Below are 144,179 nucleotides of genomic sequence, written 5' to 3' on the forward strand. Positions count from 1 at the left end.
CTGGTGGGGGATTTGAACCCAGGACTCCAGCACTGCAAGTGCTAACCACTGAGCCACCTTGTTGCACCGCGGCGGGGACTTCTGCCACGCAGGAACGGAACGTGCTGGGAGCCACTGGAGCCCTAGGAACAGATGATTTTATTTTTTTTATTAAAATTTTTTTATTTTTGTCTGGACAACCCCTTTAATGTGCTCTATTGAGTACAATCTGTGAAATACACAAATCTGACAATACATGGTTAATGCAACCAAAATATATCAGTGTGTCGGAACCAGAAATATCGTATATTGATTATCTATTGATGATATATCCTGTGGATAGGGTATCGGTATGGAAATTTGATTTGGCACTGGAAAACCCCTTTAAGAGCCATGTACTCTATGTTTCTGAAGAGACTGTGAGAAGCTACATGTATATTGTGTCTAGTTACTAAACATCCTACTATTATAAATGTGAAAGTTTGTGTGTTTGGGTGTTTGTTCCTCAGTCACGCAAAAACAGCTGAACGGATTTGAATGAAATTCGGCACATAGATAGTTTGCAACCTCAATTGAAACATCAGCTACTTTTTATCCCTGTAAGTGACATGGCTTCACGACTGTTATGCATTTATGTTCACATTCTATATTACACTGCTCTTACAGCAGCTTATCTCAGGTTCTGATAAAGCCAGGTCTGTTATCTCACTATGTAAACACTCAGCTAACCCTTAGTGGATTGTGTACATGCAGTTGCATATTATCTGATCTGCTCCAGACAGTGCTGACACACTGGATAGGAAAACCTCTTTAATCCAAATTGGCAGTTTGCTACTTTTAAACATGCCAGGAAAAAGAAAATCTAATTTGTATCAAAATTCTAAAACAACTAGAGCTATGAAGGTAGCCAGAAGTCACAGAGTGCTCCTCAAGCGGAGCTGACGGGGGTTCAGCAGTGCCAACAACACACTCATTATATGGCGTCCCAGCAAACTGCGAGGAACGAGTTTAGCGACAGGCCATCTTCACAGCTCCTGAAACAACGTAGCAGGCGGATCATCAATGCCAACAACACGCTCATCATATGGCATCCCAGCGAGCTGTTGAAATGCCGGAACAATCACAGGCACAGCTTGAGAGCTGCCGAAACGCCGGAGCAGGCGGTTGATCGACGGCAGCAATTTGATGAATATAGACGCCAACAACAGGCAAACGAAGTCACGGGCATACGCTAGTATAATATACTAATCACAGAATCATTTCTGCAGGATTATACCCAAGTGAGAAAAAGACTACGAGTCCCGTCGTCCTTTGCGCAGAGTACGGAAGCCGTCAGGGCGTGTGTCTGGGGTAGGAAGGCGGGGCTAGGCGGAAACGAGGCTCGGAATCCCAGAATAGCAGGCGGGCGGGTCTGGGCTCAGCTGTCTGTCCCCGTCTGTACGAGGAAGAGATGCACAGGGCTGTAAGATGGCAGAGCTGCAGATGTTGTTAGAGGAGGAGATCCCTGCCGGCAAGAGGGCGCTGATCGAGAGTTACCAGAACCTGACCCGAGTGGCGGATTACTGCGAGAGCAACTACATCCAGGTGACAGCGGCGGGGTGATGGATGTCAGTGGCGGGGGGCGGCTGGCTGGCTGGCTGCGGGGAGGAGGTGCACTCACACACCGTACAGGAAGTGGGGCTGATGGCGGCTGTGCCGTGTGGAGGCCGGAGGAGGCGGCGGTGCCCTGCTCTGCCCACAGGGTGTGCCGTATTGTCTAATGACTCATGTCCCTGGGATCTCCCCTGGGTGCCCGCTCTCATGGCCAGGGCAAGGCTTTGTCTACACCCAGAATGTGCCAGCCTGGAGGGCAATGCTGTGTCTTGTATACATTGCAGCACTGGCCCTTTAAGGGCTCTTGTATGTTATATGACATCATGCTGCAGGCGCCCCAGGTTGTCTCAGATGTGGACATGTGCTCGGTGTCCTGGGGGGGGGGGGGGGAGCCATTAACCTGTCAGTGCAATGAGTTACTGTCAGCACCCAGCCCTTCTCATGTGTAACTGCACAGTGTGCCCTGATGGTCTGCAGCTGGGCTGGGAGTTGTAGTTTTGCACCAGCTGGAGCGTTGTGGTGGCGGCGGCATATAGTAACTCTGAGAATTTGTCTGTTGCACAATCTTAATTCTTCTTCTGTATGGGGTGGTAGATGTGACCCTGGTATTGTAGTAATGATATGGAGGAAGACGTCCTCTGTTGGTAGCGGTAATGTCACTTGTTTGTATTTATGTACTGCCCCTTTAAGGGATGAGGATGCCAGTAGTGCCCGCTGCCACGATCAGTATGATTATATGGGATAGTGCCGCCTCAGTACATACACCCCAATATGTTCCCCAGGTTTTCCCATATCAGACATGGACGTGTGGTCAGTGTAATGAGTTACTGTAGTGCAGGGGTCAGCACCCAGCCCACTCCATGTCTTCTGCAACTACCCAGCGGTCCCTGATGGTCTGCAATTGTCAAGCCGTGCTGGGAGTTGTAGTTTTGCACCAGCTGGAGCGTTGTGGTGATGACAGCTAGTAACAGCGGGATTTTTTCTGTTGCACAATCCTAATTCTGCTTCTGTATAGGGTGGTAGATGTGACCCTGGTATTGTAGAGGTGACAGAAGGCTGGACATCCTCTGTGGATAGCGGTAATGTCACTTGTATGTATTTATGTGCTGTCCCTTTAAGGGATGAGGATGCCAGTAGTGCCCGCTGCACCTCTGAAGCTGCCACGATTGGTATGATTATATGGGCCAATGCCACCTCAGGTTTTCCTATATTGGACATGTGGTCAGGGGACGGTCAGTCTAATGAGTTACTGTGGTGCAGGGGCAGCAACCAGCGCCTCTCCATCCCTTGTGCAACTACCCAGGGTGCCCTGATCGCCTGCAATTGTCAAGCCGTGCTGGGAGTTGTAGTTTTGCAACAGCTGGAGCGTGGTGGTGACGTCAGCTAATAACACCAGGATTTTTGTCTGTTGCACAATCCTTACTTTGCTTCTGTATGGGGTGACAGGGTAGTGGACATCCTCTGTGGATAGCAGTAATGTCACTTGTTTGTATTTATGTACTATCCCTTTAAGGGATGAGGATGCCAGTCGTACCCGCTGCCACGATCAGTATGATTATATGAGTCAGTGCCGCCTCAGTACACCCCCCCCCTTTCCCTAATTTGTGCCTCAGGTTTTCCTATACATGGACGTGTGGTCAAGGGACTGGTCAGTCTAATGAGTTACTTAGTGCAGGGGCAGCAACCAGCGCAACGCCATGTCTTGTGAAACTACCCTGTGTCATGGTGGTGGCTAATAACACCTTTTTTGTGTGTGTGTTGCGTAATCCTAAATCCGTTTCTGTACACGTATAGGGTGGCATATATGACCCTGGTATTGTGACGGGACAGGTGGATATCAGTAATATCACTTATATGAATTTGAGTACTGTCCCTTTAAGGGATAAGGATGCCAGTAGTGCCCGCTGTCATGATGAGTCTCATTATATGGGTCAGTGCCCCCTAGTACACACCCCAATATGTATTCAGCCATGTTGCTTTAGGTTTTCCCATATCAGACATGGTCATGTGGTCAGGGACCGGTCATTCAAATAAGTTACTGTAGTGCGGGGTCAGCAACCAGCGCTGCTCCATCTCTTGTGACACTACCCAGCATACCCTGATGGTTTGCAGCTGTCTGAGCATGCTGGGAGTTGTAGTTCTGCTGCAGCCGTTGCCCAATCCTAATTCCGTTTCTGTATACATGTGGGGGTGGTGAATGTGACCCTGGTATTGCAGAAGTGACAGCTGCTAATGCTGTGTCCTCCTACATACTAAGACATGACTGCTTCCTGTTCTTGAGGAAGTCAATGGTCAAGGAGAAATCTCCCTGGGGGGGGGGGGGTCACTTAACTGGAATGCAAAGATTTAAGGCTGGATTCACACACTTGCAGTTTCGTAGTGGCTTTAAAGGCAATGGGAAATATGAAGGGAGGGTTAAGGGCCTGTTCACACGTAGCAAATTTGATTGCAGAAATGTCTGTTTTCTGTAACAAATCTGCAGCTTGTGAACGTGTCCTTATCATCTTCGTTCCGGGAAAAACTGGCAACAATCTGTGTGTGTGAATCGAACCTAAAGCTGCCTTTAGAGGTCTGGCGATGCTTTGTCCATGTTAGCGAGACCTCGGCCTATCCTTGTATTTCCCTACATTGGGGTTTAATCCGAAAAGTGGAGGCGTGAAAAGCAAAGCTCAGCTTTTGGGGTTCACTTCTGCACCGTAGTCCTCGCCCCAGAAACCGTCGGAGAGAAAAGTGCTGCACAAAAGACTCTTCTTTTCTGCCGGTGTCAGTCTAAATATGACAGACACCATTATAGTCTGATGTCTGTGGGTAACCCCTGTTTTAGCGGTCGGGGTCTCTTACTGAACGATGGCGCCCGGCGCAGGTGTGAGCTCAGTCACCGCATTAGAGGAGCGGTCGCCTCTCCTGTCTGTTTTAGTGAAGACTTGTTTACGGATTTCCAATGAAATTCCAATTCCTGAGGACCTTTGCTTAGACTTGTTCCTCTGTTATTCCTACTGGAAATTTATGAATGAGTTTGGGGTATGTTCACACTCTGGAAAATGGAAAGGATTTTGAGGTGGACATTAATTTTCCTCATTGCCACACGCCCTCCTGGTAGAATGGCGATGCCCTGTCGCCGAATAGGCCCCAGATGAATCGGCCACAGAATCCTCGCTTATTTTTTCAGCCTTCTGCTGTGATCTGTCTCCTATTGATAACAATGGCGGAGCAATCAGGGCAGAATCTGATTTTGGTGTGGGATCTGCCCCAAAGTCAGCGCCAAATAGTGCTTTGTGAACATGTCCTAATAGGTAACGCCCACTTGTCACATTTTTCTTTGAACAGCCTGACAATAACCATTGCTGACATTGCTGTTTGACCAGGGGAACGGTAACACTCAGCACTTGATTTGTTCATATATTTCCAGGAGGAATAACAGAGTAAGGGTGCATTCACACAGAATAACGCTCCGCTCATACTGACACGTAAACACATGTCAGAGTGACCGCTGTAAAACAGAATCCCGTAGACTTCAATGGGTGCCGGTCCCATTGAAATCAATGGGAGGCTTTTAAACCCATTGATTTCGAAATGTAGCGTGCATAAGACCGGCACTCATGGAAGTCAATGGGATTCTGTTTCACAGCGGTCACTCTGACACGTGTTTACGTGTCAGAATGAGCGGAGTGTTACTCCGTGTGAATGCGTTGTTGGGAACCGCTCAGGTAGTTGCTCAGTAGCAGTGCAGGAAATGGGGACACAGACACTGGGTTGCACACAAGTTCAGGCTTTATTCACTTGCAGTGCATTAATTGCCTTTGCAAAGGCACAAATAACAAAACAAAACCCTTCTCAGCTGAGAACTAAACACAAGCAAACTTTTCCCTGTCTATACAGAATCCTGACTCCCACATTGGCAACAACAACGGGTGGCACAGTACCTGCTCTGTCAGTGTGGTGCCACCTCCCAGTCCTCACACTCAGACTATTATCAGGCCTTGATTAGTCAGCTGACCTCCCTGGTGTGGGTCTTTACCAAACACCCTTTAGGTGCCTGGCTGGAATATACTTGTCCTCCCAGACCACACCCTTCACTCTCTCACAGCAACCTACCAGCACAGTATTAAAGGTGTTGTCCAGGCTTAGGCGAGCACAAGGCAGGGATTACTTGCCGTGTAGGTGTACATGTGGTTTTACTGTTGCGGCGTTACTTATAGTTTCCTGTAGAAAAACGTAAGACACCTTCCTTTCTTATTTGAGGAGGTTTCCTGTAAATAAGGTTCTCTTGTAGAAGTCCTGCACGTTGTCACTATACCTACATGACAATCACGTGGACTACTAAGTGAGTGAAGAGTCAGACCCTAGTAGTGACAAGGACCCAGTTATCTGTTTATCTATATATTTCCAGGAAGAATAACAGAGGAAGTTGCCCGTCCTGTATGTAAATGAGGCTGGGTTCACATTTGCCGCAGATCTGTCTAAACTTACGTGGTGATCGTCTTTCAACCCCAGTTTTTTTTCATCTAGTTATTCCAGTGAAAAAAAGACTCCCATTATAGTCAATAGGGGGCCCCCTCGGGCTCTGTTGGTGTCCTCACCAAAAGAACTGACTCACCCGGTCGGAGTAAAGTGGCGCCGATTCTTTTTTTTTTTTTTTTTTTCTTTTTTTAAATGTAGATTGTGAGCCCCACATAGAGCTCACAATGTACATTTTTTTCCCTATCAGTATGTCTTTGGAATATGGGATGGAAATCCATGCAAACACGGGGAGAACATACAAACTCCTTGCAGATGGTTTTATGCCCTTGGTGGGATTTGAACACCAGGACTCCAGCGCTGCAAGGCTGCAGTGCTAACCACTGAGCCACCGTGTGGCCCCTAAAGTGGTGCCGATTCTGCCACGATATCAGCGCTGATAAAAAAAAAAAAAAAAAAAAAAAAGACTCCCATTGATTTCAATGTGTTCCGCCTGGAAAACGGAACCCAATGAAGTCAATGGGAGTGTTTTTATCAGCGCTGATTCTGCCGCGTGTTATTGTGGCAGAATCAGCGCCACTTTACTCTGTGTGAATGCCCCCTTAGATAGATGACTTCCAAGTTGAGGTGCTGCGTAACAAACCCGCTACATAAGGTACATGGTGTAGATTTCAGTGACGGTCATCCTCTTACTGTTCTTTGTATGTGGTCCTTAGCTGTGTCATGTGACCAGCAAGAAGACCTTCCAATTGACACACAGATGTAAATCCATCGTTCCCTCTATGCCAGTTTTTTGAGATGATATTGAGGTGCATATTTGGCCTGTGTCCCTTGGAGAGTCTTATTGCTGGTCACATGATGCATCTGAGGACCATGGCTGAACACACGGCCTTTGGGACTGTATAGGTGCCGGATTACCAGTCACTGCAGATTAGAGGAATTGGGCTATGTAGTGTTGTGTCTTGGGGCTCCTGTTTCAGCTTCCATATCTTACACTTTGGCGGGAGCTGTGAAGTAACGTGTGCGGAGAGTCTACAGTATGGAGGCGGCAGAGAACTTGTCGAAGTCTTAAGGTCCATGAAGTCATGTTGGAGCTGTGACTAACAGCTGCAGAGAATATGATTTCATGATAGACACTTGGAAGGAAACGCTTGTTTCCCGGGCGGGTATTTCTCCTCGTCTTGTTATTGACGCCCACAATGGTTAATTGGGAATATATTGGGAGAATAATTTACAGATGCCGTCAGCGCCGGGACATGGAAAACTGCGGCAGAGCGAAATATAGGGAGATCAGCTGCGAGCGAGGGTATTCCTGGGAGAGTTTGGCAATGCTGGTAATTGGACAATTGCTTGGTTAGGCCGAGTGTGCATGTGTTCTGAATGGGTAATAGGGTGTTGTATGATGAATCTGGTATTTACTTATATCCTATGACAGGGGTAGGGAACCTTCGGCTCTCCAGCTGTTGCAAAACTACAACTCCCAGCATGCATACTTGCTCTGCTGTTCTTGGAACTCCCATGGAAGTGAATGGAGCATGCTGGGAGTTGTAGTTTCACAGCAGCTGGAGAGCCGAGGTTCCCTGTCCTATGACTACAAAGGGTCAGGCTTCATGAAATCTAACACTCCTGCCTCTTATTTTGCCCCAAAACATTCATTGGGGGGATGGTAGGGCACCGACCGCCATACAGAATCTGCTCGTCCTGCTGAAATCAATAAGTTTGGACAGCTTTGCTCTTTAGGGTATGTTCACACCTGCCGACGGAGAGTCCGTCGCAGCAACTGCCATATAAAAGTTCTGCAAGGGTCAATGCACACAGAGTTTTTTGGCACAGATAAAAAGCCTCCCATTGACTTCCATGGGTTCATTTCTCCGCTTGCTAGTGGAAAAAGGAACCTATTGAAGTCAATGGGAGGCTTTTTTTTTTCCATATCAGAATCTGCGCTCAAAATCTGCCCTGAATCTGCCAGTAGTGACACCTGGGCCAGGTGCTAAACATGTGCAACTTGCACGCCAGTTTTCTGGGCTACGTGTAAGGGCCCCTTCACACAGAGTTTACGCTCCGCTCATTCAGACATGTATACATGAGCGCTTCAAAACGTATCCCGTAACGCACGTAGATTCTGTGGCATGGAGCAACACGGTGGCTCAGTAGTTAGCACTGCAGCGCTTGAGTCCTGGGTTCGAATCCCGCCAGGAACAACATCTGCTAGTTGTTTGTATGTTCTCCCCGTGTTGGCGTGGATTGCCTCCCATTCTACAAAGACCTACTGATAGGAAAAAAATAAAAATTCAGTGGCATGGATTTTTTATACTATAGAAAGTTGCGCTGTGACTATAGCCTTACCCCGCGCTCTCCCTCCCTTTCCTCAAGTCATGACAGGCGTGCAGAACGCGTCGGCTCTCTATAGTCCGAGGTTATACGTGGGGAAAATTCTCCGACGTTGCCGATTGTGTTCACATACAGCGCTGTGCGTCATCGCCCATTGAACTCATCTGGCTCAGGTGAAAGGAGTCCTATGGCTGTATTATATAGCAGAAGGGGGAGGAACTGCAAAACAGCAAGGGGGGCAACCGACCTGAACACCTGTCAGCCATTGTTTTCTATGCACACTGTCCAGTGGCTGACACCAGATAACAATAGCTTGCCATCCACGTCTAATCCGTCTATACGTGTCGCATCCTTGCGTGTTTTGTGACTTCTGGTGTCACGAAGTGCGTTTGTCCAGATCTGACACGCGTGTGCTCATGTCGCTTCTGTGTCACTTCCTCAAACTTTTTTCGATTTTTCACTTTTTTTCTTCTTCAACGTTGCCAAGTAACTCACCGGCAAGCTTATTGTGTCAAGCTTCTTGCGGTGCCACCGGAAGGATTGACTTCCTACTGTGAGGTTAAGATTGCGAGGGTGAACGTACGTGGTCGCCGTCCTCTAGTGAACTATGCACAGACTTAAGGAGGGAGCGGCCGCCGCCAGCTTACGAAGAATGAAGACTCCTGTCTGAATTTCTGGGTGATTCCTTCAAGCACGGTCAGAGATTGCTCCAAATCGCTGTCCATGCCCCTTGCCCCACAGATCCCAAAAAAGTTGTCATCCAACTTTCTAAGAATCCGGAACGGCAGTTCACCCAGTGATCATTCTTTACTCTTATAACTTGGACAGGAATACTGGGTTGGGGGTGTTGTAGTAACCCATCTTGGATGTAACCCAGCTTTCCCAGGATCAGATACCCTTCTGTTTTCCGGTCAGGCGAGGATAATAGAGGGTTTTGGACGTGCACGAGACAGAGCGGAGAATCCAGTTCTACCAACTCCACCCATAATCTGCCATCAATAATCGTCTGTCTGGATTCCGCACATTTCACATGCAATCCCCGCTCGGCTCTGATGCTGCAGGAATAAAAGCTGTTTCATAAGAGGAATAACTCATGAATATTGCATTTCGGTGTGCGAGACTCTTACATCTTCACTAACGCCGCGCCTGTTTGCTTCTGCCGTGAATAATGGGTGAACAGCAAATGTCTTGTGTGTTATCTGCACCTTGGTAAACTGCGCCGGCTTAGCCATTGTCAGTGGGAGGATTGAGACTGGATTGTACAATCGGCTACCAGACCTGTAAATGATCTTAAGGTGGCTTCAGCTGATTGCTTTCTCTCCAGACCGCCTCATACACATGCACACTCTGTTTGGTCTGGTATGCCTATATCATGAATGGTGTCACCACTGTTAGTGGCCTATTCCCTGGCAGAACAAAGTTTGGGGTACCCCATCCATCTCTTCCTGATGTCATCTGTTGGGGGACATATTGGAGTGGCCTCGTACAGATATTGAAAAATCATCAGGGTCTGCTGACCATAACCTGAAGCGAAATTCACATCTGCACTGCCTGTCCATTGTTCTGATCCTTGGTCTGTGACAGAAAAGTTGAGTGTTCGGGACTTTTTTTTTGTCTGCCGATTTGTGGCGGACACTGCGGTGGAGGCTTTACCGTAGATGACTGTAGCCTGTTATGTACGGGGAGCTTTAGGATGACTATAGCATATGGTGAACACTCGGTGGTCCAGTAGCTATTTTGACTCCCTCCACCCCCCATAAACACATGCATGCTCAGATGAGTGTGCATGTGTCCTCAATCGCCATACAGCTCTTGCAGCGTCTTATCCATCCCGAGAATAAATGGACCGAGCATGTCAAAGTACAACTGCCTGAGTTAGTGTCAGGAGTGAGCTGAGGTACTACCATGTGCAAATGCTGATCTGCCGATGCCGCCAAAATCTGCAGATTCAGCCGACCCTGTGTGAGAGAACATCTATTAATGAGTTCGCCTGTTCTATAAGGCGATGGCATATTGATAGGATACCACTGAGGTCCTCATCGATCCTGCCAGAGATGGGGACGCGCTGCACTTCCTCCATAAGGCTAAGTTCGTACAGAGTTATTTGGTCAGGATTTTGAGGCCGTATTCGCCTCAAAATCCTGACCAAAAAGACGGCTCCCATTGAAATCAATGGGAGCCGGTCAGGTGTTTTTTCCGGGAGCCAGTTTGTTCCGGCTCCTAGAAGAGGTGGTGAAGGGCTCATTCTTCAGGCCGTTTTGCCTCGCGATTCAGCCTGAAGACACTCCCTCCTCCCGGCTAGGCCCATTCATTGGGCCTAATTCGAAGCGGAGTGCGCGACTGGATGCCGGTGCAGTACACCGGTATTCAGTCGCGGTTACCTGTCTTTGAGGTTCCGGTCCAAAATACCCTGTCTGAACTTACCCTAAGATGGTGTTCACTTTGCCCAAATCTTAAGTGTTTGCCCGGTTACAATAGAGACTCTGGATTCTGTGATGTCGAAACCTCAACTTCCCTAACCCTGTCTCCTCTCCTGACATGTCTGCTATAGGTCATAATTGTATTTTCCGTAACTTAACAATTTTGGAGTCTCTTTTTCTTATAACTCTGCCATCTCCCCGTCCCTCTGTTATTCCTCCTGGAAATGGATGACTAAATTGACACAAGCCCTGACCATCACACGGTGTTCTAGTGAAGGGATTCTATCATTAAAATGCAGTTTTTTTTCTGGGTACCACGTCGGAATAGTCTTAAAGGCTATTCTTCTGCTATCTTTAGATGTCTTCTCTGCACCGCTGTTTGCTATAAATCTGGGTTTTCTTTGGTATGCAAATGAGTTCTCTTGCAGCACTGGGGGCGGTCCCCAGCGCTCAAACAGCACTGGGGGCGTCCCCAATGCTGTGAGAGAAATCTCCAGCACCGCCTCCATCTTCAGGAACGGGCTCTTCACGCGTTGTCTTCCGGCACTGGGGGGTCAAACTTCTAGGCCTCGGACAGAGCTGACTGTGCATACGCACAGGCCACAAGAAGATGGCTGCTTAGTTACTGTGTAAGCGGCCATTTCTTGCAGCCTGTGGGCATGCGCAGTCGGCTCTGCCCGAGGCCTAGACGTTTGACCCCCAGTGCTGGAAGAAGACGCGTGAAGAGGCCGTTCCTGAAGAAGATGGAGGCAGCGCTGGAGAGTTCTCTCGCAGCATTGGGGACGCCCTCAGTGCTGTGAGAGAACTCATTTGCATACTGTCGAAAACCGGGATTTCTATCGAATGGCGGCGCGGAGAAGAATAGGCTTTCTTAAGGCTATTCCTACGTGTTGGTCACAAAAAATTGCTTTTTAATGATTGAATCCCTTTAAAATAGGCAATGACGGTTATTCCTCCCATCTCTAGCATACACACGGATACCCGGCCGAATGGGCACGTGTTGTTGAATGTTTATTCGGTTGACCGCTATAACTAAGTTCACACCCTTTTGGGGTTTCCATAAACGGAAACCCGATCCGCTTGAAAAGCAGTGACCTGTAGAAACTCGCAGACTCCATGATGATAATGGGGGGTTCGCCGGGTTTCCACCCCAGAAAATGTGGAGAGAAAAGCGCTGCTTGTAGGATTTTTCAAGCGGAATGGGAAACTGAATCCTCGGACGGTGATCAAACTCTGACGAGAACCGAGCCTGTCCACCCGAACACCCCTATACATGTGCACACTTGGCTCAGCTGAGCGTTACATGTGTACCGCATGTCTGATAGCGGCATATTGTAATGTATATGGACTGCGTCAAAGATCAATAAGACTTACTGTCATTTGCTGATCTCGGCAATAGATCTAAATGAACTTCTCCTTTAAATGGATTGGTGGAGGTCACCTATTCGGTAGCCCCCATCCTCCTCCTTATTCTATTGTGTGGGTGGCATTTTAGGGAACATCTGCTGACCTGCTGTAGCTGCCTTACCCCGGTGTGTATATATAGTACAAGATGAAGGGTCTGATGTTTGGAGCCGCTCCACCCGTCACTTACACTGCACTTGACTCCGGAGTTCCCGATCCTATTATTACATGGTATTCCAGGCTCCGTTTCGCCCCTGCGCTGCCGCCAGCGTTTCCATTCCTTTCAGGTGATGAGCCATGCTCTTCATGGTCAGACATTATCGCCGGGGCACAGGAGGGATCGCTTGTGTCGGATCTTCAGGCATCCTTGGATACGAGGCTCTTGTCTGGAGACTCTTTATTGGTTCTATAGGAGGATTAAACACAGCGATCCCCCTATAATGTATAGGAGACTATTAGTGCTAACGATATGGCTAGTATAGTAAGGAGTCACTCGTTGTGAACGTTTCAGGATGTTACCCATCACATGGTATATTGTCACGTGCTCAATGCCCATAGCTGGCCGTATTCTTCCCCATTGCTCCATACACACTCACCCTGGCTAAGTGTGCATGTGTCTACAATAGGGAGTAGTGTGTATGCCACTGCCAGGCACTTCTTATATATCTTATCTCTCTTTAAAACAATAGGCGTTCGATTTCATTTTGCCCGACCCTTCTTTTTCCTGTCAGGTGTATGTAGGGGCAGTCACGTATACATGGTTGGCCGGTGCTGTCATGTTGGTGGGTTTGGCCAATGTTTATGTAATATATATATGGCAGCTTTAAAGGGATTATCTTTTCTTAAGCTACGGCCTATCCTCAGAGCCGCCCCCCAACAAATCAGCAGTTCGGAGTCACTTCTGGTGCTTGTTCCTATACACTTTACAGGGCAGAATGTTCCATTCCCTATATAGCGGCTGGGTCACTGGTGACAGCTATACTGTAATGTGTATAGGTCATAAAGCTGATTGGGCCCTACCGATCAGGAATATATGGCCTATCCTGAGGATAACCTACAAATTGCTAACGTCTGGACAACCCTTCTTAATTGGCGTGTTCCTAGGCTGAAATATCGATAACCTTCCTTAGGACATTTGGACCCCTCACCAATCACTGGTTTGCAACATCTCCACTGGGTATTGCAACTCAACCCATTCATTTGAGTGGCATTAACCTGTAACAGGTCATGGACCTTATGTCACTTGCTAGTGAAGCCAAATGGCGCCCCCCCTTCCCGGACCCCATTGCCACTTTGAGCAGCTGCTTTGTTGTGGTCTCAGATGTTGGACCCCCTCTAGTTTACTTTCTGTCCCATTCCCTAATACAGATTAGTTCCTGGAAAACGCGGGCTGGTTTTTGCCCAGTAGGTCTACACCAGGGATAGGGAACCTTCGGCTCTCCAGCTGCTGTGAAACTACAACTCGCAATATGCTCCATTCACTTCCATGGGAGGTCCAAGAACAGCAGAGCAAGTATGCATGCTGGGAGTTGTAGTTTTGCAACAGCTGGAGAGCCGTACGTTCCCTACCACTGGTCTACACCCTCTGTTCTCATTGAGTGCTATAATTGGGGTGAGATGTTTATTGGAAGTCTCAGTAGGACCATCGTATCAGCCGAGCCCCATAGAGTGATACCGGTGACCCTCCTCTATCAATGGGGTTGGGTTGATATGCTGGGACCCCATTTAATGAATAGTCTTCTTCAGTGGGCAGCGTGTTCAGGGTCCGACCAGTCTCTTAAGGAAGTCATCATCATCATCTTTATTAACCCCCCTTGGGAGTTACCAAATATCTACACCCTCCAGCCGGTCAAGGGTAAAGGCTATCCAGCAAGAATGCCCCAAATGACTTTTCTGGGCCAGCTTCACGTTAATGTGGGCTTGTCCTGGGTCTGTGTGAGTGCCAGCCTGCTGGGGTAGGGTAGTGTAAAGCGTGCACAGCGGCGAAGTGTTCACAGCCAAAATAACAGGAAATGGCCCATCAAAGGCCGGCACTGAGCGCTCATTTACAGGCAGGCAGCGATAACAGCTGCGCACACGGGCTGGCTTCCTGTTCCTTTGGCACCACCCTGGTCGCTCCATCTGGCTGAGTTATAATGTGACAGTATCTGGGAAGATATATGAAATATCCAACGCTTGTGATCTGCAGGACCACATCATTATTACACATCCCCCCCCCCCCCCTGCTATATATGGACACTGGTATATAAACAAATGGGGATCCCTTCTATATATAGCAGCTGCCATCGGAGATTCTTGGCTGGACCGGGGGCCTCCTGTGTAGATGGGACCTCTACGTTTTAACTCCTTAGGGCACAAGTATTTTTGTACTTTTTGCCTTAAGTTTATGCCCCCCTTTTCCAGCCGTCGGGCGTTGTGTAATAAGCCCATGTGACCTGCATATGAATGCCATCTTCACGGTATTATGCTGCCAAGCAGGCTTGTGTGTATTCATCCCTCGCCAGTGTCTGCATTGGGTAAACAAAGCACGGGGCCAGACGGATTAGTCTTCCGCGTTACAGGAGCATTGACTCAGCGTTGCGGGATTCGTCATCGGTACCCCTAGTAGTGGAGAGAAGACCCTGACATCATGAGACGCAACTGAGTTAGTAAACTAAAAGTATGTGAATGCAACATATAATATCCGATATGGCCAAATGTGGTTACTTAAAGGAAGTCTGCCAGGCCCGAAATGCCTCCCAAGCCAATAATGGTGCCCTTTAATAGGAGTATAAACACACCTTTGTGACTACAAACCGATAACGCAATGCAGAGATAATCCTGTTTATATGGATATGCATATCGGACTTTAAGTGCACTGTGGGCGGTGCCTGATTTTCCAGATATGCCTGCATACAAGTTTTCTGGTTCTCCTCCGACCAGCTCTGCCCCTTAGAGTGATGATTTCTGCTTCTACCGGCATCATGGCTGTATGTAGACAAATCAGGCTCCGCCCCTAGTGCACTTGTAGGCCTATAAATATTATGGTTATGCATTCATATCAATTAGGGTCAGATGCATGCTTTTCCTCTAGCGAAGGCAGGTTCTGCCTGATAACTCCCATCGACGTGAATGGGATCAGAAAATATTGCCTGGCAGGTGTGGATTTTGGACATCTTTAGGGCTTGTTCACACGGGCACTAAGGGGGCGGATTATGGCGCGTAATCCACTTCTTAATCCGCCGCCTCACAATAGAGGTCTATGTAGACCGCCCGGCTACTTTTCTCCACGAGCGGCAGAAAATAGAAGCGGGGTGCCCTTTCTTAGGCGGCTTCTGCGGCTCGTTGAGCCCTCGTGGCAGCAACCTCCAGAGTCAGCCCGTTCATTTGAGCCTGCTCCAGAGGGGGAAGCCGCAACTGTTGGAAGTCGTGGCAGGCGGGTTTTGAACCGAGCGTGACGCGGTTCCCAGTGTCGCTCTCTGTTTTGAAATCCTCGCTTCCGCTCCCCGTGTAAAAGTAGCCTTAATTTCCTGAAGCTGAATATTTCCACTAGGAAATTTTCTTGTGTGAACTGCCCCGTAATCCCGTCCATGAATGGGACTTTGCTGCAATACCAAGCACCGCCACTACTAAAACGACAGCACTGTGCCTGATGAAGGGGGTCACCTCTTCAGCCTGCTACTGGGTTGGGGTGCCAATAGTGGGACCCATCAGTCTGGCATGGTAATGGGGACTATGCTAAGGACAGACCTTCAGTATTGTAGTTCTGTAAACTCTCCATTACTTATCAAACCCATCAGGACAACGGATAAACTCATGACGCCAAATGGTAAAGCCATGCAGAGTGTCCCTCTTCTCCTCCGACTCAGCCCACCATTCATTTATATGCTATGTCCATGATGTATATTTGCAGTCTTGCTGCTCTTAGCCCGGAGGCCTCCCAGTATTGAATGAAATGCGTTGCTGGAGATGTGGTGAAACCTCTTACGCTCTCCGAGGTGCACATGAGAATTTTCCGTCGATTCTGAGCACATAATGGATTTGGTCGTTCTCTTCCGGTCTATTGACTCCATAGTAGTGTGATTGGATGTGTTTTATAGGGCTCCATGGCTGGTCCTATTGTCCTTTATAGTGCTGTGTCCCTGCCATGTACGACCCCTGGGGCCACTTTCTTATTCCATCAGAACATCCCCTGCTTGGTGATTGGCATCTCCCCCATATAAATGGTGGGTTACCTTAACACTATGGAAATGGTTTTGTTGTGTCGTTTCCTAATCTAACATTGAAGGGAAGTCTATCAAATGAGTGGTTAGTGGCATAGTAAAAGCATATCCAAATAAGCCGGTTGGTGCACCTGGGGCGTGGCCAAGCCTATGAGGGAATTTGTGTTTTCACGTTCTTTTAGTGGTTACCACACTTTGTGCCCCCTAACATAAAGACTAAGGTCAACCATAAGTGAGAATGAGTTCTTCCTCTGTTTTCCAAGACTACAAACTTTTTTTCCTTGGAATGTGCTGCGAAGTGCGTTTAGATGACGCTTGGAGTGATAGCCAAGTGCATTCTGTGACATTCTCACCTCTATGGAGGCTTCCAATACATTCTGTTCCGATGGCACGGCTCAGGATGGGACCTGTTCTATATTCATCGGCAGGGCCCTCAGTCCCATTGTGTGAAATGACGTTCTTTGTTTTGTATCTGTCTGTATCTGAACCCTCCAAATTGTACAGCGCTGCGGAATATGTTGGCGCTATATAAATAAAATTTATTATTATTATTATGGACCATCGGACACTCCCTTGGAGGTGCATCGGATTACACAATCGGTCGTGTGCATGAAACTTTAGGATTGAACTTTCATTCCCCCTCCGATGTGGTCTATGTGGCATATGTCTCCCATACTTTGTCTTGACCTCTGTATATAGCTTCTTTCTACCTGGCGTCTGCACTTTAACAAAGTGTTTTCTATATACCTGCTACCATCATTGATGCTCTGCTTTATACTTAACTTAAAGGGATCCTATCTTTCAAAGACATTTTTTTTTCTAACACGTCGGAATAGCCTTAAGAAAGGCTATTCATCTTTTACCTTTTGTTGTTTTCTCTGCGCTGCCATTCGCATGAAATTCCGTTTTTTTCTCGGTATGTAAATGAGTTCTCTCGCAGCACTGAGGGCGTCCCCAATGCTGCCAGAGAACTCTCCAGCGACGCCTCCATCTTCTTCTGGAACGAGGTCTTCACCGTGTCTTCTAACTTCTAGGTCTAGGGCAAGCAGACTGCGCGTGCCCGCTGGCCACGAGAAAATGGCCGCTTCCAATACTGTGTAAGCGGCCATTTCATTGTGGCCCGGGCATGCACAGTCCACTCTGCCCAAGGCCTAGAAGATTGAAACCCAGGACGGAAGAAGACACAAGGAGAGGGCATTCCAGCGCTGGAGAGTTCTCTTGCAGTATTGGGCCCGCCCTCAGTGCTGTTTGGGCGCTGGGGCCCGCCCCCAGTGCTGTGAGAAAACTCGTTTACATACCGAGGAAAAAATGGAATTTCAAGCGAATGGCGGCGTGAAGAAGACAACGAAAGGTAGGAGAAGAGTAGCCTTTCTTAAGGCTATTCCGACGTGTTAGAAAAAAAGGTCTTTGAATGATAGGGTCCCTTTAATATCACTGGCAATCTGGATCTGATGAAGGACCTCCACTAGGACCGAAAAACATTTAACCCCTTTTTACGGATTGCATATTCTTGGCCTAAAATAAAACTGGATTCCCTTTGCACAAATTTGAGTGCCTGACTTTTTTCATGTCCTACAATGGTCCAGTCCTTCTGCTCCCAGGGTCTTGTCCGGTGAAAGTCCTCACTGCATGTGAGTGCTGAGGCCAATCGGCACCCTGGGGTTCCGTTCCTTAGGCCGCTGTAGCCACTAGTTGGCCTTGGTGGTTACATGTGGTGACCTTTGGAAGAAACCCTGGGGCAGCAAGGGATTGGACAGGAAAACTGAATATCCTGAACATAAAGCAACTCCATTCACTTACGCTGGTCATTGAGTCACAGCGCAATCATTGGTCGTAGTCATCTTATAGCCCTAGTGTAAAAGTCTGAAGCCATTCTGACCATCTTGAAGACATCCTGCATTCTCTGCACCGCTCATCTTTTTCCCATCGCCCTCTCCATAGTAAATGTTTATCTCACTCCAAACAAACAGAACAAGTTTGTCGATGGCGAGGACTTGGGAACGTCTCCAGATCACGCTCTTGGCTTGACGTAACCCGAACAGAATGCAGCGTAGTGACTGGAGGAAGGGAGAGAAGTCGTCATTGTGTCCAATGTATATGGTCAGAGCCTATTTATAGTCCTGGAGTTCAGGACTTTCTTTATCAGCGGCTCCCAGCAGAGTCTGAACTGTCAATGAGAGTATATAAACTCAGGGTTCTAGTTTGTGTTGGCTGATGTGCGAGGTCAGGAGGGGGGGGAGGAAAGGGCGTTCCTTCTATGGGTTTACATTGACTCTCGCTGTCAGTGGAAGGTCGGGACTTCCTTCCTGCCTGGAGTTTTACTTGTTACATGTGTGGGGCATGATGTCAGGGGCTTTCATGGTATAAATACAAAAAAAGTCTATGGTATGTTTTGGCTTGGCCAACGCCATTCCTCCTGACTCCCATGTACACATGCATGCTGGGTTTGCAGGCGTGTTGAAATGCGACCGCCTAAGGGTGCTTTTATATTTGTGCCATTTAATCTCTTCTCTAGTCCAGGGGTAGGGAACGTACGGCTCTCCAGCTGTTGGAAAACTACAACTCCCAGCATGCACACTTGCTCTGCTGTTTTTGGAACTCCCATGGAAGTGAATGGAGCATGCTGGGAATTGTAGTTTCACAGCAGCTGGAGAGCCAAAGGTTCCCTACCCCTGCTCTAGTCCATCATTGTATCAACAATTAGGATCCATTCACAAGGAGGAAGCTGGCGCTGATTCTGGTGCTGAATCCGTGTCGGAATTTTACGTTTTCCTCGCGAAACCCATTGTAGTCAATGGGAGGCTTTTTGGTTTTTTGCACATTTTGCTGCAGCTTTTTGAGCCAAAGCCAGGTATGGATTGAGCAGAAGGTATAAGTGAATCCTAGATGTTTTCCATTCCTTTAGTTGGCACTACTAGGTTTGGCTAAAAAAAAACCCCCCAAAAACAAAACAAAAAATTAAATAAATAAAAGCCGTGTTTCTGTAACGAAAAACATACTTTCCTGTTCCTGATGTTCCGGTGTCTCCTAGCACGGTCCGTTCCTGCTGCTCCATTATTTTCTTCTGGCAGAAGTCTCCGCCGCATGTGACTGAACTCAACGAAGGATGTCCCCATGTCCTTTCCTTAGTCCGCTAATTGGCCTGATCACTCGTGTGACTGGCCTAAGGAAAGGGACCCAAGAGGTCACAGCCGGCGAGGACTTCCGATGCGAGAGAACATTGTAACAGCAGGACTGCACTACGCTGTAGACAGGTTTGTTTTTTGTTTTTTTAATATATAAAAGATATAAATTTTGGCTGGGGAAGGTACAGTAGATCCATTGCTGTCCAAAAGTTGGTATATCTGGCCTTTTTATTTTTATTTTTTATTTTTTTGTCCGCACTTGCAAATTGACTGTTCCAGACGTACTCTGATGCAGATGTGAACGCAGCCTGATCACTCAGTCTCGAGTGTATTGTGATTTGGTATCTGGTCTGTGAATTGGGGACCTCACAGACCAGATACAAATCACACATGAAAAGTAGACTCATTTGTTATTACTGTATATATTCTTAAAGGGGTTGTCCACTTTCAGACCAATATTGAGAGAGAGGTGTCACTGTTTGTATAATAAAAAGCTTGTACAATTTTCCCATATACTTTCTGTATCAATTCCTCACGGTTTTCTAGATTTCGGCTTGCTGTCATCCACCACCTGTCCGCGGGCTGTACACCACCTGTCCGCGGACCATGGTCAGAGTATTATCCACTACTAGTAACATAATGAATGATAGCAAGCCGAAATTTAGAAAACCGTGAGGAATTGATACAGAAAGTATATGGGAAAACTGTAGAACTTTTTATTAACAAACCATAACATTTGTCTTCAATATTGGTCTGATAGTGAAAACCCCTTTAAAGATCCTGTAAAACCGTGACCGTTTGCATGTACCAGGTCTATGGTTGAACGAGACGGTGCCATAAGGGTGATCACTTCACGGACCCATTCACTTTCTTCAGTGAAGTCAGTCCACAAAACGTACAAGAGGAGGACTTGTCCTGAGATTTTCCCCATACATGGACCCACGATTCTACACAGGAGTGCGTATGGCGCCGTGGAATAGAACGGATCAGTGTGGTAGCCATGAAAAACGTGGCCAGTTCACTGTTGGTGTCCACGGCCTTGTACACGAAGATTAAAGCTCTGTGAAGAGGGCGACTCATGAATGGTTCCCCATCAGTGCGGGCCTAGCAGAGGCTGTATGTAATAACCTGCATTTTTGTGGTATGGCATTGTGCCGTGCAGCCATGCCAGCCTGTAAGTATATGTTCGACATTCTCAGGCGTTTCCCTTTACCTTTGTACTAGGAACCGTTCCCTTTTTTGGTATAAAAAGACTTCTCTGGGAGCAGAACTCCCAAATGTAGTGAAGGAGACTAAGGCTGGACCTCAGAGTCACGCTGGTTTGTGTCCTTCCTATATCATTTATGTTTCTTAAAGAGCTTTAGCTCAAAAACCTGCAGGGGGGGATTCTAACCTTAGAGAGCGATGGTGGTCTGGATACACGAGGGGCCGCCGCGGCTCCAGGCTCCGGGGTCACTCTGCTCTGGAGGTCTGTGGATGAATTGAGCTGGAGGAGCACAGACTCCATTATCAGCCGGCTCCTATCTCCAGCTTCTTACTGTTATAGGAAATTACCGACATTGCATAACATCCCGGGAAGTTCCTGCCGCTCGCCCACACTGGTATTTACAGTACGCTGCTCGCTTATTTAGGGGACTGGAAGGCTTCTTCTATGGGGCTCTGCCAGCACGCTGTACATTACAGAGGACACATGCAGTTTGTTATTATGATTATTAGTAATTTAAAAAAAAATAAAAAAAAAAATATATATATTTTTAGTTTTTTTTTTTTCATTTTTAGTTTTTTTTTCTTCTGCTTCCGTTATTGACACTTAATTTTATTTGTATTTTTCCTTTTTTTAAAAAAAAAAAAAAATAAAAAAATAAAATGATATAATTTGGCTTTATTAACTTTATTTTTCCTACTATATTCTAGGATAGCTTCTTTTCTAGATATTAACGACCCAGTCTAGTTCGGCTCAGCGAGTTGGCGACATCGCCCGGTTCCCTTCTGTATACAAAGCTGTATAGTGATTCACCACTAGGATCCCACTTATGTCTAGAAGATGCCCTATAAACTGATGTAATATCGCTTGGGTTCCCATTTGGCCTTCATAGCTTCACCCTTGGCCACCCACTGGCACGGGAATTGTCTTTGTCTGGGTGTAGCTTCCCCCGGCTAGCCGTGTGTACCATTGTATGAGTATGCAACTACACCAACCCTGTAGCCCCTTCATTCTTAGGATCGATTGAGGTCTCAGACCACCACGGATCATACAGCAATGGTGTATCACTATGAGGCCCGTTGTAGACAACCGTGGCGTGGTACAGGTTTTTCCCAGCTAGCACACTGATCCATTTGTCGGCCCACGCACATGACCATGAATTACTCGGTACCGTGCGGGCCGACAGTCCAGGTTGCAAAACTTATGACGGGTCCAGTTTTCCAGCCTTTCTTCTGTGACTCTTATTCTTTGAATGAATGCATGGACGGCACACGGATGACCTGTGTTAAAGTGGATGGGTGACAATCATGGATGGCACACAGAGGAGCGGACCTCTACTCTGCACACTTTCCCATCACATGTTTTCGGGCTGTTGACATAGTAATGGCCAACCTCACAATCTGACCAGGGTGTGCGATGGGCACACAAGACAATACTGTAAGGATCCGTGCACCTACGTGACCAGGACCCGTATCTATCCAACAATAATGGCTTCTATTGAATGACGGCAAGCAGAAGACCTTGAAAACCATGAGCATGTGTGCAAAAAAATCGCCTTTATTTCCTGCAGCCTTAGTAGCCCTGTAAGTGTGGGGGTGCCGCGCTCCTCTGGTTGTTCCCATGTTGATATATCAATGATGATTTCCTCGCCATGATAAATAGCCTGTAGATCAGGCCGGCATTGTAAGCGGCGTTTCCTGGATAGACGAGTAAAGCGAAATACTGCGCAGCCTGCATACAAATGTGCTCCTTGTAAAGAGGCGGCTGGATCCTGGACGCATTAACCCTCGCCTCACCAGCCGAGCCTGCTAACCAACACTTTGTCACTGAATAATCCTGGGTCACGTGTTAAACATTAACCAGTGTATATTGTGACCTAGAGAACGGGGATCGCAGGAAGGGTCAGCCAGATACAACAGAACTTTCTGAGGGACAGAGTTAGAGCCCCTGTTTTATTCCCCCACCACCAGGAAGCTGAGATAGAGGGTCCTTTTTGGCACCGGCTCTAATACACTACAGGTAGTCGGTCTTGATGGTGCAGCCCCCAATGTATTCCATTAACATCCACATGAAGATGTTGGAGCCCCTTTATAATGATGGATGGCAACCCCAACTGTTTATAGTCCATCCTGTGGTGTCTAATGTGGACCAAACATTGAATTAAATGGGTTTTCCTACTTTATTGTTATTGTCAGACTGCTGGGACCCCCAAATCATAAGAACTGGGGCCCGCAAGTGCTCCATGTGAATGAAATGGTACCGAGTGGTAGAAGTGGTTGGGAGCCGTGGTCCTGTCACATAGGACACTCAGGGTTAATAATGGCCGCTCCACACACCATTTTCTGCTTCCCCAGAGATGCTCGATTGGATTCAAGGATCTGGTTGGGCCACTCAGACCGAGTTGCCCCTCAGCCACTCATGCTGTGTCTTGGCTGTGTGCTTAGGGTCATTGTCTTGTTTTGAAGGTGAACCGTTGCCCAGACTGAGGTTCATAGCTCTCTGGATCAGGAGAATATTTCTGTACTTTGCTTCATTCAGCTTTCCCTCAACCCTAACCAGTTTTCCGGTCTCAGCTGCTGAAAAACACCCCCAGGACATGATGCTGCCACCACCATTCTTCATGGAAAGATGATGAGCACTGCCTGGTTTCCCACATTTTGCATTGTGCTTAGAACTTAGGCCAAAAAGTTCCATCTTGGTTTCATCAGACCAGAGAATCTTGTTTCCCACAGTCTTTGAGTCTTTTTGTTGTTTTTCTGCAGGTGGGATTTCATCTGAGGACACTACTTGGCCATAAAGCCCATATTGGTGGGACATTGTAGTGATGGTTGAGCAAACAAGATCTTTGGTGCTCAACCAGAATCACCATTGGGTTCCTTGGTAACCTCTTACTGAGGCCCTTACTTAGCTTGGTGGGTTGGCCAGCTCTAGGAAGAGTCCTGTGTAAACTTCTATTTAAATATTAATAATTATGGAGGTCACAGCAGAGGTTTTATTCATTTTTATGTACCCTTCTCCAGATCTGTGCCTCTCATCTCTCCAAGACGTTCTTTGTGGCTTGCGTTTTACTCTGATCTACATTGTCAGTCGTGTGCGCTTAGGCTAAGTTCACACAAACGCCTATGTTTCCATTGTTTGGATTTGCGGGAGGCTTGAACAATGGAAAGCTGGACCACTAAAATAATGGTTACCCACAGACAACGGTGGACCCTCATTGACTATAATGGAGTCGGTCTGAAAGCAGCAAGCAGGGCTTTCTCTCTGGCAGTTTCTGCGACAATCTCTCCTAAGGAGACTCGGTCGCCAATGTGAACCCAATCTTATATAGACAGGGGTGAGCTTTTCCAAATATTATCTGATGGTAGACTCCAGTCATGGTGTAGAAACATCTCAAGTAGGATCAAGAGAAATCCGAGGCTCCTGAGCTAAATTTCGCTGGTCGTTGCAAAGAGCCTGAACTTTTTAATTTTAATTTTTTTTTTTTTTTTGCAAACTAGATATTAGATTTGATATCTAAAATGTATGTATGTGTGTGTATATATATATATATATATATATATATATATATATATATATATATAAATATATATTATAGTTACATGTACATCTATCTATAGTAATTGAAGTGAAATCTTTTTCGGCGTCATTTCTCCTGCTCGCTGAGCCTTGTAATGTCTATAAGATATCACTGGCTGAGCCCGGGCGCTCTGTCATACAATAGAACATGCTGAGCAGATCCCGGGATTTCACCTGTAGAATAGCAGCAGAATATAAGCACATTTCCACGTTACTTGCAAGAAGTAGGACGCCCACGACTGACTGCTCTGTCACATTATGTACCCGAGGATTATTATTCTTTTTTTTTTTTTTTTTTTTTATAAACCTTTCAGCATCTTGTGACTTGTGTAGGAGCAGAACATTGTATACAGCCCCCAATTACTGCTGCGCGCCTAGAAGGTACTCGTATTTGTTATATGATAGTGGGAGTACATCTCTGGAGGGGCACTTGTATAAATCGTGCCATTTAATAAAGGATCGCTCTTAGAATAAGTTTCGGTAATGTCCTTTGTATGTGTCCTATGGATGTTTTGTGCTATATATACCGTATTCGTGTATGTATTTAGGCCTCTGGACACTTTAAGGGTGGCCATATTGTATTAGGCTCTGCTTTTTGGTTGAAAGTAGCGGCCTCTGTTTGGATCTGTGCTGCTGTACTCGTAGCACTCGGGGGTCTCGGAAAGCTGAGTAATATCAGCAATGATGGTAATGCCGCATCCTAAACTTATTGCATGGGTGACTTTGCAGTCTCCGAAATCTCATTGAGGACTTTAATTTTGCTGAGGCGAAGGGTTAACAGGGATGGTTCCTCTGGCAGTGTAATGTTGGATGTTGCAACTATGTGAAGCATGTGAGTTCTCCAAGGTTATGACATTATTTACTTGTGTGTTTGTACATTCCTACCTTGAGAGATTGTAGACGTGTCTGCACATGGGAATGTACAAGATTGGGCTTACACCGAGCGAGTGCCATGCGATCCTGGAGAACTACAAGCTTGTCTCATACAGAGCATAGGGTTTAGGGGGTGGGTGGCCCGACCAAATCCTAATTGAAGTGTTACCCAGTGTCCATGGACATGCTAAGTCATCCAGCGTAAGGGACACTGTGGTGTCTAGGATTTATTAGGCTAAGGTCACATCTGCGGACTCCTCCCTTGTTGGAGAGAGGCTAGGATCACATTGGCGATGGGCTCTCTACTCGGGTCCGCCTAGGTTACCTTTGCACACCATAGACTTTAATAGGGTCTTTCGTATGTCTGATATTTTTATGCTGAAACCTCAGTGCAGGATTTTTTTTTCTATCAATCTCTGGTGGCTTCTGCTGTGGAGTCGCCAGTGGGTACTCCGACGCAGATGTGAGCTTAGCCCGAAAAGTCCTGCACGGAGGACTTCTTCCATTTCACAGACCATGTGATGTTACGTTCATCTGTCACTTGGCCTTTTCATAGCTCAGTCCCATTCAAGCTTTAATACTAAGCACAGTGACTATACCAGGGGTTCTGGGTAAAAAAATATGCAAATCTATTCTCCAGGATGTAATTAGGAGAACAGTGCCTCTGTATACTGCCCTGTAGAGGGCAGCCTCCTTAACATCATGCATGACTTGTTAATAAGCCTACTAACATGATGCAGATTTAATTGCCAAATTAGTAGTATTTCTATTCCAAAAGTAACAGATTCCCAGCTATGGACAGCGCTGTTTCGGTCTTTTGGACCTCCTCAGCATAGCGCAGGGATACTGATTTGGCAGAGTGAGAGACTATAGACCAGGGTCAGGGGATAATCGTACACATCGTACACATATACCAGGGGTTGGCAACCTTCAGCACTCTGGCTATTTTGGAACTACAAGTCCCTACTTGCTTCCTTGATCTGTTCTTCTTGGAGCTGCCCATAGAAGTGAATGGAGCATGCTGGGACTTGTAGTTTCACAGCAACCAGAGTGCTAAGGGCTGCTGATCCCTGCACCATACAAATGTACAGTGCTATCCTTGGTAGGGATGAAGAGGCTGATGAGCCCACCCAAACCATGCGCAAACCCCCAAGTCCCCACTGAGCTTCATTTAATAAATTATTTTAAGGATAGGTCATTTAATTATTAATTTCCCAGTCCGATCATGGTTCATCTAAACTTTACTCGTAGTGACATTGGTCCACATTTGCTGTTCCAAATATGGCTGTCTGGACGGGCCCTTAGGAGATACTTTGGCCAGCAGTTTCATAGAGCACAAATGGATGTATGATCAGTGGGATCCCAAGAGTAGGACCCCCACCGATCAGACGCCTATCTAGCCTGCTTATGCTCACGTGGGGATACGTTTAGTTGCTGTGACCGACTACCGTATATGATTATAAAATGTTTAACTTATATATATATTTTTTTCTTTCTGTAGGCTCCAGACAAGAGGAAAGCCTTAGAAGAGACCAAGGCCTACACAACCCAATCCTTGGCAAGTGTTGCCTATCAGATCAATGCGTTGGCCAACAATGTACTGCAATTGCTGGACATCCAAGCTTCCCAGCTGCGGAGGATGGAGTCCTCCATCAATCATATCTCCCAGGTATGTTCATCCGTGGCAAGATCCCATCGGTGGCGTATTTATTTATTTTTCCATTGGATACAATGGGAGGCAGAATCGGAGTAAAATTTGGCGCTGATTTTGATCCTCCTCAATCTGCACTAAAGTTGATAAATTAACAACTGGGTGTGACTATTGCTCTTGTCAGTGGAATGTGTCCCTACACAGTCTGACACTGACCAGGGGCATGCAATGTAGGGACACGCCTCAGAGTGGCCACACCCAGTTGCCAATTTATTTATAAACTTCTAGGAGGAACGACACATTGTAGAATTCTAAGCAAGAATGTTCCAGAATAGCTAGTTACTAAAACAGGCATGTCAGGCTACAACTGCATTGGAGTCTCCGTCGCAGTGTGTGCACGCAAAATCGCCGGCTGATCCCATTACCGTTAATGGGGTCCACTGGGCTCAGAATGTGACCGCTGTTGTGGCGGTCTGGCTACTCCTTGCCCTGGTCCTCAAATGGCCCGGAGACATGGAAAGGCCGACACGAGTGTGCTCTTCGCGTCAGGAGACATAACAGATCTTGGAATACAGTCTTGGGCTTATAGATCTCTTCACATGATGATGTGTAATGAACGTCTCATCAGGTCAATGCAGGAAGCCGGGCCCAGCTGATGAATGTGCCGGAGGTCTGATGGTGCAGAATCATTGCTCATGTTTCCTTCAGTTCTGTACTCTCCAGGTTCCTCTTACACTGAATATCTAGAGAGCTGCACCTGCTGACATTTTGCATAATCTCACTTTTGGATAGGGAGCAGAATTTGCCTAATCGTCAGCTGCGATATAACATTTCCCATTTTCAGCAATCTGAATGATTATAGCCGGGGTGACATTTACACTAAAGCTTTTCATTCCCCTGAAATATCTTTTTTTCCTCTGGATAAGTAGCTGTGTGCTCTGAGAGATCTGGCGTATAGTTATGTACAGCGGCTTGCAAAAGTATTCATACCCCTTGAACTTTCTCACTTTATAACCACAAACTTAAACGTATTTTCTTGCGATTTTAAGTGATAACCAAACACAAGGTAGCCGATAATTGTGAAGTGGGAGGAAAGTGATAAATGGTTATCAAAAGTGTGACGTGCAAAAGTCTTCAGCCCCCTATATCCAGCTGCCTTTCGCTGTGCTTACAGCTACAAGTCTTTTGGGCTCGGTCTCTACCAGCTTTACGCATCTACAGCCTGAGATTTTTGCCCATTCTTCTTGGCAGCCATATTGGATGGAGCGTCTGTGAGCAGCAATTTTGATGTCTTGCCACAGAGGCTCAATGGGATTTGGGTCTGGACTGTGACTGGGCCATTCTAAGAAATGAATATTCTTAGATCTAGCTCTGGCTGTAGGTTTAGGCTGGTTTTACACGGCCGTAATGATTTTACGGTCCGCAAGTTGCTGATCAGCAACATAGACACCGCAGACTCCCGTGAACTGCTGCACTCGCCTATAGAGTTCTATGGTAGAGTCCGTGCAGTGCCGTGAATTCACGGCCTTAGCAGACCTGCTCTATAAAGTGCGGACCTCAGTTGCGGCCTGGCACACCACGGATAAAATATCCGGTGATGTAAGAGGCCGCACTGAATATAATGTGTCCGCAATTGAAAACCCTCAATTGGGGACCATTTGCGGACTTACATTACGGCTGTGTAAGACCAGCCTTAGGGTCATTGTCTTGCTGGAAGGTGAATCTCCTTCCCAGTCTTAAGTTTTTGCCGCCTTTAGCAGGTTTTCTTTCAGCATTGCCCTGTTTTTAGCTCCATCCATCTTCCCATCAATTCTGACCAGCTTCCCTGTCCCTGCTGAAGAGGTGTCTCCCCACAGCATGATGCTGCCCCCTATGTGTCACAGTGGAGATGGTGTGTTCAGCGGGATTGGCAGGATAAGGCCTTGTTCACATCTGCGTTTGTATGCCATACGGGGGTGTCCACACGCGGACCCCCTCCAAACGGAATACCAAATGCAACTGCAAGTAGTGTGCCAGTGAAAGCACACGGACCCCATAGACTATAACGGGGTACACGCGCTTGCCACCAGCAAGCTCACGGACCCCATTATAGTCTATGGGGTCCGTGTGCTTTCACTGCACAGCGTCTGCAGTTGCATTCAGTATTTCGTTCGGGGGGGGGGGGGGGGGGGGACATAACATGACGGTGGGAGGAGGACCATTTGTCTATACATGTCACTCGACCTCCTGTGTATTTACACCCTGTGCTTTGGAAACTTGCGCAGGGCTGGGGATCGTCGGTGACCTGCAGGGTGAGCATCAGTTATGTAGGTTAGAGGGGGAAGCTAAATTAACAGTACTTGTAGGTGCATTATAGTGTGCGGGGGGCATAAGGGGCAATTTATACTGTGTATAAGGGGCTAGGTGTTTTACTTGTCAATTATGATAGAAGAGCCTTTTGAAGCCTCTGAATACAGTGAACCCAGCCATATCACATTTAATTTTTTTTATTGAAAGAAACATCTATAATTCGGCTAGGGGAAGCCATTGCCAAACAGACACTTTAAGGTGAATGGCCAGCCATGTTTTCCAAGGGACTCGCTTGATCTGAGCGGGATCTGCTGCTCTTGCCATGTCGTAATCTGGCTTTAAAAAAAAAAAACAGAACTACCCCAAAAACACAAATCTGTGTGCTTTTTAAATTCTTCTTAATGGCTTCTTTGCATACACCACACTTGCCCCTGACCCCTACAATGAAAGATCTTACGAGTCTGACTTATGAAATAATTAACCCTGACCCAACGGTAAGAAAACCCTGCCGGGTCTAATAATATGACGTGCGGGGAATCCTGGCTGGTCGTCTGCCATAGAAGAGATCAATTACATGCCTACAAATGTGATTACTATGTCAGAGGCCGCCGAGGCGTGGGAACCGTATTGTGCCTTCAATGGCAAGTTATCTGCGTAAAGAGGAAATCTGAAGGGCAGGGTATATAGATTATCTGCAGAAATGCCCCTATCTATATGGTGAGGCGGTGCCGTGCAGACATTGACAGCCGCTTATCTATTTCCCTAGGGAGAGGGCACTGAATGTGTTAACCAAGCCTTGGAACTTTACTTTCCTTGGTTCGTGTTCCTGCAAGCAACCAGTGCATCATCCCTGTTGGCCGGGGTCACATAAGTAAGACTTTGGTCCTGGGTGGGGTTGAGGGATCGGGAAAGATCGGATCACGATTGAGAAAATTTCACAATCGGGATTGGCTGGAAAATTGGATTTTAAAATCGATCCTGAAATCTCAAAATCAACTCAACCCTAGTCCTGGGGTCAGTGCCTCCTCTCTGGACAATAACAGGACTTTGCTACAGTGAAAATTCCCATTTGTCGCTATCTAAATTTCATGAAATTTAATCTGACACGTTACAGCCAAAATGTGCCGTCTGAGTCATCTGTAGTTATTATCCTTCATATGGCTGCCTGGTAACTGCAGGTTCCTGTAAAGTGTCCTTAAAGGGTCTCTCTAGAAAACTTGGCTCTGTAAGAATGATTGAACTTATTTTTGGAACATACTTGTTTGTCACTTGACAATAGGCAGATGGCAAAGAATCGGCAGCAATCTACAGGAAACCTGGTAGTGATTCATTTCCCTGCAGTGCCCCTGCAGGACCCATGAAGTATTACACAATGTCCATTCAAATCAATAATATGACTGTGTAATGCAAGAAAAGACGGGTCCTCCAGATCGAGAAATGCTCGGTCACCACTCTCTACCTGGACCAACTATATTCAGAATAGGAGCTTGATCAAAATTTGCAAATCCATCCTCGTACTGGAGCTGTCACTGTAGTGATATCCTACTGACTAGCATATTGACTGCCAACATAAGCAGGAGGCATGACGGAGGCGAGGAGGTACATAAGTGAGTGTCAGTCAGTAGCCATGTGTCATCTACATGGCATAGGAGATGTCCCCGAGGAGCTCGCCGTGACAAGGCCAGTCTAGATAGACGTCCTCTCCTGTCACCTCAAGCCTGCACAGTCAGTCACACTCATGGACAGATATCATCTTATGCAAAAAGCCTGAAAAAAACGCATTGTCTTTAGTCATCAGATAAACATTGGCTGGAGTTTCCCTTTAACTCAAGACAAAATGACCTGATGTAACTTCCTTATTATCTGACTCCGAGCTGCAAGGTTATCTAGAATCTCACCAGCCCTGCCTGTCTGTGGTTAGGGTGACTTTAAATGGGCGTCAGACCCGTAGCGAGCGCCGATCAATGAGTCACAAGTCGATCGGTGCTTGTTGAACAGGCCTGTTCTCTGCATGATGTACACTGTATAGGGGACAAGTGATCAATAGTACAATCACTGCATACTATTGCACTGTTGATGTGCTGCAGAGGTCAGATATTTCAAACTTGCATTAAAGATTGGTCAGCCAACAATCATTTACATGGGGTACTGATTGTGGTTGAGGACTCTTGCAAATGCTACCTTGGTGAAAGGGTTTTCTAGACGGTCTCTGACCTATCCTTAGAAGTGTCCGATTCCCACCATTCAGCTGTTTGAAGAGGCCGCAGCGTTTCGGGTCAGCATTGTGTATGGAGAGATTACTGTACCATGTGATTGATTAAACATGAATTCATCGACCTAACGCTTATGAAGTCCTGTACCTTGTGTAAGGGCTCGTTCACACTGGGCAAGAGGGGTCGGATTCTGACGCCGAATCCACCTTAGAATCCGCCACCTCACAATAGAGGTCTATGTAGACCGCTAGCTTCCTTTTTTCTGTGAGCGGTATGTTCTGGCTGACGGAAAAAAGAAGCGAGCTGTCCTTTCTTCAGGCGGATTCCACGGCTGATTCAGCCTCCGCACTAGACCCATTCATTTGGGCCTACTCCGGAGCGGGAAGCCACGACTTTCGGAAGCCGCAGCAGATGCATTTTGGTCCTATTCTGACGCGGCTTCCCGCATCAAAATCGGGACCGAAATACGTGGTCCCGTGTGAACGAGGCCTAAGAATCTATATTCATGGCTTGTCCTTAGGACAGGGCCTCCGTATTGGACCATTGGGGGTCCACCACCCTGCATTTCCACCAGTTAGCTGATCAGAGCACAGTATCCAGAACTTGAAGCAGATGGATCTGTATACTGTGTAGTGCCCCTGCCATGGTATTGGAGCTCAATTCCATTCTTATGACACAACTACTACACAGTGTACAGAGCCATCTGCTTCTGTCTGCAGCTTACAGATGGATCGGTGAGGGTCCTGGGTGCCCCACCAGTCTGACATGGCTGACCTATTCTAAGGATAGACCTTCAGCATCCACTCTCTATAAGGTGCTCCAATTTCCATGTATTTTTATAAGTACAATACATATAATTCTGACTGCTCCTCTTAATGTTTTCCCTGCAGACTGTGGACATCCACAAGGAGAAGGTGGCCCGCAGGGAGATCGGCATCTTAACCACCAACAAGAACACTGCAAGGAGCCATAAAATTATAGCGCCAACCAACATGGAGCGCCCCGTCAGGTACATACGAAAGCCCATAGACTACACGGTGCTTGACGATGTAGGCCACGGAGTGAAGGTAAGAGATTGGTCTTTGCTAATACCCTCCTGACTCTTTAAGAATCTGTCACTTGGTCTTCCTTCTTCACTTCTGCTTAGTTTAGAAAGATACCGTGCCTCTCAGGATATGATGCGAGCGCTGCTCTGAAGCCCTGATTCCTTTAGAATTCTGTCTTTTTTGTGCTATAGTCAATCATTGATCTGTATTGGTGATCTAATTTGCTAATGGTCCCCCCCCCCCCCCCCCCATAACTTCCAGGAATAATGGTAACCCCGATATTAATGGTACCCGTGCAGCGCTCCTTGAAATAATTGTGCCAAAGCAGTGCCCTAAAAACCAGCACCTAAAAAAGTAAAAATATTCACCTATTCTTCGTGCCCTTTTGGTGGCCGCAGACCTAGGGTGGTCGTGAGTCTGAGGGCGAACGGCCAGACACAGATTTGTTGACTTCTGAATTTGCCACCATTTTTTAACTGCATTCGGGTACTGGGGATGTAGATAAAGTTATATATGGGTCACATTGGTGGTCGAGGGTTGCTTACCCCTGCTCTAGTGGCGAAGGGATCTCTTACTAATAAGAGGTTGAGATTGCAGGACTCCTATCAGATTTTTTGCCAGGGTCCCCATGACTGCTCTTCCTGGACCTGTGAATTTACAGCTTACTGATATCCGGGTTGCTGGGCATCACTGCAGATGATCACGTCCTGTGTTCAGTTTTGCACCTAAAATATAAACTGAGGTCTGATGTGCCAATGCTAACTGTGAGCAGCCAGATGCAGGAAGTGTTGTCATGTGGAACAAAGGAGCACTTTGGCACCGGAATAAACGTATAGTAAAGGAGTTTCCTGGGGCTATAATATTGAAGACCTAGCTTTAGGATAGACCATCAATATTAATTGGTAAAGTCTGACACCCTGGGTTCACCACCGATCAGCTGCAGCACTTGGGTCAGCGCCACTTCATATATTCAAACCAGTGACCTCTGTTCATATGGACATGCTGCAGCTCAGTCCCATCCAAATGAATGGGGCTGAGCTGTAATACTAGGTATGGCACTGTTATGTAATGTACAGCACTATGCTTGGTAAGCAGTAAAGAGGCCACAGAAGCGGCAGCCCTTTCAACCAGACAATCTTAGGGTGTGTGGGGGGGGGGGTATTTCTGCGTGTCGGACTTCCACCGATATGAAATTGATGACCTATCCTATAAACAGCTGAGCAGTATTTTAGTCCTGGAGAACCCCTTGAAGGACATTTTCCAGGATGAAATAAAAAAATAAAAAATGCTCTTATTTTGGCTTTACATGTGCATGTTCAGTCTGTGAGATATGTACCGGATGTCAGACGAGAACTGTACCCCGAGCCCAGACCCAAACTCCCATCATCATAGTCTATAAGGCTAGGAGTCCCTGCATCCTCGTTGTTCTATACTGTAAGCAGGGACTCCTTGCATCATAGACTAGGATGCTGAATGTCTGGCTCCTGGCTCGGGGTTCAGTTTAGACAATACAGACGACCTCCAGTCTGTATCTCATGAGCTGATCCCGGCCTTATTCCTCACACACCTGTCCATGGCTTGTATCTGTGCTGCATTAAAATAAATCGGGCTGAGCTGCACTACCACACACAACCTGTGGACAGGAGTGGCGCTGTTTTCCCAGATTAAAGCAGCCTTTTTTCTTTTTTTTTCTAATTCTGTACCACTCAGTAGACTATTCTATAGGACTTTAGACGCTTTTAGCTGCCGAGAAGCCCTGTTGTCCCAGACACGGCGCAGGCCTCTTTCCATCTAATGAGATTTGCCATCTTTAATTAGGCCCGTGACTGATTATCTGTTCCAGACTTCCATTAATCTCTGTATTGACTCGGTTTACTGTGTCGCACACTTGTGTCCTACTCTTCTACTGCCTTTTATCTTCCAAACTCAATTTACGTCTGTCCATTTTATGTGAGATTCTACATCTAATTCCAACCCAAGGGGACGTTGTACTCCAAGCACAAGGCCGGATCTGTTCCCCTGCACTCCTTACCCCAGGGGGATATCAAAGCGGCCCTGTACTAATTCCCTAAACTGCATTGCTGTCATTGGCGGGCATGCCTGGCTGCCGATCCGCTTGCATGCGTTCCGGTCTATGGCGAGCTTTGTTACCGAGCATGGCATGACTACTTGCTTGGGCACGGCGTACCAGCTTGCCTATGTCTCCGTGCTTCCCGAGCGGCAGGAACGTAAGCGAGCCGGCTCATTGGTTTTAATTATGATGAAGTCTTGTCAGGCTTTGCCGTTGCGATCCGCCTACACGAAAAAAAAAAAAAGTTATTAGCCGCAGCCGTATCTCCTAGCAACATCGAGCGCTCTGCTGTTTCCTCCGTGTCAGGACTCAATGCTGTATTTGCAAAGTCCTTGCACCGCAAATAGATTGTATGGAGTTAGAACAAGGGAGGGAAGATTGACGTTTCGCTTCTCTCCCACACTGCGGAGCCTTGTTGAATTGCGGCAAGGTGACAGCCGTGACTTCATGCTTATTGTATGCAGCTCCCGTGCATTTTCCTGTTGGGCGAGTCATTAAGTGTAATTGTAGGAATATCCATCACAGCATTGTTCTATTCGCCTCTTGGGTTAGAAAAACATGGCTGATTTCTTACTAAAATGGCGCCACACCTGTTCATGTGGTCACGTCTGGTATTGCAGCAAAGTTCTATTGAAGTTGAAGAGGTTAATCGGCAGTGTCAGGTATAGGTTTGGGGCGATTTTGTAAGAAGGCAGCCATGTTTTTTCTAATTCTGGACTACCCTGTATTTGTTCTTCTTCTGACTACTTGTGTAATAGATGTAGGGTGACAACCACAAAATGACACAGCTTTTAAAGGCTATTTCCACTTAAAGGGACGGTGCCATCAAGGACGCTTTATCCCTATCCCTACCAAGTGGTCAGACCCCCAGCGATGAGGTGAAAATACTTTCTCCTTATGGATGGTGCACCAATGTGTCCGTCGCTCTATTTATTGCTATGGGATCGCCGTGAATGGAGCGCCGGTCACGCAGCTGCAATGGCGCTCCCTCCATTCACAAGATGGAGGCATGGGAGATTTTTGGTCACCCTTTCTTTCCATTACTGGGAAACCCAATGTTCAGACACTTATCCCTTACCCTGTGAATAGGGGACATGGTGTCTTTAATGGCACAACCCCTTTAAGGCTAGTTTCCCATTGTGGGTATTTTTTCCGCCTCCGAAATCCCGTCTCCCATTCATTTCAATGGCAGATGCTTCATTTCCTACTAGCTGCATTTTCTTACTACTGCTCAATATTTGGGTGGATTTCGATCTCGGTTCCCATTGAAGTGACTAGAGATGGCGGCTGGAAGGTTTTCTGCGTGCATTTTGCATGGTAGGTCCTCCGCAAAATCCGCTGTGTAGCCTAAAACATCCTGTGGATATCCCATAAATGTCTGATAGATATTGGATCCACACTGAGCGTCAGATTGGGGGTCCTCTGGCGAGTCCGCTCTCTCTATTCACTTCTATGGGAGTCATCCACTTGGTACTTCCATTATGGAGATAAATACTGGTCTCTCCTCTACCCATCCATATGTTTATAACATAGATAAGGTGGGAGTACTCCTTTAAAGGGATCTGGTCACATGAAAAATACAGTCCAGTCTTCCTGCAGCATGTTATAGAGCAGGAGGAGCGGCGCAGATCGAGATCTTGTGTAGGTATGTAGTGGGTAAGTATTTAGTATAGCCTGTCATTTTCCCTATTGAGTTCTCTGCTCTTTGTATACGGAGAAGTCGAGTGGGCGGTCCTGATGATAGCCCCTCCTCTAACTGTACATACAGACATGGCTGTCAATCACTGATAGGACCGCCCCCTTGATCTCTCCACATAGCGCAGTGGATAAATGATGGGTTATGCTGAATTTGTCCCTACAAACCTATATATCAATCTGCTCCGCTGCTCCTGCTCTATAACATGCTGATTTTCTTTATCTGGGTGACAGGTTCGCTTTAAATATTCATGTTCTAGAATGTAAATCTGCATATCCATACCGTCATCACTGTAAAAGTCCCCAAAAACCCTTGAACATGCGAACAAGCCATGTGACCGGTGAACGTGACGTCATATGGGCTGTGAAGAAGCTGATCTTTGCAGGTCCCAGGTTTCATTAATTGGATAGGTCATCCATTACTACGTCCTGGAAACCCCTTCAATCTCCATGTCCGTTTGGGGAACCACAGTCATTAGATTGCCGGCTGATTCTATGGAAAGTGACAAATCCCCCCCCCCCCCCCCCCCCCTCTATAAATCTAGTGTTTTATGGGTCGCTTTTACATTATGGTTTGTGCTATACATAAGGAAGTATTTTTTTCTTCCTTCCTCTTTTTATGATTTATACTTAAGCGTCCCTGAGCTATTTACGGCCCAGTTATCGAGAAACGACCGCAGATCTAATTTGCATTTTACAGAATTCTCAACTGCTTCTAATGTTTGCTGCCCTAAAAGGCCCAGAGTCCCTGGTGGATTGTCAAGGAGCAGAAACATGGAAAGGCGAGGTTGTCCTAGAATTAAATAATTCAACAATAGATATTTAGTTGGAATTGTTGAGAAAAAAAAATATCCTGTGTGTAGATATTACTATTAAATACTTGTTATGGCGCCCTCTGGTGGTGTTCTGACTTCCTTTCAGAGCGTCCACTTGGTGCTGGTGGTCACACACGCTCAGTAGCTCACATCCAAGATCCAGGCCAACCTGTAAGAATTGGCACTCTTCTAGTACTAGACACAATAGGAGGACGTTCTGAGCGTGAATCAAAAGAACAGCCGTGGGGGTGGCAAATATCTAGATACAGGAACTTTTTAGAAAGGTTTTGCCTGATCTAAATATATTTAATGTTTGGGGAACAACTTTAAAGGGATTCTGACTAATAGACTTAAGAAGGGCTATTCTTGTCCTACCTTTAGATGTCTTCTCTGTGTCACCGTTCGGTAGAAATTCCGGTTTTCTTCGGTATGCAAATGAGTTCTCTCGCAGCACTGGGGAAGAGAACTCTCCAGCGCTGCCTCCATCTTCTTCAGGAATGTCCTCTCCTCTTCCTCCGTCCTGGGTTTCAATCTTCTAGGCCTCGTCCAGAGCCTACTGTGCATCCCCGGGCCACAAGGAAATGGCCGTTTACTCCGTATGCTGGTGTAAGTGGCCATTTTCTTGTGGCATACTGAAGAAAACCTGGATTTCTACTGAATGCCCACTGGCCACGAGAAAATGGCCGCTTCCAATACTGTGTAAGTAGCCATTTCATTGTGGCCCGGGCATGCACAGTCGGCTCTGCCCAAGGCTTAGAAGATTGAAACCCAAGACAGGAGGAGACACAAGGAGAGGGCGTTCCAGAAGAAGGAGGCGGCGCTGGATAGTTCTCTCGCAGCATTGGGGCCGCCCCCAGTGCTGCGAGAGAACTCTTTTACATACTGAGAAAAAGCGGAATTTCAACTGAACGGTGGCGCGGAGAAGACATCTAAAGGTATGAGAAGAATAGCCTTTCTTAAGGCTATTCCTATGTGTTAGTCAGAAAAAGGGGTATCCAATGATAGGATCCCTTTAAAGGGGGTTTTCCAAACCTTTAATTTTAAGGTTCTGTTTTTTGGAAGCCAGCACGTCCACTGGTCAGTTGTTGTTAGAGGCCTTCCTCTTGTCCTTTTCACTGGTCCGCCGTCCATGCAATAGCTTCGTCCCCTTCAAATGATTGGGAATGAGTTGCAATACCAAGCACAGCCACTACACAGTATACAACGCTGTGCTTGGTATGTGGTTAAGGGGCTGCAGCTCTCATCCAAATACTGTGACTTCTTCAAACAGCTCATTGGCGGGGGCGATTGGTGTTGAGCCCAGATTTTGGACTCCCACAGATAACTTACTGATGGCCTAGCCAATGGATAGGTCATCAGTATAAGAAATCCATAAATCTGTATTAGATTGGTAGGGTCTAACTCCTGGCACTTACGCGATCATCTGATCGAGGGGCAGCGATGCTCTGCCAATTTCTTCCAGGCATAGCGCCTTAAAACCTTAGTGGCAGTACCTGGTACTGCACCTTACTTTTATGGGCAGAGTTTTAATACCAAGCATAGCCATTGTAAAATATACAGGACTGTGTCTGGTACACAGAACAGGCGGCAGCACCTTTCAACCAAATGGCTTGGGTATCTGACCCCATCAATCTGATAAGGATACTTTGTGTTGTGAATTTTTTTTATTTTTTTATTTTATGTAAGCCCCATATAGGATCACAACATACATTTATTTTCCTATCAGTATGTCTTTGTAGAATGGGAGGAAATCCACGCAAACACGGGGAGAACATACAAACTACTTGCAGATGTTGTTCCTGGTGGGATTCAAACCCAGGACTCCAGCGCTACAAGGCTGCAGTGCTAACCACTGAGCCACCGTGTTGCCCCTTGTGTTGAGAGCTTTAACTAGTAACCGGCTGTTTGAAGACTGTACAATTTTTTCCTGCAAGGATGGAAGAATCCGGACCCCATAGCAGTCACTCCAGATTTCCTGTTCTCACGCTGTCAAAGCCATCTTGGCTCTCGGACATGTTAAATATTAGATATTCTGTACTTGGTCTATTCCCAAGGGGGGCAGAAAGTCCTCCAATACCCAGAGTGACCCCATAACATTGTAGATTTGCAGAGTTACATCTTGCATTACTTTGTATGTAGTTTTTACTCCTTGAAACAAAAAAAAATCTTGGAATGGAAGTGTCCGATGAGTAAGGGACATTGTCTCATAAGATAGACATTCTGCTCTTGGAGAGCAGCGGCTCTATTATCCGGGATGTGTTTTCCCTCCGGCGAGCCTATTGTCCTGCCGGTCCATATAATTATTTCCATCTTCTGTTACGAGATGCCTCAGGGAGGGTCCGTCGTCCTACTAGACGTAGCGAAGATTTATTTTTGTCTTTGTGTTATGTGATCTATGGATGAGCTGAAGGGTATGAACTCCCGGCTAGAATCCCACTGCATCATTGATGCGTCTGGATTTTTATAGATATACATCCTGCGGATCGTTCTGATGTTTGCCGCACAGAGCTGTTGTTATGGTGTTGGTTAGCCTCTGCATCTGCATATACATCATTGTAATTACATCCTTCATGAGCCGGAGAAATCCCGTAACAGGGCGATGCGAGGAAATTAAATTCTGCCTGAATCCCATACAGGCTGCAAACGCTGGAGATTTCATGGTGCCACAGACTTGGAAGTCCATTTTTGGAATTGCTCTACGTCTGCACCACCTCACTTGGGGTATATTTACATCTGCGCCATTTGATCCGTTCTTCTGTTCCGTGGTACGAACAAAAAGGATCGAAGATGGATCTGACTAATGATGGACAACAATGGATCCCAGGGGACCACATTATCTGTGATGGAGTCCATTGGCTACTGTCCATGATGTCCTTATTGTGTCTGGGTTATCTTCTCATACATGTAGTGTCCTCCTGATAACCAGCCATGATGTCCTTATTGTGGTCGGGTTATCTTCTCATACATGTAGTGTCCTCCTGATAACCAGCCATGATGTCCTTATTGTGGTCGGGTTATCTTCTCATATATTTAGTGTCCTCCTGATATCCAGCCATGATATCCTTATTGTGTCCGGGTTATCTTCTCATACATGTAGTGTCCTCCTGATAACCAGCCATGATGTCCTTATTGTGTCCGGGTTATCTTCTCATACATGTGGTGTGTTCCTGATAACCAGCCATGATGTCCTTATTGTGGTCGGTTATCTTCTCATACATGTAGTGTCCTCCTGATAACCAGCCATGATGTCCTTATTGTGTCCGGGCTATCTTCTCATACATGTAGTGTCCTCCTGATAACCAGTCATGATGTCCTTATTGGGTCCGAGTTATCTTAATAGGTGATATTTAGGAGTCTAGCAAGGATCAGGCGACCAGATTGGAGCAATGACTAATCCCTTCATGCTGCTGTTAGGTTGCCGCCGTCCATCTGATATTGGGAGGTATTAGCAGACATGCTGTGTTGGCTTCCTTGCCGTGCCTGGCTGATCTTCCATGCTCTTCCTCTTGGCTGTGCATGTGCTGACATTTCTCTGTTCTCTTTGATGAGGAAGTTGTGGTGTGTAACACATGTCCGAGGCTGCAGCTGGCAGGGTAGATAGGAGGCCGTGTACCCCGGTCCAGTGCACGGTCTATACACTGCTTTCTGTGCCTCTTGACTGAGCAGTGTCGGGGTATGGGGGACACGACTTGCATGCACCTGCACTTTTTATAGCTGTTCCTATAGCTAAATTTCAGGCCTTGGTTTGTTAAATGAAATCTGCTGTATCATTTGGAGTATTTGCACTGATCTTATTGCTGGCATCTCTTACTTGTCTGACTTTCGAGCCCTGCCAGAAAGCTGGGATTATGCATATTCATCTTGGAAACCATTGCTATGATCACCCAGGCTCAGTAAACCATGACTCACCCCGGACGCAACCTACCAGTCTGCTACTTTAAGGCAGTGTTCTCATGTTGTGGCTGTCATGTTTTGTTTTTTTTGCACTCAAGGCTTGATCTCTCCTAAATCTTACATGACTATAGTCCTGACGGTAGGATTGTCCTGCTCCTGAAATAATCTGGGTATAATCGTAAAACATACTGAGCAGATCATGGCCCAGGTCCTCAGCAGACCATTTGCTGTAAAAGACCCTCTGGTTCTTCCATATAGAAGGATCTCCTGTAAGATTTGGGAGAGGGAACTCTTTGACGTCCTAGATGGACATGCTGGCAAAAGTCAAGTATACCTATTGTTGGAAATTGTGATTTATATCATACAGTGCTAGGTGTCACACACTTGGTATATTCTTTGAATGATTGTTTAGTCCATGAACTGAATTTCTCCATGGTGTGTAGACCAGGTATGAACAAACACCGAGAGCCAGATGTTAAAAATTTGCAAATTATATAGGGTTATATGATAGAGGAGAGAAGCTGAGCTCTGCGAGATATAGGGTTATATGATAGAGAGAGAGAAGCTGAGCTCTTCGAGATATAGGGTTATATGATAGAGGGAGAGAAGCTGAGCTATGTGATATATAGGGTTATATAATAGAGGAGAGAAGCTGAGCTCATTGATATATAGGGTTATATGATAGGAGAGAAGCTGAGCTTTGTGATATATAGGGTTATATGATAGAGGGAGAGAAGCTGAGCTCTGTGATATATAGGGTTATAGGATAGAGAGAAGCTGAGCTCTGTGATATATAGGGTTATATGATAGAGGAGAGAAGCTGAGCTCTGTGATATATAGGGTTATAGGATAGAGAGAAGCTGAGCTCTGTGATATATAGGGTTATATGATAGAGGGAGAGAAGCTGAGCTCTGTGATTTGGAGCAGCATTTCCTAGTAAAAACCAAAGTAAATCCTGTCCGGACTCCTAGGAGTGACCGTGAGAGTCCTGCTTAGCCCCGCCCCCACACAGTGATTGACAGCCTTCTCTCTACACACAGATACAGGCAGAGCTGTCAGTCACTGTGTATAGCGGGGTACTCAGGACTCTCACTATCCGCAGAATATGCCATAACAGCTGACCTAGATGTTACCAGACATTTATACTGTATACTTTATAGCCTCTTACATATTTGATCAGTGCAGGTCTGTCGTCTGGGACCAACCCAATGAATGTCAGGGCCTCCCATGAAGAGTAGGCCATCCTTATTTATGGCTGGCTCCAGGAGTCCCCTATCTGGCCTCTAATATCTTCCGTATTTTGTCCATCCCTGGTGTATACAGTCGACTTTCTCCTAGGAAGGTCTGCCGGAGACTAATGGATGGGTTCTGTTGTAATGTATAGTCTGCTGAAGTCCGCTGTTGGAATTCTTTCCATGTATGTCTAATATGTGACTCTCATTGTGACCATTCATTAATCTTTGCCTTTCTGTTTCTCCCTTTGCCATCATTAAGTGGCTAAAAGCCAAGGTAAGCAACGCTCTTCGTCATTTCATCCCATCTGATCCCATAGTGCCTATAACCGCGGCTGCGCAGCTTTCCGTCCATTACAGCTTCCATCTTTCTTCTCTTTCCCTGTCCCTCTGGGTCTTCAGTACAGCTTGATGTGACCGTGTATCACTGATGTATTGACCTTCTAGTTGTAGTCTAGCCATCCATTAGTCTAACCTGATCATAGCGCTTCCCCCTCCCCCCCATTTGTAGATTCCTTGCTTTCTTCACTTGCATTTTATTATGGAAGGCTTCCCAGACAAGTCGGACGTTTTGTGCATTGACTCTTAAGGATATATACATGGCCACATTGATGGTTGCTCTTCTAAAATTTTCATAACTCTACACCGCTGTGGTAGCGTATTTAAAGGGGTTGTTCAATGGGTAAAAAAAAATTTCAGAAAAGCCTCTGAATTAATTAAAAAAACTAATAAATGAATACATAGTCACAAAAACCATTAGGACACTGTCACTCGCTGAGCTCAACGTTCTTGACCTTCTCAACACACAGGAAATGACTGTTCAACCAATCACTGGTCACTGTAGTGATCTTCCTCGATCCGTGATCTTCCTCGATCCGTGATCTTCCTCGATCCGTGATCTTCCTCGATCCGTGATCTTCCTCGATCCGTGATCTTCCTCGATCCGTGATCTTCCTCGATCCGTGATCTTCCTCGATCCGTGATCTTCCTCGATCCGTGATCTTCCTCGATCCGTGATCTTCCTCGATCCGTGATCTTCCTCGATCCGTGATCTTCCTCGATCCGTGATCTTCCTCGATCCGTGATCTGAGCAGGATTTCCTGTATGTCGAAATACCAAGAAGAATTATGGAAATGGAGCATGTTGTCAGACGTTTACCTGCTGGACAACCCCCTTAAAGGGGTTTCTGAGCTAAAAATATTGATAACCTAACCGAAAAACAGGTCACTAATATTAGATCTGTTGGGGTCTGACACCCCACAACCTCATTGACCGTCTCTTCTTCTGATGCGCAGAGAATGAAGCAGGAAGCAAACAGCGCTATTGGCTGTGTAGTGTTGGAACTGCAGTTTAGGTCCCAATCAGATATAGGGGGGCTGATCTGCAGTACCTGGCCTGGCCACAACACAGAGAACAGTGCTGTCCGCTTCCTGCTCTATCCTTTGTGTATCAGCTGCTGAGATCATCTTATTGTTGGGGGTTCTGGGTGATAGACCCCATAGATATAATAGTTGATGACGTCGTCTGAGAGTATTTTGAGTACAGAAAACCCCTTTAAGAGGGACTTCATTATACGTATTGGAGGAGGACATTGGCTGGAGTCTGTAGGTTGACATCCCTACCAGCTCCTAAAAGCAAAGGGATCACAGTGTTCATAAAGCACTCGCTCCTCTTTTTGGTTTAATTTTAAATGGAGATCTATTTTACAAAAATTTTTCTAAAAAATTTTTTAAAAATTCTAAAATCTTTATTTTCTTCTGTGTGTTACGACGCTGTTGGGATAGAGGAGAATGAATGACAAAATATTATTAGCCCGTTCTATACCTGCGTACGTCACCCTTGAGCTGTGTCTGGGAACCCTGACATCCTAATATAATATGACCTATGATAATAACCATTGTCGTCATCCGCTATGAATGTGTTTCTAAACTTTATTATTGTTCCTATCCAGCATGGAAGTAACCAGGCAGCGAGAACCGGGACATTGAGCAGGACAAATCCTCCTACACAGAAGCCTCCCAGTCCACCGATGCAGGGCCGGGGTACCTTGGGGTAAGACTAAAAAATACTCCTTTCTTGGCTGTCCACTTTAATACCTCCATCCGCTGATAAAAATGAAGTCTTACTATGGTGGGGATCCTCAGCGATCATCTGGAACCTAAGAAATCAGTCAGCAGTTACTCTGCAGCTCCTCCACAGGTGAAATTGAGTATTACACACTTCATATTGAAATCAATGGGCTGTCTGTGTAATGCCTGGACGTGTGGAGTCCTCCAGAGCAAGAGACACTCTTGCTTCTGAATGTTGAAAATAAAAACCAAAGTATATTAAAATGATGCAGAACTTTCTGTTCTACTATGAGAACCAGGACCCCAGAGCTGTATGGAAACAGTGTGAACGCTATAATTTCCCAATATACATTTTACATTGCAATAGTTGTGAAGTCACAGAGTTATGGAATTTTAATATCCTTATGCAGGCGGAATACCCCATACAAAACCCTGGAGCCTGTCAAACCTCCTACGGTTCCTAATGATTACATGACCAGTCCAGCAAGGCTTGGAAGTCAGCACAGTCCGGGCAGGACCGCATCTCTGAATCAGAGACCAAGAACACACAGGTACGTATAGAGGGCAGATATCGGCCTGCTCGTAAGTGCTTAGGGTGTTCCTCCAGCTATAAAGAGGGGAAGAGAATGCTACAGAAAACATACAAGTATTTGCTGCTGCACTTTGCTACTCTGAGCTCTAATGACACAGCTAAGTTGTAGATAAGAGGCTACTTGTCACAGAATGAGGAAATAAATCAATTAACTAGATGGCCACAACTTCCGACTCCACCCTTCCCTTCTCTCTAGAGCTTCGTAAGGCTAAATAGGGGTATGAATCATATGTAAGCAAGCAGTCAGATTGAAGATAAGGAGCAGGAGAGCAGCTTAATAAGGGGAGAAGGAAGCAATTTTCTTAAATAAGTTTCTTATATTCCCCTGTACTATTCATTTATGAAAGCTTGTTTATAACAGGAGGTTTGCCTTAAAAGGTCTTTGTTATTACAGATGCTGATCCCTTATTTGCAGGATAGGGGACAATTGTCAGATTGTTGAGGGTCTGATCAGGAAGATCGGGGGGCCTACGAGTCCCTCTGCACATACGGCCACTGCCTTAAAGGAATATTTCAAACTTATGTTTAATTTATGATTTTACTGCAGTCCAACCAGGACAGGTTGCAGTTCCCTTTACAGACAGGCGACTAGAAGTGCCAATAAAAATGTAACAGCAACAGCAGCACAACATTCCATCTTTTCTGGGAATGTTGGTGGTCCCAGAGGGAGTTGTGGGTCTCCTTTTTCAAATTGTTGCATTGGGCCAGGTTATTCCTCCTTTGGGTTCTCAAGGATAAGTCTATAGCATGCATCAAACTTATTTCATTAGCAGATGGAGGGAGTGGGTAGGGCATCATAGGAGATTTAGTATGGCGGCTCCTGCTCATAGCTCCGTGATAACCAGATACATAGGCCCTGATAAACGTTTGGAAATGATATGTCTCGAACTGAACTTGTGTTGCGTCCACAGTGGAAGCAGCGGCGGAAGCGGTAGTCGAGAAAACAGTGGCAGCAGCAGCATTGGCATTCCTATAGCTGTGCCAACACCTTCACCACCAACTATTGGGCAAGGTAGGGTTTGTTTTTGGTCTTTGTCACCGTCATCCATCAGTGCTTTATGTGTATGGTATGCAGACATTAGAATTGTTACACTACACAACCTCCATTGGAGACCCGGTCAAAGTGGAAGTCAGTGCAGGGCCCTGATTTATGGACTCCCAGGCTCTCTAGGAACTTCCATAACATGCTTTTCTTTGAGTACCCCCAAAATGATGGCTATAGCAGTGTCTAAGTTATCAAAGTGTAGTTAGCTGGAAATCCATATATGAATATACTGAGATATGTATGAGCAGTATTCTTATATACCTTGCCTTGGGGGATCTCTGAGGTTTGAGACACAGGACTATAGATTCTGTAACTTGTGGTTCAGGGCTGGTTCTGACACTGGGTCACATGTTCGAAACCAACACCCAGCCCCTGGATTGCTACGCCTCCTCCCTTGTCCGCCATATTCAAAGGAATCCACTTGGGCTATAGGGGTTGGCAGAGTAAATGCAACCCTCATAGTACAAGTAACTGGTGGTGGGGGGGGTGAGCAATACTGGGACTGGGTGCTGCTGACAACCCCAAGGTACAGCATCCAAAAACACCCCAGTGTAAGTTTAAGACAAAAAAAACCCCCTCCTTAGGGCACCCCTAAGGTTGTAGCATTATAATTGAATGTTCTGGAGATCCTCCTTGGTCTGATCTGCAGTTCACATTGAGGATGTGAGGAAGGGCCTCTGAAAGTGGAAGTGCGACTAGGTGGAAAGCCTCAGTAACCTGCAATAACCAAAAAAATGTATTTTTAGTAGCCAACTGTGCAGGTCATGATTTATGGCTTGTTGCTTATGAACCACAAGTGGAACCAGCTGTAGGATCCTTGTCGTACCTCTGAAACTAGAATCCCAGGAATGTTTTTGGTGCGGATACAAATCAGGATATCTGTATTGACCTTGTGTCATGACCAGCTAGCCCCTCACACTAAATAATGAGTAGTTTGTCTTAGGATAGCGAGAATAGCTTTTGGCTTCCTTTATTGCACTCATGACCAACGCCACAATATATGTGAGTAATATCAGAATATTTTATGTCCAGGAGGGAACAGGTGTCAAAGGATACAGGGTGGTAGCCATTTGGGGAGTTTTGCTTGCCTTTGCCTGGAATTCTCAGGAACCTCCACGAATTATACTTCCTTTTATTCGCACACACATTTCACTATGCATATACATAGATGTTTCTTTTACTTTGGCCATACACCTTACAATTTTTCAGGAGTTTAGAGAAGGATTTGATAGACAGATGTTATATACAGGATAGAACAGTAGCATGAAGTGTCTTTTCCCAGAGGACTAGGGGAGATATACTGTATGTAGACCCTTATATTAGGCTCACTCTAGCCACAGGGTGTTGGTTCTGGTCCATTGGAGAACCAGAACAACGGTCGGACAGAGCCCATGACTATAATGGGGTCTATCCAGGTGTCTTTTGTTCTTTTTAACTGAAACCATCGGACAAAGAAGTCAGTCCCGCTTTAACAATAGAGTAGAGCTGTTATTAAAGGGTTATTCCAGTTTGTTGTAATCGATCTCTTATCCTCCACAAGAGTCCAATGCCTGGGCCCCCTACTGATCAGCAGTGAGACGGCCCACTGCCTGATTCCTAGTAGTCATGCAATGTAATTACTGCTATGTAATCCCCTGCTATTCATTTCTATTGGAGAGGCTGTAATTCTTTTGCACGGTGGCTATGAATCACGCAGTATGTCATGTATCAATGTGCACATGTGTTGTACTGCGGTGCCTTCATACAGATGATCAGCGGGTCTAGGGTGTCTGACCCTTACTGAGGACGGGTCATCAATAAAAAGGCACTGGAATTGCCCTTTTAAATATCCTACCATCAAATGATAATGAGATGGCTCAGCAGACATTGTCCAAGTCTACACAGAAAAGCAGACAGAAAAAAAACCCCAAAAAACCCCCAACAACAATGTGTCAGCCTATTGGGATAGCTATAATGGTCCATGGGAATATGTAAATAGAAAACCATAAAACATCATGTCACTTGTAGCCATGACTAGGGATGTTCTACATAGGAAGAAATTAATAATGAGAATTGTTTGTTCATATTGGACTATGGATATAGATCCTCGTGAAAAATCGCCGTGTTGATCAAATCCTCCTCCGATCTTACTTAGGATTGTACGGTGTATGGCCGCCATTACACAGCACACTAGGAAAGTTGTTGTTTCAGTGCTATGTCTTCAGATGCAATGTATCATTGATCAGATTATTGCATATCATGTGTTGAGACTACAAAGCGTCACTTTACAACCTTCGTCTGTTCTGACAATACACGTTATTTCACTACCCAAACTCCCCCAGGTGTCTCTGGTGGTCCCACACCTTCACCACCACCTCCTCCACCGCCACCACCTCCACCCCCTCCTCCAGGTGAGACTTCTATAACATGGAGTATGGGTGCCTATCTACATTAATCCATGGTGGTTTCAAGGTGTCCAAATGATTGTAGATTCATTTCCTGGTGTTAATGATCCATAGGTGACTCACACGACTTATCATGTCTCTAATCCATGTTACGTCATTTGATGTAAAAGCCTCTGAAGTGAAGTCCAGTCAGTGTTTGGCCGAACACCACAACCATCCATGTTCCCGTATAGATGTGCGTAAAACAGGCGCCACCTACGTGTGACATCATTCATTCTGATGATGTGTTTGGTGATGCCTTGCCTCATTATACTGCATGGCTCTATATAGGGGCTGCAACATTTTCCAATTCATCTGTTTCATGCAACTTCTAGAAGAATATAGGGTAAAATGGTAAAGGGTTTATAATCTGAAGTTCAAGAAAAAATACTTAAAGGGAGTGTCTCCAGATCCCAGCCCTGCCGATAGATAGGTTATCAGGCCACCTGAATCAAATGGTGTTCTCCCCATGTGAATCACGGCCTCCGTTGCTGAGAGATTGCTGTTTTTGTCAATGCGTGAATGAGCTATTTGGAGCAATGAGGATACGAAGAGTAAGGGCGGGTTCACACCTGCGCCCAGTCTCCGCTTTAGTTTCCGTCTTCTGCCCAAGAAACTGGACAAGAGATGGAAACCCGGCAGTCAGTGTGTGCCCGTGAGCGTTTTGCCTCTCCGTGGCGAAACCGTGTTTTGTTTTTTTATAACTGGACACAAAGTCCTGCATGTCCGAACCGGTTTCGCCACAGACAGGCACAAAACGCTCACCGGCCGTCACTTTTTCAAACCCACTCAAGTGATTGGGTTCGAAAACTGACCGCCGGGTTCCCATCTCCTGTCCAGTTTCTCGGGTGGTACCCACCCTTAGCGGCAACCCCTTCATTGCTCCAAAGAGCTCATTTGCATATTTACAAAACAGGCCATATCTTGGCAATGGAAGCCGCGAGTCACAAGGGTAAACCACTGGTTGAATCTAGTGACCCTACCCTTCTGTGGGTTTGCGGTGAGACATTTGAAAAGGGGTTTTCAGGATTAGACAGTTGCTTCCTTCTTCCTGGAAAGTGATATCATGTCTGTGCTCATGTGACCATGCTCCAGCTCAGCCCCGTTCAGTTAAAAATGGCTGAGCTGCAGCATCGACGTGATGTCACTTCCTGAGAAGAAGAAAAAAAAATCAGCCCTGTCTTCTAATCTTGAAAACCGTTTTCAAATTTTGCAAAAATCGTTAGGAACGTACTGCATGTAAAAATAATATAATAAATTTTATTTCTATAGCGCCAACATATTCCGCAGCGCTGTACAATTTGTAGGGTTCAAATACAGACAGAAAGATACATTACAAAGAAAGTCATTTCACACAATGGGACTGAGGGCCCTGCTCGCAAGAGCTTACAATCTATGAGAATCAACTTTTTAGCTAGTGATTTTTCTACATTTTTGTCTTGGTAGCCTACCAACCCCAGCAACTGTTATATCTGTACATGCTGTCAATATGCAGTGCATAGGGGATGGTTCTCCCTAATGTCGCTTTAGAGCCGCGCCAGGGATCGCTTTAGAGCCGCGCCAGGGATCGCTTTAGAGCCGCACCAGGGATCGCTTTAGAGCCGCGCCAGGGATCGCTTTAGAGCCGCGCCAGGGATCGCTTTAGAGCCGCGCCAGGGATCACTTTAGAGCCAAGTTTCTACTAACAGGACATAAAATAGGTCAATAAAGTATATTACAAAAATGTTCACTGAACACGTCCCTCTACACAAGAGTTTAAGAAAAAAATGTAATGACACGTACTCTTTAAGACTGCCTTTTACGGAGGACATAAAATGCAAGAAGATCCGTGCATAGTCATAAATGTATAGCAGCGTCGTCGTGCCTTCAGGGATAGGGCCTGTAGCGCTTCACGTCTTCAGTGTTGCCTTGCTTTAACACCCCCGAGGTTCTCTTACAAGGGCTTCCTTAAATCACATTTCACTTTAGAGGCTTTATAAAACATCTTGTGGACTTTCCTTTCCGTCAGCGTTTCTCCTGAGCTTTAATAAGTAATGACTTTGCAGTATCGCCTGTGGCGTGATGTATATTACTCAAGTACATCTCGGAGAAATTACATTGTGTCGCGTCAGATTATTCTCATCTGACCCGATGTTTCTGATAGCAGACGGTGCGAGAATCCGTGTACGTCTAAAAAAAAAAAGAATATAACATGATTTGAACCTGGCAAGAAGGAAAGTGTTCAAGATGTTTTCATTCATCCAGCAAAGAAACAATTTATTCTGCATGAATCTAAAACTGCTAATTCCAGATGTCTTAATTTCCTGGTGATGGATTAGATCCTGTGATCCATTTGTATATTTGGCCACAATGCAAAATGCTCTGTAATGAGAATGATTACTGAAGAGTGTGAACCAGAGTCTATTTGTGGTGTCATTTTTTTTTCTTAATATATTTTATTGGGTTTTGTAGCTTAAAGTGTACCTATCATAATAAAATAACTTTTCATAAATGAAAATAAACGTTATAAAGTATCTTATTGAAGAAATAGGCTTCTTGTTAGGTTACTTCTTACATAGAAGTGTATAGAAAAGGGAGGAGGCTGCTGGAAAAGATACACAGGGAGAGGGCTCTTTTGACCCTACTATATCTAGTAAGATGATCGAACACTGCGAGCATTAAAGGGGTATTCCCATGACGCTTGTTCACTAACCTGCAGGCTGTTGTGCTCTCTTCACTTCCTGCTTTTCTCGGCACATTGGTGGGCGGGGTTTCACTTGCACGGGATTGGTTGTAAATTAATTACCACAGTGTGAAGCTGATGTAGCAGAGATGGATTTGAGTCAGTTTGCATTACATACAGAAATAATAGATATAGACGCCCTTATCAGCCAAATTCAATTAAACCGACCGATAAGAGCTCAGAAATCCCGGAGCTCTCACCTCCCCTATCTGAGAAGCTCCGCTACTTATCAGACACAAACAGCTCAGAGCTGCTACCAGCCCCCCCCCCCCCCCAAGAGCAGGCAGCTACATCACTTGACAAATGAGCAGATAATCCCAAGAGCCATAGAAACGGAGTGTAAATAATGAAGTGAATAAATTAAGATAGCGGCCAAACAAAGCAGTTTTGATAAAGCAATGCATTTAGGAAAAGTCTTAAATCCACATAAACTAGCAGTATAGATAGGATCCTTGTGATGGGACAACCCCTTTAAGTCGCTCACTAGCCAGCAGCAGTCTCTTCCTCCATCCTTCTCCATAGACTTCTATGTCTGAGGCTGGATATGCCAATGAGTACTATTAAAGGGGGCGGACAGCAGGGACAGTGTGAACGCCCCCTAAGTCTCGCTTTTATGTTTAAACCTATTTTTACGAATTTTTGGTGATGTTTTGAATGTTTCAAATTACCGTAATATCTAGATTTTCAAAACCTCGTAAAAATCTTGCAATTCCAACTTTGGCGGCAAAGCATAAAACATTCTTCGCTTCTGATTTGATCTAGAAGGATCGTGTACCATAGACACAATGGTCTGGAGCAAACCCTATTGACTCCTAGGCCTCCTCTGTGACCTGGGGAGAGGTCATTGCATAGAGAGGGCCGTAGATAAGACATGAATTGATCTATTGCGACTGATGATCATAGCGATCATGTAGGTGAGACACAGGAGCCAACCATTGTGCTGTAAGTCAGGTGACTGCTGCAAAATAAATCTGCTTTAGAAAACTGAAAGTTTCAACATATTAAAATTACCTAGTGGATAAAGTCAGAACTGCAGGAGTATATAATTTTTTTTTTTTTTTTTTAAATAAACATCACCATAAATTCTTTAAAAATACCGGTCATTTTCTGGTGATACATTGCCTTTAAGGGAAGAAACCTGATAAATGGAAAAGGAAACCTATTACTTTAATAAGATCTATTACACAGGTTCTTCTATTCCCCTGTATTATTCATTTATGGGAAGTGGTTTTATAATTGGAGGTACGCTTTAATGTGACCCCATAAGCTGTTGCTGGAGGCAGAGACTCCTCTATGATTTTGACTGTATCCATTATATAGAGCCATTATATAGGGCCTCGTCCTCCATTTTCTCTCCTTAGGTTTCTGCAGGATAGGTCTTGTATGCTGCCACCCAGAAAAGCTTTAGGGGTTTTCTTAGATTTTAATATTGATGACCTAGTTTAGGATAGGTCTTCCTTACCTGATTGGGATATGACCGCTGGCACCCCTGACAATAATTTGTATGGAGAGGCTTTGGCTCTTGGATGAACTTTGCAGCCAAATACCATACTGTATATATTGTATGGCCGCTGTGCTTGGTGTTGCAGCTCAGTCCCATTCCCTTGAATGGGACTGAACTGCAAACAGGCCATTTTGTGACGTCAAAGGTCTACGAAGCGGAAGATGCACTTACACAAGTGTCGCGTCTCTTCAACAGGGTGCAGTGTGTCTGGTGTTTACCAGTTATATTCATGGCCTATCCTAAGGAGAGATCATTAGTGTTAAGATCCTAGAAAATCCCTTTAAGGTGTCATGTCAATATGACTCAAGCTGTTAATTTTGATGGGACTGGGGATGTGTATGGGGGGGTTCTGACTCTCTTGAGGCCACTATGGAGTACCATGGCTCCACCAATGAATCCAGTGACTTGGCATTTGGTGGAATTCTAATATTGACTCGTAGAATGGAATGGAAATCCAAAATGCCCATTGGAATGTTATTTTTTTGTTTGGTCAGGACTCAGATTCTGGTTCCGTCCTTGGCGATCATTCTCAATGTGTAATATTATTCATGTACCTATTCTTATATGAGCCGCTGCATGCTTGAGCATCCTCAAAACATGGCACCCAGATGCAAAGTTCAATCCAACTTTACATTGCAGTACATGTGGTGCATGCTACAAAGTTGGTGCCCTGCTGTGACCTTTGTGACGACGTTGCTCTGACTTGATCTGCGAGTGACTTTCTGTGCAAGGCGGCAGTTCGCTGACTTATGATGTCGGGAAGATGGCATCATACAGGGCAGAACTGCCATGCGATCCACCCAGTACCCGCGGACTCTGCAGATATTTGTGCTGCTGTTTTGAGGCTCTGCGTAGTTTGTCCTCCATACGATGAATAATAATCATAATAATAATTTTGCTCTTTGCGGGGTTCTTCTTGGCTCATTCTTTGCAGTTGGTGGTGGCCCAGCTCCCGGCTCCCAGTTTGGCTCTATGGCAAGGCAGATCTCTCGGCACAACTCTACCACATCTACTGCTTCATCTACTGGGGGATACAGACGGACGCCCTCTGTTACCTCCCAGTTCTCGGGTCAACCTCATATCAACGGTGGGCCTCTGTATTCTCAAAACTCAAGTAAGCCTGTGCTTTTCCTTCCTGTGATTCCTAATTTATTGGTTATTTCTGTCTCCAATCTGTGCGTTCTTCATACCATCTCCCATTTTTCTATTGAATTTATGAACTAGAGGTTTTATTGTGCATTGAAATCTCATTGGAATTTATATATGAAACAGCGCCTCTTTTGCTCACTGGCTGTGTTTGGTAATGCAGCTAATAAAATTTAATGGGGCTGAGTTACGATACCTTACACAACCGGAGGTTATTGTCCTAAATAGCCCTGTTTTAACCCTGTATGTGCCAGTGTGGAAAATCTTTATCCTTGGAGGTGAGTCTAAAGAATCTCATTGGACTCGCGTCTAGGGCTACCGGTGCTTGCACAGTTGTTGAGTGATGCCAAGTAAGCCCATCTCTGCTTCAGTATGAGGTCTGGCACATGCGCCCTGAAACCAAGGTATGCTGATTGGCTTCAGTGCAGGAGTTGGGTCAATACAACAACCCACAGGTCCTTATGAACAGGTCCCAACTCTCGGCACTCCATCAGCTGCGGATGACTAGAAGCCAGACTCCAATGATGTGATATTGAAGGACTGTCCTTGGTATACACCAGGGGTAGGGAACGTACGGCTCTCCAGCTGTTGCAAAACTACAACTCCCAGCATGCATACTGGCTCTGCTGTTCTGGGAACTCCCATGGAAGTGAATGGAGCATGCTGGGAGTTGTAGTTTCACAGCAGCTGGAGAGCCAAAGGTTCCCTACCCCTGGTATAGACCATCAGTAACATAATAGTGTAAACTCCTTTAATCGCAATCCGTTACTGCTTGACGTTCAGTCCATGTGTTGACTGTTCCTTCTCGTCGTAATGCTGTGCGCAGTGTTTGTCGCCATATGTGTTATGTATTATGTTGTATGTTTTTGTAATCTGAGTCCAACCCTCTGAAGGAACTGATGGCTAAGAAGTGAACTGTGAGGAGAGGGGCTGTTCCTGCGCACATTTATACACCCCTAAACTGCGGGATATAATTGGCACTTCCCGTGTTAATCCTGTAATTGGGGTGGGGTTCTCGATCTGAAACCCCTTAGAATAACGGGGCTGCAGTGTTCTGAAGATGGGCCATGGCTTACAAATGAAGGGGTCCAGATTGTGTTTCCGTTTTGTTTTTTTTTGGTCCTCGACAGGATCCAAAGAATGGAACCCGGACATAGGTGTGAACTTGGCGTCAAACAGAAAAACAAATCTGCTTCAAGTTCCTGAAGCATAAATTTTCCGCTTGACAAATTTAGGGTAAGTCTTCATTCACATCTGCATTGGTATTCCATCCGGGGCAAATCCGCATGAGGACCCCCCCCCCCCCCCCCCCCCCAAACAGAATACCGAACGCAACTGCAAGCGGTGTGCAGTGAAAGCACACGGACCCCATAGACTGTAATGAGGTCCGTGTTCTTGCTGCCAGATTTCCGCAGGGGTCATGCGGACAGGAAAGTAGTTCACAATCTACTTTCCTGCCCACATGATTTGTGCAGGCAGCGCGCGGCAAGCACGCGGACCCCGTTATATTTCTATGGGCTCCTTGTGCTTTCACTGGCACACCGCTTGCAGTTGTGTTCGGTATACCGTTTGGGGGGAAGGGGTGGGGGGGTCCTCATGCGGACTTCCCCGGACGGAATACCGACACAGATGTGAATGAGGCCTAAGTTCACATGGGGTTTTTTGGGTAGGATTTGGGCATTATGCTCCGGATTAGGCCCGAATGAATGGGCGTAGTCGGGAGAGTGTGTTGTGCAGTTCACTACTTTTTTCCGCGAGTGGCATAAAACCGCTAGTGGGAAAAAGTTATGGTTCCCATTGAAGTCAATGGGTAGCGTTTTTTGGAGCCGGATTCTGACTTGGATTCCAAAAAACCCTGTGTGAACTTACTCTTACCGTCAGATTCCTTCCTGTAAATGCCCCCTAAGCACTTTAGTAAAGCATCAAACATTGCTTAAAAATCTTCAGCCTGGCATATGCCCACCACCCCACCCCTTGGAGCTTCAGGCAACCTTCTGATATACATTGTGCTTTGGGGCTCGGGACACCTCTGGTCGACCGGTCAGATCTACCATGTTGCAGGTGGGAATTTTGTCTATCATTAGCGCAAGTCTGTGGCCGCCATTTACAATGGACTCTGAGGTGCCTTGTCATTTGACCCTTTCCCCGACAGGTGTGAACAGAGCCTTGCCCACCATAAGGGTGGAGTGGAGGAGTAAATACATTGCTGCATTATATTGTCAATTTAGGAGCCATCTGATTGGTCATTGAACACCGTTGGCGATTTTATATTTTTCTCGTAATCTAATGAAATATAATAGGACTAAGCCCTATCGGTTATACTAATGTATCATAAGACTGCGGATAACAATCCGTCCGCACTAATCGGTATTCACACTTCTATTTGCATAACAAGGAAAAAGTTAATTCCCGGTTTTATTTAATCGCCTCTTTTGCCGCTAACCTTGGTGGCGCTTCCATTACTGTGAGACCTTTCCCAATCCTCTCCTCTGCCGTACCTTTTTATAGCCCATCGCCCATAGACAGTCATCCTAGTGACATCTGCTGGTCATAAGAAGGTACTGCACTACAGTAAAGCGGCGTAAATCTGTGTTTTCGGTAAATTACGCCGCTGTTAGATCCAGTAATGGAAGTAGACCACTTGGGGGGGGTTTCTTTGGATCATGTTCAATGAAAACTGAAGTGGAATATTAACATAAATCCATATCCTTTAAATTACGTAGAATCTGAAATGGACGCTGTTTTGTTATGTAACACGGAGGAGCGATTTAGAACTCCTCTGTTTCTATAGACGTCATTCTCGATCAGTCGTATACTCGTATGACTTCAGTTTTCAGTGACCTAATTCACTCACAATATTCACGAACACCACCTAAATGATGGCGCCCCCTTTACAATGTGCACCAGTGTTTTTCGTGTTTTTTTTTTTTTTTTCTGTAATATGTACATACGTTGCTGCTTTTGGTCCTTGTTACTGACTGCCGCCTGTTTGTCTCTTCTTTCCTCACCTGTTTTCCGTCTCCCACTGTGATGTTGCCGCTTCCAGTTTCTATCGCTTCTCCCCCTCCCCCAATGCCTCAATTGACTCCACAGATACCTCTCACAGGCTTCGTGGCCAGGGTGCAAGAAAACAGTAAGTCCTTCCACTCACTGCACCAAGCCTCACTCTTTTGCATGGCTCACAACATGGCTGCCGGTAGCGCTTCTTCCATACGGGGGTTAAGGTTCTCGTCGGCGCTTTTATCTTGCGAGGCCTATCCATCTGCTTGGTGTCCGGCCTTATGTAGGTGGATTTGGCCTCAAAATGTCGAATTGCCCATACTTAATGATAAATCGGAAGGTGATGCAACGGCCTAAGTGATGTTAGTCTCGCCTGCGGAAATAACAGAATTGCTTAAATGTATGAAAAATATCAAAAAGAAGAAAAAAAAAAGGTCTTTGTTGCCCGTAGCTATCATAGCGACACTTCGATTTTGTAAGAGCAGAATACAAAATGAAAGCTGCCTTGTGGTTGCTATGGGCAATGGATCGTTCTATAAATCTCCACTCATTGGTGGTGATGGTGGCGGCCATTTTAGTGACAACAAGAAGAGTAGCCATATTGGAGGTCACCTTTAAATGAATATCTTAGAAACAAGTCTTTAAGGCTTAGTTCTCACGGGCGCAGAATAGCGTATTTTCCGCGTCAAAATCAGGACCAAAATACGCCTGCCGTTACTGTCAGTCGCGGCTTCCCGCTCCGGAATAGGCCCAAAATGAGTGGGCCTAGTCCGGAGGGTGCTGGCGGTAGGCGGACGCCGTGGCTCAATGAGCTGCGGAGTCCGCCTGGAGAAAGGGCAGCTCGCTTGTTGCCGCTCACGGGAAAAAGATTGCGAGCGGTCTCCATACACCACCATTGTGAAGGGGCGGATTATGACGTGTATTCCGCGCCATAATCCGCTCCTTTTGTTCGCGTGTGAACGAGCCCTTAAGGGTTTTTCTGACCCTAATTCATGTGTCAAATGAATGAAAATCCCTTTAGGCTGGAGCCCCATATTGCGAAAGGACAGCGTTTTGGTCATGGCCGCTGCGTTTTACAGTACCTGCAAAATGGATGAGACAGAAAAAAAATTTGCAGCGGAAAAGCTGCGACTTAAAAACGCTTGCATATGTGTAAATCGCAGCATGTCAATTATACCTACGGAAATGCTGAGGTTTTCCGTATAGGTATAATAGGGGCAGAAAGTGCGCAGAGAAAAGTCTCCAGAATCCGCGCTGTGGGAGGAAAAAAGCATGGCGATTCCACCACAGTATTTTCCCGCAGTGGTTTTTTTTTGGCTGCAGCTCGCTACGTGGGGCCTTAACCTTACATATTGTTCAGTCAGTTTCTAAAAAATAGATTTAAAAATCGACTTCACTTCCTGTTCCTGTCACTTTTACCAAAATGGCCGCCACAACACAGCTGGGAATATCTCTCTAAGTGAATAGAGCAGGGGTAGGCAAACTTTGGCACTCCAGCTCTTGTAAAACTACAACTCCCAGCATGCACACTTACTCTGCTGTTCCTGGAACTCCTATGTAAATGATTGGAGCATGCTGGGAGTTGTAGTTTCACAGCAGCTGGAGAGCTGAAGGTTGTGGATCCCTGGAATAGAACATGATCTTCAAACTTTGGCTGGTGCTGGAACTTCTGATTTACTAATTTTATGGCCAATTTTACAGTTCAAATCCACTTTAAATTAGCCGAGGCCTAAAAAAAAAGACGAATTTTTATAATTTTTTAAAATATTCTTATTATGTGCTTTCTCGGCTTCTTATTTTACACTACATCTAGGTGATAAAGCCAATACAATTGATTTATTTTTTTGCACGGCTTGAGGTTTCTCCATAATAGCGAATGGCCATTTTCTGCAGAGATTGGGGATTGTAGGGATCCTATATTAACAGGATCCAGTTTCCTATAGGAGATGTATACCGCACTTCCGTGTTCTATTAGTTGGTGAAGACGTACCATCTATTGGATTGTAGAGACTGTAGATGAAGGCCAGATGAAATGAACACAGGGCTAGTGCCCATTATCCTCTAGGTATCACATGGTAGCCCAGCATCACAACATGACCAATGTCAGATCTGGTGGAAGAAATTAGCGGGAGCGACACCTTAAGATGACATTGCCATACATGGACTAGTAGCGTTACTATTAGTATACTACTAATGTGGATCTTCTCCATTACAAATCTACATTTGTTCTGGCCATATCACTATATTCACATGTAACATTACAGTAGCCGTCAACAAGCCGTAAATGCGATGTTACAATGCAGCACCATGAAAACATTCCGTTTTTTTTTCCCTTGCAAATGCTTTTTTAATAGGAGGATTATAAGGCCTCTGCCCCCTACAAATTTAGGTATAGCTTGAAATTTGCGCTTCTTCTTAGGCCCCATGCACACAACCAAGGGTCAGTGAGAACAGATCGGATGGCACGTAGATTGCTTTTTGTGTATATCACTGACCTATGTACTTGAATGAATCGTCAGAGCCGTAAAAACAAATATTTTGCACCTTCAAAAACTACAGCTGTGTATGGGCCTATAGAAAAAACAAAAAAAACACGGACCTGTATATTACTCGTAATTGCGGGTAATAAACTACGATCATGCGCATTAGGCCTGACACAAAGACTAGGTCACATGTCCAGGCAGCCAACTGGCTATTTGTAATTCCCATAGACATTGGTGCTGGGATTTACCGCTGTGAGCGAGGAAGGGATAGCGGCTTCACTTAGTGTTTTGATACACAACCATTAACATACTGGTGAGAGAATGTCTATACAACAAAACTCAAAAATCTTATTTGGTATTAATTCTAATTAAGAAGATTGATTAATCTCGCCTTCTAATAAAACCCAAACACCCGCGAACCTAATCCTAAACTCCTCTAATGTCAGTGTATACTGTGTCTCCTTATTTGGCGTGGGTCTGTGTATGGTAATGTCTTTGGGTTGTATTATAGCGTCTGAAGTTACCAATCCCCGTCGCATTTTGTGGGTTCAAGGTTGATTTTCCTGTGAACAGTCCATGTCCGATCCAATGTGTTGCAATTTACGTGGCGAGTGTGAGTTTGTAGATACTTAGAGCTTTTGTGTAGTATCTGTCATGTCTAGGTCTTGAGTAAAAAAGTAAATTGTTGGGTGCGAGGGGATGTTTTTTTTTTTGTTTTTTTTTGCTGTGGCTGATGCATGACCTCTCTAACGCATGCTCGCCTCTTGACAGTAATCCAGTTTGCTCGCCTTTATGATGTAATACCGCTCTAAGCCAGATAACTTGTAGCCTTGACTTTTGAGGTTATATTTTCAAAAATTCAGTGCATACATGTAACATAATCTTATACCTCCTTTCCTTCCATAAGTTGCTGATAGTCCTACACCACCGCCTCCGCCCCCACCGGATGAGATCCCAATGTTTGATGACTCTCCTCCTCCCCCCCCACCACCCCCTGTAGACTATGAGGAAGAAGAAGCTGCTGTGGTCCAATACAACGACCCTTACGCAGATGGCGATCCGATATGGGCTCCCAAGACGTATATTGAGAAAGGTGAGTGGTCTTGTTCTTGCCCTTGACACCTTTTGAAGGCCAACCCCTTTAAGGTGGTGCTGTCAAACAGATCAATCTTTGGCTGCCATCTTGCTCAACTTGCCTATTCTCATACAATGCTTGGCTAAACTCACTACGTTAGGCCTCATGCACCTGGTCCAGAAAAATCAGGACCATATATTGCCCACATTCCCCAGACTGATGTTGGTCTTCAGACGTGGACGTCTCGTGTCATAGGAGTCCCTTCCTCTCCATGGCTGTACTGTCCATATTATATACTCTGCAGTGATACTGCGAGGAGACATGGACTGTTAACATCAGATCACTTTGGTGTCGGGAATCCGGGTCTCCAGACCACAGTCCTGGAAATGTGGACAATACATGGACCTTTATTTGTTGTGTGCATGGGACCTTAAGGTTTTATTGAACTTTAGCGACGTCTTCTTGCTACCATGATCCTTTGCATTCCCCAATGTGGTTGTCCAGGCTTATTTTTTCAGAATAGGCCGAAAATATAGGATCGATACACCTGACCCCCAGACCGATGATCTGTATGGACTCTCTTCGAGCAGCCATCCAGTACACAATGTGGAGATTGAAGTAGAAAGTTCAGTCCATTGTTTAAAGGCCCAGTTACATCACTGCTGCTAAGCTCTTATTTAAAGGGATTCTACCATTAAAAAACTTTTTTTTTCTAGGTAACACGTTGGAATAGCCTTTAGAAAGGCTATTCGTCTCCTACCTTTGGAAGTGATCTCCGCTGCGCCGTTCGTTCGAAAACCGACTGCTGCGCCGCCTCTATGTTCTTCTGTATCCTCCCCTTCCTTCTTCAGCTTGATGTCGGATGCCTGCGCAGTACGCTCTGTTCGGCGAACTTTGTTGAACGTACTGCGCATGCCCACGGCCATAGTGCCGACACCGCAATTTTGCGCATGCGCAGTACGTTCCTCGAAGTCTTCGCCGAACAGAGCGTACTGCGCAGGTGTCCGACATCAAGCTGAAGAAGGAAGGGGAGGATACAGAAGAACATAGAGGCGGCGCTGCAGTCTGTTTTCGAGCAGCAATGGGGACGCCCCCATCGCTACTAATTAGCATACCGGTACAAACCGGTATTTTGAATGTACGGCGTGGTGGAGAGGAGTTCCAAAGGTAGGAGACGAATAGCCTTTCTAAAGGCTATTCCAACGTGTTACCTAGAAAAAAGTTTTTTACTGGTAGAATCCCTTTAAGTCAATGGGTGTTGAGCTGCAATGTAGGCGCCATATTGCTATACAGTGAACGGAGCTTTCTGCTCCAAGCCCTATAATGTTTACAGGATGGGTGCCGGAAGTAGCTCCCTACAGATCAGTCCCCCTATCGATCAAATTTTTATGGCCTACCCTGAGGATAGGCCATAAGAGAAATCGGCCTGGACAACCATGTGCATGTGCCTGATGTGAGGTAAAATGGCACATGGATGACATCCGTGACCTTCAAATGTGACCCATTTACTTTATTTAGTGAGCCTAGGGTCGCAAAACAGGTATAGGACACGTCCTATGTATGTCCCGTGCTCACTGAGACATACATGGACCCATGATAATTCATGTACATGTGTATGTGGTCATAGAGATGAATGGATGTCTAGAGCCTTAGGGTATGTTCACACTGAATCTTTCCCATTGTGTTTTTTTTTCCTCTAGTTGTTGCCATTTATGACTACTCAAAGGACAAAGACGACGAGCTGTCTTTTATGGAGGGATCAATAATATATGTGATCAAGAAGAATGACGACGGCTGGTATGAAGGGGTCTCCAACGGAGTCACCGGCCTCTTCCCCGGGAATTACGTCGAAACAATCATGCACTATGCGGATTAATGTTTTACCAATTTTTTATTCCCCCCCCCCCCCCCTAAATTCAGTACTAAATCTAATCTGATTTTTACTGTTCAGTTTAAGAAATAACGCGCCTCATTTATCAAGAGCTCTGACTAGAAACGCCAGCCTTGTTACTCATCGCAACCGACCACTTCAGCTCCATCATGGACGACACAGTCTGACAAAATGACGGACACCATAACGGAAACCTGATGGACCCCGGACAGTTAAATGGGGTCCATTGGCCTCCGTTTGTGTCTGTCCTATGATGGGTTCGGTTTCTATAATGGAAGGCCTAAGCTGAGCTGCTCTGGTTGCAATGGGCAACAAGGACACATTGGTTGTAGTCAGGTTTGTTCTAGTAGGCCTGAAGTCTTCACCTGTCTAAAACTGTGGCTTTTTTTAACCCGTTTCGTGCCGGAGAGCTGCTGTCGCACCAGAAGGGAAGTCATTTCCCCTAAATGCCTCAAGACCAATCGGTTGACGGACCTAACAAAGCCGGCACCAGTTTACGCCGGTGTATTCCTATTACGTTTTTTTTTGGGGGGGTAATTTTTTTCCTTTCTTTTTCAGATCAGTACGTCATTGGGAAGTAGGGTATAGCGTGTAATAACCATTGATACATCATCTTGTGCCACTGACATATGTTTTACTCTTAACATATGTTTTTTTTCCATGCAGCATGAAAAACTAACACTACGTTAGGCTACCATTTTAACATTTGGACTCCGACTCGATGCTACCGCTGGTTGTATTGCCTTCTCGATACTCGCTCATTCTTAATATTTAAAAAAAAAAAAAATTGTTTTTAAAGCATGCATATGAAAAAAAAAATATTTTTTTTTTCTTTATGTACCAAAATATTTTTTTAAAATCTGCAATGCTTCCGAAATCCTTCTTATAGTCACCGGATAAAAAAAAAATCAAAAACGAACAAAAAAAAAAAAATTGTCTATCTGTGTAACAATACTGGTTGTAATCTGTATTTTGTAATTTGTACCGCTTCAACTCTGCGCTGGCCATTCCCGAATACGCCATTCTTCAACCACAGAGTCCCACCAAAGTCGTATTTCCACGTTTCAACGCGTGCGGCCGTGACGGTTTGCACGCTTTTTTCCATCGACGGAGCCACATCATGGACGATAAGTGTTACCTAAAGGCACAATTCCTCTGGAATGTAAGCGCAGGAAGAGGAAATCCTGTAGACATTTCTGGATTTTTTTTTTTTTTTTAATTTTAATATTTGGAAATGATACCTGGTTTTATTCTGTCTCTAATAAACTGTCTGTATACAGCTCAGCGGCGCCGCTGCCATCACTGCATGTCTTAAACACGATTGGATGTTACTTTGATCATACGTGTAAGCGTTTGGACCTTTTTACTATGAGCTCATTTTGTATTACTTCATTGATATCGGATTTACCGCTGTCATGTGACCGGGCGGCATGGCCCGTACGTCCATATGAGACCGCTGTGACCTATACGGCCTCGTGATCCAAGCTCGCCGACAAGGCCTACAAAAGTGTAATCTTGATCCTAATTTTTTTAAAATTTTTTAATGGCTCTGCAGTGTCGTCCTGCAACGCTTTACCCGTCCCTGCCACAGGGTGGGGTTAAAAACCGAGGGTCTGGTAAGATCCCATTTCTGCAGTTTTCACGTGGGTGGATTGTCAATGTGCGGCATGTATGAGATTATGTGATGTTCAATGCGATGTTATGTACATAGATCAGCATTTAGACACCTTTTTATTTTCCTAGTTTCCTCCTGATGCGGTTCTATATGAGATAGTAGTGAGACGCCCAAGCCTCCAAACCCTATTGACTATAGTAGAATGGCCTCAGATCCGGTTCACCTGGCGTAACCTGAAATTCCTCTCTATCCACTAACAGGGCTCCCGCGCCTTGTATCCAAGTGAAGGGGGAAGAAGACAAAGGGAAATAGGATTACTGACAATTGTGTTACTATAGTGTGAGATTTACGTAAGAGACGCCATTGGACTGCATATTCATCGATGAGTTCTCTGAAACCAAGTATGAGATAACTGGGGCCGGCTGCTAATGTGCCAATATAACAAATCAGGTATATAGGCCCCAATGACATTGCTATGTAACAGTGTAGTCACTGAAAAAGGGGGATAAAGGGGTTCTTGGCTTTGGACAATCCCGACTAGGATGCCTTGACAAAAGGCTGGACCACTCTGCAGTCAACTGTAATGTCTGTAATGGACTTGTACATGATTTCGGTAATTTGCATTAACCAGATGTCTATTAGATGCCTTTAATTTAAAGGGGTTGTCTATTTTCAGATAAATAGAACAGCATTGATAGGCATCTTCTTATGTAACACACATATATATATATATATATATATATATATATATATATATATACACACACACACACACACACACACACACACACACACACACACACACACACACACACACACACACACACACACACACACACACACACACCTACACCTCTATACCTGCAGGCTGTTTTCAGTTGACATAATGTAATACTTCATTTGCCCTGTGGAGGTGCTGCAGAAGAGTTGACCACATACCGTCAGGTTCCTCTGTAGATTATGGTTGGTTCATGTAGCGGGGTACACTTTTATCACATTTGATGTAAGTTTCTCTAGGCTAACCCCATTTGTTTTGTGGAGCATGGAAACCTAAGAGTACGATCTATGGGTATGTAGTGCTATAGGTTGTAGGTATACGTGCATAAATACAAGGGAAACCAGATTTTTTTTTTTTTAATTTTTTGGTAGGAACTCCAAAAAGGATTGTCCAAAGAGAGGAACCCCCTGCCGTGTGAACATTTGTCTATAGTGTCATTTCTACAAGGCCCGCACTACTTCCTTAGGGAGTCATGATTATATATTCAGTTTAGCTTGTCCTTGGCTGACCGGGGCTGAAGGTAGATAGGAACACCCAGGAGACGAATTACATAGCAGCCTAAGGTTAGTGGAGCGTGCGGGTGACTTCTTCGATGTGGTAACGCCTGTTTGTTTCTAGATTAGTGCCCACAATAAAACAGCAGCCATCTGTAACCCCCCTCTATGTAGTAGGACCAGCGGGAGAGGCCGCACCCAAGTGTTACACTGAAATTGTAGTATCCCCCTTATTACTATACCCATGAAGTATTACATGATCCTGCGCCGGGCTTGGGCTGTAATCGCAGAACTGCCAATTTTTTTTTTTTTTTTTCGCCACTGAATTACAATTTATTTTGGGGTTTCATAGATGATGGGAGTAGCGTAAGTGATGGGGGAGGAATAATAAGAGTCCTCAAAACTTCTCCAATACTATACATGGTGATATTCTGAGTTGCGGGTGAATTGCCACTTTATAAAGGTACCTATAAGATGCTCTTGCAAATATACGTTCATCTAAACTTGTTGAAATTTGTGACTAAGTAACCTAAGTCCTCATGGGTGTTAAGCTACAAATGAATAGCTGATGGCTCCTTCTAAGAGTCGGTGTTTGTCCTTGCCCTAGAGCCAGCTTGGACCCTATAAGTTGTGGGGTTCTCAAACTTTGGGCCTCCTTATGAAGAGTCAGGAGTTGGTTGGTGCAGACGCTTCTTAGAATATTTAATTTTGTACACAAAAGTTAATTCACGCGTTTGGGGGGAAAAATTGGAATAGCTGCTGCAAAGATGGTTAGCCCTAATGTTACACTTGTGGACAGTATGGGTCATGGGATCAAAAAGTGTAATGTAGGGTGTCTGGTGTGAGTGACTGCCTTCTACCATCTTGGAACACCCAGAGGCTCCTGGGACCAAATACAATATCTGCAAAGGGGTCTCCTACTTGTGTCTGCACCCCCTATGGTTACTCCCCTGGGAATCAACCCCCTTTTACTATTGGGTAACCTAACCAAGTCCTGCTTCCAAATATGCACAACTAGCTAATGGTCCAAACCTGGAACAGAGAAGTTGTGGAACGTATTGTGACGTGACCTGTCAACCACAAAACTTGTCTACTAAAGTCAAACTTGCAAGGATCAAGAAAGCTGAGAGACGAGGTTGTCACGCTTTAGAGATGTTTCAGCGGTCACGGAATCCGCCCTGTAGCAAAAGTAGTCACCGGTGGGGTTCACAGCCTGCGCCAGAACCATCGTGTCACCCAGCTCTGCAGATAGATAGGTTAGTGTCACCAGTACCAGCATATCACCCCACCCCTGCAGATAGATAGATTAGGGTCACCTGAATCATAGGGTGCTCTCCCCTTGTGAATCACTACCTCTGTTGCTAAAATTTCACTTTTGTCAATATGCAAATGAGGTTTTTTTGGCATAACAAGGGTGTTAACGCTTATGTTTCCTGGGCAATAGCAATGACCTCATTGCTTCAAAGAGTTCATTTCTATATTGACAAAAGTGATATCTTGGCAACAGACGAGGCAATTCACAAGGAAACGCCCTTTGATTCAGGTGACCCTAACCTATCTATCTGCAGGGCTGGGGTTGATATGCTGGGTCTGGTGACTCTAACCCAGGGGTAGGGAACCTTCGGCTCTCCAGCTGTTGCAAACCTACAATTCCCAGCATGCATACTTGCTCTGCTGTTCTTGGAACTTCCATGGAAGTGAATGGAGCATGCTGGGAATTGTAGTTTCACAGCAGCTGGAGAGCCGAAGGTTCCCTACCCCTGCTCTAACCTATCTATCCATGGGGCTGGCTTCTGTAAACCGGCTCCTCTTAAAGGGTGTCTTCCAATAGGGGAACAAGTTTTAAAAACAGGCTTAGAATTGGTTAATACCATTGGTCATCCCACCACTTATCTCTACTTCTTGGTCCAGTCTCAAATTCCTGCTCAGCCCGTTTCTCAAAACCTATTAACCAATGGCGTAAGCTGCCAACGAATAGTACAAACACAATGGAAATAGACCCGAACTGGTAAACTAACCCCACAGTATAAAGACTCGCAAACAGCACCCCATGTCTCAGCTTCCTGGATTTGTGTGATGGCCGTGAGTCCGGGAATAAATGTAATCATACCTTTAAGACCGATTGTGATCATCTTGAGACCCCAACTTTTTGTAGAATTGGAGCAGTTTTGAGGGACAAGGTTCTGCTATAAATCAGAACGACCTGTTATCTTGTATACTGGCGATTCCCAAATATACATGTAAACTATCAGACCCCATGTGGGTGTTGTCAGCCATATTGTTATAAAAGATGGCAGCTGGGTCTTTCAGTATTTGGGGGCCAATTCCGTGAGGCGCTCCGGGATCCTTTACATATACATTTGTGGATATCGGAGTAGCTCTTTTCTATAGGGTAACCCATACATTTAGGATTAGTGATCTTTCGAGGGGTGTTTTGTATTTAATGCAGAGCTTTGCTGTGAAATCTTGTTTGTATCGGCAGATCTAAAACCTTTCATTCTAACGCTCTTGTTATACCACATGAACTCGATAAAGTAATCCTTCCTTTATTTTCAGATTGGAATTTTTTTTTTTTCATTTGTATATAACCTGTTAAAATTTTATGTACAGTCTTTTATAATAAACCATTCTCCTATGTAACCCATAGCAGCATTTGTCCGTCACCGGAAGTATGACAAAAAAACAAAAAAGGTCACAAAATGCGTCGTTGTCTTTTATTGTTTGCACAGATTTTGGCCACAGCGAAGACACGTAGCGTGGGACACGAGCGGATACATTCAGTGCATTGATCACGGAGACCTTTGTATACAGAGGGGGCAGAATTAGCAATAGTATCAGGGGTATTAGTAGAGTCTGCGCTGGATTCATTCATTGGATCAGTTACATTTGCACACAGAGTACAGCAGTAGACATGGCAGGTATATTGCACAGTATAAATTAATAATCTGTATCCCTTCACCCTTGTTTGAAACCTGGGATCTGCACAGATCAGCTGCCTGAAGGGGGCATCAGCGTCACTTCTGCTTCATAGGCCAATGGCGTCATGTTTATACATCACGTGATCGGTTTGCAGCTCAGTCTTATTCACATGAATGTGGTTGAGTTGCAATACCAAGCACCGCCACTATACAATGTATGGCGCTCTGCTTGGTATTGTTTTCAATGGGAGGCAGATATTGCAGCACGCTGGTCATCCAGTCCTGGCAACATGTGACCTCAGCCTTAAAGGGATTGTTTACCCCCTTTTCACAGAACCAGCACCATTCTATGGGTTGTGACACTGAGATGCAATACCAGACACATCCTACATACAGTATTGGCACCATTTTTTTTTTGGAAAAGCAGATGGACAGAGTTGACCTAAATATAGCACGTCCTCAGACAGTATTGTGGGCCCTCTCGCTTCAGTCGTACCACTGTGACACATTGCTAAATCTTCCCTAGAGAGTTCACAGGGTAATATGGCCCTATATAAGTATAACGGCTAATAATGGAAGTCTGGCAAACAAATAGTACTAGAATTGTGCCCTACAATTTATAATGGACAAGCTGCAAATATTATACCTAAAAGCGGATCTTTTGGAGAGGCACCTCCAGAATATTAGGTTTTACAGCATTAGAGAGTCCATCTTTCCCTGACATAAGACTTTCCCTATAGTGAGTATGGTCACAATCTAATATTCCTGATCAGATCAAACTGGTCATAGATCCGCAGTCTGAAGACGAGCCGGATTAGGCCTATATGGAGGCTTTGTCTGCACTGTGACGTCACCAGTAATGATTGTCAATGTGGTTGTGCACTTCCTGCAACATGATGGTAGTCACATGAAATGGGGCGGGTGAACGTGCTGTATATTGGGTCACAGTGCAACGTTTTTCATTTTCAAAAAAGCAGTTACTTTAGGAAACCCACAGACTATAATGTGGTCCATGTGGTTTCTGCTCAAAAAAATGCAGAGGGGAACAGAATGCCCTGACCGCAGATGTGAACCGGGCCTAACTTCACATCTTCGTAGAAATAAAAGTCCGGCATGGAGGATTTTTCTCTCTGTGGCTTTCAGTATGAATATGGCGGATTCCATTATAGTCAATGGGGTCTGTATGTAACTACTGGTTTAGCAGTTCAGGTACCATGGCAGATGTGGTTAACAGAAGGCTCAGTGACAATATGAACCTAGCCTAAAACTGCAAAAGGTCTTTGTGTAGCCCAGGCCTAAACCACAGTAGGTGTGCAATTTCAACAACAAGGTGCAGATAGACTGTGCATCCAAAGTCATAGTGTAGCCCAAACATGGATTGGCCCGCAGAAGGTTCAGACATCTTCTAACATCCTAGAGGAAGACAAGGCGCCCACTGGAGATCCTGCCAGTTAAAGCTATGATCTTATTCGGGATCATATACATGGACTAGCACTATATGTACATATAAAGTCTTTGAAAGGTTGTTAGTTCACCCTGTCCTGGACCCCTGAGGTGCTACTGCTTTGCCTCCACCTCGCTATTTCTCGTTGCAATGTGGTCCAAGGCAGAATCAGTAAATATACCCGTCCTAAATGCAACCCCAACCTGCCCGGTTTGTCCTGGACATGGGGTGTTGCCCATTATTAAAAGTCACAAGGACAAAGGAAGGTGATGACCATAGCCAAAACTGAGGCAGCGCCAGCTACAGGATCCACATTATGCAGGTGGGACATAAAGTGCAACGAGGAGCATCACTAGGCCGGGTACATACAAAGCAATGGCGTAGCCAGTAGTAGATCACATGTAATAAAATGGGGAACAATCTCACTTGTTAGTATGGGCAAATGCTCCACCCTACATTTGCAGGTGCTCATATTCTTAAAGACGATGTCTACTACGAGACAATGTCACAGTCTCCAACCAAGAAAATGGTTACAGAAGCCTCTTCACCCACTAATGCATTGAAACAGCAAGAAGAGCGAGCTGAAATGATGGGCGATATCCATCCAGGAGTATACGGTATATACATGCACATTCATCGCTCTGGTCTAATTACTGGAATGGTGTTGGTGCCAGTCACAAGTCACCAGTCCTGAGATTCTTCTGTCTAGGTCCAAACCACTAGTTATGTTTTGTTTGGTTCACTTTGGACAAAGGTTTGTAAAACCACAACTATAGGATGATAGCGGCAGAAATGACATGGATGGGGAGGATTCATCGTGTTATGGTCAGATAATGCAGCAGGAGCCTCCCCCCCCCTCCTTTGCCCTATGTGCAATAGGGCATAAAGATCTAGGTCTCACCTCTTAGTTTGTCTCCAGCCATAATGGTGCACATCTATAGGGCAGTAATACAATTGTTCTCAGCAGGATTTCTACAAGGCTGACAAACAGCAGATGTCCCTTAACACAGGGAGAACATACAAACTCCTTGCAGATGTTGTTCCTGGCAGGATTCGAACCCAGGACTTCAGCACTGCAAGGCTGCAGTGCCAACTACTGAGCCACCATGTCGCCACAGGTTAAGAAGCTTTGTATTCGAAGCTGTAATATAAAGGAAATGCCCTGTGCAATCTCCTACAAGCTAAAAGTCACTCACAGGTTCCCTTACTTTGGCCACAGTGGTCAAGTCTGGTGCAGAAGATGCAGCGGTGACTTCAAAGCCGAGTAAGATTATTTTTTTTGTTGTCGTTTATCACCTTCCCACTCCTCTTCCAAGGAGCTGTCAAATTCCTGGACCTTTAGTAATGTTTGCTTCCTATTGCAGATGGAACAGTAGGAGGGGGAGGAGGGGGGGAGGCTCATTCTGCGCACACGATACTATATATAAATAATATAAAACAAATTAGGATTAAAGTAAGGCCCCGTGCACACAGCTGCAATTTTATCTGCAATTATGGATACAAGTACAGGCCCGTGCATTTCAACGGGCCCATACACACAGCTGTCGTTTTTATGGCAGTGTATCGGGGTTGCGTTTAAGAGCTGCAAATGATGGAGCAGGTCCTATACTTGTCTGTGTTTGCAGCTCAGTCCATTCAATAGAATGGATGGGTCAGTGAAGACTGTGGATAACACCCGGATGTCATTTGTGCCGTTTTCACTAACTCACAGACTGCACATGATCGTGTGCACGAATCCTAAGGCAGTGGCCCCACGTTGTGGAATCGCAGCTTCTTATGTTACAGATTTTGCAGTGTTTTTTTGAGCCAAAGACAGGAATGGCTACAAGGGGAATGGGAAACATATAGGAAGTTCTTATACTTCTCCCTTCTGCTTAATCCAATCCTGACTTTGGCTTCAAAAAACACAACAAAATCTGCGTTTCCACAATATGGGGCCTCAAGGGATTTTTCAGGAACTTGTGTATTTTCTCAATTGTTCCTTTAATTCCAGAACAATGCAATACAGAATGTTAAAGGGATGGCACAATATTGAGACATAGGGGCCATTGTGATACAGCAGATACTCCTATTACACAGGCTCCTGCATTCAGCCCCCCACACCTATGGTGCAGACTACCGGCTTCTTTCTACGATGATCTGGGATCATTTTTGGATCTTATTTGGCATTATACTGATGGTCACGCTGATAGCTTTAGAGGTACATCCACCAGTCGACGCCATTTCTGCCGCCATCATCAGTTTTTTTTCCTCTGGTATATGTTAATATTTCATTAATCGTTAGAATAAAAAAAATAAAAAATGTTTTTTTAAGTTTCAGAAAACATTTTATCCTGTTGTAAATATCTTTGACCCCGCTCGTTCAGACATGATATGGCTTCCACTGATAAAATCTAACCATAAAAAAAAAAAAAAAATAAAAAAAAAAATACAGTACTGTCATGGTGAAAGGCATAATAAACATCTTGAATATATTTTTTCTCAGAAGTCTTTTTGGTGGCCCGCACAGGAAGTAAAAGCGGCTGTGTTTCGGTGAGTGTTGCTGAGGCACTGTTTGGTGGTAGCTGCCTGGTACAGTTCCAATCCTCCATCATTTGTCCCTCGTCAGCACGGTTTCTGTCAGATGGATGAGAGCGTCTCTCTCCGGGGACGGCTGCAACTTACTGATCTCTCGGATTGCTTCACTACAGTAGTGTTGGGCGAGGTAGGTGGTTTCGTGGACGCCGTTACTCTGGGTCAGCGGAGAGAAGGAAAAGTTACTCATTGGCATTGAGGCAAGTCATCAGACTAGCTTACCATTGCTGGTCAATGACAGGAGATCACCAATAAACTAATGCCTATGGGACTGAATATGCACGTCTACCTTTGGGGGCAACAAGGACCTATAAGAGTGCCTTTTTGTCAATTCAAACGGGAACATAGATGATACATTTCCCCCAGATCTCAGACTTAGTCTGGTCCAGACACAGAGATTCCCGATATCATAGGCATCAATGATGAAAAATAATATCTAGACTTACCAAGAGTGGACGTAGATTTGCACTATTATTTTGCTTTAAACTTTAAAGGGGTTGCCCAGGCTTATTTTTAATGGAGTATCCTCAAGAGGTCAGTAGTGGGGGCTGAGGGGGCTATATGCCCTAGGCTGTATAAAGCAGAAGGAGTGTATAGGATGGGCACCAGAAGTGGCTCTGTATAGATTGGTACATAACAGTCCAGGGGCCTGGTGTTGCCTCCCATCAATCAGATATTTAAGGCCTATCGTGAGGATAGGCCATAAAACAATAAGCCCGGAAAACCCCTTTAAGACTAGCCTTGTTTACACCTCTTTTGCTAAAAAGTTGAAAATAATGATGTGCGCCATAATGTGTGTATTGATAATAAACTCCCCTAGTGTGTGCACTGGTCCATAACATAAGGACTGATGGAGCAGTGTACAAGATGGCACCCATTTGCTTATACAGTAGCTCTGTGTATCTGTCAGTGGTTTGGCATTCTCCATTTTATGTTCTACCAGGACGTATTCTCCTCTGGAGGTATATCTGCTAGGTCAGGGTACGGTACTACTGTATATGTGGATCCTCAGGGACACCATGCGCTACTGGATCTGCACATACAGCATTGCCCTAAAATCTGCAGTCTGCCAATAACAGGAGTATACAACAGCTGGGAATTTCCTAACATTTACGTGTACCCTGTACATAAGATTAGCAAGTGCCCCTGTCTGTCAGCAATAGGTAGACTAGAATATGGCTTTGCCACTGACAATGACGTATGGCAGAAGCCGTAGACTTGTACTGCCAGTGTGAGCATATCTTACCTGTCTGACTATCTCCCACGCTCGTTCCACGTCTCCCGGTAAACTGAATCTCCTCATGATCATAGAGTTTAATTCTGGGAACTAAAGACACAACAGTAATAGTCAGTGCAAGACTCTGCATAAATCACAGGGATCCGCTACATCTTCCTTATCAAAGTGGATTCACACACGGTGTTACTTTACTACCGCAGGGTTTATGCTGGGATTTCATACTTTGCAATGAACTGGTCAAAGCCATCATGGAGGCTCCGGCATTATAGGAGTTATCCCATTAGCACGGCCACAAGCATTTGTATTTTCTGGCTGTTAGCAAGGTATACATTGCAAATTGTAGTGTAATTGAAGTCGTAATCTTCTTACCAGTGGCTGTATTTGTGAATTACCTACTCCTTTCTGGTTACAGCCAGTGGTTTGTTTTCTAACTAAGCCAGAGAATAAACATTTTAGCAGCCTATTCTACTTTAACATCGACCACTGAAAAGGGGTCTGCAAGTACCTCATGTGATGGAGCAGTAGATAAAGAGGAGCTTTTATGTCCTCAGGCACATGCGGTTTTATATACTGCTAGAAAGTCAACAGTGCGCTGAATTGAGCACACTGTCGGCTTTCCCGTTATGTGCCCTGGTGAAGAGCTAGCGGTGCAGTTACCAATAGCTGTTCACTGTCAGAAGGGCGTTCCTGACAGTACTACGGTATGCATAGTGCTGTACTGTCAGAGGGAGCGTTCCTTACTGCCCTGCCATGACACTGAGCAGTGAGGAACGCCCACCCCCCTCCTGACAGTACTCGTCCATAGACGAGTACTTTGGGCCGTTCCTCACTGCTCAGCGTCATTCCTGGGCAGTAAGGAACAGTATATCAGTATATCTGACAGTATAGCGCAACACATTATACTGTCAGGAGGGGCGTTCCCAATTAGACTGTCAGGAACGCCTTTCTGACAGTGAAGAGCTATCGGTAACGGCACAGATAGCTTTTCTCTCTCTTTCAGTGCACTATTGGCTTTCTAGCGGTATAAAAAAAAAAGTGCATGTGACATGAAAGGTCCCCTTTAAATGTGCAAATCACTGCTGAGGACGGAGGATCTCTGGCTGCCCAATAGAAATGACTACAGCAGTAGTCACATGTGCACCAGTGCTCAATTTACATGGGGCACTTGTAGACACCCTTGTTGGTGTGATCACTGGAGGTCTCAGTAGTCAGACCCCCTTGGATAAGGTGTAAGTGTGAAGACCAGGATAACCCCTTTAAGGCTCAGAGTAAAGTTAGACCTTAGAAAAACAAACCAAAAAGTATATGACTGCAGTAAAACAATCATGTAGCGCGCTTCTCTGTACTATACCTTACCTGCTGACAAGCGAATAAAACTGGACCAGTGGCTAAACCTAACTTCAGATCTGCGGCTGTTGGTTTTCCCAATTGATCAGCACAAGATGTAAAATCCAACACGTCATCGATGAGCTACAATGAGAAAGATACCAAAAGGGATGTAATCCAGAACTCGTAAAAACATGACGCCGCTCCAAAATAAATTCTGTACAGACTGCCAGGGGTTAATGGGGTGTCCAGATAACCTCTTCCTAGAAGCCAGAATAAGGACTTCCTTACATTATGTCACAATGTGATGGTGAGCTACTGGTGTATATGGCAAACATATACCCACAAGCCTTGCACTCTGTCAGGCCAGTATACAAGGGTATACAATTTATTGCCGTTTGGATCATTGCAGTCTGCTGCGCATTTCCATACAGAGGTACCAGTTTTAAAAAAAAAAAAAAAAGTATACTTCACAGCAACCATTTTGGAAGCCCCTGGGAGATGGATGTGACTGTATAGGCCACAAGTTTGACCGACTGCGCTGGAAGAAGACGCGTGAAGAGGACGTTCCTGAAGAAGATGGAGGCGTCGCTGGAGAGTTCTCTCGCAGCATTGGGGACGCCCCCAGTGCTGTTTGAGTGCTGGGGACCGCCCCAGTGCTGCAAGAGAACTCATTTGCATACCAACAAAACCGGGATTTCTACGAAACGTCGGTGCGGAGAAGACATTTAAAGGTAGGAGAAGAATAGCCTTTCTTAAGGCTATTCTGTCTTGTGATCGCCCAAAAAAATGATTTTAATGACAGAATCCCTTTAAGAAAGTGGATCCCGCAGCGATTTCTTCTTAGAAATACTGGTGCAAATAACGTAAGGCCTACCTGGAAGGCTATCCCGATGTTCTTCCCATACTGGTATGCAATCTCATGGACCACAGGATCAGGACAGGCTAAGATTGACACCTAAAAATCGACAGAAATTCACACTGACTACATACAATTTCAATTTTGTTTCCCCACAAAATAGCACAGACTATACATTTACTAGGAATAAGTGGAGCTGAAGAGTAGCCCCATCCATCTGTAAGAAGCTAGTTGCAAGGATATGGTCAATCAACCATGAAAACGGGATTTAGGGGAAAGATGGCCGCCATGCTAATACTGACAGGTATGGGAGCATGTAATGAGATCCTTCAGTAGTGGGGATTCTAGGCGTAAGAACCCACTTAAAAGGGTTTTGGGCAGGAGTTTTGACCCTGCGAGTGCCAGGTAGGAGCCATGAGGAGCTCTGCAGATATATGTAGGTGTATATTGTAGTAACAGCAATGGCACCATAAAAACTGTTACCCCTCAATAATGATCGAATGAGATCCGTTTGGGAACTTGTGAGTTAAAGAGTAGAGATGAGCGAACACTGTTCGGATCAGCCGTTCCGAACAGCACGCTCCCATAGAAATGAATGGAAGCACCTGGCACGTACACTTTGCCGGCGGCTGGTCGTTATGCCAGGTGCTTCCATTCATTTCTATGGGAGCGTGCTGTTCGGAACGGCTGATCCGAACAGTGTTCGCTCATCTCTATTAAAGAGAGTTGTCTAATTCGCTAGACAGGCCAGCTCTCCCTCCACGTAGTAAAGTGAGCCTACAGATTACACGCTAGTAATAAGAGCTCAGTATATGGCATTTAGCTATAGAAAATGAGGAACGTACATACTGCTTTACAGCTGTTGGCCATCAGGCTCGCCGTCTTCTTAAACGTCTTTTCGAGGTAGTGTGTAAATCGCTCATTTTCATTCTCTTTGGAGCCCAGCTGAAGAAATTCACCTAAGTAAGACAAAATAGCCAAGATGAATGCATGGTGCAATATCCATAGGAGACCATGCTATACCCGCACTCCGTCATTGATATACTTAGGGAATTGTGTATTATGTATATTATTACAATGCTGTCTGCTATGAAACAAACATTGTGCAGTGTAAACAATGAAGAGGCCATAATGCTATACACGAGTGTCATGGCCCCTTCAAACATCTGATCAGCAGAGGTCCTAGGATCGGACCCAACTGATCTTTTGTTGATGACCAATCTTGAAGAAAGGCCATCAATTAAAAAGAACAAAACACACTGGTCAATGTTTTAAAGTTTCAGAAGACCACATCCTAGTAGTCAGAGCGTCCTCCTATTCCCCAGTAGTCACAGCATCCCCATTCAACTAGTGGTGACAGAAGGGCCCCCCCCAACCATGTCCTCAGTATCCACATTAACAAAGTGTTGCCTTATAACAAATGCAAGATACATATTTTTACTAACCTCGTACCAAATCTTCAATGACCTGAGATAATATGGAAATTACTGTGGTATTTCCAATTCGCGCCAGGGCTACGGAGGCCACAGACAATATGTAGTCGCCTGCCAGGACAGCCTAAAACAACAAGCAGATATAGCAGAGGTTAGACTGGAGATCAGGAAAGGCCGTCCCTGTTCTCTAACTAAACTAACATGTGTTACATGGCATTGATGGGTCATACTATACTCCGTGTACAATCCATTTCAGAGGACAGCAGGCGCACCACACTCTAGGACAGTATGGATGGCATTATCAGCAATATATTGTCCTATATAGGTCCATAACTAGAATCCCTCCTCTACTGGTATCAGATAACAGAATACTGCAGCTGCGGTGAATGCAAACTCCCCACAGCCGTCCTCCAGGTAACATCAGCAGAATATAGGAGATGTTCCCAGACACTGAGGCTTGCTCTAAGCCCTAGTATTAAATGAACTGGCTGGTCATTTGGAATACCCCTGTAAATGACATGTATTCTGTTGGTGCCCCCTGGAGGTCAGCTCTGAAGGACTGTCTCAGACCACAGCTTCCCTGCACTATAATGCTATACTATACTTCGGAGCCATTGGATAGCAGCAGTCTATACATCACAAGTGACAACAATAGATCTGCAGAAATGCTGCAGTGTTTCATTGATCGGTCTCTCCCTATACACAGGGGACAGACCTGTCAATCAAGCCAAGGTGTGACGGGAGGGGGGGTACTAGGATAGCCTCATGATAGGATCCCTACAATACTGGCCACAACGTACCTTTCTTTCACCCCATATCTGGTTGACAGTCTTCTTTCCCCTTCGTGAATCAGAACCATCGATGACATCATCATGCACTAGACTAGCCGTGTGGATCATTTCAGTAATGACTGCAATAGATCGCTGAGCGGGGTGCACTTCTCTGTAGGGGTGTGGAAAGGGTTACATCACTTGTGCACAATACATAGGACATACTGGTACTAAAAATTAGAGAGGACCTTTCACCTCCTCGACAAATTCAAGTTTTTAGCCTCTGGTAATAGGTGCGGCTCCACTGACTCCACAGTTGGAAATTTCTTTCTAGACCCCACCGTATCCAACCAACAATTGCAGGTAGTTATAGTCCCTGATGTGCTATTTAAGCACTGTAATGTCAAAAGGCGGTGTCAAGCAGGGGGTGTGTCAGGGCTCAGAATCACGCCCCCTTGTCTGCTCCTGCCTGGCACCGCCCTCCTGACAGTACAGAGCCAAATTGCATATCAGGCACCAAAACTAACAGCATTCATTGCTCAGGAATGGAGGGGGCTAGAGAAAGAGTCAGTGATGCGGTAGCTATTACATGATATAAAGAGCTGGACTTGTTGGAGGTGTTGAAAGGTCCTCTATCAGTGATAGCAAAAAAAGGAGAGACTGTGGAGGATGGTGATGTACGTACTGGCCATTGTTGACGTGGGTGTTGCAGGCGCGTGCCATTAACACTACCAGCATTGGTCTTAATGCCTTCCCTTTCCCATCAAAGTAATATTCGCACATTTCCCTCAGGTCCTTCGTCGCATTGAATAGCTCCTGTAATGAGAACAAAAGAAAGATCTCTACATCAATGTGTCAATGCACCTAGTTTCAGCTGACAACCCTCTAGAAGTCAGAGCAGGCCCTACCACTAGTCACAACAGGCCTCTTACTTCCCCAACAATCAAAGCAGCTTCACCCCTCTAGCAGTCACAGCAGGGACCCAACGTTCCCAAGAGTCAAAGCAGACCATGCCCCTGGTAGTCAGAGAAGGCCCCACCACTAGTAATAGGCTCCTACTCCCCATAACCTACCCATGTCCATACTGCCACCTGTTCCTACAATGTGTATAAGCACAGATAACATATATAGCGTCTCCCATCTGTCTTTGCTAACGTGAGGGTGTAAGACAGAAACAGATCCTCCCCCCTCCCCCACTGATGACCATCCATTTGAATCTGATTTTTGCATCCATTAAACATACGTGGTAAGTGGATTTAAAAATGTGATCTGGATAGAACCTTACTTGTATATATGTGTCCCCCCCCCAAAAAAAAACAAAACAACCCAAACATGTATACACCCTAAGGGGCGCACTGGACTATGACCGCTCCTGCATTCTCTCTGCCTGGGATTACCCCATTCCCAAATGCATAAAGGGTAGAGAACACCAGGGCTGACTTTCTAGAGGCCATGGCAGCCTGGTTTCGTCCATCCTGATATATGGCATAAGGCCTTGGGGTCCTACCACTGCCTAATACCAAGAGATGAAAATCCAGGCAATCTAGTAGAGAATACATATAGGCATGGGCTGGATAGACAGCTCAGAATTACAATAAAAGCAGAACCTTCATAGACTCCTATATCCATATCTTGTATTATATAGCGGGCAGATCACCTTCTTGATATCTTCATAGAGATTCTTCAAGTCGTTGCTCCCAAGTTTAAATGGATCCTTGTATTTGGCTTCACTGTTGGTCTTACTGTAGCAGCACGCTAGACGGGATGAATGGAGAAGTCTGAACTGCGGCCTACTGGAGACGAAAAAAAGAATGCAAGTCGTTGACATAGAACAGTCTTTGGGATATATTGGATTGGTAAAGTCTGACACGTAGTACCCTGCTGATCAGCCGCTTATAGAGCTTGTTCTGCATGGATCAGCACCATGTCCTCCTCTTATGTTGCAGGTCAGTCCCATTCAAGTTATTGGAGCTGAGCTGCAATACCAACCATAACCACTACACAATGTATAGCGCTGTGCTTGGTAAGCAATGAAGAGCCTTTAGCACTTGCCCTGTTAGTCAGCTGACCAATGGTGGATCCGAGCACACTGGCCTGAAATGGATGGCCTATCCTAGGCAGATGTCCTCAATATCATATTCTGGACAACCCTTTAATATATAATAATGCAAAAGACTGCTTAAAGACGGAGAATGAGATTGCAAGAAAAAAAAAAAAAAAGGGGACAAATGAATGGTTATGAACTGCAATACCAGACACAGCCTAAGGACATGAATGGTTCGGTTTCTAGGAAAATAAAATAAGGAATCCAGATTTTGATGCAGTGTGATGTATTAACAGAGGAGGCGCTATTGGTCTGCTTCCTTACAATATAGGCTGGTGACGCGATCAGCCCTTATAGGCATGGATACAGTAATACAGGGTGCACAAGACTTCTCGCCATAGGGACTCACTGTAGTAGTAAGGACAGATATTATAGGGACACAATGTAATAATGGTGGGGCTGCAATAACATTTGTGATGAATCGTTCCATATCTACAACAGTACGAGGCTCGACTGATTCAATAGCTGCAGTACAAGAGGACATGAGATGTCCTCACCTAGTAACATCACATCCTGGATTGCATTGCATCCGTATACAGAGAGGTAATGTAATCCAATGTGTATGGCCAGCGTAACCCCTGAGGACTGTGAATGCCCCTGCTGCAGAGAGCACCATTCCTTGTGGATTATTGGGCTGCCATTACACAGTATGGTCTTCTTACTTGATGTCCATAGTGACGTCAGGTGACCATGCCTTTCTGACTACAGTCACGGTGCTGATGTCACTATCAGTCACTGCCGTCCATCGCCATCACCTGACACGTCGTCACAGTGGACGTCATTTCAGCACCAAACAAAAGGCGCACCCGGGCCAGAAGGATGTATATTTCACGCAGTTCAGATAAAAACTGAATTTTTTTGGTAATTTCCTTAGACTATGACACGGGATGCGATTGTCGTTTCACTTACCACAATAGGGAGCTCACAGGGTTTCCTAATAACATTGGCTTTACTTGGGAGAAATGTACCTGCAAAAGAAACAAGATGGCGCCATCAGGGTCACAGGTCCATCACTAGGATATCATCCTTACCAATACAAAGCCTATGTGGAGCCGGTATCAGTCACATGACTACAGTAACAAACTGATAAATATGGCACTAAATACTAAACATGGATTTCTATGGACGACCATGTTTAAAGTGGATGTAGCAACTTTTTTTCTTTAATTGCTCCACTGCATCAAAAAAAAAAAAAAAAAAAAAAAAAAATCGCAACTATAATGAAACTTAGCATTTTGTGTATTCGGCTCCTAAACAGATCTACAAGCGGGTCTCGTGTAGTCGGAGCCTCTCACTCCCTTCCATTTGTGTCTTACAGTGTTACTAGCAATGCGCCATGACCGCCATCCGACTCTGGATTTATGAATAAACTATCATTAGGTGCTGCACCTTAAAGGGGTTGTCCAGGTCTATCTTTTTATGGATAGCCATCAATAAGATCAGTGGGGGTTGACACCCTCTGATGAGTTGGGGGCTTTGGTACTGGTGGGAATGCCACGACCTCTTTAGGGTTTACATCACGTGCGGTCTGTTGTATAGTGACTGTGCAATGTAATTGCAGCCTTGTCATTCACTTGTATGGATTGGGCCTGTGAATCAATCACATGGGCACCATAAAACAAATGGCAAGCAATGTAAACAGTGAAGGCGTCATGGCTAGAGATGAGAGAGTACTATTCGAAATGGTAGTTTCGAATAGCAGGCTCCCATAGGAATGAATGGGAGCAGCCGGTGCGCAGGGGGTTAAGCGGCAGGACGCCGGCCCAGGCTGCATCCATTCATTCCTATGGGAGCGTGCTATTCGAAACGGTAATACTCTCTCATCTCGTGTCATGGCATTTGCCCATTCCAACAGCTGATCAGCCGGGAACCCAGGTGCCAGACCTCTATTGAACTTTTGATGACCAGCCCTCAACTGGAACATCCCTTTAGGACAACACTAACAATCCTTCTATAGGATAGGTCATCAGTGTCAGATCAGATGGGGTTCAGGAACTAGAGCAGCATTGTATTCCTAGGACAGTAAATATGTAACAGAAGACAAACCAATCCAAGTCATTGTTATTAACAATGGTATAATAAAATTTAAAACAATTGTATTAATTTTATTTTAGTTGAAGCCGGAGTTGGACTTCACTCAAAACTAGTCTCGACTCTGCGTCTGACTCCCCGGCCCTGGCTGTGTCGCCCTGCAACTTCTCTATGAATGTAAGTAAACCCTGAGGGCGCCGCAACCGTGACCTCTAAGTACCAAAAAAAGTCCTGCAGCGCTTGAGGTATTTGTAACCAGAACTCACAGTGGCAGCACCCCGGGGGTCACAATACATTACTTATATTAGTGAAGGGGTCGCAGGGTGATACGGAGATCTTTGGCCGCGTGAGCAGGGTTGTGGCCCGTTGCCACAATGTAGTCCTTGCCTAAAGTGGTTATATAATAATACAATATAGAATGATAATAACAACGTAATATAAAGTTAGAATTATAGTGAACAAACACGTAACCCCACACAGGCCGCCACTGAAGACAACTATTATGTGGTAGATAATTCAGAATATTACACAGTAAGGCTTCAATTATCCATAAAACATGGCGGACACCAATCGATAGCGAGTCGTAAGTCGTACCAAGAATTCTACTAACGACTACAACTCTGCTCCTCCTATAGATTATTCTATGGGGTTAGAGTCTACACCATGCCCTTAGTCAAGGACGGGACACAAGATAGTAACCAACCCTCACAAAACCCCACAGATCCTATGTCAATAGTGAAATCCCCCATATATAAGCTATACCCCCTGGTCTGATATAAGGAGATTATCTCTAAGGCTTCATTCACATGGCCATATTACAGCCATAAATCCCACCCTGCTCTGACTGCGGATCTAATGATTGATACATTAGGGAATGTAATACAGTCTATATAATCCAGCTATGTGATTCCTGCCTTAGAAGTTGTAGAAGAGATGCCTTTGGGTTGCAGATTTTGCTGCGGTTTTTCTAATGGCACTATTGTTGGATTTCGTTTTGAAGGTGTCCGTTGGAAAAGGAGGACCCCAGAGTATAACAGTCGTTTCGATTTGGACGTGTTGACGTTAGGTTTCGGTCAAATGCCAAGCCCTAATATGATCCATCCCATTTCATAATCTAATTTCTATATCCTTTATACAATGTGGCTGTGTTTGTATAAGGATCCCAGGGCCATGTGGTGCCATGCTGCAGCCATTTTACACTCCTCTTTGTTTACAGAGCTCACCCCCCCCCCCAGCCTTAAGGATGCGACTCCTCTCCAGCTTCTTATCCAATAGCCATGTGCCAGAACTAATTAACAACTTTGCCCCTTATCATGTTATGCTAATTATACTAATCTAACCTGTTCTTTGTCTATACAATGCATTTAAACTATCTATTTGCCTCCATTAAAGCAGAACCCAGGATATACACCATAGCGGAGTGTGGTTATGTGTCTCTCTAAGGCCTCGTTCACATCTTTGTTTGTATTCCGTCCGGAGGAGTCTGCTTGGGGACCCCCGAACGGAATACCAAACGCAATTGCAAGCGCTGTGTAATAAAAGCACACGGACCCCATAGACTATAATGGGGTCCATGTGCTTGCCGCCAGATCTCCGCAGGGATCATGCAGACAGGAAAGTAGTTCACAATCTACTTTCCTGTCTGTATGATTCGTGCAGGCAGCGCGCAGCCAGCACATGGACCCCATTATAGTCTATGGGGTCCGTGTGCTTTTACTACACAGTGCTTGCAACCGCGTTTGGTATTCCATTCGGGGGTCCCCAAGCAGACTCCTCCGGACGGAATACCAACGCAGATGTGAATGAGAGGTAAGCTAGCTTATCCATCAACTTTACTCATTTGGACTTCAATATGGTGATACTTAGAGCAGATGGCGCTCACAGCACTGACTTAACATGTCACATAAAACAGAGGAAAAAAAAAAGGTGCGCAAAGACGGACAACTATGCTAGGATGTAGTATACAGGGTAATAAACCTAGAACTGCACTGACACTCCTAGGGCAGAGGTAATAGAGACATGCACACAATCTGCATAGTATATGCCTGTCCTTCATTCATTCCATAGTGTCAGCCATACTAGGCTCAGGACCTGGAGAATACCAGCGAGCCATGTCAAACAACTGATGTGTGCTGAGACACTGAACAGACGCAACTCCATAGACGTCATTAGTAACACTACTATTACTGATAGCTCTTGTAACGTAGTAACTATCATGGGAGCAAACAGAAGCTGCGTGACCTGACCCGCACAGCCCTGTAGCTATATATGTTATGTTATATATATACGGCTGGACTAACATGTTACACCAGTAGGACTACAAAGCAAACAGAGCAGAGCATGTGAGGACACAGCAGCGTATTGTATGATACACTGCAGACCATACTGTATTGTGCAAAAGTTTTAGGCTAGTGTGGGGAAAAAAACCACTGCACGGTAAGAAAGCTTGCAGAAATAGAAGGGTTAATAGTTTATTGCCAAAGGGAATCGATTGAAGAAAAGAGAAATGTAAATCCCATCAATATTTGGTGTGACCTTTGCCATTTGCCTTCCATCAGTTCTTCTCGGTACTTGCAGACAGTTTTTGGCAGTACTCAGCAGGGAGGTTGTTCCTGCCATCTTGGAGAACTAAGCACAGATCTTCTGTGGATGTAGGCTTGCTCCAATCCGTCTATCACTTCATGTCATCCCAGACAGACTGGAGGATGATGAGATCAGGGCTAGATCAATGGGGGCCATATCATCACTTCCAGGACTCCTCCTCCAAAGGGCAAAGGTCGCACCAAATATTGTTGGGATTTACATTTCTTTTTTCCATTGGCAATAATAAACTATTAACCCTTCTATTTCTGAAACCTTTGTTACTTTGCAACATTTTTCCCCAGCTATGCCTAAACTCTTGCACAGCGCTGCACATGGAGGGGCGGATGCAGATTATGAGAGTGCAGGACATACTAGGGCACAGCTACATGTATGATGCAGATTATGAGAGTGCAGGACATACTAGGGCACAGCTACATGTATGATGCAGATTATGAGAGTGCAGGACATACTAGGACACAGCTACATGTATGATCAGACACTCACTGCACAGTATACAATGACAGCCATCAGGAATATGCAGAGCCCTTATATAGGTGCATGTGCCCTGCAGAGCAGACTATACACCGCAGCATTGCATGCATCAATGAGAGAGCAGCATGCTATGTACTGGTGTCACTGTGACCTTCCCCCTTGTCCTCACCTTCCCTGCTGCAGCTCTCCCTCCTGCTATGGCCCTGCTCCAGCCTCCTCCTTGCACGCTGCTGACGCCTCGTATCCCGGCCAGGGCAGCGGCATGCTCTCCACAGCACCGTAACTTCCAGCCCCAGCCCATCATCACCCTTCTCTTCTCTGCCGCCACCCGGTGCCGGACGAAAGACTAGCCACGCCCCTTCGGCACATTCCCCGGAAGCGGATGTTGTTAGGAGGAAGTTGGCAAAAGACTGGTCGGCCATGTTTAGTGAGGGTAAGATTACGCTGTGCTCGGTGACATCATATGTAGAAATGTATCGATAATGCTAATGTGGGTGAGTGAGGTCATCATACGTCATCAAAAGTGGACGCGGCTCTGCGGCCTGGCCTCAGTACCCCAATAGACTTCCATATATGGAGGTGACACGTCACGTGACGCTCACTCCGGCGTACACTACACCTATAGCCCTATACAGTGGGGTATCACATATAGTATTAATAGGTCCATATACTGAGCTGGTTATCTTCACATATGTATGTATACAGCCATGGCAATACATGATAAGATCCTGAGTACCTGCTGCTGCCACAAGGGGAGCTCTTTGCATGTGTACTTACTGTAGTCAACTCCCATTGAAGTCAAATGTAATAAACTCCCTCTAGTGGAAACTGACCTGTACTGCAGGTAGTCTGAGAGATGTCTTTGTTGTGAAACTCCCAGACTGGTCAGCCATTATAATGCATAAGCACATAAGATACACAGCTTTATACGACTAGTTGTCACAGATTCGAGTTGAGGATGAGGTTTGGTTTTACGTGGCCCTGCATCTGGTATATGTGACCGCCCCCTTATAGACACGATACAATGTGCATGCCATCATGTCTGTGGACCGTAACCTTTCTTATGGAAATAAATTTAACTTCAGTGTCGGCTGTTCACATGACCATTGTGTGTATGTATGCAAGAAAACGGGGGGGGCACTGAAGATTAGAGGAACTTTCCACTTAAAGGGCTTGTCCATTTTCAGACCAATATTAAAGAGGAGCTGTCATGTCCTCGAGCACATGCGGTTTTATATAACGCTAGACAGACGACATTGCGCTGAATTCACGCACTGTCGGCTTTCCTATTATGTGCCCCGGGGAAAGAGATATCGGTGCAATTACCAATAACTCTTCACTGTCGGAAGGGGCGTTCTTGATTCATTCAGTTCTATGGGACCACCAGAACACTACACTCGGCTATCTACAGCAGATCCACTCAAGTAAATGGAATGGTGGTCATGTGTGTATTTTTTTGGACACTTGGGGGGGATGATTCTATTTGGAGGAGAGAATAGAGGATACATGTTATTACTAGGAAAAGCCCTTTAGGAGAACCTGTTATTTGGTTTTACCTTGATACACCATACCTATGTTGGAGTTAAGTCCTCCATCTTTGTATTTTGGCAGCCATCTTGTACTCTTTCACATATAAACTGTATAAGTATGTATTTTTCTGCTTAAGTCAAGGAGGCCCCTTGTTAGACTTTAAGGAATGTGATAATGAACGTTAATGCAGAGGTTGCTAATCCTTATCTCTCAAGGGCCTCATTTTGAGAAGATGCAGCTGACTTTGTATATCTCTTACCTCCTTTACATGATGTATGGACACATAACCAACAAAAGTATTAATCTTATGGTATCTGGGCACTCTGTCATATTTTATGATATATGAAGGTCACTTAGTGTGTGTATAGACACAGAGTCTATGGAACGTGTCATCTTATCTCTTTTGCCATGATATATACATATAGACAGTCTGGGATGTTAGCTCACACATAAGTATTTTGAATCCTTCTTTGTTTCATGGGAAAGTCCATCCCAGTGTGGAAAGCTATAATGAGATGCAGATTATAATGAGCCTCAGCCAATAGTCATGTGCCAGGCTTATCTTATATCTCTATAACCAATCATGTTGCACTGATTAGAATAGCCAAGCCAGCTCTTTGTCTGTAATGTATTTAAAATACCTTTTTCTTATAATAAAATCAGAACTCTTTTGATACACTACCATCTTGTGTCTTTAATCAGTTCTCCAGGCCTAAAAGAAAGATGGCTGCAGTCCATCTAGGCCTGTTAATTAATTATCTAATTAGGACCTCTACAACATACGGAGGGATCCATATGTCCCTATCACCTACCACGATTTTACAGCACTGTGCAAAACTTTTAAGGAGGCAATGGAAACAATAATGCAAACTAAGAATGTTTTCAGAAATAGAAGGGTTAATAGTTTGTTTTTTATTAGTTAACAAAATGAAGTGAATGAAAAGAGAAATGTTTATATTTCGTGTGACCTTTGCCCTTTGCCTTCCATCAGTTCTTCTCGGTACTTGCAGACAGTTTTTGGCAGATCTCAGCAGGGAGGTTGTTCCTGCCGCCATCTTGGAGAACTAAGGTCTTCTGTGGATGTTGCTTGTTCCAATCCGTCTGTCTCTTTATGTCATCCCAGACGGACTGGATAATGTTGAGATCAGGGCTATATCTGTTGGGGCCGTATCATCACTTCCAGGACTCCTCCTCCAGGGGCAAAGGTCACACCAAATACTGATGACAGCTCATACACCAGAGATTTTGTAGTGGACTGGGGATGGTATACAGTAAGGTCATCTACATAAATCAGTGAACGATTGGACAACTTGGTAACGCCCAGCAGATACTTGAGACCCAGCTTGCATATGATGCAGGGATTTTTTTTTTTATAAATCCTCGTTATGTGGCTACTGTAGATTATTTACCAGTTTAGAATGGTCTTCTCCTAATATATACTGTATATCGTGATGGAAATGGTTCATAGAGGTAACAGCTGATGACAGGTTCCCAATATAGGATACTACAGTCTGTAACCAATAGCAGATATGGACCTGCTGTGCCACCTGTAGTGGGGCTACATGAGGACATTAGGTCTTGTGATGTGAATGACTGTAAATCTTGGGGTCATTGTGGTGCCTCCTCAGTAATTCTCTATAGGTAACACAGTCACTGCCATCTCTGATCATAACCTTCTGTCTCTCACCATCAGTGCCCTCTCCCCTTCACACGTATACAAGACTTCTCCCGAGCTGCACCACTTCTCTGGAATGCTCTACCCCGGACAATCAGATTAACTCCCAATTTCTACAGTTTCAAACGCAAACTAAAGATGCATTTTTTCAGACAGGCCTATCACAATTCCTAATGCAAACCCTTCTTGAATCCTTTTCAGCCTAACATATTTGTCCATGCTCTATCCACATGTTAAAGGACACTACTAGTGACGACCCATAAAGCTTTGTTTGTGTAATGGCTGCAACCTCTATTACAAAATTGTCTGAACACTGTATAAGCAATGCCGCCCCTGCTACCTCTTGTGTCACCCCCTCTACCTCATAGATTGTAAGCTCTTGTGAGCAGGGCCCTCAGTCCCATTGTGTGAAATGACGTTCTTTGTTTTGTATCTGTCTGTATCTGAACCCTATAAATTGTACAGTGCTGCGGAATATGTTGGCGCTATATAAATAAAATTTATTATTATTATTATTATAAGGGAATCCAGAATCTTGTTTTTCCATGATGATATTCCTTCCATGGCCAATTTTTGCTGAGAGAATTTGGCCTTAAAGGAATCTTCCTATTTTTACTTTTATGACTCTTCATTAGGTTTACCATAAGAATAATTTTGGTGGTGGTCCAACCTCTGTGACCTCTTCTGTCGAGAATGGAGAGCCTTCAGTCCACAGAGAAGAATAGAAGCAAGTTTTTTGGCTTTTTTTAGGGTAACTGGAAGCAACACCTTTGGTTTACGACACTACCTTTAATCTCTGTGGCCAGCCTCATCATCTTAACTAAACCTAGAAACATGGCACCCGTCAATCTCAGCATCAGTGTCAGACCCCACTAAACTTACTTTTAAGGTCAATGGTAACTGGATTTTGGCAAATTATCCAGCTTATGTGGTAAAAATTTTGGTAAATTCCCCTAAAGTGAAGATAACGTTTCCTTTCCTCTTTTATCTTTCCTTTACATGTATCATCTCTTGTATTTTCCAACAGATGAGGACCATGTCCCTACATAGAGATCCTTCTGTCCCAGAGATGGTTTGTAAAGCATCTTATAGGGTATAAATGGGAGTAGGTCACTATGATGTGGAGCAGCCTCATTGGTCTGGTTTGTATATGGACATCCTATATACTATACGGCCTGACCTGGAAACACAACATCCCTCCGAGCACAACGAGCAGCAGTGTCAGGCGAACAGATGTCATTAATACGCTAAACAGCAGCGACTCCTGTGGCCAGCGAAGGAAGGCGTCTTCTCTGCGGTTATGGAGCCCATCACTGGACGATGATCTAGGTGACATTGATTGTTTTCTTAAGTGTATGTTCCCATGAAGCCCACGATGGATGGAAGAGAGTGAAATACCTCCTCCATCTGGTCTGGTCTAGTGATCTTTGATGCTGATAGTCCCTTCTTACAGTTATACAGTACTGTATATAGTGTGGATAGCGGATCCAGTAGGAGGCAGGGACTCCCAGCATCATCGATCACTAAGATGCAAGGAGTCCAGTCAGTCCAGTAGGATTGGATCGGGAAATGTAGCCTATGTATGGACCAACTTTTCCAGTCTGGATCGCCCTGTCTGTATTTGGGCTTAAAGGGGTCCTATCATTAAAATCACTTTTTTTTTTTTCTCAATTACACACAGGAATAGCCTTAAGAAAGGCTATTTTTCTCCTACCTTTAGATGTCTTCTCCGCTCTGCCGTTCGGTAGAAATCCTGTTTTTTGTCTGTATGTAAATTAGTTCTCTTGCAGCACTGAGGGCGGGCCCCAGTGCTCAAACAGCACTGGGGGCGTCCCCAATGCTGCGAGAGAACTCTCCAGCGCCGCCTCCATCTTCTTCAGGAACAGCCTCTCTGCGCGTCTTCTTCCGGAGCTGGGTTCAAACTTATAGGCCTCGGGCAGAGCAGACTGCGCATGCCCACGGCCACAAGAAAAATGGTCACTTACACAGTAAGCGGCCATTTTCTTGTGGCCGCTTACACAGTAAGCTGATGTAAATGGCCATTTTCTTGTGGCCTGTGGGCATGCGCAGTCGGCTCTGTCCGAGGCCTAGAAGTTTGAACCCAGCTACGGAAGAAGACGTGCAGAAAGGCAGTTTCTGAAGAAGATGGAGGCGGCGCTGGAGAGTTCTCTCGCAGCATTGGGGACGCCCCCAGTGCTGTTTGAGCGCTGGGGTCCGCCCCCAGTGCTGCAAGAGAACTCATTTGCGTACAGATGAAAACCAGGATTTCCACCGAATAGCAGCACGTAGAAGACGTCTAAAGGTAGCAGAAGAATAACCTTTCTTAAGGCTATTCCTACGTGTGGTCGAGAAACAATGCGATTTTAATGATAGAATCCATTTAAAGGGCTAGTAAGTTAAAAGGAAGTCTATCATTGGGATTTTTAACTAAACCTCTCTTCATGTAGCCCTTAGGAAGGTTATTGTAGGCATAGCTATTGCTTTTTTAAAAAAAAAATTTTTTTAATTTCAGTCAAATTGCCGATCGACTCAATTGGAATCAATTATGTAAGAAAGGTGAAGGATTGCATCTTCTCTTATGTCTACCCCACTCCTTTCACTTCTGATGTACGTCTTGTAGCAGTCTCAGAGGTAAGCCACAATAACATAGTTGTAAATAACCACATAACTATCACTATACACCATGTTACAACTTATAAAGAGAATTCATCTTTGTAAATTACAGTCTGCGCAATCATCCAGAGCTGCATTCACAATCCTGCAGGCTTCAGAGCTGTAATCTCCTTTATATTCCCCATTCTTTCAGATAATTCTCTATGGATTTGAATTTAGGGAAGTATTTGCCAGGTACTATCACTATTACATTATAAGACATAAGCTGTAGTGCTAGGAGTGTGTCTGACTAGAGGGAGTGTCTGACAACAAGCTTGTCGACTATTTGCAATGATGACGCCATTGGGGTTTAGGGTCCAAAACTTACGTAAATTACAGCCACCCGACTCACAATGCAACGAAAATTTAATTATAATTCACCAATGAGCCCAGAATTCTGCATTAGCACCCAGTGAAGTTGAGATCCGCCCACCTTGCTTCACTGCGCATGTACAGTACATTGGGTGCATGCGCTATTAAGGGAGGAGGCTGCAACTTCTCCAGGCACATGTATTGATGCAAACATGCAGATTCCAGGACTCATTGGAGTCATAACATGATACATTGCATGTGAAGGGTGTCTGTAATTTGTACTGGCTTTGGATCCTAAATCCTATATACAGTATATAATAGCATGCTGGCAGTTTAGTGGCCCCGAGTCCCTTGACAGGTTCCCTTTTGGATAACACCTATTATTATCTCCCCAGGACGTACTGGACACTCTGCTGGATCTAGACATTTCTGTTGCGGACACAGAGGATTTCCTCCAGTTTGTTAGTGGGGGTAAATCACTCTCGGGATTTGCTCCCCTAGCGCACCGATATGGAGGCCACCAGGTGACTACCGAGCAAAGTTTATGGTAGTCAGTTTTTGCCATTGATCTATATTGTAAGTTTTTGGAAATTGATCTTGTTTCTCTTTAGTTTGGTGTATGGTCAGGCCAACTGGGAGATGGCAGAGCGCATTTAATTGGCACATATATCAACAGGTATTGTATAAATCTATGTACAGTATAATGATATATCACATAAATTAGAAAAATATCAAGTACAACATATTACACAGTGCCACACCCGGCCATAGGTTGTGTCTGGTATTGCAGCTCAGCTTCATTGGTAAGCTGCAAGACTATATAGGATGTGGCTGGGATTCGTTAGCATCACAAAACATCACATTTTTTTCCACGGTACTTCCGCCGCGGGCAAACTGAGACATTTACACCGTGTGGGGCAGAGGTCTAAATTGGGTTTTAGTGCAAAATTTTGCAGGTTTGCTTTGCATCACCCCATTTCTGCTGTTGATTTCAGTGTAGAGTGTGCCTGATTTATGGGGAGGTGCACCCTCTGCCCGTGCAAGGGATATGAAGACTGGTGTTAAAATGCTCCTGTGACTCTTTGCAGATATGATGCATAGCAAAGTAGCAAACATTTCACAACCACACTGGCCAATACAGTACCTACATCCTGTAGTAAAAGGGTTAAAAATACGCGTTACGATAATATAACATCTGTCTAGTAAAACCCGCAGCTGTGTTCTTGGCCTACAACGGAGACGATCTTTGCTTTGGCCACCAGGTGTCTCCCTGTTGATACGCACAAGGCTCGTGTACGAGATATAAGACAACTTAGTCATTGCTTTTAATAATGGAGCATTATCGATCCTATCAGAAACATCAATATTTCCTGAATCTGCTGACCGTAAACCTGTCAAAAAATAATTTAGGGAAATTTCAAATAAAATGTCTTCTTTTAAAGTGATAAAAAAAAGAAAAGAAATCGATATCAAGAACCGTAGCGACTTGATTAAACTTTACTGAAGCGCGGCTCCAATGTGTCAGCAATGTCTGCAGGGTGAAAAACTTCAGATATGGATACTAAAGTTAGATACTTCAAAGTGCAATAGCATTAAAGCGTATTTCCCTGCAAAAAACTGTTTTAGCAGTCCAGTTCTTCGTCATTTGGGTCTCCTGGCGGACCAGAACAGCGCTAGTGTGAGCATGATGTCCCCCGCCAGACCTGAACGACGGAGACTTTTTTCTCCACCCCTTTAAATGGCGGACCCCATTATAGTCAATGGGGTCCGCCTGTGTACATGGGTCACTGTTGTTTTAGTGGTTTGTGGTCCCCAATGGACCTGAACGACGGAGACCACGGCGATATTGTGAACCTAGTGTTAGTGATGATCTGGCCATTCTGCAGCTCAGTCTCATTCAAATAAATGGGACTGAGCTGTAATACCACGAACAGCCACTATACAATGTATGGCGCTGTGCATGGTGTAGTGAAAAGGCTGTGACACTGGTCTAAAGCCAAGTAGCCGTTTCAATCATCAGATCAGAGTGAGTGCCAAGTGTCGGGTCTGATATTGATGAGCAATCTTAAGGACAGTTCATCATTGCCATGGCGTTGGAAGACTCCTTTAAGGATGGTTGAGTCCATATGGTTTAAGTTTAGTATTCCATGGTGATACTCGGTGGACCACAAATCATGGTACATGTGCAATTTTGGTTTATGTGTTTATCTACTTCTTCTGCCGTCGTAGAGCATGACGAGAGACCTCTCCATAGACCTCAATGAGTTGTCTCTGGACTATAGCTGCTCATAGCCACGGCTATGCTGTAAAGCAGGGGGCAGCAACCTTCAGCAGTCCCGTTATTGTCACACTACAACTCCCAGCATGCTCCATTCACGTCTATGGGAGTTCCAAGAACAGCAGAGTAAATTTCATGATGGGAGTTGTAGTTGCACAACAGCTGGAGCACTGAAGGTTGCTGAGCCCTGCCGTAAAGCAAATCACTAAATGCTGCTAAACAGTAGAGGCGCTCAGGCAAGATGGCCGACTCCATAATCATGTACAGAGAATTGAATAAAACAATGTAAACAGAAAGTGACATCATTCACCTGCTCTTCATAAAGCGGCAATATGGCAATACAGCCCCTTTAAGATGTGGTCTTAGGTTTGACTCGTCTATTTTCTATCTCTATTATTTCTTAATTCTAATATGTAAAATCAATCTGGCAGGTTCGGCGAGCGATGGGAACTGCAGTTAAAAGGATCAGGAAAAACTCCTTATTCTAGGTAATCCGGTCACAATGCATTCATGTGGGTCTTATATTATGTCACACAGGCCTTGGAGATGTTAAAGGCCTTGCCCGGGATTAGAAAAACATGGCTGCCTTCTTCTTAAAACAGCGCCATAGCTGTCCATGAGTTGTTTCTGGTATTGCAGCTCACCTTCAATGAAGGGAATAGAGATGAACTACCACTTATCACACCCAGCTTTTCTAGGATTCTGAAACTGCTGCTATACTGTGGGGTCGAGCAAACATAATAAACAGTGTTAGGGGCCATTCACACAGCGGAAAATGAAGAGGATCAGCAATCTGTCATGGCTTTCCACTGCTGAACAGATACAGATGAATCTTGAGTCTTGAGCCGCAGAATCCATGGGTAAATCAGACACGACATCCGCAGCAAGATTGAGCAGGATCCTGTGGTGATCTCTCCTTCCATTTGAAAATAATGGGAGACAGAATCTGGGAGGAATTCGCTTCCAAATCGGCATCAAATTCCTATTCGTGAACAGTTTCTTAGGCCTGGTTTACATCTGCGCTGGGTAATCCGAATACTGAATGCATTGGCAAGTGGAGAGTTTATGAAGGCACACGGACCCCATCGATTATAATGGGGTCCGTGTGTTTTTTCACACAGTGTCCGCACGGAACATGCAGACAGAAAAGTACCTCACGATCTACTTTCGTGTCTGCATGAATCATACAGACAAGGCATGGAAAGCACACGGACCCCATTTCAGTCTATAGGGTCCATGTGCTTTCACTGCTCACCGCTTGTCAATGCGGACTCCCCGAACACATTACCGAACCAGGCCTTACTCACCTCTCCTGGGCTCCGATGGGGCTCCCTCTTCTCTTCTGGTCTTCTGCCTGATGTCAGGGAGCGCTGAGGCTTGTGTTTGCTCCTTAGCGGGGAATGATGTCAGAAGACTAAAAGAGAAGAGGAAGCCACATCGGAGCCCAGGAGAGGTGAGTAACACTGTTTTTATGTTTGATCACCCCCTATTGGCCTTATTATATAGCTCTTCAGGCCCCAAACAAAACTGGAGGGGGAACAAATATTGTAATAACTGAACTGCAATAACTGACATGAACAAATTCATGTTGGTTATCCGGGTTGATGTTCGTTTTAGGTTATTTTTCGATTAATCGCCCAGCCCTAGTGACAAGCCCTGTATAAGTTGTATTGTGCCATAGATATATATATATATATATATATATATATATATATAACAGTTCTAATATTAGTTATGCTATGTGGTCCTAGGAGGGGAGATGGGAGAGCTGTGCTGCGCTCCTCTGTCAGAGAGTTCCTGTGCAGCGAGGCCATGCACTACCTGGGTGTTCCCACCAGCAGAGCCGCCAGGTACGTGTGTATGAGAGATATAGTGAATTGGTCTTCAGAAACAAATCTTTATCAAAATTTACTATTATTACCTCTAACGTGCTCCTATAATGGCCAATGTCATCCCCATCAAAAGTGCAAATCACGTTGTATTCCTAAAATAATATCTTTGTGCTGAGCAATTGATCCAAAATGCCAACTACTAGGTGTCTCATGTCCTCGTGTGAAGTCTGTCTCTGGCAGCAGAGACACTGAGACGGATTGCAGGAAGTGGTGATAGGGTTTTGCTTTTATAGTTATAAGCGGTGCTTCCGGCTTTTGCCCCTCAGTGTCCACCACAGCTCTCCCTTAGATAGATAAAATGTATTGCCACCCTGTGAAAATAAAAATATTCCATTAATGTGTGGGATATAACATGATGCAATCTATCACACAGCCTTGTTGTAAGCGATGATGCCGTCTGGAGAGACCAGTTTTACAATGGAAATGTGAAGAAAGAACGAGGTATGTACCGTATAGGATTCTCAGAGAAGTATATATGCTGCTCAAGTCATCTTGTAAGGATCTCCCTCTAATGTAAGTGCTGGGATACGCCATCACTTAAAGGGAATGTCACCAGAATGCAGCAGAATAACACAGCCCCCCCCCCCAGATAGATAGGTTAAGGTCACCTATTAAGTGTTTTCCTCTTGTGATTTCCTCGCCGTCACCATTTACAAATGAGTTTTTTGGAGCAATAGCAGTACCAGTGACCTCTTTGGAGCAATGTAACGCCCTTGTTGCTCCAACGAGCTTCACAAAATCAGTGATATCTCGGCAACGGAGACAGCGATTCACAAGGGGAAAACATGGTTATTTTCAGGTGACCCTAACCTAACTATCTGTGGAACGGGGTTGATATGCTGGTTCTGGTGACAAACTCCCTTTGAAGGAGATGCATCAACCTTTAACATCCTAGAGCCATGATGGCGAACCTATGGCACGTGTGCCAGACGTGTCACTCAGAGTCCTGTCTGTGGGCACCCATCTGTGGAACAGATTATACTGTGTGGGGCCAGTTTGCAGCAGATTACACTGTGTGGGGCTCACTGTGGAGCAAATTGTACTGTTTATCGACCACTGTGGAGCAGATTGTACTGTGTGGGGGCGCTATTTTTATCACACAGTATCTGTTTTATAGCAGACAAGTGATATTATTACAGACCGTCCGTAACTCTCCACAATTGCGGATCCGCACAGTATTAAGGTTAAATTGCCATGTTGGCACTGATAAATTAGTGGGTTTTGGGTTACAGTTTGGGCTCTCGGTCTCTATAAGGTTCTCCATCACTGTCCTAGAGCATGTTAAGAGTATCAATCTAAGGAAACTTTTACATGGTCCAATTTGTGTGCCGAACTAGCGCCAAGCAATGGTAAACCAGTGGACACATGTAAATAGTTTCTAGGTGATCCCTCGTTTCATAGTGTCCCCCCCTGTGCAATAACAGTATATGTATGGGCAAGTATGGGGCACCTTCATTACTACCACTGCAGTCATCTACATGTGTCCGCTACCCATATGACACCCGTTAAAGATCCTAAAACTAAAGGACAGACATAACAAGACATGGTATAAGTGAGTGTCATAACTTTAATTCTACATCATCAGACAGTCATTATTAGAACAAAATCCGACCCCTTTAAGTGATAGTAACCATAGTAAAGTATAATCGTATACTAAACAACATTATAAGTTATAGGAAGCAGATAGGGAAGATATACTAAATCAGTCACTAGAGATGACTAAGATTCATTTCTATGGAGCGTGCTGTTCGGATCGGCTGATCCGAACAGTACTCGCTCATCTCTATCAGTCACACAGTACTTGATAGGGATATACTGTATACTAGATAGTCATTAACATTACCATATACTAGAAACATTATTATTATTATTATATATTTCCTTCTTCCTATATAGGGGCAGTGGTATTGCGAGTTGCCAAATCTTGGTTTCGTATTGGTTCTCTAGAGATTTTGGCTAAATCCGGGGAATTTCTCTTGTTAAGGTAATGGGGGTATTGGGAAAACATTTTATTTTGCAATAAGACAAGGTTCACACTACCGATATTTAATGTCCGTTGCTCTCCTCCGTCACAGGGAATTGGCTGACTTTATCATTACGCAACACTTTCCAGCTATCATCCCGACAGATTCCAATAGACTTTTGGTGAGACCTGTTTTGGTTTAACTGCTTCCTATAACAGATATGGGGTTTCTCTATGGTATATTGGTGGTCATGTATACACCTTCCTGCTCCATTCAGTGTCTATGAGGCCAATGGAAACATACAAGTACAATGGCCAGCTCATATAGCTATGAGTCCTCTGGATTCTGGCTAAGCACCTTCATGTTGTTGTGCCTTTGGTATAGGAGGCCAGCGTACCCTGCACCATAGTACCCTGCCTTTATATAGGGCAGTGCATGCCGATAGCTCTGCTCTCATTTCCAACCAAGGACAGGCGGCAAATCTAGACTAGCATCCCTATATGTATTATATCAAGATCTACCAAAACTGGCCGGATCTGACAACTCTTTTCCTATTGATACCTGGTAGACACTACTGGCACTATGTCTCTGAAGACAAAAGCATCCTATAAAGAAAGTTCTATAGAGCTTACTGTATATATCTTATTTCCCAAGGGTTGAGGACTGAAGTGTCTAGTGACTTCCATATATTAGATTGCTGCCAATATCAGCAGGGAAACTGAAACTGGAATCTATAGGTGGCTGCAATGTCGGGCTTTGCATGTTATATATCAAGACTTTTTATTGCAGACTTTCTTCAACACAGTAGTGTCTCAGACGGCAGATATGATTGCACGGTGGATGGCTGTAGGATTTGCACATGGTAAGTTGATACTTAAATGTATTAAGATTCCAATATGCTTCAAAGGATTGTCCAGGTTATAGGATTTTATGGACTATCTTTAGGACAGGTTGTAAATATCTGGATTGTGGGGTTATGACAGGCGGCCCCTGCACTGAGCAACTTTGCATGGCCGCTTAAGACACCCATACTACACACAACATGGGACCAGAAGTACATAGCTCCAGGCCCTGTGTAGTGGCTGAGCATCGGTTTTGCAGCTCAGCCCCAGCTGCAATATCAATACCTGGGCACTAGACGGAGCTCGGAGTCATTTGCTTCTGGCCCCATATTGTTTATAGTATCTGTGCTGGAAGTGGCCCCATACAGTTCTTCATTTATAAAAAGAAATCCTATATCCTGGACAACTCCTTTAAGACAAAGTTCCTTAAAGGGATAGCCCCATCTTGGCATTTGTGGCTATAGCCATAGGATAGATGCAGGCTCCTGATAGATGCATCTATCTCAACAACAAGGCCCTGTTCGTGCCTGTAAGTGAAGGAGGGCACACACACACAATGAGAAGGGTTGAGCGATCGGGATCGGGAAAGATCGGTTCCCGATCTGCGATTGAGCAGATTTCACGATCAGGATCGGCTGGAAAATGATCGGAAATCGGATTTTGAAATCTCAAGATCGGATCAACCCTAAAAGTGACTTTTCCCATAGAGAAGCATTGACTAGGGTTGAGCGATCGGGATTGGGAAAGATCAGATCCCAATCGGCGATCAAGAAAATTTCACGATCGCGATCGGCTGGAAAATGATTGGAAATCTCAAGATCAGCTCAACCCTAATAATGAGGTCAGAAACCCAGGGATGGGGTCCACATCTATCAGGCATTTCTGGAATATTCTATGGATATAAACCCCATAAATACACAATCATCTGCGGACATGCCATCGGCGGTAGTTGTCATCTCTAAACCCAGATGTCATCCCTTAGATATCATAGTCAATAACAACTGCGGCATCAAGATTAATAAAAAAAACATGGCTAGTTCTATAGGACACATTTGGCTAAATTGGGAAACCGGCTTCGTCCTAAAGGCCCAAAATAGGGAGTGTCCATGATATACTTCATTTTTAGTGACCAGAAAGTCGCTATTTTCTGTTACTTTCTGGCTATAATCTGCCATACCAAGTAACAAGTGCTGTAGAGTATTCAGGCCGTGTAACCTCATACTGTGTCACGTCATTCCTCCTGCGGATAGCGAGTATCTGTGATTGCGGCTGTGAAGTTGTCCTCTGGTCACAGCGCACGTCTCTGATCTGTGTTATCTTGTCTGACACGCTGCTCGCTATGGCCTTGTGAGACTGAAGCACTGTGACCTTCCTTCCATCTCCTTATCTCTGCTCTCATGTAGCTGCAGCACTTGTCACCGATTTCTATACACAGAGGAGCAATGGTTATCATTGTCATTTACTTATTCATTCATTTCTCTGCGCTTACATAGCACCAACATATTTAGCAGTGTTGTACAGAGATTGGTATCGTTCCCTGTCCCCAATCGGACACGTAGTCTAATCTGAAGTGTACATGGCGGCCAATTTCGTAGGAAGCCAAGAGTATGGGGACAGGTAGGCCGTAATGGGACAAAACAATACTGAGGATTATTAGGAGAAATTGGGCACAGACGCCCCTTTTCCACTGCCTGGCAATGGCATGACTCAGATCGGTTAAAGGGGATGTCCAAGAATTGTAGCAAGGAAGGTGTTATATGAAGATGGTGCCCTTTCAGAAAGTCCCGAGGCTCATGTGACCAGTGATTTGTCTCAGTGGTTGCTAGTATGGAACCAGTGACGTATATGTGTGATGTCATCAGTCCATGTCCAGATAAATAAATAAAATATAAAATTTGGACATTCATTCAAGGTCAGAGCCCCAAAACCCTCTGCTCGATGACAGTGACACCCTAGTAACTTCAACAATCTCAGATGAGACCGACTAATGGGTCACCCACTCCTATGTACCATCTATAAGAATTACTTAGCAATAATGGCAGTAACATACATCTCCCCGTCTTCTCTTACTGCAGGTGTGTGCAATACAGATAACTTCAGCCTCCTGTCCATCACTATAGATTTTGGGCCCTTTGGTTTCATGGAGAGTTACGATGCTGGTGAGTTTCCTCCGCTTGTTGGTACAGATTATCTGTCCTTGTTCTGTATTGTAGTAGGGTACACGATGTATACCTTGGAATATTATGCTGCTCTGCGGTACATGACTAGCAGAATTGATATTAGATATATTGACTTTATACTGCCCTAAACCACATATACATGTGTACACACCATAGCACTCTCCCCTACCTCTGTACCCTGTATCTGTACCAATTTTGATGTCATTTCCACTAACCTTGGTGCTGCCGCCCAGTGCCCTCTGCCACCTACTACGGAGGTGCCACCTTGGACGTCATCTTGGACTTTCCTTCATGAACTTCAGGTTCAACTTCCACCTTCCATGGGTCCTCCGTTGCCTACAACATGCTTACATCAATGTGCCTTTTCCCTACCCAGACGCATGCTCTTCTCCCACCTTCCTGTACCTCAGCAGTAAGATTACCTTGGTTCCTGCAGTTTGCCAAAGTGTTTGTTCTTGATTTTACTCTTACCGATCTGGCTGGTTTATTTCATCTCATATTCTTGGCTTCTGTCAGCCTTGTTCTGTGTCTGACTAAAAATGTGACCGAACTCCGCCTGTCTCAACCCCTTCACCGTCTGGCCACTTATTCTGCCTGTCTACCGCTCTATGTACTTAGCTCACATCAGCTGTTTGCTATAATGACCCGGGAGCTCCTTGCAGCAAAGTTCAAATCCCTGTGTTGGGTGATACTGAGGAATCCCTTAGACGTTGGTCCGACGTTAAAACCCCTTTACAGGCGACTGTGGTGTGGGTCAGTGTGCTATCCGTGTATTTCATGGATAGCACACTGACCCATTCCTTCCTTTGGGCCTGTATACACGACTCTGATTTTCACAGCCCCGTGTGTGGGCCGACAGACCAGTCCGTATCAGATAGGACATGTTCTATTCCTGTCTTATTTTGCGGCCATTGCTTCCATGGCTCCTATTCTTTTAATGAAAGGGGCCGCAGAAGTACGGCTCGTGCACGGGCAGCACACGGGGACACCCACGTGTGTAGCCCGTGCTTTTAATTCATGGCAGGCCGGTTGCAGCACGGTCGTCTTCAACCAACCTAAGGCTGAGCCCCACAGAACGAGCCACACCAAAAAAAAAAAATGTTGCAGAAAAGACTGTCATGTTTTTCACAGAAAGTCTGTAGAGCTTTCCTCTCTGGACTTTCTGCCCCTATGGATAGGTTATCAAAGTGAAAGATCAATGTGGAGTTGGACCAGGACCAGGTAAGCCCTGGAGCTGACGCCTAGGGAGGACAGAGGACACAGGACAGAAAAAACACACGGGTTTGGGGGTCTCGATGCCCTCTTATAGGGCCCAGCCATGTGAATTGCAATGGGCTAATTAAAAATTCCACCTGTCCTACCAGCACACAGGGGCAGAAAATACCCCGTATTGTGCTGCTGGTGGGACGACAGGGAAATAAGCATAATGCTCATTCTTCAGGCGGATTCCTCCTGATAACTCCTAATACAATGAATGGTAGGTGGGAAACACACCTCTTCCTTTGGCGCAGAATTGGACATGGAATTTGTTAAACTACACTTGTGGAATGTGGAATTTGGCCCTGCCCAATGAAGGCAAAATACAGCGGCGCTATTCACCAAATTCAGCGTCAAATTCCACTTGAAAATCAGCGTCAAATTCCTATGTGTTAACACGGCCTTAAGTTGAAAGTAGAATGTGTAACAATCCAGTGAATCCACAGAGAGGGGCACAGGACTGAGTCAGCCTCACAACATGGATCCCATCAATCATTAGAAAGGTATTGTATAATCCTTATGGTACAGTATGTCGTAACTAGGGTTGAGCGATCGTGTTCGGAAAAGATCGGATTTAGATCGGCGATCGAGAAAATTTCACGATCGCCATCGGAATTCCGAATACGATCTTTTTATGTGGGATTGAGATCGGTGATTTTTTCCTACAATGCTTTGCTTAGCCTTCACACTGAATATACGCTGTATACTCAGTGTGAAGGCTCTGCTGCAGTTCCATAGGAATGAATGGAAGCAGCCAGCACACAGCCTTAACCCCCTGCGCGCCGGCTGCCTCCATTCATTGGAATGGGAGGCTAAACTAACATCTGTAGCAGCTACTTACCTCTAGAGATGGCTGCTCCGGTGCCCTCCTTCTTATTGCCTCGCTGCCCCGCCTCCCAGGTTAGTGTTTAAAGCGCTAGATAGGCGGGGCTTGTGCCTTAGGAGAGTGTGGGCGGGTACAGGGCGGGGAGACGTGACGTCTCCCCTACCAGTACCCGCCCACACTCTCCTAACCTGGCAGGGAGGGGGCAGGGAGCAGCGTGGAGCGGCAGCGAAGCAAAGAAGAAGGCACCGGGCACCGGGCCAGCCATCTCTGGAGGTAAGTGGACACCAGGGGGGACTAAGTAGCCAGAGGATTAAAAAAAATTCCTCTGGTTACTTTAGTGATTCACTACACAACGTGGATTCTAACAATTGTTAGAGTCCATGCTGAATAGTGAATAGGATTGCTTTTAAAATCCGATCTCCGATTAATTAAAAAATCCCATTGACTTGCATTGGGATCGGAATTGGGATCGAAATCGGGTTCGAATGAAAAATGATCGGAAATCGGATTTTAAAATCGATCCTGAAAAGTCAAGATCGGCTCAACCCTAGTCGTAACTTCATTTTGTATCTATGCCTTTACAATACACGAAACCTCCCCTTCCCCATAGGAAAACACTCTGCACGTTCCAAAGCCTTGTTTGTAACAATCCCTCTAACCTTCTGTGCGGAGCACAAACACATTCTGGATACCTTGCCCCTAGCACGGAAGGATTTAACATATTTTCCAAAGAAAACAAATGTTGGGGATGATAGATGAGCATTATGTTCTTGCCGCAACTTCCACAGATTACTCTGGTTAACATAACACGGGAGGTTTATTATGTACCACTAACAATCAATTGCTTTACAATTTGTGTCTGGGAGGAGGAGGATGGCGGAGAGAAGCATCTGGAAATCTGTAGCCTCTGCTGCGAAAATAAATACCCCATAGCTGGCAGCGTTGCGGATGGGACGGGTTTGGGGTCCTTCTAAGCTTCTCCTCTAGCTATTGAGCCAGAAATAAGTCTATTGTCGAACGGCTGCAATTACTATTTATTTTAATTCCCCCTTTTTCGGGTCTTTTGGTAATTTGCAATGTGTTTTCTTTAAATAGATTACGTTCCAAACACATCTGACGATGAAGGGAGGTACAGGATCGGAAACCAGGCCAACGTAGGAATGTATAATCTGAACAAGCTGCTTGTCGCTCTAAACCCCCTGATGGACAACAGACAAAAACACATGTGAGTCGGCCCCCCCGCTGCCCGAACCTGTCTACCCCTAGGACCCCGGGATACTGGTATGGTGGCAGTGCAGACTGTCGCTGACCGGTGTGCGTGTGTTCTTCTGCCCCTTTGATCCCTAAGAGGATCAGGCCGGACTAAACCATGTTGTGTTGATAAATGACCATTGACAGATGGAATTAGGTGCTTATTTTTACAAAGGGAGACCGACCCTATTCCAAAAACAGCATGACAGCCCACTGGAAGCCTAATGTGTGTACATGTGAGGCCTAATACTGTAGACGGTAGCCCAAGGAATGCTCCATGAGGCTTATCATCCACTTTGGACAACCTATTTTTTATTAGTTTTGTTGCAATCCCACTGCAATCTGTAGGATTATCCAGCTGCATGTGTTCATTTAACCTACAGCACCCCCACAGGGGAAAGAAAGCATTACACAAGTTCCCATTGTAATGAATGGACTTGTTGGGTCTGCCAGTAGAAGAGACTTTTTTGGTAGCTGTTCTCTGCTCTGGCTTATGATGGGATGATTGGGTTAAAGGGATCCTATCATTGGATACCCTTTTTTTCTGACTAACACTTAGGAATAGCTTTAAGAAAGGCTATTCTTCTCCTACCTTTAGATGTGTTCGCCACGACGCCGTTCGGTAGAAATCCATGTTTTCTTTCTATGCAAATGAGTTCTCTTGCAGCACTGGGGGCGGTCCCCAGCGCTCAAACAGCACTAGGGGTGTCCCCAATGCTGTGATAGAACTCTTCAGTGGCGCCTCCATCTGCTTCTGGAACATCCTCTCCCTGTGTCTTCTTCCGACCTGGGTTTCAATCTCCTGACTGCGCATGCCCAGGCCACAAGAAAATGGCTGCTTACATAGTAAGCAGGTGTAAGTGGCCATTTTCTTGTGGCCCAGACATGTGCACTCGGCTAGGTTCCCATCTGCGCCGGGTTCTCCTTTGTTCGGTTCCATAATGACGGAGAGCTGGAACACTAAAACTAAGGTTACACCCGGACATCAGCAGACCCCATTGACTATAATGGGTCCCTCCATTTTCATACAGAATTTTTTGTTTTTTTCTGCAGCAAATTCTCCAATGGAGGCTCCGGCGCAGATATGAACTTAGCCTAAACCAGACAACCACTTTTGGCCCTGTGCACACCATCGTAGTGTTGGTCCATGTGCTGTCATTATAAAATAATGGATAACATATGGAGCCATTCATTTCTATTGTCCTTATACAAATTCCTACCCATACTGTTTGATCCATCTATTTTTTGAGAGCATTCGCCTGCCATCTGTTCCATTTTCTGACTAAAGTCTTGTCCATGGCGCTTTCAAGGGCGCCGTAATAAAGAATATTAAGTTTATTAAAATCTAGCACCGTATAAACCCATTTTATATTTAACCATTTACATACATAGTATAGCGCCACCTGATGTTCAAAGTCTAGTAACTGATGTCATTTTATTTCAGAGCTTCAAAAATTCTCGCAGAATTTCCAAATTTCTATTACCAGAGGTATGTCACCCATAACCATCGAAGGGGTTGTCCAAAACCAGTGCCACGTCTGTTCATGGTTTTGTGTTTGGTATTCTAGCCTAGCTCCTCTGAAGTCAATGACATTGAGCTGCAATACCACACACAGCCTGTGGAGAGGAGTGGCGCTGTTTTTTTTGGGAAAAAGTAGCCATGTTTTTCTAAACTCCTCTTTAACTCCTATACAAATCCCTTTCATGCTTTTTCTCCTTGATTCCAGATTTACAGAGCTCTTTAGGGCCAAACTGGGATTTTTAGGTACAAGGGAAGAAGACTTGACTTTGATTGTGACCTTTCTTAATGTAAGTGATATCCAGGATGTGACGGGGCTTTTCAGATAAAATCGCCTGTCATATTGGACTTTTGTTTTCTTCTCTTACAGATGATGGAAGACACAAGGGCTGATTTTACAATGTCATTTCGTCATCTGAGCGAGATAACGGAGCGCCAGATAAAAGATCTCACCATTCCTGAGGTATCTGCTGGCTTAAAGGGAATTAACCATTGATGACCTAACTTTATCGGTGGGGGTTCCTTCTTAGTTTACATAACCTAAGGTTGTGACATTGCAGATCAGTCCCCACAATATTACTCATATCCACCCTTGCCAATCTAATATACATAGCCTATTCTAGTCGGCCATCGATATTTAAAGGGGTTGTCTGCTTTTGGTCAATACTTACTTGTTAGAGGCTGATCACAATGACCACCAGCAATCAACTGTAATCTGTGAGCAAATTTAGCAGCAAGTGTTTAATTTGTCTGCAGCGCCTCCGCAGGAAAAATTCAGTATTACATTATGTTTGCAGATGATCTCTTTGGAGAAGGAGGGTGTTGTCACTTACCTCTTTGGGGCAATGGCAATATTCTTGTTGCTCCAAAGAGCTCGTTTGCAAATTTATAGAAACAGCGAAATCTTGAAGTAGCCATTCACAAGGGGAAAAGATGTTGGATTCAGGTAACCCAGGGTTTGGTTGGTGACAGACTGGCTTTATTGTATTGTCTATGAAATGGAGGACAGGACTAGTCCCCTACAGAAAGAGATGGTCCTTGTAACCTCCACTCGCTCCAGCCAAGAGATGTGGATCCTAATCTCTGGATTACAGCATATAAAATGGGTTTTTGAAATGGGAGAACCACTTTAAATCCCAGATAACCCCTTTAATACACCTTATGTATCTGTATGAAAACGATGTCCACTACAAGGCTACATCCTGCAGTCAGGACTTCCCGCTGGTATTACAGATTTACTATTATTGGTCAGGAATGATGTCATCTGCTGTTTTTATGATTTTTGGTCAATGTTTAAGGACTACTGGGAGCTTCATGATATAAGCCAACACAAGGATTTCCCAGCCTGGGTCCCAGCCTACCTGCAGAGATTACAGAGGTAAAGTTATGTCATATAACCTATATTGGTAAGTGTCATATGAAGCTATGAGAGCCATATAGATTCTGCTTTCACAAGCATCAGGTCCTGACTAGGGTTGAGCGATCGTGTTTGGAAAAAATCGGATTCCGATCGGCGATCGAGAAAATTTCACGATCGCGATCGGAATTCCGAACACGATCTTTTTAGGTGGGATCGAGATCGGTAGTATTTCCCACAATGCCTTCACACTGAGTATATAGCATATACTCAGTGTGAAGGCTCCGCTGCGGTTCCATAGGAATGAATGGAAGCAGCCGGCACACAGCCTTAACCCCCCTGCGCGCCGGCTGCCTCCATTCATTCTAATGGGAGACTAAAGTAGCATCTCTAGTAGCTACTTACCTCCAGAGATGGCTGCTCCACTGCTGTTCGCCTCGCTGCCGCTCCAGCTGCAGTCTTCTTCGCCTTGCTGCCCCCTCCCTGCCAGGTTAGGAGAGTGTGGGTGGGTACAGGGCGGGGAGACGTGACGTCTCCCCTCCCAGTACCCGCCCACACTCTCCTAACCTGGCAGGGAGGGGGCAGCGAAGGGAGAAGAAGACTGCAGCTGGAGCGGCAGCTAGGACAAGAAGAAGGAGAAGCAGTGGAGCAGCCATCTCTGCAGGTAAGTGGACATCAGTGGGGACTAAGTAGCCAGAGGTTTAAAAAAAAATCCTCTGGCTACTTAGTGATTCACTACACAGCCTGGATTCTAACAATTGTTAGATTCCATGCTGTATAGTGAATAGGATTGCTTTTAAAATCCGATCTCCGATTAATTAAAAAATCCCATTGACTTGCATTGGGATCGGAATTGGGATCGAGATCGGGTTCGAATGAAAAATGATCGGAAATTGGATTTTAAAATCGATCCTGAAAAGTCAGGATCAGCTCAACCCTAGTCCTGACCCATAGTTGGATCTATCAGTCAGGGTTTCAGTACACTTCCTGGATGCTAGGCATTAATTTCTCTCTCTTTGGTTGGGTTGGCTCCATTGTCCTGTCTGCTCTTCCCACGTGGAAGGCTTTTATTAGCAGACCCTCTGGGAGACATTGTAGATGGACCACATTGTCCAGAACATCTGTATAATCCCATGCTGTTGCTATCTGCTAGCTACTTGCACCTTCTCCTCCATTTGCTTCTTGGTAATGCTCCTGGCCATACTCTTTGACATCATGGGAGCAAAGTGTACCAAAGTGTGTGGAGAATAAGAACACCAAGGTGTGGTTGAGCTTGGTGGATGACGTCTACATTGATGACCTATCCTTAGGATAGGTCATCAATATCAGATCTTTGGACACCCAACAGATTAGCTGATAATGGGATCCATGACAGCCATAACTAGGACAGTGTACAAACCCATAAGCATACAGCTCCATACAGTGTGTTGTGGCTGCGATGAGTTACTGCATCTCAGTTCCTCCTAACTTAAAGGGGTTGTCCCATTATCCCATTATGGACATTATATATATCTGATCCATAGGACAGTATATAATTGTCCAATCAATGGGATCACCAGATCACCCCAGTGATCAGGAGAACGTATGATCGAAAATATCCCCAAGGACTCCTTGTGAATGGAGTGCCAGCGTGTTTGCAAGTGCACTGGCACTCCATTCACAAGAAGGCCTTGGGGGAACTTTTGGTCCCCGTCCTCCTGATCACTGGGGGACCTGGCAATCGGGCCCCTAGCGATCAGACAGTTGTTCCCTGTACTGTAGATAGGGGATAATTCTCCATAATGGGGCAACTCCTTTAATAAAAAAGACTACTACACATTGTGTGGCACTGTCTTCTTCTCGCACAATAGCTAGGGTTAGTTTTGGTGGCTGCAACTCTTGATATCAGCTGATTGGTGGGGGTGCTGGGTGTCTGACCCTGATTGATCTTATCCTGACCTAGGTATTGGTCATCAGTACCAATATCCTGGAAAACCTCTATTATCATGGGCTTAAGCCCATGTAAGACACAATGATCCCTCAGTAAAGTTAAAGGGGGTTTCCGGAATAAAGATATCGATGAACTTTTCTTAGGACAGATGAAACCCACCCCCCCAGCGATCACCAGTTCATAGGAGCAGCATTGACAGTGAATGGAGCAGGATGCAGACAGCTGTGCTCTCTGTGCAGTGGCTGAACCAAGTCATGCAGCTGAGCTCCAGTAGATGATCTGCAGTAACCCGGCCTAGTCACTACACAATGAACACAGCTGTCTGCTTAAAGCCTCATTCTCTGGGTATGCACTGGCTGCTTCTGTGAACAGCTGATTGCCGGGGTGTCCGGGTGTCAGACCCCCATACATCTGATATTGATGACCTATCCTAAGTATAGATCATCAATATTTTTAGCCCCCAAGACCCCTTTAAAGGGTATCCTTATTGGCTGTTGCCTTCTGTACACTGCTGCACACGGAGCTTTGTTCTGATAACACTACCAGGATCCTTCTCCTTCCATTGGTGGAGTATATAGATGGATGGACGTGCATGTATATATAAACGAATTTCATGTCCTGATTACTGATCACAAATTGATGGTGTTTAAATGACTTTTAACATCTGTATTGTTATTAAGTTAATGGGGTGTGACTGAGCCAGAACCCAACATCTCCGAGTGCTTCCAGATGCCTCGCACCGCTCTAGCATCCAGTAGCTACAGCCATCAGAAGCAATACACACCATCCATTTTATTGAGCTTTGCTCATGTAGAGATCCAGTAAGATAACACAAGTGTTCTTGGAAGACGTGTATATTTTTATGTTTATGGCACAACCTGAGCAAATATACAAGAACATGAATAATGAGGTAATGGAAGCTGCTACTGTAACAGTACAGGCTGTGTAGAGTAGAACTATCTGTACCAGTACACACTCACTACTGCAACAAATAACATGACCGTCTAGTACTGGATGTATCTAAGGAGAATCTGCCACACCACACTCTAAATAGATAGAGGATCCTTCACCACCACCACCTATTCCAGTTCATTGCATCCCTCGATAGGTGCCGCTCCACTGATTCTAGAACTGTTGCATTTTTTTCTCTGGCCCCTACCATTTCGGAGCAATCAATGCTTTTAATTTCAGCACAAGTATACTGTCAAGTGGGTGGAGTCAGACTGACAGGACCCGCTCAACTGATAGTAAAGAGCACAATTGTGCTGAAATGAATGTAAAGATTGCTCAGGAACTGTAGGGGCTAGAGAAAAAATTACAACTGCACCGGAATTACTGGAGGGGTGTCTATTGATGTCTGCAGGAACTCCTTATTCTGCAATATATATATAATTTTTACATGAATCTTAATAATATTTTATATCTTTTTCATTGTACTTAGTAACCCAGATGACTCTGAGTCTAAAAGAAGACAACGGATGAAAAGTAAGATCCGTAATCCTTGCGGTAGTATCAAAGGGGTTGCTCTGACTGGCGATCATATGATCACTGCAGATCCTGTCGCTGAACCTCTTGTCAATCAGGGGGGTCACATGTGAAGGACCCCCAACTACTCTTTGCATATACTCTAATACAGGGGTCCTCAAACTTTTTAAACAGTGGGCCGGAGGCAGAGCAGGTCGCACAGACATTGGGAGCGGTGCCCTCCAATAGGTAAAGTGAAGTGCGCTCCATGGCCTGGCCCGAGCTCCCCAGGAACTTCATTATAAATGTACGCCTGCCGGCGTTGTCGGCGGGGCCAGACAGAAGTGCTTGGCGGGCCGCAGTTTGAGAACCCCTGTCCTAATAGGTCATGTGGATACAGGTTTTCTGTAACGACCCCATCAAACCCTGTAGTGTAAGTAACAATGCTCATGGTTGCTTTCCAGCTACCAACCCTAGATATATACTACGGAACTGGATGGCGGAATCTGCGGTGCGCAAGGCAGAGAAGAATGACTTCTCAGAGGTTAGTTGGTGAACCATGACTTGTATGCCAGATCTAGACAAAATCTGTCTATTGATTCCTCTCCTCTGGTGCAGCGCTTGGTATTCAGGGAAGAGACTGCATAACCATCTGATCGTTGGTGTCCGTGTCTCTTATTCCCCCACTCAAATATTGATAACCCATCCTAAGGATTCATCAATATACACCCATTGACAAAAAAACAACACACCCAAATGAAGACAGGTGTGGTTTGGCTCTTACCACTACCGTGTAACAAGGTTCTCGGGGTCTACTTTAGGTTAGTTTACCTCTTGGATAGAGATTCTTTGCAGCTAGACATGACTCTATGATACACTTGAATATATTTTGCCCAGTTGACAGACTTTGGCGGGCGCATCGTTGGACTGATAGAAGCCGGATGGTCATTTCAATGAATAGGCTGTTCTGACTTTGCTTTTAGGAGGTGTTGGGGGCAGGATTACGTGAGGGAATACACACATGGTGTACTGGCTCCAGATGGCCTGGACAGACCACCAGTACAGAGGATTGTTTGATCTGCCGACAAGCATGATCATCTCCCAGTGTCCTTGTCTATCATCCAGATGTAGGGGGCGCCTTCATTGCACACCACTGTCTCTGCCACAACTATTTCCAGGCAGAAGGAAATTTGATGTCACTGCATGTCCTGCCATTGACAACCAGTCCTTGTTGTCTTTGTTTGCAGTGGTGTTGTGTAAAAAGAAACATGAGCTGCTATGGACTGAAACCATATTGTCTTTAGCAACAAATCCAGGTTCTGCTGGGGATCCAGTCTGTAGGTAAATGTGCCACAGAACCTGTATACCTCCACGTCCAACTGTATCTCATCTTGTATCCAGGCTGGAGGTGGTTCAGTTGTACAGTTTTCCCCAATAAACTTCTACTTTTGGTGTAATATTGTAAGGTTTGATATTATTACTGTATTCACTTAGGTTCACCTACTGCAGAAAGTATTACAGCGACCTTTTCAAATGCAAAAGATGGCCGAACTGGCCGGATACTCCCGAAGAACTCCAGATTGGGCCAAGGACTTGAAGGTCAGCTGCTCGTCCTGATACAGCCTTAGACAATGGATGTAAGACTTATAAGTCACGTCTCAGGAGAATGGTGGTGGCGTCCATCATGAGTTGGAGGGGCTGGGCAACTGTAAGGGATGGGAAATGGCGAACTCCAGAATGGGCCATGGATTTTGGCAGCTCGTCCACATGCAGCCTTAGTAGATGTAAGAACTCTCAATAAATTCATATATATCTTTATATTTACATACATCATCATTCCATGCTGTCTGTACTAGGTGTTGTGATGTTGCCCCATCTATAGTGGTAATAAAGTATACTTGTGCTATTGTTGCTTTAATATGGTTACAAATACAATTTTTTTTTTTAATGGAAAAATGGACAGATATATGAAAAAATATAAATTTCCTTTCTCATTTCTTAATATTATTAGTTTCACCGATATCATCTATAGCAGAACTACCGTATATACTCGAGTATAAGCCAAATTTTTCAGCCCAGTTTTTGTACTGAAAAAGCCCCCTCGGCTTATACGCGAGTCAGCAAAATAAAAAGATTTTTTTTTTATTTTGGAGGGGGGAGGGGGTCTATGACCAGCCACAATATCAATGTATAGAATCTCCCATAAAATAGTGCAAAAAAAAAAAAAAAAAAGATTAAAAAAAAAATAAAAAAAATAAAAGCTCTAAATCTCTCCTTTCCCTAGAATACATATAAAAGTAGAAAATGACTGTGACACACAAACACATTAGGTATCCCTGTGTCTGACAGTGCCTGGTCTACTGAATATAGGGGATCTGCTCCTGTTCCATCGGGAAGGGGTTAATAGGAGCACTGCAGATCCCCTATATTCATCCAGGCTGAATTCCAAGTGGGGTAAAAAAAAAACCAGTCCTCAAGCTCAGGGAAGGGGCAGACAGACAACCAAAACACCCCCTCCCCTTTTCCAGCACCTACTGCACCCAAAAACTCCATCCATTTTAATTTTTGAAATTTTCCAGTAGCTGCTGCATTTCCCCCCTCGGCTTACACTCGAGTCAATAAGTTTTCCCAGTTTTTTGTGGTAAAATTAGGGAACTCGGCTTATATTCGGGTCGGCTTATACTCGAGTATATACGGTATACTATACCAGTCACCCCCTGATGTATACTGATACCAGGTGTGTCCAATATCCTGGAAATAAGGTGGCACGTGTCCTGTACACTTAGGTGGCAGATGCCATCTGTACGTGGATGCAGCACTTTGACCCCTGTGATAAGATGGATATGATAGACCGTTCTAGAACATGATGTGTTGGAAGCAGAACAAATTGGCAAGAGTAAAGATCGGCAAGACTTTGACTAGGGACATAGTGACATGGATAGATGACGGGGTCGGAGCCAAAGGTGTAACTTCCAGGGTAGCAGCTGCCATGGGACCCAATAATAAAGTGGGCCCATTACCACTCAGACCTAGGGTGCGGTTAGTGATAACTATAGATGATGGAAGGCAATGTGGGAAACTGAATCCACCTCCAACACAAAGCAGTCTGAATAAGTCCTTATACTTAGTGCTTAAATTAGGAAAAAATTTTAAGGGAAACTCTGGTTTAATGACACCTTCCCCCTTCCACCAAAGACCCTGACCGATTGAACGATGACCCGCCCTCCCCCCTGCAGACCCTTTCCAGACCCCAGAGTCTAATAATCGTAGACCCAGGAGAAGGTACAAACAGAATAAACACTGTTACTTACCTCTCCTGGGCTCCGGCACAGTCCCCGCAGATGTCGGCCATCTTCAATGATGTACGGGGCGTCACATGAGCAGGGGCTTGCATCGTGACCAAGCCCCGGCCCATGTGACATCTGAGATGTCACCAAGTAGGCCTGAAGCCTTCCGGAGCCAGGAGAGGTAAGTAACAATGTTTATTATGTTCCACATTCCACGTCAGACAATTTCTTAGTTTATATTGGAACGCTGACAGACATTTTTTAACTGAGTTCCGGCCCAATTGAATCGCTGCTTATACTCTTAATCCTTACTTGGTTTTGGAATATACATTCAGCAACTGCACTGTGTGAATGGGAATCAAAACTGTAAAAAATGAAATGTTGATACTGAACTGATGTAATGTGTGGGACATGTCCAGGTAATTCATTTGCATCCAGCTTCCATGGGATTTGGCTCTGCAGGAGTGAGAGTGTACAGAACTATATCCGATGCAGTGTCGCTGTATACTGTGTCTAGCTTGTCATTCCCATGGGCGACAGAATATTCTCATATCTATCCCAGAAGGTATTTCTCGTTGCTAATTCTCCCCATCTATAATTACTCTCATCAATTATGTGCCGGGCGCAGCTGCCGGAACAGGTCTGTGTTCATTCGGAGCAGGTGGTCGCTGTAGGTAGCGCCAACCCCCCGCCTGTAGACCTACACAGCAAACTGTATCACTTGCCAGCCATGGACAGATTGCTTTCACCCAGGGTTGTATTCACAGAGGACGCTCGTTTTACATTTAGCGTTTCATTTTCTGCTAAGTTATGAGCGTCTGTGGAATTTTAAGTGTTTCCTATTAAACCCCATTAAGTATAGCAATTATGTTCACATTTCCACCATGACCATACAGTTTCATGGTCAACTAGTTATGGCTGAAAGGGGTTGTCTCATTTCTTCCCTAAAAATAAGTTTTCTAGTGGTCACTATAGATCCAGCTCCAGGAAGCTCTGGTGAACAGTTGCAATTCCTGCGGGAAGATCCATTCATCAGGGGTTCCCTCTCTATAACAGACATATGTTTTAATAGGACATATGGACAGAGGCGGTCTTCCTAAAAGGGTTTTTCAGGCTAAAAATATTGATTGTGGGAGGTGTGACACTTGTAACCCCATCGATTAGCTGCTCTGATACACAGAGAAAGGGGCAGGAAGCAGAAAGCGCTGTTCTCTGGGTAGTGGTGAAACGGAGTCACTGCAGCTTAGCTTGTAACTGCTCTGTTCTAGCTCTGTTCTCTGTGTAGTGGCCAGAGCAGGTACTGTGGATCCGTTCTGTATATGAGGGCTAAATGGAAGCGAAGGCAGCTGTGGGCAAGAACGGGGATCTTCAAGAGTATTTGTTGGGTGAACCTAGCCAGATGCTTCTTTGAACCAAAACTGCTGTTATTATATTCTGGGGTCTCTTTAGACCCTGAATTATAATGATCGGAGGCCATGGGGAAGTGATCAAACATAAAAACCAGTGTTACTCACCTGTCCTGGGGTACAGCGCTACTTCCTGCTGTTTTCTGGTCTCTTTAGTGACATCATTAGTGCTGGCATAACCCACGTCTGTGACATCATTGAAGAGGACTGACAACAGCAGGAAGTTGTGCTGGGGCCCAGGAGAGGTGAGTAACACTAGTTTTTATCTTTGATCTCCTGATCCTTATACTCTGGGGTCTAAAAAGTGGGGCCACCGTCGGACGTTATACTGTGTGGAGGCCACTTTGGGACATTATACTCTGTAAAGGGGCAAAAAAATCTATAGGGTCCAGTTTTTGCTAGTTACACCTATATATCCTATTAATATTATAAATGTGAAATTTTGTGAGTTTGGATGTTTGTGGGTTTGTGTGTTCGGATGTTTGTTAGTCAATCACGCAAAACCCGCTCCACCGATTTGGCTGAAATTTTCCACAAACATAGTTAATACACTCGATTAAACAATAGGCTACTTTTCGTCACAATAGCGCACATACGTTTGTGCCAGGACCCCCACAAAACCCAAACTCGCACCACCATCTCTGCAATCTCACACACTTTGGACCATAGCAAGCCCCAAAATTCCTATTGCCCTCTACAGCCTCGCCCCTAACCCCACACAATCACATATACATATACTTTACCACTTTGCCCCTCCCCTTAACGATACTCCAGGAGGCGCTCTTTAACGCTCCGGAGCAGCCATGTTTGCCAACCCCCACCGCTCTGACAATCCGCGACACCGCCCACCCATGTCAATACCCCTAGGCGGTCTAATAAATGCAAAAAAAAAAAGTTTAAAAAAAGTAAAAAAAATATTACAAACAAAAAAAAAAAGGATTACAAATTCAAATCACCCCCCTTTCCCTAGAACACATATAAAAGTAGTTAAAAACTGTGAAACACATACATGTTAGGTATCCCCGCGTCCAAAATCGCCCGCTCTACAAAGCTATACAAATATTTTTCCTGTTCGGTAAACGCCATAGCGGGAAAAATGGTCAAAAGTGCCAAACCGCCGTTTTTTCACTCTTTTGATTCTGATAAAAATTTGAATAAAAAGTGATCAAAGCAATAACATTTCCTGAAGATGGTAGAACTACAAAGTACACCCGGTCCCGCAAAAAAAGACGCCATATACATCCCCGTACATGCACGTATAAAAAAGTTACGGCTGTCGGAATATGGCGACTTTTCAAAAAAAAATTTTTTAACAGTTTTGGATTTGTTTTTAAGGGGTCAAAATGTAACTAAAACCATATAAATTTGGTATCCCCGGAATCGTAACGAAACACAGAATACAGGGGACATGTCATTTTGGTTGCACAGTGAACGCCGTAAAACCAAAGCCCGTAAGAAAGTCGCAGAAATGCATTTTTTCTTGAAATCCACCCCATTCAGAATTTTTTCCCTGCTTCCCAGTACATTATATAGAATAATTAATGGTGGCATCATGAAGAAAAATTTGTCCCGCAAAAATTAAGAACTCATATGGCTCTGGGAGCGGAGAAATAAAAAAGTTATGGGGTTTAGAAGGAGGGGAGTCAAAAACGAAAATCAAAAAATGCCATCGGCGGGAAAGGGTTAACTTCAAATACCTCTGTCCCAAAGACACTATGTAAAGTTTCTCACAACACCGTATATATAGCAGCTCAAATACAAAATAACTTCAACACAAAAGTCTCATGTATTCTCTAATTACAGCAAAAACAAGATACAAACTTACATTTCATATCCCATACCTTATACACAGTACAAAAACCTTACCCACGCCTGTATATACCCACTTCTACAATCACCGCAGACGAAGTCGCGGGTACCAGCTAATATATATATATATATATATATATATATATATATATATATATATATATTTATTTGTAGGGGCCCACTCAGTTTCTGCATTGGGCACTTGGTGCAATCTTGTGCTGATTTTTCGCTGTATTTCACCCCCCAAAGTTATCGGCAGATTCTTTCCTCATTCTGCCTCTCATTGGAAACAAAAGCTGGGAAACAAGCATCCTTCTAGATAAAGCCGCGGGTTCTGCAGCTGAAGCAGTAATTTCTGTTTTCATAATGAATGCTCGATACCTGAATATAACAGGGTCAGTATATTTGTAGGGGGGATATGGGGTACTAGAGAAAGAAATAACAGCTGGAGACTAGTAGAGCAGAGTGGGATGAAACATTTTTGCAAAGGATCAGAAATAAACTAAACAATACTTCACCGATCTCCAGCCGTTGTTATTCTGATACATATCGAATCCCCATTGGTCTCTACTTCCTGCTGACATTTCAAGACACAGGAAATAGCTGAGACAGGTCAGTGATTGGCTGAGAGATAGTTTCAGCCACTTCCTGTGTGGAGTGATAGGACCAGGAAGTAGAGACCAGCAGGATCGTGGCAGGCAGTGGTATGAGCCGTGACCAAATGCTTAGTTTATTTTTTGAACTCATACGTCATCACTACGTAAATTGGGAATACTCAGTAGACAGTGGACAGGACATCGCGTGATATTCACAGCCAGAAACGGCAAATAGAAGCATCAATGCAATAAAAGGAGTTTATAAAAAGAGCAATAAAACTCTACACAGTTCTTTACACACAGGCCTTGTAGACACAAACATTAGAATTCAGAACTATGGCACGTTCCAGACTATACAAGTATCTTTGGTATCACTTTATTTCCTTTGGCACAGTTATCTTTGCACATGATCTGTATCCACAAATGCAATATACACAGTCAGTAGAGGAATATTCCAGCACCTTCTTAGATGCCATCATTTACATTTGTACCTCATGACAATGGTCAGAATTGTTGCCAATATAAAGCTTGGCCATGTTCCCGTCCCTACTTTGTACCTCTAGTATGGGCTGGGGGGGACGGTGCATCTTCTAGTTTAGCATACTATATGTTCCCTTCATCTAAGGCTAGGTTGACATCTCCATTGGAGTCTTCGCCTAAAATTGTTGCAGAGAAGAGTCCTGCAAAAATTATAGCCAGGAACTAAGAAAACTCCTTAAAGAGAGTGCACCTTTGCAGGCGTAAGGAGACTGACACAAAAGGCGATATCTCGGCAATGGAGGCAACGATTCACACAATTTCGTTCAGGTGACCCTAATCTATATATCTGGTTGGATTGACATGATGGGTTCTAGGACGTCTGATCAAGACCAAAGCTTCCAGTATGGTGTACAGCCGATCACTATGTTTCTGACCCCTGCAAGTTTCGTTAGGTCATGCTTAAATGAATGGTTAACCATGTAATAAATGGGGTGTCTGGGTTCCTTCTAGTAATAGAAACTCTACAAACCCCCCACTATTATAAATATCATATGAAAGAGTTAATTAATTGGGGTCCTACATTCAGCATCCTCATGTTTTATTTAGAACAAAGAGCAGCTGTAAAGAGTGTCTCTTGTTCTGGAGGACCCGGTATGCCCATGCGCTACATGGACATCTCATTGATTTCAGTAGCTAGCAGTGTAATGCTTCATTTCTCCTGCTGTGGCGCTGTGGGGAATGGAACACTTGCTTCCAGCTATAGGTGATCACTGGGGGTCTCTGTAGTGGAACATGCTGTGATCAGTTTATCAATGGTGGAGCCATCTACCAAAAAAGGATTGCGAACCAAGTCTAGTTTGCCTATATCATACATTTACAGTCTATACCAATTTTACAGTCACGTTTCTTTTTTGTGTTTTACAAGAAATCTCTAACTTTGAATATTTTTCTAAAAAACCCCTAAATATCATAATACAGTCTGTTAGGTTTGCTTCTCCATCGTTTCTCTAGGCAGTGCTGTATAATGTCCATTTAGGTGGTGGTTTCTCTCTTCTTCTGTAAAGCTTTCATCAAATCCGTCATAAAATCTGGTTGACCACCGGCATTTCCATTTGCAAGTTCTTTTGACCTGGAGGCTGCATTGTCGTTCCTTCTCGGAGGATTAGGTGGCTGTTTTTTCACTGGGAGCTGTGGTGGAGCTGAAGCTGTAAATGGTGGTGGTGGAGGAGGAGGAGCCGGCGGGCCGCCTATAGTTGGCGCCGCTAATTGCGGTGGTGGTGGTGGAGGAGGTGGAGCATAGCCAGACATAGAATTAGAAGCTGGAGGTGGTGGAGGCAAGAAGTCAGGTGGCAAATCAAAGAAATCAGGAGGAGGAGGGGGAAGGAAATCATCATCCAGTTGTGAAGCTTCTGGGTGGGGAAACTGTGGTGGGGGCGGCAAGTTTCCACCTGGTTTGGCCTTAGTTGGTAATGGTGGTGCTGGCACTAAAGTGGATGATCTTATAGGTGCAGGCGGAGGCTTTTTTGCTAATGTTGGTGTTGGTTGCTTAAGAACTTCAGGCTTGGAAATCTCATTGGCTTGTGGTCCCTACAGGAAGAAAACAGAATTTGTGAGATTGTGTTTATTCAGTTATTATACACTGTCTACCAATAAGTATTTGGACACCCATGCAAATGAAGATATCTGCGGTCGTGATGTACGTCACGCCTTCTGCCGTTAAATAGGGAACAGCATTGGCATTAGTCACATAAAAGATGCCACGAAGTGCAGAGGTGTCCGATTTCGAGAAGGGGTAATTGTGGGGTACCACAGAAATGGTTGATCATTCAGCGACATAGCAAGTGAACTGGATTTCCCAAAATCGACAGTGGCCTATGTGATTACGAAGTGGAGGGTGAACGGTGATTGTCAGAATGTGCCCCGAGTCAGCAGACCCCGAAACTGGGAGATAGAGAGCGACGAGTGCTGGCCAGAGAAACCGCCCCCAACCGATGGCTCACATACACCAGGAGTGTCACCAGGTATCCAGGAGTATTGTGTTGCTCAATCCCATCCGTAAGGAAGCATCTGCTGGGGTCTACCAACTACTGGATAGGAAGAAATGGGGTTTTTTCTATTCTACCGCAGGTGTCCATATACTCATTGGTAGACAGGGTATACATGTGTTCTACCATATAAGAGCTAGACATTTTCTAATGGAATGGAATGTATGACTGAGGGTATCAGTAGGCTTATGTTTGCATAGTCAGATTAAAGTTGTTTACAAACCCTTGGGACTGGGGGGGGGGGGAGCGTAGCCTAAAGGGACACAAGTTACTTTGGTACTGGGTTAGCACTAGACAGTTTTCTTCTTTCTGTAAGAGAGCAATTTTCAGTCCCCCTGATATCAAGAGGCCCCTTTTTTTAAATAACTAGAGGGAGGACCCGGCTTCGCACGGGTATATTACATTTTATGTTTGTGTAGTGGCCCCATAAGAATTGTCCAGTTTTGCACTGATGTATTTTGTATGTGGTTTGTGTGTATGTCCATAAGCGTCATGTGATTATGTGTATCTCATTTTGGATATCAGTGAAAAACCTGTCATTAGTTGTTATGGATATCTGGAGTAAAGCTGTATCTAATCCTTCCCCGTGTAATACTGTGTTTAGATGCAAGTATCCATTCCTTGTTGGTGTGGTACTGTGTGCAGATGCACATATCTAATCCTGCGGCGTGTGGTACTGTGTGCAGATGCGTGTATCTAATCCTCCCCGTGTGGTATTGTGTGAAGAGGCGCGTATCTAATCCTCCGGTAAGTGAAACTGTGTTCAGATGCATGTATCTAATGACTCTGGCGTGTGGTACTGTGTGCAGATGCGTGTATCTAATACTCTGGCATGTGGTATTGTGTGCAGATGCACGTATCTAATCCTCCCCATGTGGAACTGTGTTCTGAGACGCGTATCTACTTCTCTGGCATGTGGTACTGTGTGCAGAGGCCTGTATCTAATCTTCCAAAGTGTGGTACTGTGTTCAGATGCACGTATCTAATCCTCCCCTATGTGGTATTGTGTTAAGAGGCACGTATCTAATCCTACGGCGTGTGGAACTGTGTGTAGACGCGCGTATCTAATCCTACAGCATGTGGTACTGTATGCAGACGTGTGTATCTAATCCTATGGCGTGTTCAACTGTGTGAAGATGCATGTATTTATTCCTCTGGCGTGTGGATCTGTAAGCAGACGCAGGTATCTAATCCTACAGCATGTGGTACTGTGTGCAGACCTGCTTATCCAATCCTCTGGCATGTGGTATTGTGGAAGAATATCCAAAACAAGAGAAGGATGATCCAGCAAATCATTTCCCAAATAAAACAATTTTTTTCTTCTTTGTCTTTATTTTATTGAAAAATGTCCATTAAAACACAAGTGTGTGCCAAGGAAAAAAAGAGTTCAGACGTGAAACAGAACAGACTGACGCGTTTCGAACTAAACGTTCTTAGTCATAGTCTGAAGTTACTGAGGCTGGATAACCCTTATAAACCTTGTAGCGCATGTGTGAGTAATCAACACAATTACAAAAACGGCAACAATGACATATACATAGATCTGGAACACACACAAAAAACGCACATAGAGTAAATAAAATTATAACAACTTACAACACACAAAAAAAAAAAAAATAAATAAATAAATAAATTATAAAGATAAAAATAAAAGCATGAACATGGATATAGATATTTCTAGTCTTGTGGGAAAGAAAAAAGGAAGCAAGCTACATGAATTATTCCAACACTGTTTGTTAACTAAGCAATAATCACTCCGCATGTTACAAAGTATCTGAGCTCAAAAAATGATATGTATTATATGCGATACCGCATCAACATACTTGTAGCATCAACATGCTTCTAGTAAGTAAGATGTTGGTGTTAAGGGTTAACCTACCACACCGATTATGCCATATAGCAGTTTACATTAACGTCATTTAAGAGCTATTCACCCATAATACAAAAGGAACAACAGCCTTATCATTATCTCCAAATCATTTCATGAAGTATTCATCAGATGTTTCTATGGAATTTTAAAAATTATCAAGGACTTCCTTAATAAGTACACAGTCGTCATAGCTAGATATGTTAAATCCTGTTATTGTGTCAAACATGACATCGTAGAAGTCTCTATTTAAGTCTCTGTTGAAAACTTCTATTGAAAAATTCTATTGAAAAATTCTATTGAAAAATGCGCATGCGTAGAATCTTTATTGAGAATGCGCAAGCGCAACTGGTGTATCTCATAATTCCCTTAACAAAAATGGCTCCAGAAAGATCGTATCTGAAAATGCGCATGCGCCAACACGCAACCAGCAACAGAACCGGACTGCTCAACACCACAGTAAGTTATATTACAACCAATAAGTTTGTAACCACTTAGTGCGTGTAAGTGACAGATTCCTAAGTTAATAGCATATGTTAATAGTATATGTCGCACTTATGGCTATAGCTTTGATAAATAAACATCTAAAGGCATGTAAGAATACATACACACTAGGTAATTGGTTAAACCATATGCTATTGTTCCTATAAAAAGATGTCCATTAGATGTATAAATAGGGTAATGTTAATAAATGTATGCAAGATCGTTCCTTCTGTTTAAACCATGGGGTGAGCGTGTGTTTAATTTCAAGATCCATGACGCTTCCCTAAGTCTCAGGGAGCGCTCATGGTTACCCCCTCTAAGTGGTTTCTTAACTTGGTCTATTGCCTTAAAACGAAAACTGCCTAAATTTCCACCATGTATGTTAATAAAATGTTGTGAAACCCCTGTGCTCTTATTACAATTACTGTTAGTGATACTATAAAGATGTTCCGCAATTCTGGTTTTTAAAGTGCGCGTGGTACAACCTACGTAATCTAAATCACAAACCACGCAGGATACCATATATATTACATAGGAGCTAGAACAATTGAAAAAACCATTAATGTGGAACTCACGATTTCTGTCAGAATTTTTGAATACAGAAGTTTTATCAGTAAACTTGCAAACATTGCAACGACTGGTTCCGCATTTAAAAAAACCCGAAAGGTGTAGCCATGTTGGGGTTAAGGGTTCTAATTTCCCCACGTACATACTTGGAGAGAGAACATTACCCAAAGTCCTGCCTCTTTTTGAAATAAAATGGCAGTTCTCGGAGAGAATTTTTCTCAAAATCTCATCTTGGTTAAGAATGGGTAAATACTTTTTAACAATGCTAGTAATTTGATGAAAATTACTACTATATGTTGTAGAAAAGAAAACTCCTCCTTCTCTGTTTTTTTTAGAATTTTTTCTGGATGACCCATTAGTGGTTAAAAGAGACTTTCTATCCCTTTTAGAGACTATTTTCCTAGCTCTGTCAATGGTCCACTGGGGATAACCCCGTTTTTGGAATCTATGTTCTATGTCCGTGGTTTTTATCTCATAGTGAGATTCTATACTGCAGGCTCTTTTGGCTCTTATAAATTCGCCAATGGGTAAAGAGTGTACCGTGTGTTTGGGATGTTGGCTTCTGGCATGTAGAATAGTATTGCCAGACAATGGTTTCCTATATAGGTTGGTTGTAATAGAACCCAATTCTGCATTGCCAGTTAAAGTAACATCCAAAAAATTAGTACTATTAGAATCCACATTGTAGGTGAACTTTAGATTGAAATCGTTGTCATTAATGTAAGAGACAAACTTAGACACTTCAGATTTGTCCCCATTCCAAATGACCAAAATGTCATCAATGTATCTACCAAACCACACCACTGATTGCCCGAAAGGATTTTGTTCATTAAAAATGTAAATACTCTCCCAGTAAGACATGACCAGGTTCGCCAATGAGGGCGAGAATTTCGCCCCCATTGGCGCCCCGCACGTTTGTAAATAAAATGTCCTGTCAAACATAAAAAAGTTATGCAATAATAAATATTCCACAACTGTAAGTATGTATTGGCAGAGAGATGGAGAAAAATTGGAAAATTTAGAAAGATGGTAAGACAGCGCTTTCAGGGCAATGGGGTGCGGTATGGAAGAGTACAGAGAGGCAACGTCACACGTTACCCAAATGTAATTGTTTTTCCACTTGGATCCATCCAGGATCCGTATTAGATCCTTAGTGTCCTTAATATATCCCGGGACACGGGCCACTAAAGGCTGAAGGATCTTGTCGATCCATTGGCACAGCCTTTCATTAAGTGACCCGATCCCGGAGATGATTGGCCTCAATGGAGGTGGAAAAATGTTTTTATGGACTTTGGGAAGGCCGTGGAAAATGGGGACTACTGGAAAATCTGGTTTGAGATATTTGACATCTATCACAGAAAAAATCCCCAATTCCAGACCTTCCCCAAGTATTTTATCCAAGGTGTGAGAGAAAGATTCAGTAGGATCTGTTGTTAATTGCCTATAAGTATTGGTGTCCTCAAGAATGAGTTTAACCGATTTAACATAATCCAAGGCATTCATGATTACGATGAGACCTCCCTTGTCCGCCAACCTAAAAACCACATCCTTGTTCTTTTGTAATTTTGATAGACTTAGTCTTTCCAGATGGGTAAGGTTGTCAGACAAGGGAACGTCCACCATATCATCATGAAGTCTGTGTAGCTCCGTTTCTACAGCTGTTTGAAACTGCTCCAAAGCAAGGACACGTGATTTAAGAGGATAATAAAATGGATTCTTTCTGTTAACTGATAAATCTACATCTAGGACAGGAGACGTGTCTGACAGATCCTGAAGGTACTGTAAGCAACATTGTTCCCTGTACATTAAGGTTTCAAATTCATTTATTAATGGCACATTGTTGAATGAATCAACATATTGGGAAGAATTATTGTAAAAATGCCGCTTGACCGTAAGAGAGCGAATAAAGCGATTTAAATCCAGCAACGTGTCAAATAAACTGAACTTAGAAGCTGGAACAAAATTAAAACCCTTAGATAACAATAGTAAATCACTAGGAGTTAGTTGCACTGAAGATAAGTTTAACACATTATCAATGTGATTTACTCCATGTTTCAGTATCAAAGGATTTTTTATAGATAGGGAGTCACATGAATGAGAAGAATTGACTTCCACGTCATCAGACTGTTGATATCCATCATGTAGAGAATCAATTATCGTGGATTGGTCTGTGGTTAGGGAATCATCAGAAACAAAGTTTGCATGTATTTATTCCTCTGGCGTGTGGATCTGTAAGCAGACGCAGGTATCTAATCCTACAGCATGTGGTACTGTGTGCAGACCTGCTTATCCAATCCTCTGGCATGTGGTATTGTGTGCAGACCTGCTTATCCAATCTCCCGGCGTATGGTACTGTGTGCAGACGTGCGTTTCTAATCCTCCGGCGTATGGAACTGTGTGCAGATGTGCATATCCAATCCTCTGGCATGTGGTACTGTGTGCAGATGCGCACATCTAATCCTTCCCCGTGTGATACTGTGTGTAGAAACGTGTATCTAATCCTCTGGCGGTGTTACTATGTGAAGACATGCATATCTAATCCTCCAGCATTTTGAACTGTGTGCAGATGTGCGTATCTAATCCTCCCCCGTGTGATACTTAGAGCAGACACACGTATCTAATCTTTCAGCGTGTGTAACTGTGTGCAGACACGCACATCTAACCCTCGGTCATGTGGTACTGTGTGCAGATGCACGTATCTAATCCTCCCCTGTGTGGTATTGTGTGAAGAGGCGCGTATCTAATCCTACGGCATGTGGAACTGTGTGTAGACGTGGATATCTAATCCTACGACATGTGGTACTGTGTGCAGACGCGCGTATGTAATCCTACGGAATTTGGTACTGTGTGCAGACGTGCTTATCTAATACTCTGGCGTGTGGTACTGTGTGCAGACGCACGTATTTAATCCTCCCCTGTGTGGTATTGTGTGAAGAGGCGCGTATCTAATCCTACGGCGTGTGGAACTGTGTGTAGATGCACGTATCTAATCCTACGGCATGTGGTACTGTGTGCAGACACGCGTATCTAATCCTATGGAATGTGGTACTGTGTGTAGACGCGCGTATCTAATCCTACAGCATGTGGTACTGTGTGCAGACGTGTGTATCTAATCCTATGGCGTGTACAACTGTGTGAAGACACGTGTATCTAATCCTCCCCTGTGTGGTATTGTGTGAAGAGGCGCGTATCTAATCCTACGGCGTGTGGAACTGTGTGTAGACGCGCGTATCTAATCCTCCCCCGTGTGGTACTGTGTGCTGAGACGCGTATCTAATTCTCTGGCATGTGGTACTGTGTGCAGAGGCATGTATCTAATCCTCCAAAGTGTGACACTGTGTACACACACGTATCTAATCCTCCCCTGTGTGGTATTGTGTGAAGAGGCGCGTATTTAATCCTTCGGCGTGTGGAACTATGTGTAGATGCGCGTATCTAATCCTACTGCATGTGGTACTGTGTGCAGACACGTGTATCTAATCCTCTGGAGTGTGGAACTGTGTGTAGACGCGTGTATCTAATTCTTCAGCATGTGGAACCGTGTGCAGACGCACGTATCAAATCCTTCAGTGTGTGGAACTGTGTGCAGAAGTGCGTATTTAATCCTCTGGTGTGTGGGACTGTGTGCAGACCCATGTATCTAATTCTATGGCATGTGGTACTGTGTGCAGACGCGTGTATCTAATGCTATGGCGTGTACAACTATGTGAAGACACGTGTATCTAATCCTCCCCTGTGTGGTATTGTGTGAGGAGGCGCGTATCTAATCCTACAGCGTGTGGAACTGTGTGTAGACACGCGTATCCAATCCCCCGGCATGTGTTACTGTGTGCAGACACGCGTATCTAATCCTATGGCATGTGGTACTGTGTGTAGACGCGCGTATCTAATCCTCCCCCGTGTGGTACTGTGTGCAGACGTGCGTATCTAATCCTCTGGAGTGTGGAACTGTGTGTAGACGCGTGTATCTAATCCTACGGCATGTGGTACTCTGTGCAGACGCGTGTATCTAATCCTATGGCGTGTACAAATGTGTGCAGACGCACGTATCTAATCCTCTGGAGTGTGGGCCTGTGTGTAGACGCCTGTATCTAATCCTTCGGCATGTGGAACCGTGTGCAGATGCACGTATCAAATCCTTCAGTGTGTGTAACTGTGTGCAGAAGTGCGTATTTAATCCTCTGGTTTGTGGGACTGTGTGCAGACGCGTGTATCTAATCCTGTGGCGTGTGATACTGTGTGCTGATCTGTGTATCTAATCCTCTGATGCGTGTATCTCAGTTTGGATATCAGTGTTGTATTGTGCATGTGGAGTGACTGTGTGTATTGCAGTTGAAATATGAGTGAAAGTCTTGGTTTGTATTGGCTAAGGGGGGGGCACTGTGTTTGGAATGCTGTATCTCAGCAACGCTACATCCGAGCGAGTTGGAGTCTCGTCTTAAACCTTCCTGGACATCTGAAGTATCTCTGTACCAAATTTGGTGAAGATCGGTCCAGTCGTTTGGTTCGCATTAGAGAACTAGAGGGAGGACCCGGCTTCGCACGGGTATATTACATTTTATGTTTGTGTAGTGGCCCCATAAGAAATGTCCAATTTTGCACTGGTGTATTTTGTATGTGGTTTGTGTGTATGTCCATAAGCGTCATGTGATTATGTGTATCTCATTTTGGATATCAGTGAAAAACCTGTGATCAGTTGTTATGGATACCTGGAGTAAAGCTGTATCTAATCCTTCCCCGTGTAGTACTGTGTTTAGACGCAAGTATCTAATCCTTGTTGGTGTGGTACTGTGTGCAGATGCACATATCTAATCCTCCAGCGTGTGGTACTGTGTGCAGATGTGTGTATCTAATCCTCCCCCGTGTGACATTGTGTGAAGAGGCACGTATCTAATCCTCCGGTAAGTGAAACTGTGTGCAGACGTGCATATCTAATCTTACGGCATGTGGTACTATGTGCAGACGTGTGTATCTAATCCTCTGGCGTATGGTACTTTGTGCAGACAGGTGTATCTAATCCTCTGGCGTGAGGTACTGTGTGCAGATGCACGTATCTAATCCTTCCCCGTGTGGTACTGTGTGCTGAGACGCGTATCTAATTATCTGGCATGTGGTACTGTGTGCAGAGGCATGTATCTAATCCTCCAAAGTGTGGTACTGTGTTCAGACGCACGTATCTAATCCTCCCCTGTGTGGTATTGTGTGAAGAGGCGCGTATCTAATCCTACAGCATGTGGAACTGTGTGTAGACGCACGTATCTAATCCTACAGCATGTGGTACTGTATGCAGACGCGTGTATCTAATCCTATGGCGTGTACAACTGTGTGAAGATGTGCGTATCTAATCGTCTGACATGTGGAACTGTAAGCAGACGCGCGTATCTAATCCTACGGCATGTGTTACTGTGTGCACACGTGCTTATCTAATCCTCTGGTGTGTGGAACTGTGTGCAGATGCGCGTATCTAATCCTCCCCTGTGTGGTATTGTGTAATGAGGCGTGTATCTAATCCTACGGCGAGTGGAACTGTGTGTAGACGCTTGTATCTAATCCTACGGCATGTGGTACTGTATGCAGATGCGCGTATCTAATCCTCTTGCGTGTGGTACTGTGTATTGAGACGCGTATCTAATTCTCTGGCTTGTGGTACTGTGTGCAGAGGTTTGTATCTAATCCTCCAAAGTGTGGTACTGTATGCAGACACAAGTATCTGATCCTTCCCTGTGTGGTATTGTGTGAAGAGTCGCATATCTAATCCTACGGCGTGTGGAACTGTGTGTAGACGCGCGTATCTAATCCTTTGGCGTGTGGTACTGTGTGCAGATGCGCGTATCTAATTCTCCCCTGTGTGGTACTGTGTGCTGATGCGTGTATCTAATTCTCTGGCTTGTGGTACTGTGTGCAGAGGCATGTATCTAATCCTCCAAAGTGTGGTACTGTATGCAGACACACGTATCTAATCCTCCCCTGTGTGGTACTGTGTGAAGAGGTGCGTATCTAATCCTACGGCATGTGGAACTGTGTGTAGATGCGCGTATCTAATCCTACAGCATGTGGTACTGTGTGCAGATGTGTGTATCTAATCCTCTCTGTGTGGTACTGTGTGCTGAGACGCGTATATAATTCTCTGGCTTGTGGTACTGTGTGCAGAGGCATGTATCTAATCCTCCAAAGTGTGGTACTGTATGCAAACACATGTATCTAATCCTCCCCTGTGTGGTATTGTGTGAAGAGGCGTATATCTAATCCTACGGCATGTGGTACTGTGTGCAGATGCGTGTATCTAATCCTCTGGCGTGTGGTACTGTGTGCAGATGCGCGTATCTAATCCTCTGGCATGTGGTACTGTGTGCAGATGCGCGCATCTAATCCTCCCCTGTGTGGTACTGAGTGCAGATGCACATATCTAATCCTCTGGCATGTGGTACTGTGTGCAGATGTGCTTATCTAATCCTCCCCCATGTGGTACTGTGTGCTGAGACATGTATGTAATTCTCTGGCTTGTGGTACTGTGTGCAGAGGCATGTATCTAATCTTCCAAAGTGTGGTACTGTGTGCAGACAGACGTATCTAATCCTCCCCTGTGTGATATTGTGTGAAGAGGTGCATATCTAATCCTACGGCATGTGGAACTGTGTGTAGACGCGCATATCTAATCCTACGGCATGTGGTACTGTGTGCAGACGCGTGTATCTAATCCTCCCCCGTGTGGTACTGTGTGCTGAGACATGTATGTAATTCTCTGGCTTGTGGTACTGTGTGCAGAGGCATGTATCTAATCCTCCAAAGTGTGGTACTGTGTGCACACACACGTATCTAATCCTCCCCTGTGTGGTATTGTGTGAAGAGGCACGTATCTAATCCTACGGCATGTGGAACTGTGTGTAGATGCACGTATATAATCCTACGGCATGTGGTACTGTGTGTAGATGCGCGTATCTAATCCTACAGCATGTGGTACTGTGTGCAGACACATGTATCTAATCCTCCCCTGTGTGGTATTGTGTGAAGAGGCACGTATCTAATCCTACGGCATGTGGTACTGTGTGCAGATGTGCATATCTTATGCTCTGGTGTGTGGAACTATGTGCAGATGCGTGTATCCAATCATTTGGCATGTGGTACTGTGTGCAGACGCATATATCCAATCCCCCGGCGTGTGGTACTTTGTGCATATGCGTGTATCTAATGCTTCGGCATGTGGAACTGTGTGCAGAAGTGCGTATTTAATCCTCTGGTTTGTGGGACTGTGTGCAGACGCGTGTATCTAATCCTCTGGCGTGTGATACTGTGTGCTGATCTGTGTATCTAATCCTCTGATGCGTGTATCTCAGTTTGGATATCAGTGTTGGGTTGTGTATGTGGAGTGACCGTGTGTATTGCAGTTGGAATATGAGTGAAAGACTTGCAGGTTTGTATTGGCTAAGGGGGGGCACTGTGTTTGGAATGCTGTATCTCAGCAACGGTACGTCCCAGCGAGTTGGAGTCTCGTCTTAAACCTTCCCGGATACCTGAAGTATCTCTGTGCCAAATTTGGTGAAGATCGGTCCAGTCGTTTGGTTCGCATTAGAGCACAGACAGACAGACAGACAGACAGACAGACAGAAATTCATTTTTATAATATAGGGAGAAGATAGGTGGAGGTCTTCATTTATAGACCCCCCATCAAAAAGGTGAATTATTACTTTAAATCTATAGAATCCTGTTCTATCAGTGATACATGTAATGCTAGGAATGTAGCTCCGGGCAGTAGAAGGGACAATGTAAGCTGCTTTTCTGTAAGAAAGTTAATAGGTTTGACCCGACAGTGAATACATAAGATTTTTTTTTCTGTTCTCGACAGCATTGTATACAGGTCTTGTAATTTATCATGTAGTCATGTGACAAGTTTGTCATTGCTGAACCTTTTATGTAAAAACAAAACCGGAAATGGGAAATTCATCTAAAAGTCAAATCATAAGAGAAAAAAAGAACTGTGAGTATAGTAACCCTATAGAAAAATGTATAAGAAACACAAAGGGCTACTCGCCTTAGAGCTGTATATTATTATCTGTGAGATGAGAACTAGAGATGAGCGAACACTGTTCGGATCAGCCGATCCGAACAGCACGCACCCATATAAATGAATGGAAGCACCTGTGACGCCGGCCGGCCACCGGCAAAGTCAGCCTCACAGGTGCTTCCATTCATTTCTATGGGTGTGTGCTGTTCGGATCGGCTGATCCGAACAGTGTTCGCTCATCTCTAATGAGAACCTTTGTAAATATTCTACATTACTTTAACTATCCTTTCCCTATCTTTAGCCCAGAGCTACATTTACAGTTTAAGGCCGGGGCCCCACGTTGCAGAAACTCAGCTTTTTTTGTTGTAGACTTTGCTGTGTTTTTTTTTTGTGCCAAAGCCAGGAGTGGATTCAGGAGAAGGGAGAAGTATAAGAAATTCCTATATATTTCCCATTCCTTTTGTAGCCATTCTTGGCTTTAGCTCAAGAAAACACAGCAAAATCTGCAACAAAAAAGCTGCGTTTCGCAACGTGGGGCCTCAGCCTAAGATCTGTCTCTCGTTCATTTCAATCTTCAATGCTTCGCTAGTTGATTGCTTGCTCGATCTTCAGGCAGATTTCACCTAATATAGTGAATGGGAGGCTGAAAAATTCTGCGGAATTTAAAATTCCGTGACTGATTCCACAACGAAATTTGGTCAATCAGAAAAATTCAGCTGATCCGCGGAGGTTTAGGATGTCTGACCCTCACAGTCCTAAGGACACTGGATAACTCCTTTAAGGTTCCCATTCATTTTAATGATTTTATCTGAAGGAAAATGCTATCCCTTAGTTAGCTGGCCTTCTTTTGGGTAGTGTAGTCTGCTACATTATTTCACCCACTAGTCTACACAGTTCCTATTAAAGTCAATTTTTCGATGGGTTAAGAGTGGATCTGCTACAAAGTACGTTTTGATGCAGGTGTGAACAGAGCTTAATCCCATAAAAAAATCAATAGGAATGATTTTGATATTTTTTTATGAATGCTATCTCTATATACCTTAGCTGCTTCTCCGCGTTTCCAGGCATCTGAGAAGCTTGAGCTGACACTTGTGACATTTTGTGGTACTTGTCCATTTCCTTGAACTTTACCTAAAATAAATTGAAAGTTAGTAAATGGAGAAATAACATGAAAAACATAAAAGTGCCCCCAAAAAAAGAAGAGATTTCTCAATTAAAGACATTTAATGGGAATGTCACCCTTTGGATACAGTTTCTATATATTCATAATACATATACAATCTGCATCTTGTACCGATCCAGAGCTGCTAGATATGTTATACTCCAGAGCTGTATTCATAATTCTGCTGATTAGGAATTAGTTGTCAAGCCTGTCTCCATTTACAGCTCATCTGAGCCCTGGCCTAAGGCCTCGTTCAATCCTGCATCAGTAATCCGTTCGGGAGAGTCCTCATGGGGACCCCCCTGAACAGACTACCGAACGCATTGGCAAGCGGTGTGCAGGGAAAGCACACAGACCCCATAGACTATAATGGGGTCTGTGTGCTTTCTGCACGGTCTCCACACAGGACATGCGGACTAGGGTGACACTAACATGAGTGAAGGGGTCACAGACAAATTCGGTGTATGGTCCTAGCCTTACTGTCACGATTTTTCATCAAGGACATAAACAGATCAGGATGTGGTCTAGGTATCATAAGCCATATATCCTAGCCTATTACCTGCTGCGCCTTGCATTGATGGATTGCTGAGAGAGGACCAATGGGAGGCGAGGCCGGCTTTGTGGACTGCAGTCTTATAGTTGTCGTATAAGGTTTTTCCGTACTGGAAACAAAAACAAAAAAAGTTACATTTGATAATAAAATGGGAAAAAATTTTGCTTATTCTGAGATCAAAGAGAGGCATGTATGATTGTGACCAATGGTAAAACCTAAAATTTTGTAGCGGCAGCATCTTCCAAAGTGTGCAATGACTTTGAAAGCCTCCAAACTAGACTTTATGCTTCCTAAAAAAGTGTGATCAAAACTGAGTGTGCCTCCGATGTGGGGCCAAGTTTGCAACTGAATGGAGTCAGATGACAGCGGGAGTGACCTGCTCTATCCTGTCCCGTATCATCAGAACGGACCAGAAGCCCCATAGCCGTGAAAGCATCATGGAATGCACTTGGGTGTCACTCCGAGTGTCACTGGGCTGCAAACTTTGCCCCACATTGGATGCACACCTGATCGTGTGTCTGGGGTCCTAGGTATAAGTCATTTATGACACTTCTACAAACATAATGAATTGGACAATTTCCTTGTTCACACTATTAGCAGAACTGATGGTGGCCTATGTAGACCGGCAAATGTCATTGTCCTCAGGTTATCAGGAGGGGACACTACATGTATGAGAAGATAACCCGGACACAATAAGGACATCATGGCTGGTTATCAGGAGGACACTTCATGTATGAGAAGATAACCTGACCACAATAAGGACATCATGGCTGGTTATCAGGAGGACACTATATGTATGAGAAGATAACCCGGACACAATAAAGACATCATGGCTGGTTATCAGGAGGACACTACATGTATGAGAAGATAACCCGGACACAATAAGGACATCATGGCTGGTTATCAGGAGGACACTACATGTATGAGAAGATAACCCGGACACAATAAAGACATCATGGCTGGTTATTAGGAGGACACTACATGTATGAGAAGATAACCCGGATACAATAAGGACATCATGGCTGGGTTTCTGTATTTATGGTCATGTTCACTGGCAACCAACTAAGACAAAAACTCTGAGCTGGTTAGATAAAATCTTTAAAAAAAAATTAGCAATTATTTATATTTACAAAAATGTTTAACTTTTCATTGTCTATAAATCTGATTACATTCATGAGAAACCCCTTTATATTTATTGAAATGTTCTTGCCTCTCTTACCTTAGCTATCCTTATGCCAGTCACCCACTGGTGGAGCACCCACGGGTCATCACAGCACAAGTATTTTATGTATTGGGACTCTTTTTGAATTTGCGGATGCTGAAAAAGTAACAAATCAGAAAACAGGCTTTAATCTATACGGTAATCTCATGTATGGCTTCTGATGTCATATGAGTACAAATCTGCTCACAAATCTGGTCTAGTTGTCTGAGGCTGGTAATGGATGGCCTATCCCGATTAACTGTTCTGTATCTGTAACTGAGCACAATGTATGGAGCTGGAAGCAGACAGCTCTGTACACTGTGTAGTGACTATATTTCACTATTGCAGTCCAGAAACCATTTTCTTGTATGAGAGCTGATCTGCAGTAGCGTGACACAGCCAGTACACAATGCATGGCACCGTCTGCTTTTATCTCCATACCTTGTGCTGAGAAGAGAATACTGGTTGTCGCTCCCCACCTAAGTCATTGATATTAAAACCCTAGAAAACCTCTTCATATCTTTTCTGGGTATACTAGGTGACAAATACCTATTTTAAATCACAGGATCTCCTGCTACTGGGATCTCTAGAAATCAACTATGATCTGTGTATGAACCTGTTAAGTTTCCCTGCAGCACCCCAACAGGCTCCATAAGGTATTACACAATTTTCATAAAAATATAAAGGCAGTCTACGTAATGAATGAACATATCAGGTCCTGCAGAGCAAGAGACGCTCCATTTTACGGTCTTGAAAGGGAACCTCCATCTATTAATTCTGAATTTCCTTAAAGGAAGTCTGTCACTAGAATCCAACATATTAAACGAGCCTGCAGATAGATAGGTGATGGTCACCTAAATCAAATAGTGTTTTCCCCTTGTGAATCGCTACTTCCATTGCCGAGATATCGCTGAGTTTGTTGATATTGAAATGAGCCATTCTAAGCAATGAGGGTGTGCCCATTGCTCCAAAGAGATAAGTGGCCACACCCTCATTGCTCCAAAGAGATAAGTGGCCACATCCTCATTGCTCCAAAGAGATAACTGGCCACACCCTCATTGCGCCAAAGAGATTAGAGGCCACACCCTCATTGCTCCAAAGAGACAAGTGGCCACACCCTCATTGCTCCAAAGAGATAAGTGGCCACACCCTCATTGCGCCAAAGAGATAAGTGGCCACATCCTCATTGCTCCAAAGAGATAAGCGGCTACACCCTCATTGCTCTAAAGAGATAAGTGGCCACACCCTCATTGCTCCAAAGAGATAAGTGGCCACACCCTCATTGCTCCAAAGAGATAAGCGGCTACACCCTCATTGCTCTAAAGAGATAAGCGGCCACACCCTCATTGCTCCAAAGAGACAAGCAGCCACACCCTCATTGCTCCAAAGAGACAAGTGGCCACACCCTCATTGCTCCAAAGAGATAAGTGGCCACATCCTCATTGCTCCAAAGAGATAACTGGCCACACCCTCATTGCGCCAAAGAGATTAGAGGCCACACCCTCATTGCTACAAAGAGACAAGTGGCCACACCCTCATTGCTCCAAAGAGATAAGTGGCCACACCCTCATTGCGCCAAAGAGATAAGTGGCCACATCCTCATTGCTCCAAAGAGATAAGCGGCTACACCCTCATTGCTCTAAAGAGATAAGTGGCCACACCCTCATTGCTCCAAAGAGATAAGTGGCCACACCCTCATTGCTCCAAAGAGATAAGCGGCTACACCCTCATTGCTCTAAAGAGATAAGCGGCCACACCCTCATTGCTCCAAAGAGACAAGCAGCCACACCCTCATTGCTCCAAAGAGACAAGTGGCCACACCCTCATTGCTCCAAAGAGATAAGCGGCCACACCCTCATTGCTCCAAAGAGACAAGCGGCCACACCCTCATTGCTCCAAAGAGACAAGCGGCCACACCCTCATTGCTCCAAAGAGACAAGTGGCCACACCCTCATTGCTCCAAAGAGATAAGCGGCCACACCCTCATTGCTCCAAAGAGACAAGCGGCCACACCCTCATTGCTCCAAAGAGACAAGCGGCCACACCCTCATTTCTCTAAAGAGATAAGTGGCCACACCCTCATTGCTCCAAAGAGATAAGCGGCCACACCCTCATTGCTCTAAAGAGATAAGCGGCCACACCCTCATTGCTCCAAAGAGACAAGCAGCCACACCCTCATTGCTCCAAAGAGACAAGTGGCCACACCCTCATTGCTCCAAAGAGATAAGCGGCCACACCCTCATTGCTCCAAAGAGACAAGCGGCCACACCCTCATTGCTCTAAAGAGAAAAGAGGCCACACCCTCATTGCTCTAAAGAGACAAGCGACCACACCCTCATTGCTCCAAAGAGCTAATTTGGCAATATCTCGGCAATGGAGGCAGCGATTTACAAGGGGAAAACACCATTTGATTCAGGTGATTCTACCCTATCTACCTGTGTGACTGAGTTAATGTATTGGGTTCTCTCTTTAATACAATATTTCAAATTGTGTTTCTTGAACTGGAAGACCCTTTTACTCAAAATTGCAGTCCCTACAGTACCCTGCTGACATATTGAAATATAGAAGTAGATTAGAATTATTGGGGAACTCATAAAATTTGCAGATGATACGAAGATAGGAGGAATAGCCAACACTAGAGAGGAGAGAGAGTGTATTCAAAAGGACTTAGACACACTGGAACAATGGGCTGAGGCCAACAAAATGGTATTTAACAGGGACAAATGCAAAGTTCTACATCTGGGTAACAAATGTAAAAAACATATATAGTATGGGAGGAATAGAACTAAGTGATAGCATAGGGGAAAAGGACTTGGGCATAATAGTAGATCACAAATTCAACATGAGCCAACAGTGCGGTGCTGCTGCAAAAAAGGCTAATAAAATTCTGGGATGTATTAAGACAAGCATTGAATCTAGATCAAGAGAGGTCATTATTCCGCTGTACTCTTCCCTGGTCAGACCACACCTGGAATACTGTGTACAGTTCTGGGCGCCTCAATTCAAGAAAGACATCGATATATTGGAGCAAGTCCAGAGAAGAGCAACCAAAATGGTGGAAGGTCTGCAAACCATGTCCTATGAGGAGCGGCTAAAAGAACTGGGATTGTTTAGTTTGCAGAAGAGAAGGCTGAGGGGAGATTTAATAGCAGTCTACAAATATCTGAAAGGTAGTCACAGTGCAGAGGGATCTCCCCTATTCTCATTAGCACAAGGAAGTACAAGAAGCAATGGGATGAAACTAAAGGGAAAGAGATACAGATTAGACATTAGGAAAAACTTTCTGACAGTGAGGGGAGTGAGAGAGTGGAATAGGCTGCCACGGGAGGTGGTGGGCGCTCCATCAATGGAAATCTTCAAGCGGAATCTGGATAAACATATAGCTGGGATGATTTAGGAAGACCTGCACTCGCAGGGGGTTGGACCCGATGGCCCTTGAGGTCCCTTCCAACTCTACCAAAAAGTAAAAGATTAGTCAGTCAACTCCTTGGGTCAGCAAGATGAGATGTTGTATGGGAGGTGTGATGGCGGTCACATGGGTAACCACCCAGCTTTCCCGGAATAGATGTACAGGATTTTGAAAAACTGGGCATAAGGGAAAGTTTTTCATACCTGGTCTCTGCTAATGTTATACAAATGTAAGCGTATCATGCTATAGGAGGCAATAATCAGGAAATAATAATATAATAATAATGATTATAATGGGCTTGCAGTATTTCCCCCACTTCCCCAGCAGATGGCAGACTCTCCTCTGGGATTGCACTAGCTGCTCTGACTCATACTTGTAGACTTTGCAGATAAAAGGATTGGCTTAATGTGAATGATGCTTGAACTTGGAGCTTAATTAGAAATATGACAAACATGTGTCAGATAGGAAGTACCGGGTGGAATTACGGTAATCTACTTTATGTAACACTCAGCAGACGTAAATCAAGGTCAGATGCCTTCACCGCAGCCTGCAGTCCACTGTGCGGTTTTGCAAGGATCCAGCGCACAAAATTCGTTACAACCGTAATGGGAGAGAAGTAATGTCAGATGTGATAAACTAGATTAACGTAATGTGAACAAGGTCAACAACATGCATTTACTGTCATCACTGCCAATTCTGCCTGAAATCCAATGTGTAGAGGACAACCTGAGTTTTGTAGGCATCAAGGACTGGACCGGCTGGATTTTTACCCCTTCGAACCTTTGGTATGGAGATAAGCGTTGTCGATAAAGTTGGGCACATTTGAATCCATGATGCTGACCCTTGTGTGTAGACCACCGAGGTCAGTTGGGTCGCTTCTTTAAAAATTAAAGGGGTTTTCCTAACATGGCAGCTCATCTATCCACAAGATAGGTGGTAAGCGCCTCATTGGGAGGGGTCTGAGCCTGGGACCCCTGCAACTAAATTTTCGAACATAGTTCCCAATTTTGCCCAAATTTGCCAGGACAGTCCTTAGTTTTTGGAAAAGATCATGGCAAATTTGGGGATGTCCAGGACCCCAAATAGGGTGTGACTTGAATCTCTCCCCAGAGTGCGTGGTCCCACTCTACTTAGGGGTGTGGGACTTAGAATATTTAGGGGTCAAGGCTGTGTTTAAGTCCCACAACCTCACCCCTAAAGAGAGTGAGACCACCCACTCTGGGGCAAGATTAAAGTCACAATGTATTCGGGGTCCTGGAAATCCACAAATTTGCCAGGATTATTTCCAAAAAATTAAGGACCGTCCTGGAAAATTTTGGCAAAATTTTGCCAACTTCAGAGTTGATCGTCAGGGATCGTCTGCCATCAGATCGTATTGTCCCTTCTGATCCTAAATATAATTTTAGGGGACAATCTTCATCTTCATAAAGGTAGAAAACTAAACTAAACCCCATGGGAAATAATAAATCTCCATAATGTTGGGACTGGCGGGTATAAGAGGGTATAAGAAGCGATGACTGAGATTTTTATCCTTCGGTGTTTGTGGCGACATACCTTCAGGACGAAGCAGTGCTCGGTGGGCGCCTTGTACTTCACTTTATAGTGCATACCATAATAAACATTGACATTATCAAACTGGATGAAACAAGCCAAATCACGAGACGTCTGCAAAACAAGCACATGGTTGTAATTGAGACATCGAAGAGGGGTTATTACACGTACAGAGATCTCTATCCCAAAATAAACATATTTAATAAACTGACTATGGCGGTATAATATAGGCCTGACTCTTATCCAAGTAGCCAAACTGCTAAATCTACTCCTAGGTGTCCACAGGGTGCTAGATCGGATTGTGGACATCTTGGGAAAAAGTCCTAAAGGTGGTGTATAAAAACTCAAAATATGAATCCTTCCTTTCAAGAAACAGTGCCACCTTTGTCCTTAGGTTGTGTTTGGTATTGCAGCTCAGGGATCGGCACTAACTGTGCATAAAGCATATATAAGAAGCTTTGTAATCTCATCAGACATAATCGCTTCTTTTGTCCATTTATCAACTTCTGTTACTTCTTCACCGCCCCTCAGAATCTGACATTCACTCAAATCTCTACCAAATCCGTCTTGCTCTAGCATTTGACTTAATGAAGTATCGGATTACATAGAAGTCTGTGGAGGGGGAGGAGTAAATGGGAACTGAGGGAGGAGTTACTGAGATAGGCTGCTGCAGCTAATAGTAAGTTTTCTATCTTACCGCAAATGCTTTATTCATATCAATACAGGTCAGTACTTCTTTATAATGTAGAGGTGACCTTATTGCGACTAGTGTCCATCCACTACATCATATCCATCCACCTCCATACAGGTCAGTATAATGTGTGGGTGATCTTACTGGGGCGAGACTCCCTCCACCACCTCCATACAGGTCAGTGCTTCTCTATAATGTGTAGGTGACCTTATTGCGACTAGTCTCCCTCCACCACCTCCATACAGGTCAGTGCTTCTCTATAATGTGTAGGTGACCTTATTGCTAGAGATGAGCGAATAGTATTCGATTGAATACTATGGTATTTGAAATACTCGTACTCGATCGAGTACCATTCGCTATTCGAATGAAAAAGTTCGATGCAGAACCAGCATTGATTGGCCGAATGCTATACAGTCGGCCAATCAACGCTGGTTCTTCTCCTACCTTTAGAAGTCTTCTCCTTGCAGCTTCCCCGCGGCGTCTTCCGGCTCTTCATTCACTCTGCCAGGCATCGGGCCTGGGCAGAGCCGACTGTGCATGTCTGCTTGTAGTGCGGGCATGCGCAGTCGGCTCTGCCCAGGCCCGATGCCAGGCAGAGTGAATTCAGAGCCGGAAGACACCGCGGGGACGCTGCAAGGAGAAGACTGCTCGGAGGATCCAGCCCGACCCTCACTCGTGGACTTGGTAAGTATAATTTGATCGTACATTGCCTACCCCTGAAACGAGCATTTCCCCCCATAGACTATAATAGGGTTCGATATTCGATTCGAGTAGTCGAATATTGAGGGGCTACTCGAAACGAATATCGAACCTCGAACATTTTACTGTTCGCTCATCTCTACTTATTGCGACTAGTCTCCATCCACCACCTCTATACAGGTCAGTACTTCTCTATAATTGAACAACCCTTAGGAATCAGAACCTAGTACTCATCAAATTTCGACATCTTCTGCTGGACCACTATTGTGTAAGAACCTTCGAGACTCCATGGCCTTTGCAGCTCCTTCTCCTTCACACCGAGTTTTGTTGTTACTTTACACAGCGACAACTTTTTTTTGGTTTGTTTTGTAAGTTCGATTTTCGTCTGCGTCACATGACATCGTTCACCTTTCGATCTCAATGGATTTCGCGGTGACTCACCTTCTATTCTGCAGCGCTCTTGACAATTTTTTTATATTTGTTATATTTTTTTTATGTTTCAGAATTGCTCTACCCCCCGGAAAGTGAACGCGTTTAGTTTTCTTTGTATGTAAAATGACAGTGGCAGAATAGATGAGCTATTATGTGGCACCTTTATTTCCCTGCCATTTCTTATATACTCATTCCTTTTTGTTCTTGAGCGGTTGCTATGACAACCTGAGATAACGGGGCCCCGCTAGCTGTTCGGATACGACCATTTCACGCTGCGCAGATTCTCACAATTTAAGACAAAGAAGTGACATAAATGTAATCTAGAAACCTCCATCATCTACCATGTAGCCATTTACTTAATGAATATACAAATGAATCGGGGCAAGTAACACAAGAGATTCCATCGTCTGCTCACGATACATTTCTGTTACATTCTATGGGCTGAATCGGGGGAATCAATCAATAAGATAATATAGATTGGTTGTGTCATGTGCTTATCCCCCAGGGTGGTGACGCAGAGTGAGACACCGGTGCTGTCTATTCCACAGGACAAGCAAAACAAGTGCAAGAAAAAGTAAGTGAACCCTTGAATATTATAGACTGTTGATTCCCCGTTCGCAGCAATGACCTCTAAGAAAATGTGTTGTTTCATCCATATTTCTGGGATGCCTTGTGTGCACATCAGGGGAATAACTAGCAAAGACTGGGCCTCATAGCAAACCTTTGTCTCTGTCCCCCACATGGCATGGCATTCACTTTCCTGGCCCTCACATGGTTAACCGCTCTCTTTGCTGGCCCCCACACAGTATAACGCCCCATTTACGCCAAGAGTGTCCTATTCATCAAGTATAATGTTCCACAGAGGCCCATCTAGACAGTATAATGTCCCACAGTGGCCCCTCCACACAGTATAATGTGCCATAGTGGCCCCTCCACACAGTATAATTTTGCACAGTGGCCCCTCCACACAGTATAAAATCCCATAGTGGCCCCTCCACACAGTATAATGTTCCACAATGGGCCCTCCACACAGTATAATTTAGCACAGTGGCCTATCCACGCAGTATAATATCCCACAGTGGCCCCTCCACACAGTATAATGTCCCATAGTGGCCCCTCCACACAGTATAATGTTCCATAGTGGCCCCTCCACACAGTATAATGTTCCATAGTGGCCCCTCCACACAGTATAATGTCCCATAGTGGCCCCTCCACACAGTATAATGTTCCATAGTGGCCCCTCCACACAGTATAATGTCCCATAGTGGCCCCTCCACACAGTATAATGTTCCACAATGGGCCCTCCACACAGTATAATGTCCCATAGTGGCCCCTCCACACAGTATTATGTTCCACAATGGGCCCTCCACATAGTATAATGTCCCATAGTGGCCCCTCCACACAGTATTATGTTCCACAATGGCCCCTCCACACAGTATAATGTCCCATAGTGGCCCCTCCACACAGTATAATGTCTCATAGTGGGATGCAAGGAACCCCTTGGAGGGCTGAAGGGAATGTGGAGGCCGCTATAGGCAGGATCTTGGATTCATAAGTAATAGTAACATGGGCTGTTACTCACTGTAGATACTGAAAAAAAGCAGCAGGGGCCACCAGGGGCCCCTAAGATTGTGGGCCCTGTAGCAGCAGTAGTTACGCCACAGGTGCGCATACCTCTTTTGTTCAAAAATGTGCAACCTTTTGGGATTTTGTACCACCCTTGCCACTTTCCTGGCGGCCATAGACTGTACCAGATTGTAAATGATCCATGAAAATTTTACCAGCTACAAACTACAGGCATCTGAGCCAGATTTCAGTGCAGGTGCATGGATCAGCAGGGGGTGACCCCTGATTTATGAGGAGGCATACTGAGTTTCCAAAGAATAGAACATTTACTGATTCTTGAAAGGAGGTTTTTCTTTACTCCACACCAACAAAAATAACTTTAAATTTTTCAAGCCATGGTGGAACTTAAAGGGGTTGTGTCGCTGTGGACAGGGAATGTGTCCTATTGTCCGGTGCCTGATTGATGGGGATGGGGGACTGAAAGACATGGTGAATGGAGCGCCAGTGTGCTTGCATTACCGGAGCTGCATTCATTTCTATGCAGTGGCAGCTCCATAGAAATGAATACCGGTCATGCAAGTGCACTGTCACTCCATTCACATGGAGGATTAATGTGGGACTTTAAGTCCACCACCCTCCTTACCACTGGGGTCCCTGGCAATTGGGCCCCAGCATTTGGATACTTATAGCCAGTCCAATGGACAGGGGACAAGTGTTAGTAGCAGTACAACCCCTTTATAGAACCAGAAAGCACAATATGGCCTTGTACGATGAGGTATAACCGTGTACAATCCATTCATACCCAGATGTTTGTCTGCTAATAAAACACAAGACTAAATTTTCACAATCTGTTCAATGTTGCATGAGCAAAATCTCTTGCCAAGAATGGGAGAAAACTTGTATCGAGCTAAATGCGACTCAATGTTTTCTTGTCTACAAGGAATGTGTTACCGTATCAGCAGCATCTCAAATGTCTTCTTTGACTATTTGCATTAACATACTACAATTTAGCATATTTGGCCACCAGACAGTTGCTCTATTGATGAACACAGTGAGCCCGGACTGCGCTGGTGACTATAAGTCTAAGTCGAAGGCACTCAAAAGAAATTTGTTGGCCATCCATTGGGGAATAGAGCTAATGTAGCCGCATTTATCAGAAGAATGTCAAGGTCTCCATTTAAAGTGTTTTGTCTAAAATAAACCTAATACTCTTATGTCTGCAAATAGAAGACACAAAAAAACAACAAGGAAAAAAATCTTAATATTTACACAAGTGGTGCAACTCTCGTGTGCACCAGACATACCCACAAGACGCCACCCAGGGAATTCTTCTCTTTCACCCTCATGAATTCCTTAATTCCTGAGTTGTTTCCTCTTTTCTATACTGACCTTCGTCTTTCCTTTAGGCACGTAATAAATTCCAGAAGCACGCAGGAGAAAATATCTTTTTTTCCAAGACTTTTTGCCATCTTCTTTCAGATAAAAAGCTCCTTCGAGGTCGGGCACGACGACAGATGCTCCACAAAAGCTTTGCTGTAAGGGAAGAAATAGGATGAACCTATAGATTAATCGTGAACACAAAGTAAGAAAGAGAACATCTTGGCATACATTTTTGAATATGAAACCTTGGTGGAAGAACATCTTCGGTATGTCTCTTAGAAAGGGCTAAGATGTCCTGGATGTCCTTAGGTTTATATCCGGACATGTAGAGCATCTTCCCTCTTTGGATGGAGAAGAATTTAGGTTTTGGTTGAATTGTAAGGTTGGCAGGACCAGTCATTGGGCAGCTCCATCTTGGCAATATATTTTGGACACAAGGAAATGGACTGGAACCATATACACAGTCCAGTCATATTAATGTGACCACCGCCTACTTTTGACGTCAACGTTAAATAACCAATCACAGAAGGCACTTGTCATCAGCCATCTGGGTGCACTCATCATTGTGGAAGGCACGATGGACCAACACAAGTATGCATCTATCCTTGTGGACCATGTTCACCCGTACATGCGAACTGTTTTTCCTCAGGATGATGGCATCTACCAGCAGGACAATACCACGTGTCATAAAGCTCGCAGTGTACGTGCGTGGTTCGAGGAGCACCAGGATGAGTTTACCGTACTCCCTTGGCCAGCAAATTCCCTGAACTTGAACCCAATTGAGAATCTGTGGGTCCATCTCGATCGGGTTGTTCGCGCCATGGATGCTCAACCACATAACCTAGCGCAGCTGGCCACGGCACTGGAGTCGGCATGGCTCAACAACCCAGTGACATCATCACAACATCCCCTCTCTTCCTGCACGTCTCGCAGCGGTCCGCTCTGCCAAAGATGGCTATTCTGGATTTTGACAGGTGGTCACATTAATGTGACTGGACTGTGTAGCTAATGTATACATGGTTGACACAATCTACTTGGTGATGATGTGTGGTCTCTTTGGTGGCAACCTGGATCCACGTCGAAGACCCTTTGATCACAGCTAAGTCCAGACAAAGTCCTCGTGGCGGCGCAGTGTTTTGTTGGCTTTGGTAGAAACAGAAGGATGGAGCGTTGGAGCTCAAAAGAGATCTCACCGGAAATTTTTGGAGCTCAGAGAAGACGAATAAGCTGAGAAGAGACCTCAACAATGGAGAACATCCCTTTACTATTGTATTAGTCAGATTGCTCTCATAGACACTTAGAACTAGAATAACTACCAAGTTTCTATGATATTCCATAGGTGTCTAACCCTCAAAACAGTGCTAGAATTTAAAGAGGTTGTCCAC

General features: G+C 44.7%; 4 protein-coding genes across 11 annotated transcripts in view; 2 read left to right on the forward strand and 2 right to left on the reverse strand.

The window, feature by feature from the left end:
- Positions 1–1,354: 1,354 nt before the first annotated feature.
- ABI1 (abl interactor 1) lies at positions 1,355–64,382 on the forward strand. 7 transcript variants are annotated; one of them, XM_075271629.1, is made up of 12 exons: positions 1,355–1,563; positions 26,667–26,834; positions 32,209–32,385; positions 42,334–42,348; positions 44,023–44,123; positions 44,551–44,691; positions 45,644–45,744; positions 48,099–48,167; positions 53,361–53,540; positions 56,619–56,705; positions 59,963–60,148; positions 61,831–64,382. In XM_075271629.1, exons 1-12 carry the CDS (start codon positions 1,447–1,449, stop codon positions 62,004–62,006), a joined length of 1,518 nt encoding a protein of 505 aa, XP_075127730.1. In that variant the 5' UTR covers positions 1,355–1,446; the 3' UTR covers positions 62,007–64,382. The 7 variants fall into 7 exon arrangements, with proteins under 7 accessions (XP_075127730.1, XP_075127735.1, XP_075127732.1 ...); XM_075271634.1 differs by lacking the exon at positions 56,619–56,705; XM_075271631.1 differs by lacking the exon at positions 48,099–48,167.
- A 3,153-nt stretch (positions 64,383–67,535) lies between these two features.
- PDSS1 (decaprenyl diphosphate synthase subunit 1) lies at positions 67,536–85,036 on the reverse strand. 2 transcript variants are annotated; one of them, XM_075271638.1, is made up of 11 exons: positions 84,849–85,036; positions 80,483–80,541; positions 79,127–79,259; positions 78,155–78,285; positions 77,500–77,641; positions 76,712–76,823; positions 76,116–76,225; positions 75,285–75,365; positions 74,438–74,551; positions 73,091–73,171; positions 67,536–72,001 (listed from the first exon to the last, which is right to left on the reverse strand). In XM_075271638.1, the coding sequence occupies exons 1-11, from the start codon at positions 84,981–84,983 to the stop codon at positions 71,861–71,863; spliced, it is 1,239 nt and encodes a 412-aa protein (XP_075127739.1). In that variant the 5' UTR covers positions 84,984–85,036; the 3' UTR covers positions 67,536–71,860. The 2 variants fall into 2 exon arrangements, with proteins under 2 accessions (XP_075127739.1, XP_075127738.1); XM_075271637.1 differs by having other exon boundaries at positions 79,127–79,262.
- Positions 85,037–88,930: 3,894 nt separating this feature from the next.
- LOC142199929 (protein nucleotidyltransferase YdiU-like) lies at positions 88,931–111,319 on the forward strand. Its single transcript, XM_075269860.1, has 19 exons — positions 88,931–89,213; positions 90,397–90,515; positions 91,244–91,372; positions 91,460–91,524; positions 93,558–93,614; positions 94,878–94,976; positions 95,392–95,459; positions 96,915–97,002; positions 97,094–97,163; positions 97,772–97,844; positions 99,900–99,983; positions 103,183–103,312; positions 104,783–104,827; positions 105,066–105,147; positions 105,228–105,320; positions 106,156–106,235; positions 109,586–109,629; positions 110,073–110,152; positions 111,103–111,319. Exons 1-19 carry the CDS (start codon positions 89,000–89,002, stop codon positions 111,223–111,225), a joined length of 1,743 nt encoding a protein of 580 aa, XP_075125961.1. The 5' UTR covers positions 88,931–88,999; the 3' UTR covers positions 111,226–111,319.
- A 6,832-nt stretch (positions 111,320–118,151) lies between these two features.
- APBB1IP (amyloid beta precursor protein binding family B member 1 interacting protein) overlaps positions 118,152–144,179 on the reverse strand; it is a 91,832-nt gene continuing 65,804 nt past the window's right edge. The window contains exons 9-14 of the mRNA XM_075271715.1: positions 142,804–142,947; positions 138,030–138,140; positions 133,085–133,183; positions 131,872–131,974; positions 131,190–131,281; positions 118,152–118,773 (exon numbers count right to left, since the gene is read on the reverse strand). Coding sequence (XP_075127816.1) covers positions 118,219–118,773; positions 131,190–131,281; positions 131,872–131,974; positions 133,085–133,183; positions 138,030–138,140; positions 142,804–142,947 — 1,104 coding nt within the window. The 3' untranslated portion in view covers positions 118,152–118,218. The remainder of the gene's footprint in view (positions 118,774–131,189; positions 131,282–131,871; positions 131,975–133,084; positions 133,184–138,029; positions 138,141–142,803; positions 142,948–144,179) is intronic.

Source organism: Leptodactylus fuscus, chromosome 4 (genome assembly GCF_031893055.1).
Source record: "Leptodactylus fuscus isolate aLepFus1 chromosome 4, aLepFus1.hap2, whole genome shotgun sequence".
In the NCBI taxonomy this organism is placed as follows: domain Eukaryota; kingdom Metazoa; phylum Chordata; class Amphibia; order Anura; family Leptodactylidae; genus Leptodactylus; species Leptodactylus fuscus.

Coding starts and splice junctions, on each gene's coding strand:
- LOC142199929 (XM_075269860.1), top strand. CDS start 89,000: ATGATGTGGAGCAGCCTCATTGGTCTGGTTTGTATATGGACATCCTAT. Junction 91,525..93,557: donor ATTGGCACATATATCAACAG/GTATTGTATAAA, acceptor TCAATCTGGCAG/GTTCGGCGAGCGATGGGAAC. Junction 106,236..109,585: donor TACCTGCAGAGATTACAGAG/GTAAAGTTATGT, acceptor CATTGTACTTAG/TAACCCAGATGACTCTGAGT.
- PDSS1 (XM_075271637.1), bottom strand. CDS start 84,983: ATGATGGGCTGGGGCTGGAAGTTACGGTGCTGTGGAGAGCATGCCGCT. Junction 80,542..84,848: donor GGAGAGCTGCAGCAGGGAAG/GTGAGGACAAGG, acceptor TTTCTTTTGCAG/GTACATTTCTCCCAAGTAAA. Junction 79,263..80,482: donor CCTGTGAGCTCCCTATTGTG/GTAAGTGAAACG, acceptor TTTCGTCTCCAG/TAGGCCGCAGTTCAGACTTC.
- ABI1 (XM_075271629.1), top strand. CDS start 1,447: ATGGCAGAGCTGCAGATGTTGTTAGAGGAGGAGATCCCTGCCGGCAAG. Junction 53,541..56,618: donor TCTGTATTCTCAAAACTCAA/GTAAGCCTGTGC, acceptor TGCCGCTTCCAG/TTTCTATCGCTTCTCCCCCT. Junction 56,706..59,962: donor GGCCAGGGTGCAAGAAAACA/GTAAGTCCTTCC, acceptor TCCTTCCATAAG/TTGCTGATAGTCCTACACCA.